At 39.1% G+C, this 128,337-nt stretch overlaps 1 protein-coding gene and 1 long non-coding RNA gene across 4 annotated transcripts; both read left to right on the top strand.

Annotated features, from left to right (window-relative positions):
* The first annotated feature begins 7,033 nt into the window (after positions 1 to 7,033).
* On the top strand, positions 7,034 to 90,608 carry LOC127644011 (kelch-like protein 5). Of its 3 annotated transcripts, XM_052127002.1 has the most exons (12): positions 7,034 to 7,145; positions 13,005 to 13,119; positions 42,816 to 42,998; positions 52,481 to 52,617; positions 52,940 to 53,136; positions 60,794 to 61,006; positions 74,050 to 74,236; positions 76,358 to 76,582; positions 76,842 to 77,004; positions 77,139 to 77,351; positions 83,715 to 83,886; positions 84,421 to 90,608. In XM_052127002.1, the coding sequence occupies exons 3-12, from the start codon at positions 42,856 to 42,858 to the stop codon at positions 84,475 to 84,477; spliced, it is 1,707 nt and encodes a 568-aa protein (XP_051982962.1). In that variant the 5' UTR covers positions 7,034 to 7,145; positions 13,005 to 13,119; positions 42,816 to 42,855; the 3' UTR covers positions 84,478 to 90,608. The 3 variants fall into 3 exon arrangements, with proteins under 3 accessions (XP_051982962.1, XP_051982963.1, XP_051982961.1); XM_052127003.1 differs by lacking the exon at positions 13,005 to 13,119 and having other exon boundaries at positions 7,074 to 7,145; XM_052127001.1 differs by lacking the exons at positions 7,034 to 7,145; positions 13,005 to 13,119 and adding an exon at positions 31,372 to 32,017.
* A 2,258-nt stretch (positions 90,609 to 92,866) lies between these two features.
* Positions 92,867 to 93,971, top strand: LOC127644250 (uncharacterized). Its single transcript, XR_007970630.1, has 3 exons — positions 92,867 to 93,074; positions 93,718 to 93,789; positions 93,958 to 93,971. It is a non-coding gene; the product is annotated as an uncharacterized LOC127644250 (long non-coding RNA).
* Positions 93,972 to 128,337: the final 34,366 nt, after the last annotated feature.

Raw genomic sequence — 128,337 nt, forward strand, 5'->3', positions numbered from 1 at the left:
TAGGAGGCTCGGGGAGAAGAGCCCTAGGAGGCTCGGGAGGCGGAGCCGTGGAAGGCTCAGGAGGCTCTGGAGGTAGAGCCGTAGGAGGCTCGAGGGGCGGAGCCCTGGAAGACTTGAGAGACTTGAGGGGTGGAGCCCGGGGAGGCTCGAGAGACTCGAGGGGCGGAGCCCTAGAAGGCTCGAGAGACTTGAGAGGCGGAGCCCTGGAAGGCTCGAGAGGCTTGAGGGGCGGAGCCTTGGGAGGCTCGAGAGGAGCCCTGGGAGGCTCGAGAGACTTGAGAGGCGGAGCTCTGGGAGGTTTGGGAGGAGGAGCCCTGGAAGATTCGAGAGACTGGAGAGGCGGAGCCCTGGGAGGCTCGGGAAGCTCGAGAGTCGGAGCTCTGGGAGGTTCGGGAGGAGGAGCCCTGGAAGGCTCGAGAGACTTGGGAGACGGAGACCTGGGAGGCTCGAGAGACTTGAGAGACGGAGCCCTGGGAGGCTCGAGAGACTCGAGAGACTGAGCTCTGGAAAGCTCGGGAGGCGGAGCTCTGGAAAGCCCGGAGGGCGGAGCTCTGGAAAGCCCGGAGGGCGGAGCTCTGGAAAGCTCGGAAGGCGGAGCTCTGGAAAGCTCGGAAGGCGGAGCTCTGGAAAGCTCGGAAGGCGGAGCTCTGGAAAGCTCTGGAGGCGGAGCTCTGGAAAGCTCTGGAGGCGGAGCTCTGGAAAGCTCTGGAGGCGGAGCTCTGGAAAGCTCGGGAATCTCGGAAGGCGGAGCTCTGGAAAGCTCAGAAGGCGGAGCTCTGGAAAGCTCGGAAGGCGGAGCTCTGGAAAGCTCGGAAGGCGGAGCTCTGGAAAGCTCAGAAGGCGGAGCTCTGGAAAGCTCAGAAGGCGGAGCTCTGGAAAGCTCGGGTACTGGCACTGGCTCTTGGACAGACACGGCTACTGGCACTGGCTCTTGGACGGTCACGGTTACTGGCGCTGGCTCTTGGACGGTCACGGCTACTGGTGCTGGCTCTTGGACGGTCATGGCTACTGGTGCTGGCTCAGGGACGGTCGAGGCTACAGGCGCTGGCTCGCTGACGTCGGAGGCTACAGGCGCTGGCTCGCTGACGTCGGAGGCTACAGGCGCTGGCTCGCTGACGTCGGAGGCTACAGGTGCTGGCTCGCTGACGTCGGAGGCTACTGGCGCTGGCTCGCTGACGTCGGGGGCTAACGGTTCGCTGGCCGGGGCAGGCGTGGGCTCTGGCTCGCTGGCCGGGGCAGGCGTGGGCTCTGGCTCGCTGGCCGGGGCAGGCGTGGGCTCTGGCTCGCAGACTGGGGCAGGCGAGGGCTCTGGCTTGCTGGCCGGGGCAGGCGTGGGCTCTGACTCGCTGGCCGTGGCAGGCGTGGGCTCTGGCTCGAAAACCGGGATCTTGAGGGGTGGTCTAGAAGGTTCTGGAGTCTCTGGGAGCAGAGCCATAGGAGGCTCTGGAGACGGAGCCATAGGAGGCTCGGGGAGTAGAGCCGTAGGAGGCGGAGCCGAGAAAGGCCTAGGAGGCGGAGCCGAGGGAGGCTCTGGAGTCTCTTGGGGCAGAGCTGTAGGAGGCTCGGAAGGCGGAGCTCTAGAAGGTTCTGGAGTCTCTGGGAGCAGAGCCATAGGAGGCTCTGGAGGCGGAGCCATAGGAGGCTCGGGGAGAAGAGCCCTAGGAGGCTCGGGAGGCGGAGCCGTGGAAGGCTCAGGAGGCTCTGGAGGTAGAGCCGTAGGAGGCTCGAGGGGCTGAGCCCTGGAAGACTTGAGAGACTTGAGGGGTGGAGCCCGGGAGGCTCGAGAGACTTGAGGGGCGGAGCCCTAGAAGGCTCGAGAGACTTGAGAGGCGGAGCCCTGGAAGGCTCGGAGAGGCTTGAGGGGCGGAGCCTTGGGAGGCTCGAGAGGAGCCCTGGGAGGCTCGAGAGACTTGAGAGGCGGAGCTCTGGGAGGTTTGGGAGGAGGAGCCCTGGAAGATTCGAGAGACTGGAGAGGCGGAGCCCTGGGAGGCTCGGGAAGCTCGAGAGTCGGAGCTCTGGGAGGTTCGGGAGGAGGAGCCCTGGAAGGCTCGAGAGACTTGGGAGACGGAGACCTGGGAGGCTCGAGAGACTTGAGAGATGGAGCCCTGGGAGGCTCGAGAGACTCGAGAGACTGAGCTCTGGAAAGCTCGGGAGGCGGAGCTCTGGAAAGCCCGGAGGGCGGAGCTCTGGAAAGCCCGGAGGGCGGAGCTCTGGAAAGCTCGGAAGGCGGAGCTCTGGAAAGCTCGGAAGGCGGAGCTCTGGAAAGCTCGGAAGGCGGAGCTCTAGGAAGCCTGGGAGGCGGAGCTCTGGAAAGCTCTGGAGGCGGAGCTCTGGAAAGCTTGGGAATCTCGGAAGGCGGAGCTCTGGAAAGCTCGGAAGGCGGAGCTCTGGAAAGCTCGGAAGGCGGAGCTCTGGAAAGCTCAGAAGGCGGAGCTCTGGAAAGCTCAGAAGGCGGAGCTCTGGAAAGCTCGGGTACTGGCACTGGCTCTTGGACAGACACGGCTACTGGCACTGGCTCTTGGACGGTCACGGTTACTGGCGCTGGCTCTTGGACGGTCATGGCTACTGGTGCTGGCTCTTGGACGGTCATGGCTACTGGTGCTGGCTCAGGGACGGTCGAGGCTACAGGCGCTGGCTCGCTGACGTCGGAGGCTACAGGTGCTGGCTCGCTGACGTCGGAGGCTACAGGCGCTGGCTCGCTGACGTCGGAGGCTACAGGCGCTGGCTCGCTGACGTCGGAGGCTACTGGCGCTGGCTCGCTGACGTCGGGGGCTAACGGTTCGCTGGCCGGGGCAGGCGTGGGCTCTGGCTCGCTGGCCGGGGCAGGCGTGGGCTCTGGCTCGCTGGCCGGGGCAGGCGTGGGCTCTGGCTCGCAGACTGGGGCAGGCGAGGGCTCTGGCTTGCTGGCCGGGGCAGGCGTGGGCTCTGACTCGCTGGCCGTGGCAGGCGTGGGCTCTGGCTCGAAAACCGGGATCTTGAGGGGTGGTTCGTCGGGCGCGAGTTTCTTTAGGACGAGACTCACGTACTCCCTCCACGTGTGGTCTCCGGGTTCTGGCGCTTCCCACCACTGGGCTGATGGTAACCCGATCCAGTAGATGGTCTTCAGGGAAGCGTCGTCGAACCCAGAGTAGATGGCGACCGTGGAGAAGAGACGCGAGTACTCGCAAACGGTCAGATCAGCCTGGGCCAGTTCGGTGAAAACCGCTGCTGGATCCATTATTGGGTCGGTCTTTCTGTCACGATGCAGGAGGAGGCAGACAATGGGTTGGATCCAAATGCAGTGTACTTTATTGTAGATCAAAGTGAGACAAAACAAACAGGAACAAAGGAAATGACCACGATGGGTAAAACGACACTAAAACCTGGAAACACGGAAAACATGAAAGGTAGAACAGGCAGGATAAACATCAGGGGGAGCACGGAGACAGGCATCCACAAACATCAAAGACCGACAGGGAATGGTGAAACAAACCGGGTTAAATACACAAACACAATGACGACTAAACGAGACACAGGTGAGACCAATGAAGAGTGCAGGCAGTGAGAGAGGCCAGGAATTGTGGAATTGTAGTTTTATACACAGACAGTGAAACACGGGGCGGACAACAAGGAAAACGTGACATGGAATTTGACGTGCTGAGTGAAACAGAAAACACGGACCGGACCACAAGGAATGTGACATGGAATGTGACAGGTGAAACGGAGAACATAGGCCAGACAACACAGGAACGTGACACTTACTTTCAGAATACTTTTACTTAAATAAATTTCCAATGAAAAAAAAAGTTTACTCCTTGCATTTTTATTTAAACTTGAAAAGTACCAATTACATCTCTGCAAATCATTTTCTTTCATTTTATTGGACTGAAGCTGCCTTTTCACTGCATCCAATTAACGACATTTCAAATTGAGTTTTACATGGCAGCTGTAAGGAGCATCCGACCATCTCCAGATATTGATTTCGCTTTTTTTTTAATTTTTTTTTTATGTTTACTGGATTTTGGATGATGTTAATTGAAAAAAGAAAACTAATTATGGCATAATTTTTGAAGAAATCCTCACTATGAAACTTTTTCACAAGTGCCTAAAACTTTTCTACACTTCTATATATATAAAACAAAAAGTTTTGAAATTAAATGTGTTCATGTCATTTATTTCTACACTTAGCTTCATATTTAAATCATATCTATGAATTTGTACTTCCTATTTGCTGAATTATTATTGTTGCTGTTAGGCAACTATTAATTATAATTATAACTATAAAACCATCAACGATAATGATAATAATATTAAAAAGAACAATAACTGAATCTAAGTAAATACAATAATCTATACAAATGTTATTGAATTTATCCATCTGCTCAATAGCAAGGTTTGGTAACAAACCTCAGAAACCAACAACATTACTATCTTTCTTCAAAGCTTTTCACAAGGGGCTGGGTGCTCTGACATCACAATTTGTGAGTGCCTTTCAAAGAGCATCATATCTGGAGGAAACAAGGCACCACTCATCACCTGGCCAATACCATACCTACAGTGAAGCATGGTGGTGGCAGCATCATGCTGTGGGGAAGTTTTTCAGTGGCAGGAACTGGGAGACTAGTCAGGATCGAGGGAAAGATGAATGCAGCAATGTACAGAGACATCCTTGATGAAAACCTGCTTTAGAGCGCTCTGGACCTCAGACTGGGGTGCATGTTCATCTTCCAACAGGACAACGACCCTAAGCACAAGTTAGTGTCAAGATAACAAAGGAGTGGCTACGGGACAACTCTGTGAATGTCCTTGAGTGGTCCAGCCAGAGCCCAGACTTGAACCCGATTGAACATCTCTGGAGAGATCTGAAAATGGCTGTGCGCCGACGCTCCCCATCCAACCTGATGGAGCTTGAGAGGTCCTGCAAAGAAGAATGGGAGAAACTGCCCTTAAATACCTGTGTGCCAAGCTTGATTAAGACTTGAGGCTGTAATTGGTGCCAAAGGTGCTTAAACAAAGTATTGAACAAAGGCTGTGAATACTTATGTACATGTGATTTTTTTTAATTATTTTTTTTTTCATTTTGTATTTGTATTAAATTTGCAAAGATTTCAAACAAACTTCTTTCACGTTGTCATTATGGGGTATTGTTTGTAGAATTTTTAGGAAAATAATGAATTTAATCAATTTTGGAATAAGGCTGTAACATAACAAAATGTTGAAAAAGTGAAGCGCTGTGAATACTTTCTGGATGCAATGTATATTACAGTTTGTATGTAATATAATTGGTATCAAACTCCATTTGAATTGAACAAAATGTGCATTTTCATAGAAATTACAAAATATTGTTTAATGGTTTTCTTGTCACACGACAACAGAATAGTTACCCGCATGTTGGTTACACCACCTAACTTTGATTTGGTGGACAAAGGTTTTTCAAATATTATAAATATTTTTGCTATTTTTCTGTTGTTGGAAATATTAATCAAATATTATTCCAAACTACTAATGCATACATTTCAAGAATGTCATTTTTAAATTAGACCTTTTAAATGTCTCTGGATGGTTACATCACAAAATTGTTCTCTTAAAGCCTTAGAAAAAAAATATGCAGAAATTTTGAACATTTTGATAATATTTTGAATAATTTAATAGATTAAATAATATACTTAAAGACTTAAATAAATTAAAATAAAAAAAGAAACAATAAAAGAGACCATCACAGCACAAACCCATTTTTAGTTTAACTACATTTAGCATAGTAGAAAGGTGCACAGTGATTATAACAGCAAAAATAGCACTGTAAGGGTTGGGAGGGTTACTTTTGAAATGTATTCCACTACAGATTACAGAATACACACTGTAAAATGTCATTTGTAACATATTTTGTTAGATTACTCAATGTCTCTAATGTATTCTAAAAATACTTTGGATTACTTCTTCAGCACTGGTAGATTTTTCACTTGTTTTGACTATAAAAACTGCCTGTACAGTAAGACAAAATACACATTAAAAATACATTCTCTGAAAAACCTAAATATCTTATGCAGTGTTGTTTCTAAAACAAGATAAATGATCTTGTTTTAAGGATTTTTAGATATATTTATAGAAATTATCATCAAAAATATGATTTTTGCCCTAATATCAAAGGTCTTAGTAAAAAAAATATGATCGTGCCTGGTAACATGTGCATGTAAAATGGTTAGAAATAGCATTTTAGCTTATAGCATAAAGCTGACAATTGACAAAATTTTTATTTCTATTTCTTCTGCTCCAAACTTACTTCAGACTTACTTCTCCGTCTGCTCGTATGAATGTAACACATCATAAGAAAGTGTTTCACCGCTGTTCAAATGCACTTTGGATCGCATAAATAATATGTATAAATTTTTTCCATCTGAAAGGACTACATTTGTAATTAAACAAATTACAATAAATGCAAAGTAATCTATTCAGTAATCAAAATACTTTATGAATGCAACTGTATTCTAAATACCAATGATTTAATTGTAACTGTAGTGGAATACAGTTACTTATATCTTGTATTTTAAATACGTATTCCCGTTAAATGTATTTCGTTACTCTCCAACCCTAAGTATACAGTATGGTGGGTGGGTGGGTTGGCTCATGACTGAACTCAGTTTGGGCAAAAAGGATAACTGCATGTGGGATAACTGTGACAAGTATTGTTTAATGCAAAAAATGTATACCCACTAGGTGGAGGTGTCTTTCACCCCCAAAAGTGTAATAAAGAATATAACATTTATTATTAACGTTATACAGTCTAAAACCAAAGACCCGAAGAGTTTTACTGCAAAAAATAAATAAGTATACAGTTTTATGGGGTCATGACACGTGCAACATTGGATGCTTTAAAATGGACATCATAAATGAATACGAATTAAACATCCTCTTCAAATAAAGTTGTAAAATTGAGATGTGGTGAGGTGGTACGTGCATAATTCCGAATGCGATTTAAAATTATTATTATTTTCATGTTGCATCAATAACTTTTCTAAAACCGAAGCCACACATTCATACTCCACGCCTTTTCCACCCAAAAGTTAATCACGGAATTATAGTCCGAGTTTAAAGAGCTCGTTTCTGTTCAACTGATAAATTAGCTATTTACACCTGCAATAAGCGATAACAGCAGATTAAACAGACAGGTAAGAGAGTTCATTTCACGCACTGTGATGCAAGTTATTTTTGGTTGATGTTGCTGTAACATGAGAAATTCATGCAGCTACATGTTCGCAGACGGTAAAAGGGAAATGAATCAGCCAATAAACGCTATAAAATTACGGTCTCACTGAGCAGGAAAGCACGCGGTTCAGACTGGCCTTCGAGCGCCGAAGGTTGTGATATAAATGAGATATTTTATAAACTAAACGTTGTTTAACCACTTGCGCGGTTATTCATTACTTTCTGTTCTGCTGTTATGGCGCAATTTAGAGAGTGTAGACTAAAGGTTTATCTGTTAAATGTCCAAAAAGGATGAAACGAAATCGTTTTGCTATGTTAAAAACGTGGGTCATTAGAAAATATATTAATTAGAAGTTGTTCATAAACTCTCGAGTCTCGCGCGGGTGTCGGAGTAAAGCTAATTTAAAACTCAACCGTGAAACTTGGATACGTGCATAGACGTCAGTGATAAAGTAAAATGCCAAGAGATTAAATGCTTTTGAGCTATTTTTAGAGTTTCATAGAAATGTTTCTTATAAAGGAAAAAAAGATTCATCTGTTGTCGGCCTACTTCAATCTAAATCCTCTGATTCATCAAGACATGGCAAGACAATCTCGTGTTATGCTTTTTCTTAATCTGTGGATTTATTGGAGACATTTTCTTGATGTTATATATGATTATAAATAGATGTTAAAGGGGCAAAACGTCACAGGGGGTTCTGGCAATAAGAAGTCATGGGTATATTTATTGTCATTGACATTAAAATGTGTGGGCACCATGGCTGGGTTTGGGGTGGGGGCATTTTCCTTGTGCACCTCAGAAACTTCCTACGCCTCCACTATGGTCGAATGGCAAAACGAGAAATCCTATTGCCCACACTAAAGGCTAAAAAAGTCTCAGAAAAATCTCATCCTATTACCAGGCCTGGTGGGCAAGGGCATACAGTAGATGTTGCATTTCACTGAGACCAATAAATGGATTGGAGTTGGAGATGGGAGAGAGAAAAGTGATGCATACAATCCATGACAGATACACACACTTAAGCCCATGTTTCCAGAGCCTTGTTCTTGTATTTTTAATTAGTGTCTGACTATGACCCAGCACTAAATATAGAACAGAGAAGCAAATGAAAGTAGAACTATGCAGCATGTCCTTGCATTTATTTTTTTTATTTTTTTACCACCTCTCATTTAATCAGTGAGGTTTCTCGTCTTATCTCGTACAATCCAAACTGTAAAATGCCATACAAACAAAACAAATACACACACATAACAGGGATGTAATCACCACAGATATGGTCCATCCCATTTTTTTTAATTAGTGGTTGACTGACATGAGGTTTTTGTTAAGAAATGTAATAATCTTGAATATGTGGTGACAACCTTGACACACACACACAACAATGTTCGATACTTAATTAAGACTCCATGTCAGTGGTCTAGAAAAGGCTGTTTAATTATTACGTTGGGTCCCCACTCATGGGTGCCACCATGTTGAGATCACATGACCAGCTGAATATTACTGTACCAAAGACAGTTTAGTTGAAACAGATCACTTGTATTTAAATGAATGAGAGAAATTGGTAAGTCCAATATGGCAGGTGTAGAAAAGGACATCCCACCTTTCAGGTAAAAGAGCCTTTCAGTCAGTGTGAGAGTGCACATACACATTAGTTGGACTAGCCTGAAAACTATAGGCCTAGTTTTTAACATGATCTGAGCTAAAGCAGCACAATTTATTAAAATATGCTATTTGATTGGAATCTTGATCAGCCGTTTTGGAGATATTGATCTTTCATGTACTAGTACTAGTATAAATGCTCTGATACCAAAAACCAATACCATCTGAAGTTTGAATGTCATTGCTTAAACATTCAGCGCACAAATAAAATCACATTATGATCTAGTGTGATTATTAAACCGCAAAGGCTGCGGTTTGTATATGCTTCTCAGTTAAATATAAATAGATCTTGTTTTAAGAATGTTTGAATAAAATGTGAAGCCAGCTGCTCATACCAAGGAGCTCTAAGGGTGCTTTCACACTAGCACTTTTGGTGTGCACCTAGGGTCGAATGACGTCAAAGTTTGGTTCATTTGGATAATGTGAATGCTGTTTTCCGAATTTGGGTGCGCATCCGCGAACCTCACCCGAGTCCACTTGAAAAGGTGGTCTGAGGTACGGTTCATGTGAACTTCAGTATGGTTTGCTGCTGATATGAACACAATCTTACCAAATCACTTAAGTGAACCGCTTGTGATGACATTAATTTGTGTCTTTGCAGGCTCCCGATCGCAATTATTATGGCATAATGCATTTCTCCTACCTGCTTGTGTCCAAATACACTGCCTTCAGAGAGCAGTTCACATTCTTCACATCTCTTTCAACGCACACGTGAGCTCGTGGCAGACAAACTCTAATATTCATCAAATCATTGCACATTAAGTGCATCTGCGGGAGACAAACACGTGCTGTGCATGGCAATTTTTCGTGGTAAATCCAAAGAGTCAAACTTTAATACTTCACTTAACACAGTGACGTCTTCTCAAGTTTTTACTTAGATACAGTGGTAAACAGATGCTGCTTGTTCTCACGTTGATGACGTGATTGGACCATGGTTTGGACCCAAAAATATGATGTGAACAGGGACCAGCGGGGGAGGGGGGAGGAAACAAACTTGGGTCAAGCAATCGAACAAGCAATCGAACCAAGTGTGAAAGCACCCTAAAACACCATGATGAGCATCGTGCAGTCTGTTTGTAGCAGATGACAGCGACAGAGCACTTATTCACTCTGAAGCATGCAGCACATACAGACTACATATTATTTTAATGATAGCATACTTTTGTGTTTTAATAATCACACTGGGTCACATAGCAACCTGCTTTTCTGGATAGAAGCTATTGTCAAAAACACACTGAAACAGAAAGGGCTCCACTCCAAGATAAAAGCTTCCACCAAAATAAAATGGAAAGAAGTTCGACAGAAATATATCACGACTATATACTGTATTGTTAGGCCATGTTATATTCACTGTTATACTACAACAACAACTACTACTACTGCTACTACTACTACTAATTAAAAACAAATCTATAATAATTATCTAATAACATATTTAATAGCTTACCTCTGTGATGCTCTGATTAACATTATAACTCAAAAATAACTCCAATGTTGTGTTTGGGATTGTGCTGTGAGATCCGGCATAAAAGCTCTTCATATGATATCAGAACCAAAAAATTCCTCTCCAGTCCAAAAAGACAAAAAAAAATAGTTCTTCAGCTATGAACATCTGAAATTTCCTGAACTCAGACAGTTGAAGGTCACAGTTACACGTCAACAGTGCCTATTCAGTGTTGACAAACTTGACCCACCCAGTCATAATGAGGTTATAGAAGTAGGAAAGATACTATTATTCTTGAACACCCAATTTTTTTTAATATCATTAAAAAAATTACCTTAAATTGTCCATTCTCTGAACTCCTCAGAATGTGTTGATTTCTCTCTCTTTCTCTCTTTGAAAAGAGACATTAATAAGTCATAGTAGATGAATTATGGATTGAAGTGAATTCAGCCTTGGAAGTTCTGTCCAAAAATGGACAGCTGGATTATTACATAATGGCATCATGTCTTTGTATGGAAAACTTCTGAAACATTTAAAGTCTATATTATTTTGGATCATGGAATAAAATTGTATATGGTTGTGATCTTATGACTGAAATGACTATCTCAATATATTATATGAAATAGTAATTGTTTGGGCCAGGCTCATGATTGGGTAGGTCAGGCCCACCCTGGCCCTCCTGTGGAGCTGGGCATGGCGAAATGTGGCAGGGCCTGCTCATAACTCAAACTACCAGTCCCAGCTCACCCAGCTTACTGCTGATCCATTCCCCCAGTATGACTTTTGCTAACACTGGACAGATGTGCAGCTATTATGGTTCATGTTTTCCTCCATGACACCTCGTGACTAATCTGTCCCAACAGGCTCCGCTCTGTGGTGTGTTACATACAAAATGGTACCTAACAGCCTATTTCAGTGCTTGTTGTTCAAACATAGCATTTATGGCAATATTTTGCATAACTAAGGCATTATACACTCAAGTTCACCTGCTCCTAGATAATCAATCTTAGTATTTGAAAGATTGTATGCATTTTTACCACAGGCAGACACCATTTGTCTGAGTGGATTTATTCAGTAGGTCACTGCAGTAGTGGATGTATTCCGTCCTCTGGATTCATATTAATTCTCTCTCTCTCTCTCTCTCTCTCTCTCTCTCTCTCTCTATAATCAATTCAGTGAGCTTAAAGGTGACCTTTGTGAAGGAATGTTGGTGTGTTGCCCCTTCTACATTTGTTCAGTCATCAAAAACTAAAGCCGGGTCAATATGGCAGAGAATAGTTCAATATACCCTCATTTTACAGCACAGACTGTATATTACAAAGGACTACCAGAGATTGTGTCTCTTCCTTCATCAAATATGTTTTGGATTTCATCCATATAATGTTCATGTCTGGATACAGAGCCATTATTTTTGCTGGAACTAACAAATAATCTCAGAGATGTTGCCTGGCAGTTAATGCATGCTCTTACACATTTGTGACATTTCCTGATACTGTTACCCCCAGTTTCTTGTAGTCTATTATTTTTTGTCTTCTTTCCACTATTTATATCAATAAAAAGGTGGCAAAAAATCTTCAGACTAGTGGGTAGTTGATGTGCTCAAACATATTGTATGGTGACCCGAATTTGAGTCCTGCTCTGGTCATTTCCTGATCCTGACGGACAACAATCTCTAGAGTTCACTCCGAATGGTGCCAAAAGAGGGAGGTCAACGGAGAATGGCCAGACTGGTTCGAGGGGACAGAAAAGGCTATGGTAACTCAAATAACCACTCTGTAGTATTGTGGTGAGCAGAGTAGCATCTCAGAATGCACAACAAGTTGAACCTTGAGGTGCTTTGGCTACAACAGCAGAAGACCACGTCGGGCACTTTATTAGAACCATAGTGTTTCTAATAAAGTGTTAATTTTCCAAGACCACATACAATATACTATATAATATTTTTAGAGTTTTGCTCATATATATCTTATCTTTCACATAAGTGCTTACAGAGTAGAGTAATTGTAGTATTATGGATAATTTTATTGTGGTTTGGATGTTAATTTGCTAATTGGCATGTCTCAGCGGATTGTGGACTGAAACGCAGATAAGGGACAGATGATACAAGGTGGCAGGGGGCTGTCTTCACACACCAGCCCCTGTCAGCGCAGATGGAGACTGAATGGCAGACTCGAAGAGGAAAGGGATTTTCTTGGCATTGAAATCCTTCTTTTCTTGCCAGAGCTCTCTCTGTGCTAGTTGTAAAGGTCCAGGGGCGGAAAATTGGCTTCTCAGGCACACAGATGGTCTAAGGCTCAGTCTGTCCACACACAAACAGAAAGTTAGTGGTACACCGTTGAAGTTCTGCCCCTCCTTTCTCTCTCCCACTCGCCTTTTTTGCAGATCATTCTGCCAATAAATGTTTGTCAGCTAATCTTTTCATTGGAAAGGAATGACAGAAGTGTGTGTCAAAATGTACCTCTTACTCATTTAGGCCAACCACACAACACAGAATTTTGACCTCCGAGTAAATGTATGTTTGAACAGGTGCAGAAACTGTCACTATTTTAGCTGAATGTGAACATATGGAGAATGAACAGTGCATGAATATGCAAAGGGTGAGCTTGTTAAGGCCTTTTCTGAGACTTTAGATGACACTGTGACAGTATGTTGCAAGTTTTTTTTCTTGTACTAGGACTACTTTTAAATATTTTTTCTTTCTTCCTCTTTTCCCTGTAGAGAGACGTGTAAGGTCCCAATTAAGCTGTCTTCATCCAACCATTCCTCCATCAATCCATCCTGAGCATTGACAACATATACATGCTGTCTTCCTGTATTGGAGACACACTAGCAGGTACATTAAAAGACATGCATACAGCAGAAGAGAATAGCTCTAAAACCTAGTGAGCAACTCTGCACCTCACAGAAATTGCGCTCTGCAAGGGATCAGAAACAGTATAGGATGACGGGTCACTGGTGTAATGAATGGGATAAGTTGTAATGCTAAACACACTGTTTGTAGGAATGGAAGTCCCATCTTACAGGCATAAGACCCAATCACCTAATTGATAGCGACATCGCCTGCTATTGCTAATGCTTTGATTTTCTCAAAAAACATCAAAATTCTCAGTGCACACAAGTATTGTGTAAAGTAATATTTTTTATTACACTGAACTATTTGTATCTTTTTTTAAAGCATTGAATGAAATTTACGTTTATTTATAATCAACATATTTCTCAGATTTTGCCTTAAAAGGATGGAAGGCAGAATAACATTCTATGTGTTGGGTGCACACATATGATGCCTTTAACTGCTGCCTCATTAGGCAGCTCACTAGGTTTTTAAACAAATATCTGGAATTCAGTATTCTGCAGTTTGAAAGACCGATGGAAAAAGAGAGAGCGAGCAACAGAGAGGTGAACTAATGGAAAATAATAGAGAAAGTAGTTTGGAGACATTGAGGAATGGAAATTAAAAGGGCAGAGAAATTTGACTGCTAAGTCAGCACTTACCTTTCTCTCTCTCTCTCACTCTCTCACTCTCTCAATCTTACACACACACACACAAGTTTGTCAATTGTGCGGTAGTGACGCTGATGCATCAGTGTGTATGCAGGTCAGACCCCAGGTGTACCGGTTCTCTTTCTCTCTCTCTTTTTATACGGTTTTGTGCATGTGTGTTTCCTTCATGGCCAGTAGAATAGGGGAAACCTGAATAATATGTTTATTTTCAGTAATTCAGGATTTATCGCCACTTTGAATGAAAGTAAACTGTGCAAAGATTTCCTGACCTTAAACGTTTATTTTTGGTGTATGAATGTGTATGTGTGCATGTCCAATTCTGCTCCTTTTTGTACAATATATCAATACCATAAAACATAATCAATTAAATCTTTGTTTCTTATCAAATACAAATCTGTCTCCTAGGAAACATATATGCCTAGCAAACTCACAAATACACTCACACACACACACTTTTACACCTTTTTAAACCTTACAAAAAACTGTGATGTATCGGATGATAAAATGTTACTTTAAATGTTACTTTAACTTTTAAAAAACATGATATTACCACGATGCCATGCCTGAATGATCATATTCCTTGTACCATAATATTTAGGGTAGTCCAAGTTAGAATAACTCTGATTCCAGGAATACCATACGATTACCATGGTAGATCGTCCTATCGTCAGCCTGTGAGGTCGCCAATACGCCAATACACAATATTATCATGCGGGGGTGGGGGCAATCATTTGCTTATTTGCTCATTTATCGTTGTCCATCATTTTGCGAAAAAAGATAAAGAAATGTCCCGTCACCTATTTGGCAATATTTCGGTTTTAAACCAGACGCAAATGGTGAGCCTGTGGATATCACACAGGCTATTTGCAAACTTTGCATGAGAGTTGTGCCGGTGAAGGAGTCCCAACCCTATCTGTACATTTGCGTGCCCACCACCATGCTGATGCTGCTAAGCTAGCACCAAGAAAAGCTGTGGTCAGCAAAGATCGAAGTCAGCCATCTATCATCTGAGCTTTTGCAAAAAGCACTAAGTACAAATGAAACAGTGAAATGTGGGCCCAGTGCACAGCAGCTGTCTCCAATTATATCGCAAAGGAGATGGTCTCCTATCATACAGTTGAGTTTTAGAGATCTATGTAAAGGGATCAATGGAAAGGAGGTGGCGAGAACCGGCTTTTCAATATAAATAATAGTTTTAATGATAAACTTAAAAGACAACATAAACACACACGATGGACATGTCAGTGAACGATCTCTCTCTCCCGCACGATCCCCTGCAGTCGACCTTTATACCTCAGAGGCTTGATTAGCCTAATACGGGACTGGGTGTGTAGGATCACGACCTGGCCACGCCCTCTGCCCTGCCACATTCCTCCCTCGTTCTCTCAGGCTGGGGAGCCCCCGGCCTGACATACACCCCCTCCCCCCCCTTTCCCTAGGGGAGGGCGCGTCTTCTGCGCTGTCTGCTGGCAGGTCATCCCCATCTACCTGGACGAGGGAGGGGACAAGGGGAGGGAAACAGAAATAATTAAAATGGGGGGGTACTTCCTGTAACAGTGTAGTACCCCCCCAAAAACTGTACAATTTAAAAGAGGGAAAAGGCCAATGCAGAGCGACAGTGAGAAAAAAAACTCTTGCCAGTTCTCCGACACGCCGCAGCTTGTTCCTCGGCCACTCCTCCACCCTCTATCGGACGACAGCTGCACCTCTCCGGGCGGATCAGAGGCAGTCCTCCAGCCCCTGGCGGATGAAACGCCCCGCCACGTTCTCTGGGAACAGAAGGGGTCTCCCTCGCCCCTGGCAGCGGTTCTCCAGCTCCAGGTGGTCGCCAGTGAGCCCCTCCATGCTCGCGGTCGGCGGTCTTAAACCCCGGTGCGTTTCAGCAGCCAGTAGGCTACTCCTGCGCCCCTGGCAGCGGCCCTGACCGCTCCATGCGGTCGGTTAGGAGCCCCTTCTCCCCTCGCGGTCGGCGGCCATCGTCCTCTTTCAGGCGGCTGGGCTCCTCGTCCCCTTGCAGATGGCCGCGGCTGCTCCGTTGGGGTGGACAGTAGTGGCGAGAACTCTTACTACGGTGTATCCCTCCTACTTCCCGGGTTTCCGGCACCAGTGTAAAGGGATCAATAGAAAGGAGGAGGCGAGAACCGGCTTTTCAATATAAATAATAGTTTTAATGATAAACTTAAAAGACAACAAAAACACACACATGACGGACATGTCCATTAACGATCTCTCTCTCCTGTACGATCCCCTGCAGTCGACCTTTATACCTCAGAGGGACCGGGTGTGTAGGATCATGACTCTGCCCCACCCTCCGCCCTGCCACAATCTACTTCAAACCTTTGACAAACAGTACAAGCTGCCGGGGCGCAAGTACTTCACCAACACTAAATCTGTACAATAACACTTTATCTGTACAATAAAACGAGGGAACTGAAGATTTGAATACGGCTGACTTTGTCGCTTTGACCACAGATGTTGTCAAACATAAACATGACCCCCTACATGTCTGTGATATTTCGGAGGATTGGAAACTGGAGGCAAAATGTCTCAACGACATTCATCTCGGAGAAACACACTGCAGAGGTATGGATTATATAATGTTTAATCGTATAATAATAACAGCAACTTGTTTTTGCAGTGTTATTATTAGTAGTATCATTAAAATGTTATGTTAATGTATGCTATGCAAAGAAAACAAAATGCAGACGAATGACGATGCCGTTTTCGCCATGGCTCAAGCAAAAACTGTATAAGAATGATGTGTCTCTTTTATAACAAGCACTCTTGACATAATTTGTGAATATAGGTCTATCACCTTGCAATTTAATTATGATGTGGGATGTAGTTTTGTAGTCTGTTTTTAAAACATTTTTATTGTTTCATTTTTATAATCCTCAGACGCACGCGTGTGTCGGTGTTGCAAGTGTCGGATATATGCGGTGATGTCAATGTGAAAATAGGGCAGGGCAAATTAATTGTAATATTAATTTGATGATAATAATGATAGCCTAATAATAATAATAATAATAATAGGCATCAGCTATTGGCGATATCTCTGACTATCTTCGATCCCTGATATCATCGTCTATCGGCACAACCCTAGTACATGTCCAAAAATACATGATATTACCATGATGCCATGTCTGAATTACCATATTCCTTGTAACATGGTATTAATTCCAATGTAGAATACTATGGATACCAAGAATTTAATAGTATTACTGTGGCACATGTCCAAAAGACATGATATTTCCTTGATTCCATGTGTAAATTACCATATTCCCTGAACTATCTATTCAATTCAACTTTATTGTCCCTCAAGGGGAAATTAGTTTAACAGCAAAGGTGTAAACAACCTTTTTTCCATAATTTTGTATTTGTATTTTATTTGTTTAGTTTTTTATTTGTACGTTTCCCTATACACATTGTTCCAAAGCAGCTTATACCGAAAATCAGCTGTAATGTCTGTAACGTCTCAAAAACATGAATAATCTACACTCCTGGAAACATTAACAAACAACTTGATAAATTCAATGATGTTTCTGTAACTTGGTATTATTTTATAAAATTTTTTACTTTGGTATTAAATTTAATTATTTAAAATTTCAACTCAGTCCTGCGGTCCACATAGTTGGACATCAATATTTAGGAAATTTATTTTTCAAGTTTATTAGGTGCTACAAGTTACAAATCAAAAAGGTAAATACACATAGCAGCCACGCTCCGGTGCACTAACCCTAAGGAGATTAACCCTAAGGAGGTTAAATAAGGTAACTTAGATGCTGCATCCGAAGCTGATGCTAAGGGAGCTATATTCAATCATGCCATAGAGCTGATGTGCAATGTCTACTAGCCATTACAGGGTAGTCAAAAGCTTTGCTAGAGCCACTCCTTCATATTGAAAAATAGGAAGGGATATGGGAATAATAAACCAATGTCTCGATGTCAAGACAGCACAGTCCCCTAAGAGAATATGCATAAGCTTTCTGCCTCTAGTGGCTCAAATGGGCAACCAGTAAGCTTGTTTTACACCAGCGCTATGTCCCAGACTGGGATGGTAGCTGGCGAAAAAAGACTCATAACCATCTCATACAACACAGAATTCTGCTGGCCAGAGGGTGTTGCTTATAGTCAAGCCCTTAGAGGTCATGAGGGGATGCTATGGCAGCGACATATACTTTGAGCTTGAATAGAGAAAGTCTTGCATCCTAAAAGATGGTATCGCCTGCACAGGGCAATGCTTTAGGTCCTCATCCTTAGATGCCACTTGAAGCCATACAATCACTTTGTTGAAGGGGCCCTGGACTGCAGTATGGTCCAACCGCGACAAACCTGTTTTGTCAGACAAGGCCAGGCATACAGTCTCCACAGCTCTGGCTAAGGATTCCATATCATGCCTCAAGTTTGCGAGAGCAGACCTGAACTCAAAGGAAGGAAAATCTGCCTGTTCACGCCTTTCCGAAAAAACTTGGTTCATCTCAGTTGCTAGCATGGCTTAATAGTGATGTGTCACTATGAGGTGAAGGTGACTGTGTTGCCAAGCATGATGAGGGACCCTCAGGCTTGGTCAGCACTTGAAAGGTGTCGTCTGTAGCAAACCTAACTGGGCGACAGCGGCTGCAGCAGCCATCAAGCCAGTGCTCGCTGGCACTGACACAACAGAAGGGTTCTCTCTGGGCTTGAACCTTGTCAATTGTAGGAGAATGGACAGAATGCATTCGTCAGACCGGTGCCAACATGGTCACTCCTAAGAAGGAAACTTATTGACTGGGCACTGACACGCTGACTGTCCAGTTGTCCTTGAGGCCCCTATGTTAATTACTTTATAATGATATGACAATGTGTACTGTAGTGTACTGTATACATACCTTTTCATTGTTGATGTTTTAAATCCGCATCTGAAGTGTTCCTCTCCATGCAGAGTGTAGTCTCAAAAATGTGTCAAAACAAACACCACAAGGCATCAGTGAAGTGAAGTTTTATTTCGCCTCTAGATGCCGCTCTCATAGTGTATAATGACAGCGGACCCTTCCCAGCTGCTGGACAAACTGTGGATTTTTGCCAATAAACGGTAGTTCCAGAAATCTGTTATCGGTTCAGATTAATCACCAAAACTGATATATCAGTCAACCTTTAGTTTCCGGAGGTGGTCTGCCAGCCAGATGTGTCCAGTCTCTTAACCTTGAGCCTGCAGTGGAATATTTCAGGAGGGACTTCTTACTTTTTATCTATAAATCCATGCCTCCATCATTTCCGTTCATCTCCTCTGACATCTAAACCCTGATGGCTTGCCCCCGTTTTACCTCTATCTGCATCCAATTCCTGCACTGCTTCCTGTTCAGCCTAAGACAGAGAAAGAGAAATTAGTGGATAGACATATGAGAATCAGTAAAAGTAAGGATGAGCAGAGGATGAAAATGTCATTGGTATGTGCAAAATGAGCCTGGTGATATTTTGGCTAATTAGTTTAGAGGGATTGAATTTTGTGTGTGTTTGTGTGTGTTTGGGTCTGGATTTGTATAATAATTTCAGCTAGTGACAGAAGAGAAAACAGGAATGCACCAGAGCAGGAAGAATGCTTTTTGGAAACAGACACACTCTGAACAGTAAGATGTTTGTGGGGCTTTTTGAAATGCAGAATGTGTGCACAACAGCACACATAATCGTCATGCTGCATGTATGAAGTTGTGACAATAAAAATCCATTATTTAGGGGAAATGCGTGATGTAAGATGTGTGTGTGTGTGTGTGTGTGGTTTAATTCTCTTCTTGCAAATGCATTTCCTCCCATGGCTGATGCAGGCATGAATCAAATCAATGAGACATCTAACCTCTCAGCCCAATTCCGCTTTGGGTTTCAAGGATGAGATTGCATGGTATGTCAGATTGTAAGTAGGTGTTATTTGTGTATGTGTGTCCTAGTAAATTTGTTTAAATGATGGATATCAGCAACTTGAAATGGAGAAATCTGTTTCATAGCATTACCTGGTGAGGGAACTCAAATTACAGCTCCAGCTTTCACTCAGTAAAATGAATGTATGTGTGTGATAAAAGACCAGAAATAGAGTTTTATTTTAAAGAATGTTCATGTTGTTATTGTCATTTTAGGAGCATGACAGCCTATGCTTGCTGTATGGTTTTGTTGTATGGAAAACTTTGAAAGAGTTTGGAACAACATGAGGGTCAGTAACCGCTGGCGGAATTTTCATTTTTGGGTGACCTATTACTTAAGCAATTTTTATGGATTTATAGTGTTGTTTATATATCAACATAATTAGACTGGAACTTTAGAGGTGCTCAATGTGACTTTGAGACATTAAATGTTGTTAAACCTAGGGGACATTAATACAACACAAGACAGAAAAAGGAAAGACAAGGAAAAGGAGTGTAATCTTTCTTTTGTTTTCTTGTAGTTTCTTTTAGAGTAGATTTACCTTCTTATTTTTTTGCCTTGCAGCTGTAGAATAAGGTTTGTCCCTTACCTGTGTATGTGTGTTTAGAGATCGGCCCATCTTACTTAACGCCTTATCACTTTTGCCAATCATTTTTTAAATTGAGGGCTTAACAATAAGGATGGGTTTTGTGCCAGATGGCTGAACTGTCGCTTGCCATATTGGGCCATTGCTGTGTTGACAATGTCATTTTATTCTATTTAATTTTACGATTTTTTTTATAAAGAAACATTTGATCAAAACAAAAATTTATTTCTGAAACATCAAAAAAAATTGTGCTTTCTCAGTCAAATCCCACAATCACTTTAAGGAGCCATGTTGAATGTGCCTCTGGGTTAGGTTTTGAGTGACAGCTGTTTTACATAGCTCTGTGCAAGTGTGGAAGAAAAAAGTAGGGAGGGGACACGTATACATTTCATCAGCCTCTCGTCACAAGTATTACATGTTTAAATGCTTAGTTAAATGCCACAAATACACTCATATTAGACTCCATTTGAAAGCTTAAAGGAATAGTTCACCCACAAATGACAATTTTGTCATAATCTACTCAACCTCATGTCGTTCCAAACCTGTATGATTTTCTTTCCTTTGCAGAACATAGAAGGAGATGTTTTAATGAATATCATGTTCCGTCTGTTCAATATAATGGCAGTGATTGTGTCTCATTCTTATATAGTTAAGGTGACAATTCTTAGCTGGTGCCCTGAGGATGGAGGGAGGGGCCATTTGACACATCAGAATCAGAATTGACTTTATTGCCAAATAAGATTTCACATGCAAGGAATTTGCCTTGGTGTTTGATGCGTATAATAACAATAATCAATAAACATAGTATGATAAATAATAAACTATATTTAAGACACAATATATAAAGAAAAAGTAAACACAGATGTGGAAACTATGTTAATGTAACATGTAGTGTCTATGGAGGTGGGATAAGGCACAGTGTCATGTGGGTCCTAGGCCTTGTTTATGAGGCCAGCAGCAGATGCGAAGAAACCGTTTCTGTGGCATGAGGTTTTGGTCCTTATGGACCGTAGCCTCCTGCCGGAGGGGAGTGTCTCAAAGAGATTGTGTCCTGGGTGAGAGGGATCGGCCACAATCTTTTCTGCATGCCTCAGGGTCCTGGAGGCATACAGGTCCTGGAGAGATGGCAGATTGCAGCCAATCACCTTCTCAGCTGAACGAATGACACGCTCCAGTATGCTTTTGTCCTTGGCAATGGCAGCAGCGTACCAGATGGTGATGGAGGAGGTGAGGATGGACTGGCCCATTTGATGAATTGTGATGTGTAGAAGTGCACCATCATTGTCTTTGGCAGGCTGAACTTCTTCAGCTGCCGCAGAAAGTACATCATCTGCTGTGCTTTTTTAATTCGAGAGCTGATGTTCAGCTCCCACTTGAGGTCCTGGGAGATGATGATTCCCAGGAAGCGGAAGGACTCCACAGTGTCAACTGGAGAGTTACACAGGATGATGGGGGTTGGTGGGCCTAGGTTCTTCCTGAAATCTACGACCATCTCCACTGTCTTCACTGCATTGAGCTCCAAGTTGTTCTGGCACACACACAAACACACCTTAAGTGATGTGAGATCGAAAATCATACTTTGGTGTCTTGTGTGAGGCCCAGTTAATTTGTTTTGGTGTCCATTGTGGTTATCTCTGCATGTAAATTTAAATGTGTTTCATTAAACATCTACGCTAGAAATAGGCCTTATGTAATGTGTTAGTGCTGTTTTCCATTTTACAAATATATTTATTTTCCTCTCCGTCACTACCTCACCATTTCAACCTTTCTTTGCATTCTTTCTCAAAGGCCAGAAACATACTTTACACAAATATGTAAACGCAGACCTGAGAGCTTGAAAATACATTGCTAACGTGTGGTCCAATTAAACATACTAATGCGCATTTTTGTATACTGTTTAGAGTTACCTTCAAAAGTAAATTGCATAAAACCAGATGAGTTATAATTCTAGTAAGGTTCTTTAACTCTTCAAGCTTGGATTGAAAACAATTATTATCTTAAGCTGAAAAAAGAAATATTATAAAAATATTAACAACCACAGTCTTGACCAACACAAAATAGGTATTGTTTTAAAGCTTAGAAGCTGTACTTGGCAATGCATTTAGGTATTATAACAAAAACTAAACAAGTGCTTTGAAATTTGCAGAGAAATCAGAAGTGTTCGGTTTTGATAATTTATTAATAATATTCACTGTACATATATTGTAATCTGTAAAAACCTCACACTAAACTTAAAATATTATCCCATTACTTAGAGGAGGAGATTCCCATTAAAATTAGCCCACATAAAACGTAATCGGATGCATAGATCATTAGATAATCCACACGAAGCACAATATGCAAAAAGCACATAATGTGCTATCTGACTAAAAACGTATTAGCTTTCCTGGATCAGATTACTTCATCGGAAATTATGAAGTATATTGTCTAGCATCATGGAATGCTAAACCAATAGTATTAGGATTTGGATTGCTGCAATCAGAGGTGGAGGTCATCCAAATATGGGGAGAGAGGATATATGCTCTAACTTCTGATGGCTTTGTCATATTAACACAAACTTTTACTCAGCTACAGGTGACATGATTGGGTACAAAACAAAGGCAGTCTTTTGAACCTAACTTATTTGCACCCATGACCAATGTCATGTCAGTAAAATAAGAAAAAGTCTCCTAATTTATCATACTCTATATCTTTAAAAAAATTGGAAGTAAAAACTGGTTTTCTTTAATTTTGGGCATGCCACTGAAACAGAACATGTTTATCGGGGTCATGAACTGGTCTTTTTTTATAGATTTATTTTCTTCCCTGAGGTCCACTGATAATGTTAGTAAATTCTTTTTGAATTAAGTAAAAAATTTGTAATATATGATCATTTGGCACCCTGCCTCTTTCCCTCTAAAACTTCAAAATAAATGCCCACTGTTCTGATTGGCTAACATCGTTCAGCCCTTCGAACAGAGCCATTTTGGAATCTCAATAGGAAGCAACAGAACAAGCACAAAAACATTCTAAAACTAAATATCAGGGTTTACACATTACTCACTTGTAGGTCTACATTATAGGTCTGCACGGGGCTTAAAATGAAACCCGAACCTGACCTGTACCCGAGACCGTGTATCCCAATCCTACCTGGCCCAACCAGATTATAAGCCTGAACCCAACATTGCTCACTAGCTTTATAATTACTTCTCCAAGTAGTACTGATGTAATGGGCTGTATTTTATGTAAGCATATAGGCAACATTAGTAGCAGTATTGAAACAGTAAACATGCACAGTTTTAACAAGGCATGGCAGCCCTCAATACATGAGAGGAAAAAAAAGCTTTGAATTACTGTTTATATGCTGAAATTTGCTTGGTGCAGAACAATCTGGAATAATATGAAACAATGCAACAGTCCCCCCTGTGCAGCCTGAACTTGTTCTGAACCTTGAATCTTTGTGACACCTGCACTAAAAAAAATCTAGACACAGTGCAAATAATGAAACAGCGTAGTGGTTTTTAACTTGATGCAGTGTTTAAAAAGTGTCTGTCCTGCACGAGATGCTGAACAAACAGCATCCAGCATGTGTTTACAAAGGAAAACAATGGGAAAACAGAACAGACGTACGCAAAAACACGTTTGGTGTGAACGGCTCCTAACTCGTCGATTCGTGCATGTCTGTGAGACAGAGTGTGTGCGCGAAACAAGTTTGGTATTATTTCATTAATTACAAACCCGACCCAAACCCGAAATCCTATTAGAAAAAGTGACCCAAACCTGGCCTGAAACCAGTCGGGTTCTCGGGTCCCATCGGGCCCGGGTCGGGTTGCAGAACTCTAATGCACATCCAAAATTGCATCCAAATATATTAAACTGTTCATCTCAAGCACAACAGTTAACACTCTCACCCTGTCGACACTGGACAGGAGGGTCGCGTCACATCAAAACAGTGGAAGCATCAGTTCTGGCACATTTTTGCACGACTCGTTGCATCAACAGTAAAAAGTTGTCCCATTCCATTTTGTGCTGCAGGCGATGGTGCTACTACTGCAACAACACAAATAAATGGCAATGTGCCCGGTGCAGACAGCCTCAAGCTGTTGCATCAATGAATGCACCGGGTGTAAACAGAGAGTCGGCACGTTAGTCATGGTGACATATGAAATATTCATGAATGAAATGTTTGCTCAAGATTTTTGCGAGTGTCCAAGTGTTTTTAACTGCCCCATCCTTCAATAACGGTTCCTTTTCAAAGATTGAATCATACCAACAACTAAAAATATTGCTGATGGGTGAAACAGCAGGTTAGCAGCTCAATGACAGAGAGCTTCTCCTCTTCAGAGTTGTAACTTGACACTGCATCTTTTGACAAGTTGTCAAAGACATCTGTTTGTGCATGCTTATGTAGAAAAACATTTAAATCCAGACAGGCACATGAAGGTGTCCTGTATAAGTCCACTTTGGATGAATCTCCCATGACAGGCCCATTTGATGAATTGTGATGTCACAAGTTCCACAAATTCCAAACAAGCCATTTTTCCAGCTTGGTTTAAATAAGAGCTCTTTTTCTATTAAGGAAGAAGTTTTAAGTTCTGAAATTTACAGTATGTTTTTATAGTACAATTGCCTCTTATATGTCAAAAGATCAAGGAAAATTGTATTCCTCATGTCATGAGCCATTTAAAAACACCTTCGCTTAAAGGGTTAAATATATTGACTTGCTTGAAATTATTTGTGTTTAGCAGTATTCTCTTCAAACTGTTGTTTCGTCATTACAGTAGTTGACTTGAAATTGAAACTCACTGTAGAAGTAGGCAGCTCACACTAATGGCGGCAATAGTGACCCTTGCAGCAAAGTTGAAAATGTGGCGTTGAATTGCCGTCTGAAACTTCAGAATGTAGCAACGCACAAAATCAAGCTTGGGTAGAGTATAAGTTTTGGACTATTGCTATCCAGGACATGTTGGATCCAGGAATATCACTCAAATAGAGTGTTTTTGTGTATGTTTACTGCCAACATCTCACCTGTGGATGTTGCATACTTGCATGTTTTTCCTCACTACGGTAATCCATCTTTTTACACTGCCTATTTTAAGAAATGCTGAGTCATGCAACAGTTTAATTAGTCTGTGCAGCACCTCCTCCATAGGCCTGTTTGTGTGATATATTTGCTGGGCAGTTTTGATTTACATGCAAGCAAGATGAATGATGAAATTAACATTGGAGAGGGGAAAAGAGGAGAGAAGGATTGGATTAACCTTGAAAAAGTGAGTATGGTCCATAAAGAATAAATTGCTTAATCATCCTTCTCATCATTCCATGACGCTACGTGCAGTTGCACTACCCATAAATCTTTGTGTCTGTATGGGTCTGTGTGTGCGTATATATGACAGAACATATATAGAGGTTAGAACTCCTGTCAGACTTGCTTTCTCCTGATCTGAATCAGTGTGAAATAAAGCTTTGACCATCACAGGGTCACCACGGGCTACTGCAGCACTTTATCCGAAGCTAATTTGACCACTGACCTGAGAACTGTTTCTCTCACTGCTGTCAAGGAACTGAGCACTCTGGGACCACTCCTTGTATTAGATTCTATCCACTTACACAATTGGCATATATTCCTTTTAAAGGAATAGTTCACCCAAACATGACAATTATGTCTCATGTCCTTGTGAAAAAACATGAAAATCTTTCCCTCTCGTGTAGCTCTCAAATTTAAATTGCTCTCAAACATGACACGTCACGATCAGTTACATGTAGGGCTGGGCGATTTGGCTACAAAAATTATGTCTAGATATTTTTTTAGGTTATTGATGCTATTCGATATATATCACGATAAATATGTACTTGCTCAGATATGGCATTTAAAGGGATAGTTCACCCAAAAATTACAATTATCTCATTATTTACTCACCCTCATGCCATCCCAGATGTGTATGACTTTCTTTCTTCTGCAGGACACAAACAAAGATTTTTAGAAGAATATCTCATCTCTGTTGATCCTTTCAATGCAAGTGAATGGTGGCCAGAAATCTGAAGGTCCAAAAAGCAGATAAAAGCAGCATAAAAGTAATCCATAAGACTCCATATCGTCAAAATCGATATGATAGATGTGGGTAAGAAACAGATCAATTTTTTATTTATTTTATACTATAAATCTCCACTTTATCTTTCACTTTCAGATGTGACTTTCAAAAGTGAAAGTAGAGATTTATATTTAAAAAAGGACTTACATTTTTTTAGTTTCTCACCCACAACTATCCAGAGGTGGACAGTAACGAAATACATTTACTTGAGTACTGTACTTAAGTACACTTTTTGAGTATCAGTATTATTTTTCTGGAAACTTGTGACTTTAACTTCACTACAATTGAAAGAAAAATATCGTTTCTACATTTCTACATTTATCTACATTTCTATCAAGGTCCTCGAGTAGAAAGTCGTTACTATGTAGCAGCTTTGAAAATCAGTGGATGATTTCTCTAAAATGTGATTTATTTTTTTGTTGCAGGTGACAGACAGCCTATCAATAATCACTTTTTAGGGTCACTTGTCGTGATGTTCAATGATTTCCCAGCATTTTTTGAACACTGATCAGTTGGCAAAATTCCTCTGCGCCATACTTAGAAAATATGTTCCAGTTTTCTGAAAATGTTAAAGATTTGTTTTGTTTTAAATATTTACTTTGTTTGCCTAAAACGAACCATATCATAGCCTTCAAAAACCCGCTGTCCAACCTGCGGAAGCATGTTGAGGTATGTAAACTTTTAATTTCTTGTGAAAGCTTGAAATTATCTGTGCTTTAGAGCTAAAGTTTCAGTATGAAATGTGGTTGGTCAGTCAAATGATTTTTTATGGATCTGCATGCCAAGTTGCCATAGCCTTGTGGATACATCGCTAACGCATAGGTAAGGTTCGACAATTACGTTAGTTAGCATGCAAAATTGTGAATATGTAAATGAGCTTAAAGAGTTAAATAAGTTAATAGCTTGTAATTTTTTAGTTTTATTTTTTGTTGTTGTTGTTTTTACCTTTCATAATTACTATAGTTATGTGTAGAGCTGCACGATTAAATCATAAAAAGATTGTGATCTCGATTCAAAAACACACACACTATCTCTTTCCTAAATTATAACGATTCGCTTGTCTATTAAATAAACCTTTGACAAAAATCATACCAGATCATTCAAATCTGCGTTGGTGTTGCCGCTGAGCCAGAGAGAGTAGTTATCATGTATAGGTATGAAACCGCTTCATAAACAGTCTTTTCTAGCCTTGAGCTCACAGCCAAAGTGTGTGTTCATGTCTGTATTTACAGAAAATTCCCTGTCCGCTTGATTCAAATGTGGATGAATGTATCCAGATTTGTGTGCACACATAGATGTGTGCACACTGCCAGAACTGTGTGAGAACAATACCATGCTGCTTTTGTGAGGGTGGGTAGGAGTGTTAAATAAAAACATTAAGATGATTATGGCTGCCTTTTTTGTCAACATTCTAAAAGCTCTTTATTCCACAGAAACTACAAGCTAGTCAGTGTATTCAGTAGGTTGCTTCAGAGGCATAAGATATTGTATTTCATACAACAATGCAAAAATAATAAAACAATGCCTTGACATAAAAAGGAAATTTACTTTTGATACTTAAGTACGTTTAAAACCAAGTACTTCTGTACTTTTACTTAAGTAAAAATCTGTCTTTACAACTTTAAAGTGTAATGGAGTAATATTTGACCAGTAGTATCTGTACTTTCACTCAAGTAATGGAGTTGAGTACTTTGTCTACCTCTGCACATCATATCGCTTCAACCACTGGAGTCTTATGGATTACAATTATGCTGCCTTTTTGTGCTTTTTGGTCACCATTCACTTGCATTGAAAGGACCACCATAGTTGAGATATTCTTCTTCATTTGTGTTCAGCAGAAGAAAGTCATACACATCTGGGATAGCATGAGGGTGAGTAAATGATGACAGATTTGTAATTTTTTGTAAAATATTTTTGTAATTTTGTGAAAATTTAAGTTGAAGTAAAATTGTATTATAATACAAAATAATACTGAATTACTATCAGGGACTAAATACAGTTCAAGGAACGAAAATGAAAACAGTTTTTTTTTTTTTACAGAATGTAACTAGAAAACTAGAAACAAATTGATTTTAAATTGTTCTGGAGTGAAAACTTAATTTTTAAATGCTGGTAACCAGTTATAACCAGTTTATATCATTCTGACAATATCTTCATGAAACCGAAGGCCAAAGGGTTTATCACACTATATATTTGGAACTACACCATTCCATGTTGCCTGAAAAAATGAAGCATGTGCTTTAATCCTGAAGGAAACAGCTGCATCACTTATTTCTTTGCCTAATTGCCCATTGGGGATGTCGCATTCTGTGAATGAAGACCTTTTTAACAACAATGTATAAATACCACTTACAGTATACATGCACGGCTAAACCAGATACAAGGAAAACATTATTTGAGGTAAAAAGTATTTTTTTTTGTTGTTTCCAAGTCTTCACTGAATTAATGTCAGATGTCATGCATTAATACAGATTTGATGCTGCAGGGTATTTACTGAGAAGCAGCTCTGTAATAAAAAATGATACTTAACTGTTAATTAAATGTATGCTTGTTATGATTTCTATGCTGAAAAATCTACCACACCGGAAATAATTTAATTGCTTTTTTTTCTTTTTAGCTTATTTTGTTGAGGCAAGTGGCTTATTTTGGGCATGTTTTTCAAGATCAGGTTGCTTGTTTCTCTTGCGTGGTCTGGCAACACTGCACTTTCTATTTTATATACCCCTTGGTGCATAGCAGTCATTTTTTAAAATGTTATTAACCGTTCTTTTATTTTGTTCTAACCAGTAACTATTTGGAAAGGATGCTGTGGAACTTTTGAACCGGAACAAAAAAATAATGTTTCTGCTCAGAACGAACAAAAACGAAAACATTTTGTTTTAATCTCTGATTACTATTATTCTGACATTGTTTTTTATGATAATACATTGTTTTGTCATATTTACTTTACCTTCACCTGAAGCATTTTTTTTCTTACTGAATCGTGAAGGAAAAAAAAATCTGTTAAATTTAAAAGGTTCCTTAAGCTTAGTTGCATTTCATGTTTACATCGTATATAAGAGTTTTGGATCATCTATGTAATTATGTAGCATATAAAAAAGCATGTGAATGTCTGTGTACGCCAGCCATCATCTAAGACCATATTTGACCCCGGGAAAAACCCTGATATGGACTACTTTTATAGTGCTTTGTGATCCTTTTGTAGCTGAAGGCTCCAGGTCACTATAGAGAATGTTTCCAATGTATATAAAATAGCAGCATGAATATTCTTCAGAGCATCTCCTTTTGTGTTCCACAGAAGCAAGACATATGGGTTAGAATGACATGAGGGTGATACAATAATGACAGAGGTTTCATTTTGGGGGAACAGTTGCTTTACACTGGAGGTCGTTCAGAGAAAGTGCTTATTTCGGGCAAAAGCTATATTTGTGAAGCATTATGTGTAAGATGCACTAAAATCTGCCTCCATTGCAGTATGTGGTTTTGAATTTGGTTGGCCCAATGAGAATGATTCAGCTCGGAACCAGTGATTTTCTGGGACAGAATTATAAAATGAAAGAATCGTGGTCCTTGCTCCACCAGTTTACTGATGTTTTTCTTGTTAGTGGCACTCTGGGCACGTGGGCCTGGCGGCGTTTATTTTATGTGCCCTGAAAGCCAACATCTGTGAATAATGTTACAAAAGCAGTCAGAAATGTCATGTTTCTGTTGTGGTTTTCGTGGCCTGAATTGAGCCCAAATTCCATGCAGATCCTGCTGTGATATAACATCTCTATTTCTTTCTGCCTCTCATACTTTCCCTTTCTCTCTCACTCTTTTTTACACACACACACACACACACACACACACACACACACACACACACACACACACACACACACAGACCAGATTGTCATGGATGGTTGGCGTCACATCCATTCTTGGACGGAGCATAAATTAAAGACAGGTTTATGGCCAGGGGAATACTTAAGCTATAGAACCAAAACTCCTCCCTTGCTTCCTCTTTTTACTTTCTCTCTTTCTCTTTTCAGTGTTGTGTGGGACCGTGTATAGAGGAGTAGTACAGTTGTTTATGGACTCTAAACTTTTTGTCCAAGACCCTTTCTCTTTGTTGCAGAGTCCCTTTTAAGATAAACTAAATAAGTCTTTATATAATATCACGCTTGACAGTGCAGTTTCTCTTTCTCATTGTTTTTCTCTTTCAGTCTCCTTCCATGGAAATGTACTGTACTGTGGTATTGAATAATGTGTGTGTAAGGAACAGGACTGGGTTGGTAAGGGATATTGAGCTTTATTGTGTGATATGGATTGTGCAGAGTGGTTGTCTGCTTTGTATTTCCATTGGCTAAGTGGAAGTTCAAGGAATCAAAGCTTTAAAAATGGGAAAGCAGATTAATTGTCATGAGATTTTTAAAATTCTGATTTGTGGAAAATAATGGTTATCTACATTTGAGGGTGGGGTTATGATTGTTAATGTCAAGCAATACTTGTCAACTGTATTGGTTTACCTCAAAAAAAAAAAAAAAAAAGTGTGGGTGGGTAGGTGGGTGGATTTATGTATGTTTAGCTGTTAATTTCCTCTGGAACTATTTTTATAAATAGATACATTACAGATTTTCTCTCCCCTTTAAGTCTCTATTATTACAGATGACATGGCATTGCTGTTTTTACACAGCATTGAGTCATTGATGAGGTATAACAGGAATAATCCATGGTCCGCACCATTATCATAATAGATTCAACAAAACATTTTTGGTACACACATCTTTTTCCAATTACCATGTTTTGTGTTGAGATACAACGTTGACATGTGACATTACAAAGCGTTTATTAAATTGCCACTTGGATGAAAGGTGTAAGCCTACATATTTCTCCAATTTTTTCTTTAATATCTCTTCTATCTTCTATTCATGCACGAATAGTGCCATTAGAGGTTTTACAGCACAGCTAGGTGTATGACTGAGAGAGCGAGAGAGAGAGAGAGAGAGAAAGAGAGAGGTCTATTCCTTGCTTTCACTCTACTCGGTGTCTCCGTGATCTTCGCCGTGTTCCGTTACCAAGACAATCACGGATTACGAGGCTCGTTGTTCCGTCCCCGCGTCTCCCGTTAAAGGAGTCTCGGGAATGTCGAACCCCAGGAAAGACTTTGACGTTAAACAGATATTGCGCATCCGATGGCGATGGTTCGGCCACCCCACATCTCCTCCTCCTCCCGGTAACCAACCTTCGGGAGATCTTTTCAGCAGCAGTCGGGGCACCGGGGGCTCCTCATCCTCCGGCGGGGATCAGCCCTCTCTCGGCGGCTGCAGTAGCTCCAATGCTGCCGCTGGTGCCAGCTCAAATAATGGCAACTCTTCCTCAAACATCAACAAAACCCGAAAGTTTGGGGATTCGGGTCCGAGCAGCGGGCACTCAGCGGTGGTGGTGGTGAGCGCCTCCGCGTGTCCTCGGTCAATGAGCCAGCAGGAGTGCCGGAGCCCTCCGCCGGTGCCTTGGGTCTTCCCTGCCCACTCGCGCTCCAGCGAGAGCCTGGATCCGCTCCAGCAACAGCAACAGCAGCAGCAGCAGCAGCAGCAGCAGGAGCAGCAGCAAGAGCAGTCCACGCGTGTATCAGACGCTCCTGGCCCTGGAGACGATGAGAACAACAACCACAACGTGGAGTCTGACTCGAGCTCCTGCAGGTATGTGAAAGCATTCTGGTCTGGTAACAGTCGAGCACAGCAGGGCGCTTGTACTGAACTGATAGACTACCACTTCACACCAGATGCATATCGTCAGCGGTTCTCTGATGAAAACTATTACAGGAAGCTATATTGATTCAAAACGTAGCCTGTAATATTGAATGTGATATTTTCAAATAATTAATTGCTATGACAATAACAGATTCTAACTGTCATACACATTTAACACTTAAGGGGCCGTTCACACAGAACGCGTTTTTGTGAGTTTTTCAATGTAAACGCTAGACTAGACGGACGTCTTTGACCGTTGCGCCGCGTCTCGCTGATGTCCCGTCTGGCGCAGGAGCGGCGCGTTTTTAGACGCCGTAAAAAAGTTTGACCGCATTGAGACTATTCTTTTTTTTTTTTTTTTTTTTTTTGAGGAGAACACATACCTTAATATTTTTTCCTTAACCCTTGCATCGAAATGCAATTTTTTGTTACATGGTTATTTAGTATAATTTTTTTTTAATAATAGTTTATATCATCTGTGCCTTGAATCGATTGTGCTGTTAAAGTTAATGTTGGAGATGGAAATGGATAATGGATTCACTGCACTTTTTGAAAGCATAATATAAAGGTTTTTGTACATTACTAATAACTTAAATTTTTCCATAGAAAAGTAGTTTTTCCTCTCAAATTATAATTTCTTTTAAAAAATACTGTATGTGTAACCCATGTAAATGTATACTTAAAGTGAAATTTAATTGAAAGTCAGTAATGCTAATCTGATTACAAGAATTTAAAATGTAAAGCATTACACTACTTTTTGAACTTAAAAAGTGATTAGATTTTTAGTAACTAATTATTTTGTAATGATTGTCTGATTACACCCAAAACTGGTTATACATTTTATTATGTCTCTTCCTTGTCTGCTCTGTATTACTGTTAGGAAACTTAAGGTGTGGCGTTACTTATGTGTAACAGAAATATTTAAATTCATGTTCTTTTGTTGCATCATAATGGCACATAAAGCCATTATCCGTCTCGCCTTTAATGTAGCAGTGCTTTGACGTGCAGTAGTGTGATTATGATGTAATGTCCGCTAGACACGTTAGTCTTCCGGTGATGTACAGTTGAAGTCAGAAGTTTACATACACTTAGGTTGAAATCATTAAAACTCCTTTTTTTTAACCAGTCCACAGATTTAATATTACCAAACTAGATTTTTGGCAAGTCATTTAGGACATCTACTTTGTGCATGAATCAAGTAATTTTTCCAACAATTGTTTACAGACAGATTGTTTCAATTTTAATTGACTATATCGCAGTTCCAGTGGGTCAGAAATGTACATTCACTAAGTTACCTGTGCCTGTAAGCAGCTTGGACAATTCCAGAAAATGATGTCAAGCCTTTTGACAATAAGCAAATTATCTTCTGATAGAAGGTGTACTGAATTGGAGGTGTACCTGTGGATATATTTTAAGGCCTACCTTCAAACTCAGTGCCTCTTTGCTTAACATCATGGGAAAATCAAAAGAAATAAGCCAAGACCTCATAAAACAAATTGTGGACCTCCACAAGTCTGGTTCATCTTTGGGAGCAATTTACATGTGAAAAGTGCAACTCAATCCCAGAACTACAGCAAAGGACCAGGTGAAGATGCTGGAGGGAACAGGTAGACAAGTATCTATATCCACAGTAAAATTAGTTCTATATCGACATAACCCGAAAGGCTGCTCAGCAAGGAATAATCCGCTGCTCCAAAACCACAATATAAGGCCAGACTACAGTTTCCAAGTGCACATGGGGACAAGATCTTACTTTTGGGAGAAATGTCCTCTGGTCTAGTGAAACAAAAATGTTTCTGTTTGGCCATAATGACCATCGTTATGTTTGGAGGAAAAAGGGTGAGGCTTGCAAGCCAAATAACACCATCCCAACCGTGTAGCATGGGGTGGCAACATGTTGTGGTGGTGCTTTGCTGCAGGAGGGACTGGTGCACTTCACAAAATAGATGGCATCATGAGGAAGGACATTTATGTGGATATATTGAAGCAACATTTCAAGACATCAGCCAGGATTTTAATATTCGGTCACAAATGGGTCTTCCAAATGGACAATGACCCCAAGCATACTTCCAAAGTTGTGTCAAAATGGCTTCAGGACAAAGAAGTCAAGGTATTGGAGTGGCCATCACAAAGCCCTGACCTCAATCCAATAGAAAATCTGTGGGCAGAACTGAAAAAGCGTGTTTGTAGGAATTGGCCAAAATTCCAGAAACGTATTGTGAGATGCAGATGGAAGGCTACCCAAAATATTTGACCATGTTAAACAATTTAAAGGCAATACTACCAAATACCAACAAAGTATATGTAAACTTCTGACCCACTTCGAATGTGATGAAAGAAATAAAAGCTGAAATAAGTAATTCTCTCTACTATTATTCTGAAATGTCATATTCTAAAGTAGTGATCCTAACTTACCTAAAACAGGGAAAGTTTTCTACAATTAAATGTCAGGAATTGTGAAAAACTGAGTTTAAATGTATTTGGCTAGCATGATGAAGAGATGGGAAGAGCTGTGAATTTTATATAAGAGAGTTATAAATATGAAAGAAAGAGAAAAGGATGAGAAAACAATCCTTGGTTCTGTGTGAGGTATTGAAATAATTTATGGGATTGCAGAAATGTTACTGCACATCAAGTCACCTTTGCTTAGGCTGTGCAATCGTAGCCTGTTAATTCGCCACGGGACAGAAAAGACAGTTTGTGTGCAAGTGTGTCTCTTAGATTTGACACCCATTATCGGGTTTTATGATTCATTCCTTTTCCTTCTTGATAAGGTGCATATTACAATATAGTCATAATTGCTGTCAGATTGGGTATGGATATTCCATTTACAATACATATATGTGTCTCCACAAAATAGACGTTAATCCAATCTACTGCACTATTCCCGCACTACATAGTCAACATTTTATTTTCGTCTGTGGGTTCCCAGACTGCCATGTACTGATGTAGTTCCATTTGGGAGGAGTAAAGTTTAAAAATGTGTCTTGAACAACCAGATGCATTTGCATTTGGCCATTGCAACTTGTATGTATCTGATAGCGATCAAGTGTATATACCCCTTGATTCAGTAAAAATAACTTGAATTTATTGCACTTTGTATGTGTGATTTGATTGTAATGTCGATGTCATATGTGTGGGTATGTTTTAGAGACACTAGGTGTGTGTTTGTGTGCTCATAAAAAAGAGACAAGGATGTGGGTCTTTCAGTGTGGTGTAGCTCTGAAAGGCACTTAGTCACTCGTCACCTTGGAGACTGCAGATTGAACCTAATGCTTCTGCTCACCCAGTGCAGAACAGTTCATACCAGGAAGAGATAACCACACAAAAGCACTCACAAGAATCAGATTCTGAAAACCATGAGAATCTTTACCTGTAATAAAAAAAGATGTTCTTTCTTTATACTCAGTTTCTGTCTTTCTCTACCTTGATATTTAGCACAAATAAAACATCTACACACACTCACATGCTCTGCATCGCTTAAATGGTCATTAGCGAGAATTGGTGTTGCCATACTGTCATAACATTCAAAACGCACATATACAACCCTGTGAATTTGACTGGGACCTCTTTGTTATTTCAAACACAAGTTTTAGTAGTAAAACCACAAATAGGTAGAGATCATTTGAGGATTCATGTATGACTCCATAAGCCTCCAGGCCCCCGGGCTGTTTATGACTTAGAAGAAAGAGAGAGGGAGTGATGGCGAGAGAGAGAGGGAGATGAAGAAAACAGTCTAGCTGACTTAAAACTGCAATTATGATCTTTAGATAATGGGGAAACGCATTTGATAGCTGTTCAGCATATAAAGTAGGACTCTCTCTCTCTCTGACACTTCTCTGTGCCTCTAGCTCAGGCGTCTACTTATATGCTTACACACACACTAAAGAGTGTGGAGGAATCCTCTATTTTGTGGTTATTCTGCATTTTTATGTCTGAAATGAGAAGAGATTGGGTTTTATTTTGGTCTTTAATTTATAGTGCACATACAGTATGTTTTAGATTTTTTTTGTATGCACATTCAAAACAAACAAAAATATTTTGGTTAAATCATGGACCAATTTTTATTTAATTTTTTTATTTTTGGGTGTGTGTTTTCACTGCATGGTGCACTTGGCTGTGTTTTCAACTTTCAGACTGAAAATACATTTCAGAACACTAAAACAAATTGGATAAAAGAAAAAAATCATGACAATTATTCATCAGAAGTTTTTTATTCTTATGGGGCCTTGACCTCTTAGGAGGCCTTAACTCTTGGGGTCCGGGCTCAACTTGAACACAGGAAACAATGCTATGCATCAAACTTTCTTGTCTAGAAAGCTAAAAAAAACAACAAATAAAACAAGCTACTGGGCTTTTTTGGACAATAGGACCTAAAAACCAATTATCTGAGGGCAAAATTAGACAACATCAGGATTTAAGAAGACTTACAAAGGCTATTTTTATTTCCAGAATGCACTTTCAGACAGGTTAGAACTGGTTCCTTATATATGTGTTATGATTGGATTAGCTTGTTGGGATTTTAATTTATATTCTTTGTCTTTAATTTTCCTCATGACACTCTCATGACATTTTCTCCTCATCTTCCCCTTTTCCTCTTCTTTCACCACTTTTCTTTCTTCTTTTCTTTTTTCTGCTGCATTCTAATGTTTCCTTTGCACGATGCCGCTCTTCCTCTGTATACATTTGTCAATATATGTGTGCAGTTATGTAAATCCATAAGACTCAGAGTCTTGTAAGATGCTGTTTGATATAAGTGTGTGCGTTTCCATAATTAATGTTCACCAGACTTTCCTAAAATGCTAAATCCTTCTCTTTCCCTCTCAATTTGATATATTCACTCCTTCTGATATGGCTTAAACCTGATCTAGGCCTCAGAACCAGAATGGGTCTTAATCCCAGCTCAAATCTATTCTGAAATGACAGCAGATTTCAGAGGAGCACAATAAAGCATGGAAGCCACCTCTCTTCCCTTTAACCTCAACTCAAGCGATGAGACATGAATATGCATAATTTAACTTTTCATATTCAAGGCCTGAATGTTTTTGACAGGAGGGAGCGGAGTACTTATAAAATGATGGAGAGAAAGACAAAGAATAAAATTGCATTTTTTGACCACATTCATATGTGGTTTTTGTGATCCAATCACAAAACATTTTAGACCCCGTTTAGACCTGTATTTAGGGGTGACCACATGTGAATGGATCACCCAAAACATATCTCAATACCAGGTGTAAACGGGGTCTGAGAGAACTGCGATTATTTAGCACTTCAAATCCTAATTGCATCCAAACGAGAAATGCCAATCATGAAACTGTATCATGAATGTTTAGTCTCTTTTTCCAGCGCAGTATTGCAATCTATTGCAAATAATGCAGAGATTGGTTGTATTTGTATAAATGGTATTCCTGGAGGGACTGAAATACAGTTCTGTTCACACACAGTTCAGTTAAAAATGAGAATGACAACAACATTTTTAAACCGAACAGACTCTTTAAAGTTTTCAGGACCCACAGTTGTATTTTGAGAGTGAGTTTGGTTGGTCTGAGCTGTTCTTTCAGCACTATTTTTCAATGTTCTACAAGTCAACATTTTTTTCATATATTTACTTTTTATTTGGAGTTGGGGCATTTAATGCATTCATTTCTGTGGTTAATAGTTGACTGTTTAGCGTGGATACGCAATTAATGCAGTATCCGTTTTTTTCACTTCCTAAAACTTCACTAATGTTTTTCCAAACATCCTGTGGCTAAAATTTGCATATATAAATTTCCAGGAGGTACGTGCTTGATACGACTGCACATCCCAGCACAGAAACTGATTGTGTGGAGCAGTGCAAGCTTAAAATGTAGCCTGTTACGCTAGACGCATGTCCCGGCAGCTAGAGAAAATAGTTTTGAGATTTTAACCTTCAGCAAATTAAACTTTAGTATTCAATTAGTTTTATATCTGTATGTACTGTATATTGTTTTATAATGCATTGACAATGTACACCAATAAACCTGCCAACTGAGCTTGAAATAAATAGAATTTGCCCACTGAAGTCCACTGAAAAATGGCAGAAGATTTTGCCCAACTTTTAATTACATTGTGTCCACTGATTTTATGGCATATATACATATACTTGTATCAAAGATTTATATCTGTAAAACTGTCTAACTCTATTCACAAAAATAAAAATAAATATATAAATATATATATATATATATATATATTCTTTTTACATATTTAACATAATTAAAATAAATTACGACAATTTCTTGCAAGTTCTTTAAGACAAAGTATAAAGCAAATATATTTATGATTATATTTTAATGTTTGTTTTAATGTTCCATGATTAATTGTGCATTATCCCAGAAAACTGTGTAATTAATTAGTTTAAAACTAAATTGTGATTCACAGCTGTACTTTTTATATTTACTTAATCATATACACTGTGGTTATAGCCGTTATTCACGGCTATGGCGAGAAGAGAAAAATGGATTGAACTGGCAGTTATTTGAGAGTCATACTGTACCAGTTAATAAAGATATCAATCCCAAACATTGACTGAGTGAACAGGATGACAGAAAATAAGGAGGATATTCTGAGAAAAGGAAACCGAAGGAGTAAGAAAAAGAGTGCAAATATGAAGGGACGAGTCCCCACTGGGGATGTTCAGGAGCTGGCAGGTGTTTATCTGACTTTTGGAGATAACTTGCTGCCTCTCTTCTATGTGTCTGTGTGTGTAGGTGTGTGTGTGTGATATTTACTTAGGCAGGTCATGTTTGGAGGATTGTGAATTTGCTTGAGTGTATGTATGTGCGTGTTTTATGTGGACTCTACTCTCTGTTTTCATATGAGACTAAATAAATTTGGCACTGAAAAAAGCCAGAGGATGGAAACCTGCTACCTTTAACTTAACACTAAAGCACTAAACAGAGGAATCTCCATAGTTTTTCTCAGTATCTGTACTACTACTTCCTCCTGTCTTCCTCTAGCACTGTAAAAATTCTTGCAATATTGAAATAGTTCACCCAAAAATGTAAGTTCTGTCATTATTTATACACCCTATGTCGTTCCATACCTGCTGGGGTGTAGCAACACCTGAAATTCCTTGGAAAATTAAGCATTATAAGACTTTTAGGTTGGTATGCGAATAAATTGTAGTTGCCTGCATAAAGCAATGGCTGTAAGACTTTTTTTATAAGATTTTTCAAGACACTTTTCACATTTAAGGGATTGATCACCCATAGATAGTTTTCTCCATCATTTACTCACCCTAATGCATTCTAGATGTGTATAACTTTGTTTCTTCTGCTGAACACAAACGGAGATGTTTAGAATAATATCTCGGCTCTGTAGGTCCATACAATGCAAGTGAATGGATTCCAGAACTTTGAAGGTCCAAAAAGCATATAAAGGCAGCATAAAGTAAAAAAAGGGCTTAAATATTGATCTGTTTCTCACCCACAACGATCATATCGCTTCTGAAGATATAGATTTAACCACTTATGGATTACTTTTGTGCTGCCTTAATATGCCTTTTGGACCTTCAGAACTTTGGGACCCTTTCACTTGCATTACGGGGACCCACACAGCTGAGATATTCTTTTAAAAATCTTTGTTTGTGTTCAGCAGAATAATGAAAGTCTGTGATGGCATGAGGGTGAGTAAATTATATAGAATTTTCATTTTGGGGTGAACTATCCCTTTGAAGCAATTTTTCTCTCTCTGTCTTGCTAACTCAGATTTCAGTCTTCAGCTTATATGCTATCTATCTCACACTTTTCTGCAGGGTAGTAGAAAGACTTGTTCTCTACAGTACACTCATTTGACTACAAGTATTTAATTGCTTTTAAGTGTTTTTGAGCTGAGAGTTCAAATTAACTCACATTTACTCTCAACATCTCACCATCTGTCTTCTCTTCAAATGGTCTGGTTGAAAGTTCTGTGTGAAAGCTCCTGTAAATGTAACATCTGCCATTAAAGGTGAACTGTGCAATATCTGTGCCACTAGTAGCACCAAAGTGAATTGCAAAAATAATTATTTTTCCAAAGGTTTTCCAAACACTCCATCCACCTGCTGTTGTTCAGAAAAATAGATAGTCCCGCCCAAAACCCAAACCATTTGTTGAGCCAATGTTGCTGTGTTGGGCTGTTGAGGATACTTAAACAAATAGAGCAATATTTTGTTAGTGACACAGTGTTGACTTTTTTGGGGGTGAAATCAACCTACGAATGGTTTTCTAATAGTTGTCTCTTTAACATAAAAAAGTCACATTTCACTATTAATATGGGGCGGCTGTGGCTCAGGTGGTAGAGTGGTTTGGCCACTAATCGCAGGGTTGGCGGTTCGATTCCTGGCCCACATGTCTCCACATACCAAAGTGTCCTTGGGCAAGACACTGAACCCCAAGTTGCAATGGCTGGCTAGCACCTTGCATGGGAGCTCTGCCGTCATTGGACCCCAAGTTGCAATGGCTGGCTAGCGCCTTGCATGGCAGCTCTGCCATCATTGGTGTGTGAGTGTGTGTGAATGGGTGAATGAGACACAGTTTAAAGGTTAAAAAAGCACTATGTAAGTGCAGACCATTTTCAGACCATTTATTAACTAGCCATTCCTTTAGCAATGTGTTAACTTTAATACAGCTTGAATCGTTTCAGTTAAATTTTACTGTTTCATTCATCTTCATAACAACACCGTTTAAGTTAAATATTGCCTTCTCCAAAGGCTCACTTGCTGGCTATTGTGATTAACTACAGCAAGCATTATTTATTTTCATGGATCCTGGATGATTTAGAAGCTTGGCGACTGTGATTGTAGACAGAATTTCAACTACTGTATGTGTTCACAATAGAACCATTAAGAGAGGCAGAAAAAAGAGAAAGAAAAGATAAGTGTGAACATGGGAAATGGGGATTGGAAAGGCAGAAAAAAGAGAGTGAGAGAGAGAGACAGACAGGAATGACAGGAAGCGAGTGTTAAAGGGAGGGAGAGAAAGAGAGAGAGAGAGTGGAGAGGACAGCCATTTGGGAGCAGCCTAAATTGCTTTGTGTATTTCATGGCCAGCTTCATCATCAAAGCTAATTACTAACAGCTCTCTAAAGCCCTCTATATTTATCCATTAATTGATCGTGCATGTGTGTGTGTGTGTGTGTGTGTGTGTGTGTGTGTGTGTGTGTGTGTGGCCCTAATTTAGCTAGGAAAGCTTATGTCTTGGTTTGAAATTATTTCGATTTTTTGAGACTTTCTGTTCTTCACTATTGAACACAAGAATAGATTTCTAGAAGTGAAAATCCATTTCAATTCCTCCATAGACAAATTGATCTTTAACAATGATGTATAAACCTTTCAAGACATGCCTACCATGAGCTCTGAGATTGTTAATCTATGATACACTATTTGTTTCTATAGTGGTGATTTAAAGTAAAAAAAAAAAATTATGTTAAATAGCCAAATTCCCAGTGAACTATGACACTCATGATCCTGAAGAGAGATCCACCAATCAGAAAAGTTTCTGCTACCATGAAAATGGAATTTGCAGCAAATGAACTCTCCTATGAAGTATTGTGAGTGATATAATCGAAATGGTCTCTATAATACACTATCAAACTATAAATTTGTTAAAGGGATTGTTCACCCAAAAATGGAAAATGATCTCATCATTTACTCACCCTTATGCCATCCCAGATATGTATGACTTTTTTTTTTCTTCAGCAGAACACAAATTAAGATTTTTAGAAGAGTATTTCAGCTCTGTTGGTCCATACAATGCAAGTGAATGGGTGCTAACATTTTGAAGCTCCAAAAATCACATAGGTCAGCATAAAAGTAATCCATAAAACTCCAGTGGTTAAATCAATGTCTTTAGAAGCTATTTGATTGGTGTTGGTGAGAAACCGATCAACAGAGAATGGCAAGGCTGGTTCGAACTAACAAAGTCTTCGGTAACTCAGATAACCTCTCAAATGTGGTGAGAAGAATATCATCTCAGAATGCTATTCTGAGATGCGAGTTGGCGCTGTTTGGTGGCATAAGGGGGACCTACACAATATTAGGCAGGTGGTTTTAATGTTGTGGCTGATCAGTATATGTGTAAACATGATATTAGTGTGATAAAATCCCTTAAAAACCTATTCTGTGTAAAGTTATAGCCAATTTTACTACTTCGTTACAATGATGATGTATTGTCATCAATCCCTAAAAAGACTGTAAAAATGACAATTTAAACAACTTTACAGCTCAAATAATACAGTACACAAGTTTTAACAGAAGAATTCATGCAAGTGCTTTTATAAAATGAAAAGCTTCACATTTGTTTGTTTAAACCCTCCAAAAATTGTCCCCATTCACTTCCATTGTAAGTGCCTTACTGTAACTTAGATTTTTGCTTTTATTAAAGAAAAGGAGGAATGAGTTGAAATACATTTTTGCGGTAAATTTTTATGCCACAAATGCTGTCAATTTAGCTTAACTTGTATTGAACCCAGAACATTCCTTTAAATAATTAATATCAGGATTGTTAAAGTGAAGATTGCAATTAATTTTTACCCATCCCTACTTAAAAATCATGTTTTGAAAACCATACGGAGAAAATTAATGGAAAAATACTTCCATCGCAGGACAAATGCCACTGAAAAAGTGTCTAGTCACTGTTGCTTTCTATTGTAATTGAATTTACCATACTCAGATTCTTTTCATTTCAGGTCAGATTGACCCAGGTCAGTTAAAATGTGCAATTTGTTATTTATTTTTTGTTTTCAGGACATCCAACAGCAGTGCGACTTTGTCCTCATGTGCGTCGATGGAGCCGTGTGTGTCAGATGAACACTTCCAGGCACACAGTCACGCTGAACACACCTTCAGACGCATGGAGGCCTACCTGAGGACCAGGAAACTCTGTGACGTTGTGCTTCTTGCCGGGGACCGCAGAATACCTGCACACAGGTAACAAAGCAGTACACTCACATTTTAGAAGAGTCACACAAACAGGCATAACTCACAAGGGGTGAGATCTATTTAACAGGCAATTTAAGAGTTTGCTTTTGTTAATTTGACCCAAGCTCTATTGGCTGTGTATCTTTTCACTTGTAAATATGTCTTTGCTCACTGTATGTGTGTTTATGCTACATAGAAAATGAGATCGAAAATTGAAATGGGCCCTTTATATTTGGACACGTTTTTTGCATTTAAAGCTACACTATGTAACTTTTGGCCATCTAGTGGTTGCAAAAATATTAGGGGAATAACATTGTTTTGGTAATGATGTAAGTCGAGCTTCAGCTCTACTCCTCTGCGTGGATGAATTTGGTTCGAGGCACCGGTGTACACTGGATACAGGACATCTTATCACAGCAAATGGACAAACAAATAACGAAAGAAAGGAAAAGACGGATATTTGAAAACATGTCGTCTGAGCAGATAAGTGCCATATCTTATGCTGTTGTATTGACTTATTAGAAATATTGATGTTTTGAAATAAATGACATTACAAAAGTTAGGCATACGTTAGTTAACATTAAACATAACGATTGCTAGTCTGATAAGGTAAAACGTTGTAAAATGTTTATAACTGCAGGATATTCTGGCCAAATAGACCATGATAGTAACTAATTTATAGATTGTCATTGTTATCAACCAGTGGTCAACATCATTTCAAGACTCACATGTCCTTGACAAGCCTAGGACAAAAGGATTTATTTATATAATTATCGCCACTATAAAGAAAAATACACACGTGTGCTAGCAAGTGAAATTTTCTGCACCGATTCCAGTATAAGTATTGTATTTCACTACACACACACACACACACACACACAGATGTGTGTGTGTGTGTGTGTGTGATTACACAATTATACATAAACCATATCATTAAAATATCTTATCTGTTGAGTAAGAAAAAAACCATCTGTGGGTAGCATTTAAATCCTTTCTGTTGTCGCCATCTCTGAAAAGCCAAGCCGATTCGTGTTTCTTTCTGTCGTTTTCTCTTTTTGCTTGTAGAATCTGCTCTGTTCGGAGTTTCTTTGTTTTACAACCGGTAATTCCCCGGAGGTTTGCCCTTTTGAATGATCCATGGTCAATTTTTCTCCCACACCATACACGTGCTACCGTAGCCGGATCTTATTTTCTCTGCGTCAACATGCACGGGCAAATGACGTATGTATGCAATGTACTGCGAAATCCATCCCAACAGCTCTGAAATGTTCATTATCGTTATAGGTTTATCAAAGTGTTGCACTCTCTCATTAATAACATTGTTATTTTTTAACAACAAAAAAAAAGTTACATGGTGTAGCTTTAATGCTTGCGGTTCATTGCTCCTGATACATTGAGAGAATCGTTGGAAGGATGTGTAAGAAATGATTATTTTCTATTGCAAATAGTCTGAATATGATGATAGTTATTCTTTTAGTTATTCTGTTCACTGAGCTACATGTTTAATTATTGATTACTTTTATAATTAAATAATGGTCAATAAGATGAAATTACATGACAATATTTACAGTCTGAGAAACTCTGCTTCTTAAATGTGATAAAAACAATTCCAACAAATTCTGAAAAGATAATTAGTCTCATTCACTTATAATTGCATACCAGTGTTCTTATGTGCAGAGAAAAGTTTGTGACACAAATTTTCCACCGGATTCACAACAAAACCACCGATACAGCCTTTTATCACTTTCTGCTGACATATCCTTATGCTCTTGTTAAAGTGCTTATGCCATTTCTAAAATAATATTATTCATGTAGAATACATTTAAAACATGAATTACATTAGTATGTACATCTGTTTGCTTTTCTGTGAAAGCTGAAGTGTGTGCACCCCTAATGAGTCAATGAACGAGGAGGAAATATAGACATTTTTTATTTGTTGAGCAGAAATGTTTTGTTTTTCAAAATTCTTCAATGTAATTAGTAATGTAATTGTGATGAAGTTATCAGTGAAGTCAGTCACCTAATTACAATATTAAAGAAGTACTGAGTAATTTCTAGTGAATAACTTTGAGTAACTTACTTAACATTGGCCTATCAGCTAACAATCAGCTGCAAATTTATGCAGATCCAATTCCAGATCGAGCTATAATACCATCATTTTTGTCACTCTAAATTAAGGAAGATTAAATTAATGACAATATACAAATACACTTAGGTTGTAGTCATTAAAACTCTTTTTTTTTTTTCACCACTCTACAGATTTAATATTAGTAAACTATTGTTTTGGCATGTCGTTTGGGACATCTACTTTGTGCATGATGCAAGTATTTTTTCCAACAATTGTTTTCAGACAGATTGTTACCCTTTGAATTGACTATATCACAACTGCAGTGGATCAGAAGTTTACAAAAATCACAAGTGATCTGTGCCTTTAAGCAGCTTGTAAAATTCCAGAAAATGATGTCCAGCCTTTAGACAATTAGCTTCTGACAGGAGGTGTACTGAATTGGAGGTGTACCTGTGGATGTATTCTGCCTTCAAACTCAGTGCCTCTTTGCTTGATATCATGAGAAAATTTTAAGAAATCAGCCAAAACCTCAGAAAAATATTGTGGACCTCCACACTTTTCAAATGCCTGATGTTACCATGTTTATCTGTACAAACAATAGTACTTAAATATAAACACCATGGGTCCATGCAGCCATTTTACCACTCAGGAAGGAGACGCATTCTATCTCCTAGAGATGAACGTAGTTTGGTGCGAAAAGTGCAAATCAATTCCAGAACAACAGCAAAGGACCTTGTGAAGATGCTGGAGGAAACAGGTAGACATTTATCTAAATCCATAGTAAAACGAGTCCTATATTGACATAACCTGAAGGCTGCTCTGCAAGAAAGAAGCAACTGATCCAAAAACCCCTTTAAAAAGCCAGACTACAGTTTGCAAGTGCACATGGGGACAAAGATTTTACTTTTTGGAGAAATGTCCTCTGGTCTAATGAAACAAAAATGTAACTTTTTGGCCATAATGACCATCATTATGTTGGGAGGAAAAAGGGTGAGGCTTGCATGTCAAAGAACACCATCCCAACTGTGAAGCATGGGGGTGGCAGCATCATGTTGTGGGGGTGCTTAGCTTCAGGAGGGACCGGCGTACTTCACAAAATAGATGGCATCATGTGGAAGGAAAATGATGTGGAAATATTGAAGCAACATCTCAAAACATCAGCCAGGAAGTTTAAGCTCGTCACAAATGGGTCTTCCAAATGGACAATGACCCCAAGCACACCTCCAAAGTTGTGGCAAAATAGCTTCAGGACAACAAAGTCAAGGTATTGGAGTGGCCTTCACAAAGCCCTGACCTCAATCTGATAGAACATTTGTGTGCAGAACTGAAAAAAATATGTGCTAGCAAGGAGGCCTTCAAACTTGACTCAGTTACAACAGTTCTGTCTGGAATAGGCCAAAATTCCAGCAACTTATTATGAGAAGCTTGTGGAAGGCTACCCAAACGTTTGACCCAAGTTAAACAATTTAAAGGCAATACTACCAAATACTAACATAGTGTATGTACACTTATGACCCACTGGGAATGGGATAGAATAAATCAAAGCTGAAATATATCATTCTCTCTACTATTATTCTGACATTTATTTTTGTATTTTTTTAATTTTCTCCCCAATTTGGAATGCCCAAATCCCAATGCACTCTTAAGTCCTCGCGGTGGCGTAGTGACTCGCAACAATCTGGGTGGCGGAGGATGAATCTCAGTTGCCTCCACATCTGAGACCATCAATCCATGCATCTTATCATGTGGCATGTTGAGCACGTTACTACGGAGATGTAGCATGTGTGGAGGCCCACGCTATATATTGTTTCATCAGATTGCATCAATCTGTCTGTTAACAATTGTTGGAAAAATTACTTGTGTCATGCAGAAAATAGATAAACTAAACGACTTGCCAAAACTACAGTATGCTAATATTGAATCTGTGGAGTGGTTACAAAATGTGTTTTAATAACAACCTAAATGTATGTAAACTTCTGACTTCAAATGTGACCTATATGAGGTTATAATGTTTATTATTTTTTAGTTTTATTATAAAACAATAGCTATATTGTTCAAAAATAATACTAATACCTTTTTGGACACTTTCTGGTAGCCAAATTTGGTTTAACATGTCTATCCAATTAATGTAATGAATTGCACCTGTTTGAACTTGAGGGGAACTGATATATTTAAGACATACACAAAAAATCACCTTAAGACCAGTTGGTTAAATGTAAATGCAAAACTGGCTAGAAAATGTTAGTTCTAAGAAAAGGTCCAGCAACATTTATTTGCTGATCCTACATTTTTTGACATTTGTGTATTCAATGCAATCATATTCTGAGATTATAAGTGTGACTTAAAGGGGTCATGAAATACTCTTTTTATTTTGATAGTTTTGTCATCTTCCCTGAGGCCAACTAATAATGTTAGTAAAGTTTTTTTTTGCATTTAAACAATCATAATCTAGTGAAATGTAATCATTTTCCACCCAGTCTCTGGCCCTCTGACTGAAATGCTCGGTTTTGCCATAAGTCTTCCTTAAAACTTAAATGTAAACGCCCACTGTTATGATTGGCTAACAGCGTGCAGCCCTTCAGAATGAGCCATTTTTTAAAACTCAATCTGAAGAGAATGAACAAGCTCCACAACATTTCAGGGGTTACACATAACTCACATTCAACACATTGCATCTGAATATATTAAACTCTTCATCACGTCAAAAGCAATAGAACCCATTATAATTAATGATGCTGTCTACCATGGAAGCGTGCTTTGTAGCGGGGTGCGGCACAAAGATGTCCCATTCCATTTTGCACTGCATGCGCTGTTGCTACTACTACCAACAACACAAATAAATAGTTTTGAAAGTTCATGTTAACTCGCCCGGTGTAGACAGCCCCAAAGGTGTTGTGTCAATGGATGCACCCGTTGTGAAGATACATCCACATGACGTACATACATAGTTCAAAGCTTAGTGTAAACTACACGCACACACATCCAGTTTCCAGTATCATACTGAACTGAAATGCACATTGCCGGAAACGCATCTAAATGGTCAAAGACATGTTTACATACACCAACAATTAAAAATAGCACTGATGGGCAAAAGAACGTTTACATGATGTGTTTGTGCTCAAAACAACAAGAGGTGGTATCTGAATGACCTCTTCAGAGTTGTAACTTGACACCCCGTCTTTTAAAAGTGTCCCGAGATGTGTATCAAGTTTTCAAAGAGGTTTGTCTGTGCATGTTTAAATACATATATTATTGAAAATAGTCCAGATGGGTCCTCTTTGGTGTTCAGGAATAGTTTGTCCACAGGCCTTGTTTGTCCTTCTCTCAGTTTACAAACTCAAGCACCAGTGGGCCAAGGGTGCACTGATGAAAAAGTAGGCGTTGATGTTTTTGAGATGTAGAGGCGGTCATGAATTAATGTACCCCTAGTGATGTAGGGATGTCATGAAAGAGAACGAGAACGATAGAGAACGAGGCATTTCTGCAGCTTGATTTCAATAAATGATTTCAATAAATGCTTTTATTGGATTGGGCTCATTAAGTTTTGAGTACTGAAATTTACAGTGTGTTTATTATATGTTAAAATATTAGGAAAATGTTATTCCTTGTGACATGACCCCTTTAAGTGTTCTAAATGACCTACTTTCACAGCTTAGTTTCCATTTAATGATCTGGGTGGACTGTGGAGGAATTATTTTGTTGTGAACAATAGAGTATGTCTACATAGCACATTCAACACTTGTATTTTAAAGGAAAATCCTGTTTTGATATGTCCCTTTTAAAATCCAGCTCAAAGAGTTGGTGTCTTTTGTCTTTCTCTATATCATTTCAGTATATCAAGAATTCAGGCCTCCACACACAACTAATGCACACACACACAGAAGGATGTTGAAGTTTTTTTTTATTTTAAGTTTCTTATGTAAGTTAATATGACAGCACCTTGGCATTCCATTCTTCAATTCCACACACACACACACACACACAGACACATACACACACACACATTGTTGACGACTTGTTGGGCTTTTGTGTGAAGGTTCGGCTTAGGGGTAGGGGATTGAACATATCATTAGCTCAGTATGAAAACAAAACAAGTCAATGGAAAGTCCCCACCAATATGTTAGAAAAACAAACGTGTGTTTGAGTGTGTAAAATGTTAATCCAATCTGCTCTGTAAAAACAAAACAAACAAAAAAAAAACAGAAAAAGGGACAGAGGGTAAATGCTACATGTTACTCCTACTGCTAAACAAGTCTCACAGTCCCTAATGTGATTTTACATCTCACACTCACCTTTTTTTTTTCTCTTTTGAACTCCAATGTCCAATGTGTGCTTCCTCTCTCTCTATTTTCGGCTCTTGTTACTTGCCCTTTGTTAATCATATACAGGGATGTGCTTGAACTACAGCCTAGGATCTTTATGCCCCATTATGATTAAGACCTTACAATGCCCCACTCTTATTAAATATGCATGTAATACAAACTGTGGCCTGCTGTATTATCTAATTGATATATATTTATTTTTATTGTTCTTTGATGCGTCTTAACCTCCTGAGACCCTAGCATGACTGCTGTTTGGATTTTCCATGTCCCTTTTTGATTTGTAACTAGTATCACCTAATAAACATGCTAAAAAATGTCCTAAAAATGTATGGCAACATATGTGGACAGCAGGAGTAAGTTGTGAATTTTTTTTTTTTTTTTTTTAAACCAAACCAGAAGGTCAGATTTTTTATTTTTTATTTAAACAAATTGTTTATTATGTTTCCAGGAGTATTGGTAATTCATGTTTTTGGGACGTTACAGACATTATATCAGAAAAGAGCATAATTCATTGTGATTCAAAGTAATGGCCAGCATCCTCAAATCACTGCCAACCATGTTAAAATAAAATTATACATTATAAATTCTGAATCTCTGTACAGATTACCATTGTTCCATGTCTGTCAAACATGTTGAGTGGTTCAAACATTATCTGCAGCCTGAAACTGAACTTTTGGTTGGATATTAGGAGTGAGTGCACTTAGCTGCAAAGAGAGCTGTAGGATCCTGTCTTGCTTCCTATTTAGTGAATGACTTAACCTCCAGTGTGCTGTCTATTTGCACTGGTTTCAGAGTACCTTATTTTCATTCTAACTCCATATAAAGCCTCACTTTTTTTTTGCCATGAAAGCAACACTTTTCAGCCTTTAGTAGTAACCATTGATTTCTCAATGTGAAAATGCACAGTAAATATAGGATTCTAAAGAAAAGCATTTGCTAAAGTACACAGTAGTGTACGTTGTGTTTAGCATCGTGGTGTTTCGTGATAAATTGCTCAATTTAAAAAAATGGCAATTTCAATGTAATAACTTAATTAGGTTTCGTACCAGATGTAGTTTTGGTGGTGTGAGAGACAGAGACTCGGGTTCAATTCCTAGATGCTTGCATTAAACTTTTAAAAACAAAAACTAAGCAGCAGGTACTTGATTAGATTCATATTATGTTTATACTGACTGGAGCAACTTTTACCTATGCTGTACTTTGATATTAATATATAACATCAATCCCCTAACATGTTTGACTTCTTGCAGGCGAGGAGAGTCATCTGCTAACAGATAGCAGCAGTATGGGATTGCTAGTGGCAGGGAGGGAAGTATAACATAGGGAGCTGCTCAGAATTAATTAAATTAATTAATTAAATAAAAATTTCTCATTTAAATTGATAATATTCATACATGGGCTGAAATGAAGAGTGATATATTTATCGTTTTTTTTTTTTTTTGTTATATACTTTGTTAAATTACACTGTAATTTGGTTGAAAATTGTGGAGCCTGTCAATCAGAATTGAGGTAAACTATTATCACAGTCACTTAAAAAGAGAAAAGCATCATTTGATGGAGATACACACCTAGTGCTAGTGAACAGAACTGCTTAGAATGTCTCAAAACACACACTTTGATACTGTGAACTCGTTATATAAAATCGTCTTTATTAAGACCTAAATCAATACATTAAATAATTAATGTTAAGTTATTAGCTTTAATTTACCTTGGAGCAAATGTAGGTTTCCTTGCTGATGTTATACTTGTTCATTTGGGAATGAGGGCTGACACAGTTTAATCCATATCATGATCTGCTCCAGATATATACAAAAAATTATAATAATTTAAGATAGAAAAAAAACGTGTGTATCCTCTCTAGATTCCTTGTGTCACTATAACAAGTGACCTAGAAACTGCTTTTTCTTTTCTTTTTTTCTTTTGGATCATTTTAATTTCATTCCACCTGAAACTACTCAAGCACACATTACTCCCGTAGATTCGTGTTGGAAAAAAGTAAACATTTGTCAGGGTAATGGTGCATGACAACATTTGCTAGGATAGGATTAGTCAGATTCGCTTTTAGGGCGGGCATAGTGAAGGGTCAATTGTACTTGCATGGTACATCTTCAAAAAACATCATATTATCATGGTAACATGTCTGTAAGGAGGTATGGTGGGGAAGGAGGAGTAAAACAAACACAGACACACATGCAACACGGCTGTGTGCATCTCTCTCAAACTGGCGCCTCCGTCTAATCTTTATCCCCCCTCCTGGCTGATTGAACCCATTCAGGGCCGGCTGTGTGTCCTCATGCTAAATCTTTCAGAGAGTTGTCATGACTGATCTCTGTTTAACACATGTTGCCATATTTTAATCCATTTTGCAGAATTTCACTGATCCACCCCCATTTAAATTTGTGCAAAACAATTGGAAAAATTTTGCAGATTGTTTGTGAGCCCACACAATACAAATATCATTGTAGCATTTGTGTAGAATTCAGGTAAATATTTTTTCTGCCAGAACAATCAAAACAAAGAATCACTTTGAGGGATAATTCCAGTGTTGCCATTTATTCTGTGATTATCCTTTTTATTCAGTTAAAATATGAGTGTTGGGTTTATGAGGTTTAGTAACTGTCGTTTGCTAATCTGGTATATTTGAATTAAATCTCATGACTTATCAAACTTTAACCTTAGCAAACACAACCAGAACACTTTACCACAAATGACATAGCAACATAATAAATGCTAACAGACACAAACCTCACATAGTTTGACTTTCTTTCAAGTTGGCAAGACTGAGAAACACACACACACACACACACACACACACACACACACACACAAGCACACAAATGGAATTCATTGATACAGCAATACGCATTTTGTCTATTAGTCTAATAGATTTAAAGCCTCAAGCTTTGACAGAGTGTGTACATGTAAATATCTTTGGAGCTGGATTTGAATTGGAAATCCTCATTTTTACCATGCTTCAGTTAACAGATCCACAAATCCTGTCTCTTACTCTAATCTCTCTCTCTTTCTCTCTGTGTATTTCCACCATGCTTTACCTGTAGCACACCATAGCATCTGAGTCTCTCTTTGTCTCTCTCTCATAGGCTGGTTCTCTCATCAGTGTCTGATTACTTTGCGGCCATGTTCACCAGTGATGTCCGAGAGGCAAAACAAGAGGAGGTGAAAATGGAGGGTGTTGACCCAGATGCATTATGGATCTTAGTACAGTATGCTTACACAGGTATGTGATTTTCTGGGAAAAGTTGTGGTTAAGAACTTGATAGAGTGACATACACATAAACTTTCATGTAGTAAACATTTCACAAAAAAACACTATCTATTTTTCAACCACTGAAAGTGGCAGAGTATTTGGGAAACCTGTTTGAAAATAGTCATTATTTATGCAATTCCAATTGGTGCCACTAGTGGTGCATAAATTACACCGTTCACCTGTAAGAGTTAACTTAAACACACACACACACACACACACACACACACACACACACACACACACACTCTCTCTCTCTCTCTCTCTCTCTCTCTCTCTCTCTCATGTTCTGCAGGCCGTTTGGAGTTAAGAGAGGACACTATAGAGAGTTTGTTGTCAGCATCCTGTCTTCTGCAGCTGTCTGCAGTGGTGCAGGCCTGCTGCAGTTACCTGATGAAACAGCTTCATCCATCCAACTGTTTGGGTATTCGATCCTTTGCAGATGCTCAGGGTTGTCTGGACCTTCATAAGGTGGCACATAACTACACTATGGTGAGCACACACACACACACACACACACACACACACACACACACACACACACACACACACACACACACTTAAGAGAAGTTATATGCTCCCTTAAAGGAATAGTTCACCCATAAATAAAAATATATAACTGTCATTATTTACTAAAACTAATGTGGCTCCAAACCCAAATGATTTTCTTCTGTGGATTAAATGAATGTCCTAGTTGGCTGAATTCATTGCAATGGCAGTACATAGTACTAGGGATGGGCATTTTCAAGTAATTTTGTAGTCGAGTACACTAACCCACAAAAAAAGAGTAATTGATTACTCGTAAATGAAAATGGAAGTTAAAAATGACAAGTATTACACTTACGTGAAATGCATATTTTGTTGTATTAACAAATGTTACCAAGAATGGTTTCAATATAACTAACTTCAACTACTTCAACAAACTATACTTTTCTTTTGAGGGAAATGTTTTTAATTAACAATATGCATTAATAAAAAAAATTATTAAAACAATTTAAAAGTAAAAAAGCACTTAACTAAAGCTTTGAAACAAAGAAACCAATGTTTTCATCATTAGGGTAGTGAACATTTATAAACTCTGAGTCTACATAAAGGCCATCACATTTTTATGATTTTAACATGTTATTTTTCAGAAAAAGTTGGGAAAATATTTTTATTTTTTTATAAAATACGCTCTACCCTTGTTAAGAATTAACGCACATTCGTACATGCTGGTCTGATAAGCTTCCGTGTTTCTTATGCCGCTTCACAGTTTCTTTCCACCAAAAAGCAGATCCTTTTACTGGAGGCACAGAAGGCAAATGGGCAAAGAAAAATCGAATTGCAATATTCAGGTAGTGTATGTAATAGTCAACTCAATGGTGCAGAGCAGGCACTCAATTATTTGATTATTCGTGCACATACCAAATAGTGACTCACTTTAACGCTTAATAAAGCACCTAAAAGTGTCTTAAAAGTGATCCATAAAACTTGTGCACCATACACCAAGTCTTTTAAAGGAATACAATCACTTTGTATGATAAACAGATATTAATTCAAGTCAACTGTATGTATGGCATCTACATCGATAACATCATACCTCAATGGTTCTTGCGTGTCTAGTGACCAAACATCATGAATCATGATGTCATGTTGCATTTACATTTTACATTTATGCATTTGGCAGTCGCTTTTATCCAAAGCGACTTACAGAGCCCTTATTACAGGGACAATCCCCCCAGAGCAACCTGGAGTTAAGTGCCTCGCTCAAGGACACAATGGTGGTGGCTGTGGGGATCGAACCAGCACCCTTCTGATTAACAGTTTACCAGTTATGTGGTTTAGACCACTACACAACAAACCTAATGTTGTAAGAACAAATTATGTTGTGACATGACGGCATGATCACAAGATGCGCAAGCACTCATTAGGTTTGTTTCGGACATCATGACGGTGATTTAAAGAATTTTCTTTTTTGGGTGAGCTATTCCTTATTTAGCACAAGTGATGTTCGAGAATGAGTTTTACTCCCCACCGTGAAAGTTTCGAGAACACTAAACCCCTTTGTTTTTATCTTCAATGAACCCCCCCTCTCTTTTAGCCTCATTTTTCTTTTTATCTTTTTTCTTTCATTCCTTCTTTGTTTGTCTTCCTCCCCACCAAACTTATCCTGAAGGATTTATCTTTTGCAGTGCACAGATCCAAAACGTTACTGTAACACACACACACACACACACACACACACACACACACACACACACACACACGCACACACACACACACACACACACACACACACACTCACACACACACGTGAATTAGAGATCTCTGATGTGTTGTGCATGCAGCCTCATATGATATGCTTAGAGTGCACTGACCAGTCACTTAACAGTATTTCAGCACATAAACCACTGTCTTGTTCAGTAATCACCCTCAATACAGTTTAACCAGATGCTAACCTTGTGCCATAAGTATTTAAATTATCGTCATTCTTTTTTAGCACAAACACACATCCTCTCAGTATAAATTAGGGTTATTTTAGATAGAAAAGTTAGTGAAACTTGCTTGCTACAACTAACAACACACTACCAGCCACAAAAATCATTTCATCTACCGCTGAAATTTTATTGAGATGTTTGATCATGGCAGCAATAATTCCTCAAATGATGGAGAAGAGTATTATAATAACCAGGCATATATCTAGATGCACAATGTAATTGAGCACACTACACCATTTGTACCATTTGCATTTTAAAGAGCCGATTAAGTGTGCCTGGACTGCAGTGGTGGAGTGAGGTTGGACAGTCCTAGCATAGGAAGCCAAATCGTGGTAGTCTGCTACATCATCCACAATCAAGCACTCCGATCCGACCCTGCAAATGGGCATGTTTGCACCTTGACCTGATTTGCATAAATCCTTTTGTAAATTGGGTGCAGCATTCTATTCCTTGTCTATGTGGCTGTCTGCCTCAGTGTTTGGGCATTTCTGTTCATCTATAGGCATCTGTGTCCATCTAGCCATCTGTTTTTATATCTGTAGATGTGTGTTTGTGAGTGAGTGATTGATTGAGCCGATTTGCACAGCCGTGAAGGCAGTGATGGCGAAAAAGTTCTCTGAATGAGGCGAGTGTGTTTAATTGGACATGCTGCCGTTCCTCTTCACAAATTTTCCGCTCAGCGTTTGATGTTCTACTGCTCCTGAGGGAGACTCATTCAAGAAAATATAACCACTAATAGCCCGCCCACAGTTCACTACAGGGGGAGTTGTCATGGAGACTGCATTGAAAACTTGCTTGATTTTCCATCAGTGTTTCTGTTTCCTATCTGTCTTTCCTGACCTTGTTTTTAATTTAATTTGCCCCTCTACCTCTGCAATGTGATGATGTCCACTTTGTACCAACAGTCTCTCTCTTTCTGTGACGTGTGATTATGCTGTGTAGTCTGTTAGTAATTGTATATACTGGTTTTATGGTATCGTACAGTTAATATGTAGAAGATGCAAATAGTTCTGGTTCTAAAATCTAAATGGATGAGCTGTATGGTAAATGTATTGTAATGGATTTCTGTATTATACAACAGTTAGTTATGGATGGTCTTCTAATCTAATTGGACAAGTGGTGTTAATATTGGCAAAATGGGACACATTTGGAAAGTTTACTTCTCTTGGCACTTTTAATTTTGATTCAATGTACACCCTCTGAGCTCTTTATTAGGAACACTATGGTCCTAATAAATTGTCCGATGTGGTCTTCTGCTGTTGTAGCCCATTTGCCTCAAGATTCAACATGTTGTGCATTCTGAGATGCTATTCTGCTCACTACAGTTGTACAGAGTGGTTATATGAGTTACCATAGCCTTTCTGTCAGCTCGAACCCGTCTGGCCATTCTCCATTGACCTCTCTCATCATCAAGGCATTTCCATCCACAGAACTGCTTCTCACTGGATGTTTTTGTTTTTGACACCATTGAGTAAACTCTAGAGACTGTTGTGCGTGAGAATCCCAATAATCAGCAGTTACAGAAATACTCTGGCACCAACAATCATGCCACGGTCGTAATTTCACTGAGATCACATTTTTTCCCCATTCTAATGGTTGATATGAAAATTAACTGAAGTTCCTGACCCGTATCTGCGTGATTTTATGCATTTGTCTGCAGCCACACGATGGGCTGATTAGATAATCGCATGAATAAGTAGATGTAAAGGGGCCGGTTGCATAAACATAGCCATTAACTTAAGACTGCATCTAACAATTAGTTTGACTAGCTAAAGACGCCATAGAAAGCCTGTTGCATAAAACAAGCTCACAGTTGTCTTTAGTAAGACAGTCTAATTTGCATTGCATTGTGGGAAAAATAAGACACTGAACAGCTTAACAAAAATGGCCGACAGTGGACACTCAATAAAAAAAATTATTCGCTGAGAATATTTGCTTATTAGAGGACTACAGTGCTTCAAAATGTATTTTAATGAACACATTTAGTGATTTAACCCAAATAATTAAAAACACAACATTTTGGTACCATTTTTGAAGTCAAAGTCTTCAACCAAGTCTCAACTCTGCAACCGGACCAGGTGTTCCTAATAAACTGTTCACTGAGTGTATATAAAACCATATAACTCGACATTATACCTTGATGGATGGTCTCTTACCTTAGTCAAAACCAAAAATGAAAAAGTACTGAATACTGGGAAGAAAAATCTTTGAAGACCCTCTTTAAAACAAATCCCAGATGTCAAAGTGGGACACTTCACTAAACTGCCATTTAATCATTATTATTGATATGTAAGGTCCTAACTCCCTTTTTAAATGTATTGATGAGCTGTACCACTTTACAAGAATCACACTGTCCCATTTTGCAAATATACCTCAGGTAAAGTGGGACAGAAAAAAAACAACAAAAAAAAAAACAGATTCTATAGAAAATAGAAATAATTTGGAATAACTTTTTACTTTTTCTGATACAGTTCAATGATGATATGTAACATTTACAAACAACCTTAACTTTTTTATAACCTTAACACAATTTACCTCAAATTCCTTTGTCATTTTCTTTACCATTGCTTTTCCCACTGGTAATCGTAAAATGAGCTCTGCCACTCATCCCAGTGTTACATAATCAACCTAAAATCTCAAAAAGTTAATTGTTTACTTCTCAAAGATTAGTTTAGTAATGATTTTTATCCATTTATGGAAATATATATGGCTAAAATGTGTATCAAGCTTAACTGCCCAACTTTACCCTTTGTCCCACTTTAGCCATATTCACCCTATAAATATAAATAGTATAAAAAGTCTGTGCCAGTTGCTTGGTGACATGCTGTGGTTGGTCCTGCTTTGGCTTCATTTGATAATATTTCCTATAGTGTGCAGTATTTGGATTTAGTTATCATACAGAGCAGGGCTGCCATACATTTTCTTACAGTAGCTAAACAAGCCCAGCTAAACATTGCATGCCACTAATCCACCATTTACATTTATGTTTACAATTATTTTCTTGGTTGATGCTGCCTATCAATTCAACTTAAAAGAAAGTGCACGTTCGCTGTGTATTTTATTCTTCAAGAGACACATATGAACTGTATTTTGTTCTGTAAATACCTTGCAATGCTGAAAGGCCATTAATCAAACCTTAACTTTAACACACTCACTCATTCTCTTTCTCTCTAAATATACCTTACCACAATCAAAGTCTTATATCATGATGTATTCAGGAGAACAAAAGCCTTGAGGTAGCCAGAATTATTGTGTCCAGACCTCCTTGTGAGAGAACAGATGGAGGACCTTGTATAGACATTCTGTAGAGAAGTAAACCAGGTGATCTACAATGCAGGTGATTTTTTTGGTTGCGCAAAAGCTCAATGAATACAGCAGTGGGCAGAACATTTATTTTTTTTTTAAGGAATAGTTGACCCAAAAATAAAAATTTGCTGATAATTTACTCACCCTCAAGGCATCCAAGATGTAGCCAAGAGATTCTTTCTTCATTAAAACAGAATTTAAGACTTTTAGGATTTCATTTCAGGCCTCCTCCTCAAAACAATTGGATGTACTCCATTTTTTGACGGTCCAAAATGCGGGTGCATCAAAATAATCCACATGACAAATAAAGGAGTACATTCACTTGCATTGTTTAGAGGAGGCCTGAAATAAAATCCTAAAAGTCTTAAATTCTGTTTTGATGAAGAAAGAAACTCTTGGTTACATCTTGGATGCCTTGAGGGTGAGTAAATGATCAGCTAATTTTCATTTTTGGGTGAACTATTCCTTTAAGTTGTGGAAGATTAAAATATGCATGTCCTTGCATTTGAAAACATGAACAAAACTATGCAACATAAAAGGAAATGTGACCAAAGATACATTAAATACAGGTTATGTTTTTACTATGGTGTGTCGCAACTTGATGTCCAATGTAAAATCTGTCCTGAAGCAAAACCAGTTAAAGGACAGGAATATGGACAGGAGTGGTGGTGTAGTGGGCTAAAGCACATAACTGTTAATTCGAAGGTCGCTGGTTCGATCCCCACAGCCACAACCATTGTGTTCTTGAGCAAGGCACTTAACTCCAGGATGCTCCGGGGCGGGATCTTCCCTGTAATAAGTGCACTGTAAGTCGCGTTGGATAAATGCATAAATGTAAATGTAAATTAATAATCATAGGACATTACTTTAAAGCTCACATGGCCAGGGATAGACTGGTAATCTGGCATACCGGACATTTTCCCGGTGGGCCTACGCACTTGGGGCGGACTGGGAGAACCTATTGGGCCGGTGGATCGGCCGCAAAACGGGCCGAATGGGCCGTGATAAGCACATTGTGTTATGCAGAACAGACCACAAAGGACACCACCACCCCATCCCCGGCTCTACAACTTTTGGGCCGGTTGCAATGTAAAATTCCGGGTCGATTTCTCTTCCCTGCACACAGCTGATGTTATTTTTCTTTTAGTAGTTAATCTAACATGCTTTGCTAACATGTAAATTAACATGCTTTAGTTATAAAACATGTTAGAGTTACATGCTATTTTTTTATCATGTTTATAATTCAGTTTATTATTATAATTCTGTTAGCTTTCTTATTATATTTATTTTCAAAAGGGAGACTTTTTTTTTTTTACACATACTTCAATTAAAGAAATGGTTTCAAGTTTCAATAATAATAAAACGTTTGCTCTACCAAAAAAAAGGAACGTTTCTGTTTTCACTCCTTTTAATTTAATTGTAACTGCTAATAATAATTGTGTAATACCGTATACCGTGAAACAGTGATATTTTCGGAGACTGTTATCATACCGTGAAAATCTCATACCGTTGCAACCCTAGTACATACAATAGATTATTTAAATTATCTGTTAGGAATGACAAATCTCGTGATGTGGAAGACAAGGAAGAATAATGGTCTGCAATTAGATACTACAGATCCTGAAATTATTTTTAAGTGATTACAAATAAATGATGTGAATATGGTGTGTTAAAGAGGCTTTATATGTGAATTTAATGTTGATCAGCTGGTTTTGAAAGGTTTGTTTAATGTATTTTATTGTTTATTGTTATTTTATTGTATTGAAAAACTTTTTTCAATTTAAGTAATGATTTAAGTATTGAAGATTTACAGTGTGTTTGTGAAATGTAGCAAAGCTATTATTAAAGGTTTATTCCAGTTTGAATACAAATTAAGCTCAATCGACAGCATTTGTGGCATAATGTTGATGTCATAGTGAGGCACTTAAATGGAAGCTTAATGGGGCCAATTTTTGAGAGTTTAAAGGCAGAAATGTGAAGCTTATAATTTTATGAAGCAATTAAATTAATTCTTGTGTTAAAACTTGTGTATTTGTTTTGTTGTCATAACAGTTATGTTGTAAAATTGGATATAACTTCACGGAAATGATTAGTACGTTACTTTGTCACACTAAAATCATGTAAACACATATTGGTTAGGATTTGCATTTAAAACAGTGACAATTGAAATGTTCACTTCCATTGTAAGTATCTCACTATAACCCAGATTTATTTTATTATTATTATTTTTAGAATTGGAGTAATGAGCAAGTTTAAATTAATTTGTGTGGTAATCAGCATTATGCCAAAAATATTGTCGATTGACCTTAATTTGTATTAAACCCGGAATATTCCTTTAAACATCAAACACCTCTCTCTCTCTCTAGGAGCACTTTATGGAGGTCATGAGGCATCAGGAGTTTTTGCTCTTGCCTGCATGTGAGGTGGAGAAGCTGTTAGCATCTGATGACATGAATGTGCCAGAAGAGGAAACTGTGGTAACGGCCCTCCTCAGCTGGGTCCAGCATGACGCGCCCACCCGTCAATCACAGTTGCCTGCTCTCCTATCTCACATCCGCCTACCCCTGCTTAAACCACAGGTCAGTCAACCATCCATCCAACCATCCATCCATTAGTCAGCCAGCCAATCAGTCTTCTGTTGTGCTGTAACTTGATTAATCTACCCATAAATCAACATCTGAAATGCATTCATCTGCCATAATCCTGGTATCAGCTAATCAGTTAATTCAGTGATCAGTCAATAAAACAGTCAGTCACAGTGATTCATGGTCTAGTGCTTCATGGTTGAAGTTCTGCAGCAAAATGCTGAACAGCCTTTCAGCTTCTGCAGCGATTTTAAAAAAATCCCCAGGAAGCTATTTTTATGTTGTGTATAGTATTATACATGCAGAAGAATTGAAACGATATGACTTGAATCTAGAGTTTTCAACCTTTGCAATCCTGGTATTCTTCACCGTCATAAATCAAACGGACCAGGTGTCCTAATTGGTCAGAAAGGCCCCTTCGCAGCCTGACCTCCTGATCTTCCACACAGAGTTAAAACAGACTTATCTTCGAAAGGCTTCCAAAAGACCATCAGATTTGCAAGACTTGAATACCAAGACATTTTATCTAAATCCAGGAACATTTTACACAAAGTCACAATACTTTACCGATTTAGCCCTCTAGAATGTACAGAATGCATTTAAATCCTCGATTTATACAAGACCTAGTCTTGCTAGGTAATTCTGAAATTGCTTTGAACTGTGGTAACTTGTATAGCTGACAAATTAATGATTATAACCTGATATACCTCTTTAAAATGTGTGAAATGTTTCATCCATGTTGTACAACCAATTCATTAACCAGTATTATTTTGTAACCAGGGATTTTCGTGTTTTGTTACCTACACGTATAACATCCATGAAAAAAATGTCATGTTTAGTATGCAAGTGTTCACTGGTGTTTACAGAGAAAGCTGATGACAACGAATATCATGTCTCTTGTACCAGTCTCAAGATATAAAAGGTCATGATTAAATATGCACTATTTTTGAGCGGGAGATTTTTAAGACTCTGGAACAAAAAACCATATATCAACTGTTGGAAAAGACAGCCCAATCAACCATGTGACTCACAAACAACAAGTGATACAGTCACTTCCGATTGGCTCAGGACACCTTTGGGGATGCGGCCAATTTCAGTTCAAATATTTCCAAACTGGAAGAACACACTCTTCCTCTCTTGTCTCTCCTTCTTCGGCTCTCCTCTCTTCTGCCTGCACGTGCTTCATCTGGTTGCTCCGCTCATGAATTCATACAGACAATAACACTTCGATCATACAGAGGTTAAAAAATCGACGGACGAACTTTCGACCAAGAACCAAGCAACACAAAGAACACAAGGAAACACCACAAAGACACGCAAGTACATCTCCTAGACTTATTCTCAAAGTGCTGGTGTATTAATTAAATAATTTGGGTAATCCGATAGCAAATCGATGTAAACTCAAAGAAGGATAAATGGTTTTTAAGGCATTGTCAACAGACTCCATAAAGTTCATTTTCACTGTACTGATCATTTATTTCACATTCTGCCACTCTTTTCACCAACCTGTCTTATGTATATATGTGTTAGATTAGATTTATGTTTAGAATAGTAATAAAGTTTGTCTGTGTTCAAAGACGATGTGACTGGGGTATATTTTGTTAAATAATCTCATCCCTGTTTCTAAAAGATTTAGCTTCAAAGCTGTACCTAAATACATGTGATATTATTTTCAATAAGCCTTGAGAATAATATCACTCCAATAAGTGAATGAATCATAATTCACTTATTAAAGCTAATTCCTTACAGTAGAAATTGTGAGCTGATACAACTAGACGTTGTATTACGATTTCAATGGTGGAGGATCTATTAAGACACATAATCTAGCTATTTGTCATTTATCATCTAATTTAAAATGGTCGTCGAACACGACTAATTCCGTTACACATTTCATGACCTAATAAGGTACAACAAGGACAGTTTCATTTAGTCCATAGCTCACATATTTCAAGACCCTATATTCCCTTCTAAATTTAGCATACCAAATATCCTTACATATAATGGTATGAGAATGAGGTCAATTTAAAGTTCCCTCCTAAATGTCACATACCAAATATCCTACATATGCTAGTATAGCTTTTGAGTAATTGAATGGGGAAAGTCAGACATCTCCAAAACTACTGCCAAATTACCACCAATAAAAACTGGCAATAGTGCTACAGTGTAATAAATAGTAAAAAAGGCTATAAAACTGTATTTTCTAGGGTGGTCCATGGGCTTATGACAGGATGGGACATTTATATAGTTGTCATGTTCACAGTTGTGATTTGTCTTGGACAGTATTGATAATCTAATGAGAATATAAATTGGAATTACAAAAAATATCATAAGTAAAACATCTGAATGCATTACGATAATGAGAGTTTGAGGAGAAATGTGCTTGATTGTCATGAAAATAATGTCATGATGCAAAGATTTTAATAGTCCAAAATAGACAGGTGTAATATACAGCATGTAATATATGTCAAACACATTCTTGGAGCGAGAGGGAGGAGCGATATAGTTAAACATAGCTAAATAAAAAATAAATAAATATATATATATATATATATATATATAATTTTTGTAATTTTTTGTTTTGTATTTTTATCAATTCATCGTTCAGTCTTTTATCTGTTGTTGTTGGGGACATAAATAAAAACATATCATTTGACTAAATTGCAGGGTAATCGATGGCAAGAGCGAACAGAAGAGAACAGTGGGAAAAGAATGTGCATGTAGTTTCTACAGAACATGACTGCCATCTAGATTATGTGTATTTCATTAAATGTAAATGAGCATGTAAACCTCTTTTTTGGAATTGGTTGAGCAAGAATATGGAGACTGGTTGAAGAATGGATTTATTATTGAGAATGAAAATGAATAACTGGTGATGAGTTGTTAAATTGGCTGTGTTATATGGGCTTACACAGGTAGCTGCACTCACAAGAACATTCCATATGAATGAACGAATGATAACTTGCGCATGCACTTTTATTGTATTCTGCCTCACCATATTAGGATATGTGTGTGCGTGCTGTAGGTGCAGTCCTTGTGCTCGTTCATGTATGCATGTTTTAAAGATGAATTGCAATTTATAAAGTGCGATGCATTTAGAAATTTTTTTTTTCATGCGTACGGACATTTTATAAATCATTTGTAGGAACATTTAGGAAATTGTTTACATTTCAAAATCTTTCACATTTAAGATCATTTTACGAACGTCTTTATAAATGAGGTCCCTGGTTCGTGTGTGTGTGAAGGTCAGTGTTGTTCTGCTAGGCTATAAGGATTTGTACTTTATGATTGGACGTGTTTGGAGCCTGGAGAGTGTGATAAGGTTGTTGTTATGTCTCCCTCCTTCCCTTATCACTTCCTGTCTCACTTTTTCTCACACACACAAACATATGCACACACACACACACACACACACACACACACACACACACACACACACACACACACGTAGTGTTTCCATGTTTTATGGGGACTTTCCATAGACATAATGGTTTTTATACTGTACAAACTTTATATTCTATCCCCTAAACCTAACCCTACCCCTAAACCTAACCCTCACAGAAAAATTTCTGCATTTTTACATTTTCAAAAAACGTAATTTAGTATGATTTATAAGCTGTTTTCCTCATGGAGACCGACAAAATGTCCCCACAAGGTCAAAAATTTCGGGTTTTACTATCCTTATGGGGACATTTGGTCCCCACAAAGTGATAAATACATGCTCACACACACACACACACACACACACACACACACACACACACACATGTTGGTCTACCTATCATTATGAGGACTTTCCATAGACATAATGACTTTTATACTGTACAAACTATAGATTCTATACCCTAAACCTAACACAACCCCTAAACCTAACCCTCACAGAAAACCTTCTGCATTTTTACATTTTCAATAAAACATTGTTTAGTATGATTTTTAAGCGATTTGAATTATGGGGACACTAGAAATGTCCCCATAAATCACATTTATAGCATAATACCCTTGTAATTACTAATTTGTAACTTACAAAATTGTCCTCGTAAAACACACACACACACACACACACACACACACACACACACACACACACACTCCACTTAGTTTTTGTTGGCTTCTACAACTTAAAAATGCATAAAAACCTCTCCTCTGACCTCGTTCATCTGTTCTAAACATGCATATGTCTCTGCATATAAAGCTGGCATAGGAGGCAGTATTTTAACATAGAAAATATTACAGACTTCACCTTTAAATACTGCAGTGCAATGCTCTCAGTCTGACACAATGCATGATATTCACAAGGATGTGCAGTTTAATTGAGCCTCTTTCCCTCAGAGCTTTCTTTTTTCTTAATTTTAATGCATGATGAATTCCACTGAACTCCGTCCTCTCTGTCTTTCTCTCTCTATCATTATATCTCTCTTTTCCCCTTTTTTCTATGGTGAAGAAAGAGAAATATTTATATAATTCCAGACTAACGTTTTCTCACTCGTGACTGGCTAGCTGAGTTTGTTCCGTTCCATCTAAATGTAAATCACAGGTTGTTCCATGCTCTCCAGTGGGGAAAAAAAAGACTCCTTCTAAGCCACGGTCATTGTCTCAACTCCGCCACATTCATTTCTCCCCAACACATTTCCTCTGTATTCACATTCAGTGGAGATGATTGATCTTGGCCAGTGACAGATGCACTTCTTCACTGTATGTGACATTGACACTTTTATTAGAGAGGTGGAAATTATTAGCTTTTGTTTTTAGCACAAAGAAGAGAAAAAGAAAGGGAGGAGTGTAGATAAGGAGGTATGGGTTGATGGATGAACACTGAGGGAGGTGAAAGGAGAGACGGAGGAGGTGGAGGTGCTGTTTTAAGAGGGGATTATTGGAGCTCTAACTAAACACTTTTCCCAGCACGGTGATGGATGTGATTATGGATTTAGTGAGATGGTACAGTATGCTGGTGCACACGCACAGATTCATACTTCCAGCAACACTGTATAAAATAAATACTTATTGGAAATGTTTTGTTTTAATAAATGTACAGAATATGTTGTATGGGGATCTGCATGCATGTATGTGCTTGTTTTTTCAGATTTACTGAGATTCTGCAGAGTTTTCCTGCCTGATTACATTCACTTGAGACAGACCTAAATGTGTTTATATTAATGTCTCACCAAGAAGTGCTTTTTGATCGTTTGTTTGATCGTTCATTTTACTATTAACTTGGTAGCAAATTACTGGTACTGTTGACAGATGTTGATGTGTGCTATCGTACAGGGCATCTCTATGGGGCTATAGAACTGCATCAAAATTCATTACACTGTTATTGCCATGACTATCCACACTCCCTCTAATTAAAAAGCTCTCCATTTACCAGCCAGCCGAAAGAGGAGATAAACAGGGCAGATGAGAGTGTGAGTGTGATTTATTTATTTATTTATTTATTTATTTTTTAATTTAGCCTTTATTTACCCAGGAAGATCCCATTGAGATCTCTTCATCCAGAGAGTCCTGGTGAAGATGGCTGCACCAACAATTTAACATAAAAAAAGAACATTTACAAATTTTAAACAACAAATAGTACATACAAGTAGTAAAAAAGCCATACCATTCAAAGATTATGAAAAACAGCAACATTATTACTTCAGTGCAGATTTTAAAAGACTTTTAAAAACATTTAAAGAGATTAATGATTCTAGAGTAACGATAACTTGCATATCATTCCATTCCCATGGAGCGAAGACTCGTTAACACAGCCACATGAGCTGTCATTTGGAAAGGATTACGAGAGAAAGAGAGACAAAAAAGGAAGAAGAATAAAGAATGTCCCTGTGATGTTTATGTATAAGGTAGTAATGATTTGTTTTTTATAGAACTTGTAGCAGGAAATTGAGATGTGTGTGCATGTAGATGTTTTAGATGTTTTTTAAAACATGATTGCTCTGGAGTTGTAACCCACATAAGAGTCTTTGCATTCTATTTAGACACCTAGAGTGACACAAACAATGTCTCTCAATGGGGTTCCCTGCTTGAAAATGGGAATGGAGGTAGCACCTTTTGTCAAATGTTTCACCTCAAACTCGTTTCTTCTCTTCATTTTGTCCTGAGACCATTCTATACTGTCAGGTTATCAAAGTGAAGTGTTTCTTTAAGTGCAATAGGTGAATGCTTTGGTTTGGGACCCACTATATTGTGGATCTCTTTGTGAATATAAATCTTAAAGATTTCCTGTCAGAAAAAATTTACTTATGTTATAAGAAATGTATTCTCTGGCTATTGTGTGCCAGAACTAGGTTATATTTCAATTTGGTTTTGAGGCAAATTGTAGAGTTATCGAGGAATTTACAGCTCATTGCTTACTTACAGTACCTTCAAAACTATTTGCCCTTTTTGTAATTTGCCTTGATCTTCTGGGAAGTACCTTGGATTTAGAGGTCGACCAATAGTGGATTTTACCAGTACCGATAACTAAGTTGGTGGGAAAGGCCGATAACTGATTAAAAAGCCTTTCCTTACTATGATGGGTACAGACGTAGAGGCTACAAGAGTCGAAAATGAGTAAAATACCATATACAGTTTGTTTAACCAAAATTCAGGTTTTAGCAAGAAAAAAAATGAAGATTGGGTTCATAATGTGGGAATTTTTACTAGAAACACCCAAAACACACAAGGGACTCTTATTTTGAAATTAGATTTTTATAGCCTATATATATATATATATATATATATATATATATATATATCACCACACAAAAGGGCTTGTATAATATATACAGTTGAAGTCTGAAGTTTACATACACCTTATCCAAATATATTTTTCACAATTCCTGACATTTAATCATAGAAAACATTCCATGTCTTAGGTCAGACAGGATCTCCTCTTTATTTTAAGAATGGAATATCAGAATAATAGTACAGAGAATTATTTATTTCAGCTTTTATTTCTTTCATAACTTTCCCAGTGGGTCAGAAGTTTACATACACATTGTTAGTATTTGGTAGCATTGCCTTTAAATTGTTTAACTTGGGTCAAATGTAATTTGCTGGAATTTTGCCCCATTCTTCTAGACAGAACTGGTGTAACTGAGTCAGGTTTGCAGGCCTCCTTGCTCTCACACACGTTTTCAGTTCTGCCCACAAAATTTATATCAGATTGAGGTCAGGGCTTTGTGATGGTCACTCCAATACCTTGACTTTGTTGTCCTGAAGCCACTTTGCCACAACTTTGGTGGGATGGTTGGGGTCATTGTCCATTTGGAAGACCCATTTATGACCAAGCTTTAACTTCCTGTCTTGATATGTTGCATCAATATACACACATACATTTCCTTCCTCGTAATGCCATCTGTTTTGTGAAGTGCATCAGTCCCTCCTGCAGCAAAGCACCCCCACAACAATATGCTTCCACCCCAATGCTTCCCAGTTGGGATGGTGTTCTTTAGCTTGCAACATCTCCCTTTTTCCTTCAAACATAACATTGGTCAAATGGTTCAAATTTTGTTTCATACATTCTCCAAAAAGTAAGATCTTTGTTCCCATGTGCACTTGCAAACTGTAGTCTGGATTTCTGTGGTGGTTTTGGAGTAGTGGCAACTTCCATGCTGAGCAGCCAGGTTATGTCAATATAGGAGTTGTTTTACTGTGGTTATAGATATTTGTCTACCTGTTTCCTCCAGCATCTTCACCTGGATGCTTTGCTGTTGTTCTGGGATTTATTTGCTCTTTTCACACAAAACTATGTTAATCTCTAAGAGTCAGAATACGTCTCCTTCCTGAGCGGTATGATGGCTACATGGTCCTATTTGCGTACTATTGTTTGTACAGATGAATGTGGTACCTTGAGGCGTTTGTAAATTGCTCCCAAGGATGAACCACACTCGTGGAGGTCCACACATTTTTTTTCTAATATTCTTGGCTTATTTCTTTTGATTTTCTCATGATGTCAAGCAAAGAGAAACTGAGTTTGAAGGTAGGCCATAAAATGCATCCACAGATACACCTCCAATTCAGTACACCTCCTATTAGAAGCTTAATTAGGCTTGACATAATTTTCTGGAATTTTCCAAGCTGCTTAAAGTCACAGTTAACTTAGTGTATGTAAATGTATGACACACCGGAATTGTGATATTGTCAATTAAAAGTGAAACAATCTGTCTGTTAAAAACTGTTAGAAAAATTACTCGTGTCATACACAAAGTAGATGTCCTAAATGACTTGCCAAAACTATAGTTTGCTAATATGAAATCTGTGGAGTGGTTAAAAAAATAGTTTTAATGACTTCAACCTAAGTGTATGTAAACCTCTGACTTCAACTGTCTGATATACACAGATCAGCCATAACATTAAAACCACCTGCCTAATATTGTGTAGGTCACCCTTGTGTCGCCAAAACAGCACCATCCTGCATCTCAGAATACTATTCTTCTCACCACAATTGTACAGTGCAGTTATCTGAGTTACCTTAGACTTTGTCAGTTCGACCCAGTCTGGCCAGATATAAAGTAAGAGACACAATGTAAGTGTTGATGGGGCATGCTTCACATATTTCTTTGCATGCCCTCACTTCAATTTAGAACTCTTCATTATCTAAAAAACTAACAAAATATACATTGAAGTGAGGACAAAAATATGGATGAATATTGTTCATGATAAAAGATTTAGATACACATGATTGTTCCCTTTACAAAAAGCTTCACTATGATGCTGCGCTGCTAAGCGCTATGGGGGAACAATCCTAGTTGTGACCGAGCTGAATAATGTGTGTAACACGTCAATGAACATTGACCGGAATTTATAGCCTCAGCTGATGTAATCATTAGATGCACCTGCGGCCAGGCTATAAATGGATACGCCACCAGGTGTCGTCAGAAACTCTTTTTTTCAGAGCGATTCTGTTTCTGTGTGTTTTACAAACCCTGTCAAAACTTTCTTTCCTCTGTTAGGAGTTAGAATTGGTTAGGCAGTGTGCAGTGAATGTTTTTCTCTTTTCTCTTCTGTTTAGAAAATATTATATATATAATATATATATATTTAAAAAAAAAAGAAAAGAAAAAAAGAGAGAGTGACTGAGAGCCGCAAACGGTGCGTCTTCCCCTGTTCTCACTCTATAGCTGAAGAGGACTGTCACGATTGACGGTGAAGGCAGACACGGGACGAGGATCTAATTGCAGCAAAGTTTATTTAAATAAAAAGGCAACACGAAAAAACACGAACAAAGGAAACATCCACGATGGGAAAAGGTAAAACAAAACACGGAAGGCAAACAAAGGGTTAACAAAACACGGAAGGCTTACAGAAGGTGTAACCGGGGAATAAACCAGACAGAGAGCATGGATAATAGGCGTCCACATACATCAAAGATCGACAGGGGAATGGAGAAACAAACGGGGTTAAATACAGCGACACAGGAGGATAACAAATGATATTCAGGTGCAGACAATAATGCTGTGGCTGTGGTGATGAGGGCCGGGAACCATGGGAAATGTAGTTTGTACACAGACAGTGAAACAAGGGGCGGACAACAAGGAAAACGTGACATGGAACGTGAAAAGTGGCATGTGAAACAGAAAACCCGGGCAGACAACACAGGAACGTGACAAGGACACGCATCAGATTTTGCTCTGTTTGTTTGGGGGAAGAGCGCGCTGCTCTCGCGTTGCAGCAGGGTGGGTGCGAGCACTGCGATTTGCTTTAACAGGCAAAGTGCTTCGCGCTCGCCTCGCTTGCTTCCGGGAGTCAGCACTCACTGAGGGACATAGGGCTTTCTCCTGAGGTTATCGAGACCTTTTTAAATGCCGGGCTTTTTCCACTTGGAACAAGTTTGGGTGAGATCTTAGGGCAGAAGAGGACCTCTTCGCCTCTATGAATAGTGCAATGTCTCCTCTACTTCTCCCTGAAATCACCCAGCCCCCTTGGGTCTGGACGTTAAGACACATACATGACCCAGAATGCGTCTGTATGCGTTTCTTTCCCCGGTTTCTCTGCTCCCGGGAGTCTTGGTAATGTTCACCAGCAAGGGTCTTGCCTCCTATTTATGGCGCTGCGCTGGCCGAACAGTATATGTTTCTCGGAGTTAATTCCTCTCCTCGACGGCTCGCCTTGGGCGATTCCGAACAGGGAGGACCTTCTCATCCTTGGCCCGAATTGTGAAACCTTTCATGTCTGGCCCCTAAGGGTACCAAATGAGGTTCACAGGGTTTTCTCTTGAGGTTATCAAGACCATTTCAAGTGCTAGGGCTCCCTCCACTTGGAACTGATCTGGGTAGATTTTACAGGGCAGAAGAGGACCTCTTCGCCTCTGTTGATAGCGCAATGTCTCCTCTACTTCTCCCCGAGTCGCCCAGTCCCCCCACCCCCCCCCACACTCCTCGCGAGGGGCTGATCGTAGTGACGCATACATAGCACAAATGCGCCTGCATGCGTTTCCTTCTACTAAGGTTTATATTACAGAACCAACTAACTGCCAGTTTGCTTCAGTTCTGGATTTTCTGTAGAAAGAACTGTCAGCGGGCACTTGCCTTGCCACTGCCAGGTTCTATGTGGCCACTGCGGTTTGCCACAGCTTGGTGGTCGGGGTGCCCTCAAAGAGGCATCCTCATTATTGCCCGGGCCTACGAGGCGCGCGGTCAAGCTTCGCCAGTAGGTTTTAGGGCGCACTCTACCAGAGGGCTCTCCTCCTCTAAAACCTTGGCTAGAGGTCTCCCTCTGCAGCAAGTTTGTGATGCGGCAGGTTGTCCTCTCCGCACACATTCATTGGACTTTTTTAGTTTGGATATTCTGCACTCCGGGCTCTTATGCCCTTGAGTCGACATCTCAGCTCATGCCGGAACAAGTTTGTGATGCGGCAGGCTGGTCCTCTCCGCTCACATTCATCAGTTTTTATGACAAGTTTATGACATGTTGCGATAGGGTTCTCTTCGCACACATTCATCGAACTTTATGGGTTAGATGCTTTGCTACTCCGGACTCTTATGTCCTTGAGTCGACATCTCAGCCCATAGAGGAACACATTGGAATACATTGTTTTTCCAACTATCGGCATTCACTGTACCATGGTACCGCCACAGTACGTTCTGTAATAAATTTAGCAAAAATATGATTTATTCAAGAACTTTCATTCCTCCAGAAGGAAAGGCTTACGTTTCTCATTTACAAAAGTATTCCACCCCCAATTTACATAGTCCATTATTCTTTTCTGGTGTGTTTCTTTGAGCTTTGCAGATTTTGATCAATGTAAATTTGCCCTAACTGTACCTAATTAGATGGAGTGTATCTGGATTTCTGTCATACCACAGATTTTAAATTGGATTCAAGCCTGGGCTCTGGCTGAGCCATTCCCAAAAATTAACCTTCATGTTTCATATAATAACTTCATAGATTTTGCTGTTTGCTTTGTTCCATTATAATGCTGGAAAATACATCTTCAGCCTAAGCACAGATCTCTCATGACTGAAACGAGTTCTCCTCAGTGATTTGACTGTATTAGTCTCTTTCCATACTGCCCTTAGTGTAAAGAAGCTGTCCACTTCCTCTTGCTGAAGAGCAGCCCCACAGTGAGGTTGCCACCATGACGCTTGATGGCTGGTAATAAGTTTACCTTTATGGTTTATGCCAGATAGAGACCACATTTTCTTCAGACGGTTTCATGTTTTGTCACATGGCTTCTAGCAGAATCTAGCACTTCATGTAGGTTTTCATTTTGACTCTCTCTTGCAGAAGCCAAACATGTAATGAGATTGTTAATGTCTGGACTGTATCTTCCATTGTAGCCAAATAACTGTCCAACCCTGTCAGTGTTGTGGCTGTCTTCTGGTCATGTCTTTTAGAATTACCATTCTTGTCTGGTTGCTCAGTTTGGTTTAACAGCCTAATCTTAGTAGTGTCTGGGTTGTTTCCCTTTTTTGTTATAATGGATGCTCCAAGTAAGTTTAAAAGGTTTGCTATAATTTCTCCTTCTTTTTACTCCTAACAAAAGAGTAACCACCAATGACAATGGGGTAAACTTGTAAATGGAGACCTGAGCAAATATTACTTTTGCCTTCTCATTTGCTTCAACACAAACCAAAAAACCTATTACATTTCCACAACTTTCCAAAAGAGGAAAGAAATAGAGAGTGGTGGATGATGGCAGTAAAACAAGAAAAAGATACCAAATTAACTGTCACATCCTCAGCCGCTGTATTTGAATCCTATAGCAGCAGTGGTGACTATTTTTAAATAATAGCAGGGTAATGTAACAAAAAGTATTATGTAAAATTACACTAAGTATTTAAAATGTTTTATAATATCTAAAGAAATATGTAAACACAAATTAGATCAAAAATATTCCCCCAAATGTTGTCCCAACTAGCCTAACAGAGTTGTCTGAATGAATAGTAGTTTCATGTTAAACACTATTGCCAACAATTTTGGTATTGGAGATCCCTGCATGAATTGCAACATGAATAAATTATGAGGTTAGTGTTATATGCTTATTTATTTATTTTTTGTTTGTTTGTTGACTTTATGCTGTTATTGTTGTTTTTTTGTTGCCACTGTATGTCAATTGTTGTGTGGTTATGTTAAGCCCCGAACACCGGTCTATTGTGTGTCTGTCAAACAGTTGTATATACAACCTTGCTTTGCAAGACATACCTCTCTTCTGTGTCAAACATTATTTTCATGTAAAAATAATTAAATTGGTGACAAAATGAAAGGTCTCTTATTGTGAATTAAAAGTTGGCTGAACAAGAAATTAGTGGATCTCTCAATAAGAATTTTTGCAATAAGTGAACAAACAAATTCACATTGACTAAACAAAGCAATGGTACTGAGGACAATTCTTAAGATAGTTGTTGAGAGAACTCATTGTAAATCATGAATTTGTGGAACAAACAGTCAAATATGCTATAATTTGATGTGGCAACAAAGCTGACTGAGAAAGAATTAACGGGGGTGAATACTTTTCCCAAGGCAGTGTAGATTTTATGTCTAGTTTTTGGCAGATATTGATATTGCATATAGTATGAGTGCTTATGGGTTCATGTTAATTAAATATTTTTTTGTTCATGCAGTTTTTGGCAGATATGGAGGCAAATCCATTGTTACGGGACAGTGTGGAGTGTCAGCGGTTGGTGATGGAGGCCATGAAGTATCATTTGTTGCCAGAGAGACGGCCGCTCCTCCAAAGCCCAAGGACACGGCCGCGCAAGGCCACTGTAGGAGCACTTTTTGCTGTGGGTGGCATGGATGCTACAAAAGGTATTTCTAATGTCTCTTTTGATGTAGTGCTATAGTTCTGTCTGCCTATGCATAATGTAATCAGACAGCAAAATCTTCAACAAAAAATTGCTTAATTTTCCTCTTTTTTTTTTTTTTTGTCTCCCAGTCCCAAGATTCTATCTCATTCACCCTATATTACTGTTAATCGCTGTCTCTTTTCATTTGTGCATTGGATGCTGGGAGATAAATTATTTAGTTCTTAAGTCTGATTGATGGTGCTTTAAATATTTAAAGATAGATTTTAGATATTTTTCGGGCTGTGTTTACAAGGTTTTGTGAAGAGCTAGTACACATTCCATTTTGAAATTCTTACTCATTGCATGTAATTAAATTTTTTAGAAGGCAAAACTAGTTGTCTTGTTGTGGTTGTCTAGAGGAAACAAGAAAAGGAAAATGGGGATGGGGACTTCCTCAATTTAGCCTTTAGTGCTTACTTTTGTTATACCCTCTCTTATTATTGAACTCTTATGCTCTGCAGGGTTTTTGGGCTGCCGCCTGAAATTTTTCACACTCAAATTTAAAAGCTCCCTGGACTAATTTCATAAAAATGGTCTCATTTTACAGATAAGCCCCTACATTTTAAGAAGTGATTGAAATAATGAATAAATAAACATTGTATATGTTTACAGTTTTATGATTTTCTTTTTGGAAAAAGTTTAAAAGCATGCCATTTTAGTTCTGTGTCCTCAGTTTTCAAGCAGAAGGTCTTCTTTTTTTTCCACTGGATGGCAGGAAGTACTATAACAAATTATGTTTCCTTTATCACCTTCCTTCACATTATATTGATCTGAAATATAGGTGGTGCTGTAACACATTTAAGAGCTCACCCATAGACAACAAGCCTTTTTTTTTAAGTTCTGAGAGCTTCTAGGTGTCATTGGAAAGCAGAGAATCCCAGCTTTACAATGATGTGTAACATTTTACCTTCTGTAGATGAGAACCTATTTTGATGATGATTTGTTTCTCATACTTTTTCTACCACACTTCATATTTTTTTGACACAACATTGGATTATTTACCCAAGCAAGCTAACAAATAAGTACGAAAGTAATTTCTTCATCTCATTTTAAATCTAAAAAACCAAGGTAAGATTTGATATAAACTTTGAGGCTATTTGGGGCTCACAGATCAGTGGTCAGCAAAAAAAAAAAAGAGACATTTGCATTTTATACCTTAACGAAATAAAATGTCACTTTGTGATATTTAAAAATAAATATAAAATAAAAAACTGGTATTATGGCAAAAAAACAAGACATTTAAAATGTCTACAACTTAACCTCTTGATGGGGCTAATTTGCGACACAAATGTTTGCAGGCCTTATTTTGTTATTTTGTGATGGGGTTCAGATTCTAAGCTTTCAAATAATGCCACATATGCCTAACTTATTTATACAGGGACTTCAGGGTTGTAAGTGTTGAAACGGCTTGCCAAATAGCGCCTCCCCACAGGCCGGCCGGCGGGTCTGCAGAACAGCCTGAAGATTTGCTATCTCTCACTCAAATAAAAAAATAAAAATACAGAGTCACCTTTATTTGCTATGTTCTTATTCAGTAACTTTTCTAGAAAAAATATCTAAGTGTCCTTACAAGATAAATTCGCATAACAAGCTAATTTGATATTAACACTTTGTATTAGATATGTAGATATTGTATTTTGTATAAACGTGCATTTTGTCTTGTTCTATTTTCAGATTTTTTCCACTTATTTTTAACATTAACCTCACAAAATGTATTATATTATTTCATTCTAACTCAAATGGTCTTCTGTTTTTACAGTGTTTTTTGTAATTGTAATTTGAGGTTTGTTCACACTAAGAAAAAATAGAAAAATAGAACACATTTTTGAACATGTGTTCAAAATTTTTAACACATTCCCATTCTGTTAACAATTGTTTTTTTTTTTATATCTATTCTTTTTGCATCACTTTTTTCTTCATTTGTTTAAACAAATGTATTACTTGACAAATTTCATCTCCAGTGTTCATTGAAATGCATTGTTTCAAATAAATTCTCGTGTGCGGCTCATTTTTGTGGCAATTATTTACTGTCTGTGGTAAAAGGCCTTTAGCCAGTCACTACTGTAATTGATTTCATTTAAAGGGGCCACCAGTATTGAGCAGTACTGTTTACGGAGAGACACCTGGCGGCAGGTGGCTGTCATGAGTGGGAGGAGGCTGCAGTTTGGTGTAGCGGTCCTGGACAACCGTTTGTATGTGGTGGGGGGACGAGATGGCCTGAAGACCCTCAACACGGTGGAGTGTTACAATCCCCGCAGCAAGAGCTGGAGCGTCATGCCCCCCATGTCCACACACAGACACGGCCTTGGTGAGGAATAGCATCCTCTGACCTTTGACCTTTAGGAATTTTTTTCATTCACCTTTCATTCATATGCTGTAGCTCATTGATTGCTTGCTCAAGTTCAAACTATCGCAAATTATGTTTACTTATAGTTGTCTTTCCACATACATTTTTTTAAATGACAAAGCATTTTAACAAAACAAATACACACTTTACCTTTAAAAATAATTTGTAACAGCGGTATTGTACAGGTCATTATGAAAGCTGACCATTTATATTTGTGTAGGTGTTGCTGTGTTAGAAGGCCCCATGTATGCAGTGGGAGGTCATGACGGATGGAGTTATCTCAGTACGGTAGAGCGCTGGGACCCTCAAGCTCGCCAGTGGAGCTTTGTTGCATCCATGGCAACACCTCGAAGCACTGTGGGAGTTGCAGTCTTAAACAGCAAGTAAGTTTTGACTGTTAAATCCTGGCTGTGTGAATTATATCTGAAAAGACCACTTTATTTTGCCCTTAAAATGCCTTCTGTCTGTGTAATCAATAATATTGTTGATTCTCTTTGAATGTGTCTTTCTCTTTAAGGCTGTATGCAGTAGGTGGCAGGGATGGAAGTTCATGTCTGAAATCAGTAGAGTGTTTCGACCCTCATACCAACAAATGGAGCAGTTGTGCACCCATGTCTAAACGCAGAGGTGGTGTTGGTGTAGCAACGTGGAATGGTTTTCTGTACGCTATTGGTGGCCATGATGCCCCAGCCTCAAGCTTGGCATCACGACTGTCAGACTGTGTAGAAAGGTAAGAGGATGATGACTGTTTTAGCATAAAAAAACCTTGACTAACATTTATAAGTGGACCTCAGGGAAAAATAAAATGTAAAAAAACAAAACAAGTGGGGAGCTGAGCTAGCATCAGACCAGTATTTTTGGTCTCTTTTATTTTGGAAATGTAAAAGTTTCTTATTACTCTGAATGGCAAACAACGTGTATGAAAATTTGAAAATCGAATTTGCTATATGGTGTGTTTGCATCTGAAGTAACTGCAAGTTATTAATAATTTCAGCCAGTTAATAATGTACCACTCATACCAAGGAATCCCTCTCTTGTGAAGAGAGAGCATTTAAAAATAAATAAATAAATAAATAAATAAGAGTCAGTTGGTGCGATGTGGAGGAGGTTATGGCCGGGCCATGAGGACGTGCACTTGGCGCCTAATTGTCCTAATCAGGGGAATAAAGACCAGCCGGAGGCACCAGTTTGAGAGAGAATGAGACACACTGTGTCTGTGTGTTTTAGTTTGTTTAAGTTGATTTATGCCATTAAAGTTACGTTGACTGTTCTGCCAGTTCCCGCCACCTCCTCGCCCATCGTGTGAACACTGTTACAGTTAGTTTTAGCACAAAGTATAAGGGCATTCCTAGAGAAATTTTTTAGCCTGTTGATACACAATCTCCCCGCAGGCGGTAGTGACGTCACTCTGCTTACATTTAATATATAATTGACCATCTATATCTGTAATTTATGTTAACAAATGATACATCTTTTCAAAGGTCTAAGGGTTCAACATTGATATCCGATCTCTGTTTCACAATAGCAATGCTCCAGAAACAGCAATTTAGTTATTTGTGCCAGTAGTACAAATTAAAACATGCAATATCATAACAGGACTTCATGAAAAAAGCGATCGCGAGATGAATCCAGTTCGCCACATTTGGGTCAATTGTCCAAGACAAGCATTCATTGAAAAACATCCAATAGCACTTTTTGTCCATAAAAGTGATAAATCTGAGAAATATTGATATATTCTCTATGGTTTACATGAGATCTCGCCTGAAAGAATTACACTTCGTCACACTTCATTACACTTCAACAAACTATGCAATCTGAGCAGCATTCATGTTGTAAAACTGTATATTTTCTTATATATTAGAGTCTCATAAACAAACCCATTCAACTTAAGTATGGTTGTAATTTGTAAACAAATAATAAATTATTATTATTATTATTGACTTTTATATTTTTTAAGTACAAAAGTAATGTATTTCAATCGTGCACCTTTAACAATATTTTGATGGTCGGAACACACCAGGAAGTCCTGTAATTGTCTGTATGTAGGCTAGTTCACAGTAGTTTAATTTGCTTCTTATTCAAATTCTGGCAAAATACTCCTTCTGTGCCATTATAAATGTATATTATAATTGAACCAAACCATTGAGCATCTACATCTGAGATGTTGTTCGTGAGTAGCACTCAAATATGAAAAAAGCTGCGAGCTCTGTGGGCTGAAAATAGCTGCAACCGCCTCACCAGCCTGCATATGTTAAGTGTGTCAACAGAGCAGCGGCATTCTTCTTCTTCTTTGATCCCAAGCTGGTGACGTGCTGGGGTTGCCTCTGGAGTCCGTATGCTGCTGTGGATTCCACTGGACTTTGAGCCTCATTCATAATGTCTTTCTATATTTGTCAATCCATGCCGATGGCCTTGTCATCATGGGTGTTGATTCACTGTTGTTTCAAGTCGCCTCTTCAATTGTCAGTTATTTATCACATCCTGTACGGATGGTCTCGTTTTGAAGTCGGCCCCGAAGGGAAACCCCCATGATCTCCCGCAGGCATCACATTTGTAAGGCCTCAAGCTTGTTTAGGTCTGACTTGAGCAGGGTCCATGTGTCGGAGCCATATAGAAGAATTAGCAGGATCAGTGTCCAGAAAAGACGCATTTTAGTCTTGATGGAGATATGGTTCTTTTTTCATAGGCACCACTTGAGCAACGCAAATTCTGCTGTTGCCAGGCTGATTATACTATGGACTTCGACGGCAGGTGCCAATTTTCACTCTTGGACTAGGGATCCCAAGTGTTTGAATTCTTTCACTTGTTCGATTTGGAACGTTGGCCTGCAATCCATCCATTGTAAATCCGGGTGACACCGAAGAGGATGTTTGTGGCCTCGCCGTCCATGTCTGCAAATATGGCACTTTCATCTGCGAACATCAAATCGGTCACGAAGTTGTTGTTGTTGTCATACTGGGCTCCTTGTCTATCTTTGAATGCTTTTCTCATGATGGCATCGATCACTGTATTGAACTGCTGAGAAGAGGTGACATCACCTTGGCGGACTCCGGTTTGGACAATCATTTCTTTCGATAGTTCGCTGCAGATCTGCACACTGCTGGACGAGCCATCGTATGATGTTTTAATGAGTTGGATGATCTTCTGTGGCAAGTGTTCAGCCTCCAACATCCTCCACAGGGATGGCCAATGGACACAGTCAAATGCTGATCTGAAGTCATTGCATGCACATCCATAAGTGACTGCCGAGGACGGCCGAGTCTTCGCCAGATAGATTTCACATAAGTTGATGTTTTCAAGAATGCTGGATCTGTTACCCACGATGAGATTGTTGGATGAGGCGAAGGACAGTAGGTGCAGTCCATTATGATTTCTCCATGGCCGAATTTACCCATTGTTTGATCCCATCCAAACCTGTCCGCGCCAATGTGGCCATTGAAGTTGCCAGCCAGGATGATCGTTTCGGTCTGTGGCCAGTCTTATTGAGCCCAGTATATTGTAGCTAGTTGTAGAAATCATCTTTTCCTGCATCCGAGTTGGACTTGGTTGGGGCATAGATGGCAAGAATATGGGTCTTGATTGTGCTGTTAATTGTGAGGCTGGAAGGTGAGCACACTCCTGGCTACCCTCTTGGTCACTATTAATCTGATGCCTGCTTGAGTAGAACAACATCACCTTTTTGTTGATCATCAGCGGTTGAATATTCACCGTCCCCAATCCAGTGAGTCGTAATTCAGAAAATCCAGCTATCAAGATTTTGCATGTCAATAGTTATTTGACAATGACCTCCTTTTGGCCAACGTGGTGTCCAGTTCACACATTCCAAGCTGCAATGCAGAATTCTGATTTGGCCGTAATAAATTTGCTGCTCTTTCAGCAAGTAATCCACTTCACATCAGCATCCTGTGTCCCCAATGCCAGAGCATCGACCTCCCCAGATGCAGTAGCATATGTGGTTGAATGTGGTTGAATATTCATGTGGTTCCCATTTCTGGTCACTTTAGCAGAGTGACCACCCTCCTTCTTTTGCAGTCGGGCTTGGGACCATCCTTGGCGGAGTTAGCGGCATTTACTAAAATGCACTGTGCATGCATACTGTATATTTACTTATTTAACGCAGCCTTTTGCGATTCACAAAGCATGTCTTTTAGAGGCTTTGAATAAAATGCATATGGAATACTTTGATGGTGCGTTTATGGTTCTTGACAGTAACAAACATGACTATCACACAGTATCGTTTTTACACAGTATTTAGTCCGGCCTCATCGGACCGATACCCGATCCGTCTAAAAACGTCAGTATTGGAGCCGATATCGGATCTGTGCATCCCTAGTTAAAACAGTACCAAAACTTCAAATACACACAGCAGTTCACAACTGCTCTAAACAATGCATAAAAGTGTATACTGTTTTGTAATCTCACAATTAAAAAAAAAAACAAAAAAAACATTTAAAGCACAAATAAATGCAGAACTATTTGCATTTGTACTCTGCTTAAAATATTTTACACGAATGTGCTTTTATACATAAATGAAACTATATAATGACATTGATTCAGAAATATTAGTAGGCTGTTGCTCTATTAGCATTATGGGGTAGACATCCAAACCATTCATATTAGAACAATGAAAATACACCTTTTAAACCTTTTAAATGGCTGGGAAAACATCTCTCAAAGTATTGGGCCATGCCATCTCATGAATAATATGGACACCTACGCTGCTTTGGGTATTTACATAGCTTGTACAAATGAAACATATCTACAGTACTGTGCAAAATTACCAAAACAGTTGTGTAAAAATGTTGTATAGTGAGGATGTTTTAAAAAACAATGCCAAGGTTGTAGTCAGGTAAATTCCAGTCATCTTAGAGAACTTGAAAAACTGTCTCTTAATGTAACCCCAGACTGACTCAGAGTGATCAGAGTGATGTTGATCAGAGCTGAATTACGGACCAGGCCAATGGGGCCAGTTCTCAGGGGCACTTGACTACCAGGGGCCTGGCATATTCAAGCTTATATTTAATATAAGCTTGAATATGTTGGACCACAGCTTATGCAAGGCCCCCTCAAAAGGCCCCTGTGACTTGCATTTTTGAGCCACTCTTTAACCATATAACACCGCTATCATATTTGATGCATGACTTGCTAGAGCCTCTACATTTGCTGCAGCACCCCCAGCACCCCTACTTCCTGCGACTATGTAAAAGAGACAAAAATGGATTGTGTGGATCTCGGCTTTAAAAGAGAATTCAATCTAAAAGATAATTGGCCTGGTGGGGCCCTAAATGAAAATTGACCCCGGGTCCCTTGCTAGTCATAATCCGCACCTGATCAGAGTATGTGTGGCTAATTGAAGCTGTTACTTTCCAAACTGAAAAATCTTTTCCAATCAGATCAGAAATATATAACATATAGGCCTCAGCTTGAATGGACTTTATCCAGATGGCAAGAGAAACTCTACCAGATTATCCAGTCATTAATGTTTATCAAAGTTTAAATGAGACCAGATGGAAACAATGCACTTTAGCCTAGTTTTTTTGTGATTTTAGAGATCAGAAGGAACCAAATCAGTATCAGTTTAGTTCAGATATTTGATACATATTAGTAAATGATCATGTTACCTTAGTTGGACTTTTGAAAATTGCCGTTGTGTTATGTGCTTGACTGTATTGATTTGGGCAACATGTACTTCATGTTGCATGAAGCTCGTGTAGGAGGTGCCAATTATCCCTTCATCACACCAGCTGAGCACCACATGACATCAGATCTTGTTTTCTTTTTTACTAAAGACAATATACAAATCATACATCAAAAAGAGAAAATCTTTTGATCTTGTGTTTTCATGAAAAATTCAGAGAAACCATTTAAACAAAATCAAAGATATAACCAGAACCCAAATTTCGATAACATGGCAATGTGAAGAAAGCAATGTGCCATTTTTGTCTCAGTAATATTCCAAATAAATTTCGAGATAAAAGCTTTTCTATGATTTTATGAGCTGTTCTGTGTGCAAATGCATTTAGGTAGAATACACTGCTACTTTTGAATGGAAAGCCATGCTACATTTCATAAACTTTAACAGCAGTGATTGATATCAAAGAATGACTCATAATGGTTGTTCAAACAAATTTACACGACAAGTAACTAGTAGTTGAGTTTGGTTCTTTCCGTACAGCACATATCAGCCAAACTCACTCTCAGTTGTCAGCTATAAGTCCTGAAATTACAAGGTCACTTTTGTTGTATACTGGGCTTGTAATTTTACAAAACTAACCGGCTTGTGTATGAACATTACTATATTTAGCACTCCAAGCAGGACTTACAACCATATTCTGCTGCTGTTTGAACAAGTTGTCTCTCATGCTGTCTGTCTCTGCCCCTGTTGTATCTTTGTTTAAAAGAGCTGTCTGTCTGTCTGTCTGTTTGTTTAACATCTCTTGCACCATGCTTGCCACTGAACATCTCTTACTCGAGTTTTGCCTTGTCAGTCAGCGTTTACTCCGCGAGTGTTTGACTGCACAGAATTGAGACAATATTGCATGTTTTCTACCTGTAGATCTTACACAAACACATGTTCTTCTCCACCTTCTCCTCTTTTAATTGTTTGGGCTTAATTAATTGTGATATTTTGGAAAATAAAAACTTAAAAGGAATAGTTTCCCCAGAAATTTGAATTTTGTCATATTTTAATTGTTTCAACACTATATGACTTTCTTTCTTCTGCAAGGCACAAAATTAGAAATTTAAATGAATAGTCCAATTTTGAATTAAATGTCATTTATAGCTTAAAAAGGTATTAAGTAAGCTGTTTGTAGCTTTATATCCCCGATAAATTAACTCCATGGCACTTTGGTGCGATCAAAACCATTGAGCATCCTGAGCAGCCAATACAGCAACATTGGCTCAACCAATGGAAGACAGGAGTAGTGGTGAAGTAACATACAAACAAGCATTATTTAAAAAAAAATTGTTGATACTATTTCTCCAGAAATTACAAATTCACCTTTAAATATTCAGATTCATTCACAAACATACATTGTTTGTAGGCATTAAACTTACTTTGTTGATCTGTTGACTCTAACTTCTCTTTCAGGTACGACCCAAAGACGGACATGTGGACAGCAGTAGCTCCCATGAGCCTTAGCAGGGATGCGGTAGGGGTGTGTCTTTTAGGGGACCGTCTCTATGCCGTGGGTGGTTATGATGGCCAGGTGTACCTGAACACTGTGGAGGCCTACGACCCCCAAACCAACGAGTGGACACAGGTAAACACACATAATATCTGCTTGTTTATGTTATTCATCCATATCTTCCTCCATTCGAGTCATACTCCGTTACGGTTGTGATTCTGCCTTGTTCCTTCCAGCGCTGTTTGTTTATGGTGCTATTTGTTCATTATGGAAATGCAGGGCCTCCATCATTTTGACAGGAGCACAGCTACTCTCTGCATCGTAGCGATTGATATTACCTTTCACTATGGCAACCGGCTGATTTCTCCAGGGCTTCATTTCACATTATGTTTTTAGGCAATGTTTCTTCTCCCACATGAAGAGAGCTCATATTGTTTCACTCATAGAAAAAAAAAAGCTACAGGGTGTGTGCATTAATGTATGTTTTTATATATATTAAGTGTGTGTGTGTGAGAGGGAGGGAGAGAAGGAAACAAAGCAGTGTGTGTGTGTTGACAGAGAGAAATTGACTCATCATTGAGAAAATCAATTCAATAAATACATTGCCAAGAAGATGGTGTGTGAAGCAGAACGTGTTCTCTCTAATTGCATTTTGCATTTCTGCTCTAGGTGGCGCCATTGTGTTTAGGTCGAGCCGGAGCCTGCGTGGTTGTCGTGAAGCTTTGAAATGCCTCTTGCTGTCAATCATCTCCATGGTGACCATCCTGGAATTAACCTACAGTGCTTTTGATGTAGTGTTTATGGACAGATCAGAACATCTGCTGACCAGAGCAGAGATTATCACACACACTATGGCACACAGCAGAGTACTCAACTGTGGTCTCCTAGTATGTATGTATCTCATATATGTCTATTTTATGGCTATGCACATTAAGAACTAGACTTCCTCCTATTCTGTGGCTGAGAGGGTTGAACAATTTTAATGGCCATTCATTCATCTGTAATCCCTCCTTTTAACCCCATCTTTTCTCATCTTTGGCTACGTTCACACAGTGTTTAAGATTGGAATGTTTGGTATTAATAGGTGTGACTTTCAAATCGTCCGGTACAAACATCAAGTTATAGGAGGGTCTAGAATATGTATGTGTGAATGAGTAAAGGAAGTCAATCCCTTTTCCTGTTTTCCTAAAAGCAGTGAATAATGCATGTACTGTAACCATAATGATAGTGACCTAAGAAAATATTAAAGATGGCAACTTCCATAACACCATAACAATTTACATAACATTATGTATTAAACAAGTCCAATCGAGATTCAAATTCATCTGTTAAATCTTAAAAGAATTAGTTCACCCAAAAAATTTAATTCTGTCATTATTTACAGTACTCACCCTAATGGGCTCCATGGAACACATTTTTTGCTTGATTTGAAAGTGAGCAACAACTTAAATTTTGTTCTCATATTGCTTCAGAAGACTTGGAATATAGTGCATGAGTCATTTTAATTACTTTTTTGTTTTTACACTTTACCGTTGTCAGTCTTGCTCATAACCAAACTGTGTTTGAACAGAACCATACTCTAAAACAGGACTGGTCACTGTATTCTGTTACTGTTTGAATGTAGCCTTTTGATCTCATTCTCTCTGCCGACGAGAGAATAATGAGTGTTAGTATGAATATGAGTGTGTGTTGTGCTCTCAGGGGACGTATAGAAATGATTAAAAAAAACTCTTAGTCAATTAAAAAATATAACTGGAATATGTGCAGCCAAATGTTCTCTCTAGAAATTATCTGTCATCTAAGAATAGCCTGAGTGCAGTTTAGTGTCTCAGGGGGAAGAATGAGAGAGAGAGAGAGAGAGCGAGAGCGCAGGAAAAAGTGTATGCATTTCCTCCCTCCTATTTTAAAAGCAAGCATTCTTAAATGGATAGTTCACACAAAAATGAAAAATCCCTAATCATTTACTCACCCTTATGCCATCCCAGATGCGTATGACTTTCGTTCTTCTGCTGAATACAAACTGAATATTTCTGCTCTGTAGGTTCTCACAATGCAACTAAATTGGTATCAAAGCTCCAAAATTGACATAAAGGCAGCATAAAAGTAATCCATAAGAGTTCAGTGGTTTTATCTATATCTTTAGAAGCAATATGATAAGTGTGGGTGAGAAATGTTTAATCAATGTTTAAGTTCGTTTTTACCATGAATCAGTAGGTGGCGATATGCACGAAGAACGCAAAGCAGCAAAAACAAAAGATTTACATTTATTAATTTGGCAGACGCTTTTATCCAAAGCGACTTAAAAAAGATGAAGAGCGTGAAAGTGGAGACTGATAGTAAAAAGGGCTTCAATATTGACTGTTTCTTACCCACACCAATCAAAATGCTTCTGAAGACATGGATTTAACCACTGGAGTCTCATAGATTACTTTATGCTGCATTTATGTGCATTAAGGTTTATATTATGAATTACAGTGGTGCGCTAACCCACATATTTCTTCTCCAAAGATCCATAAGGTATACTCATAGTTATTATAGGGATGTTAGTTGCTGGGTTTGGAATCTCAGCACAAGCAAACCATTCCAGAGTTCTTTTAAAATCAGACTGAAACTACCACATTGAGGTGGTCTAAGACCGATTGTTTTGGTATGGATCCAAGTGCGATTGCTGTGTTCATATATGCCTAAACAAACCAAACTAAGGGAGGAAAGGCACAAGATTTCAAAATCAAATGTTACAAACAAACTATGTGTGAAAATGCCCTTAGCGCCCAAGTAAGAATTTAATATACACTGATGAGCCAACACATTTTGACCCCTCACATGGCCAGACAACTGAATCAAAACATTTCTGAACTGCAATGTTTGTGGGGTGCTTCCGGTCAGCAGTGGTGAGAACCTACTGACAGTGGTCAGAGGAGGGACAAACCAAAACCACTGAAAGGGTGTTGGGCTCCCAAGGCTCATCGATGCGCGAGGGCAACGAAGGCTGTCCCATCTGGTCAGAACCGACAGAAGGTCTACTGTACAAGTCACAGAAAATGTTAATAATGGTTACGGTAGGAACGTGTCACAAAAACAGTGGATTGCACCCTGCTGCGTATAGTGCTGTGTAGCCACAAACCGGTCAGAGTCCCCATGATGACCCCTGTCCACTGTCGAAAGTGCCTAAATCGGCCACGCGGGTGTCGAAACCGGACCTTAGAGCAGTCGAAGAAGTGGTCCGATGAGTCCGGTTTTCTTTTACCTCACATGTGCAACCGTGTACGTGTGTGCTGTTTACCTGGGGAAGTGATCACACCATGATGTACTGTGGATCGATGACAAGCCAGTGGAGGGAGCATGATGCTCTGGGCAATGTTCTGCTGGGAAACCCTGTGTCTGGCCATTCATGTGGAGGACAATTTGACACATGCCACCTACCTAAACATCTTTACAGACCAGGTACACCCCTTCATGGCAATGGTATTCCCTGATGGCATTGGCCTCTTTCAGCAGGATAATGCTCACTTTGTTTCGGGAATGGTTTATGGTGTTGCCCTGGCCTCCAAATTCCCCAGATCTCAATCTGATTGAGCATCCGTGGGATGTGCTGGACCAAAATGTCTGATCCATGGTGGCGCCACCTCACACCTTACAGGACTTTATGGATCTGCTGCTAATGTCTTGATGCCAGATATCACGGGACCATTTCGGGGGTCTTGTAGAGTCCATGCCTCAGTTGGTCGGCGCTGTTTTGTTGGTACATGGAGGACCAACAGCATACAAGGCACATAACAGTCATAATGTTTTGACTCATCAGTTTAGATCAGAGTACCTTTGTTGTCAGAGTTTGTTTTGGGAAACTCTTATGTGAATAGCACTCAGGTCCACATTAAAAGTTCTACTGTGAAAGCACCCTTAGACACGGTTTGCAGTGAGTGACATAATTTTCACCTTTGCATGCTCCCTATCACAATTATAGTGTGATTTGTAGAGAGAGATGAACAGGGGGAGATAACAGAGTCTAAGATAACAAATCTGAACTAAACTCTAATTAAGAAGCATCTTGATTAGTCTTTCTACCAAAATCACATAAAATCTTTAGAGAGGTTGCAAAACTGATCAGTAATGGACAGACAAATTGAAAGATGAGCTTCTAGAGATAACTAGAGTAGAAATTCACTTTGCCATTATCAGTGCATTATAAGTGTGCATGTCTTCGGTTTATTTTATTTTATTTGCACAAAGACAGTCAGAGTACATCAGCAATACTCCATGTGAAAATTATAATTACACCTACAAGGGAGCAACACAATCTTTCATTATTCACAATGCTCTTTTTTTCTCCAACTCGTTTCAAGCTCAGAAAAGAACATCATAGGTCTAATGCATATTCAGAACCTCTGAATCATTGTTTCTATTTTTTTAACTTTATACTCAGCAGTGGAGGAAGTTAACAGTGCAGCACTGAGATGCTGTTTTTGTAGTGGTTCCTCTGTTGAGTTGAGGTTTTGCCAGATTTAGAAAAAGTTTATTGTAAAGTTATTCTTTAAAATAACTGAGTATATTCTGGGTCACTGTCCATATAATGTAAATAGATTCTGCCCAAGAGCAGGAAAATGGAACTATTACTAGGCGTAGAACAGATAAATCCCCAAATACATCTCTATTTCAGTGACCCTCAAATATATGGAAAAATACATAATGCATAAACAGCTTGTTCCAACAGGATGAGACAAGACAATTAGGTATGTAACTCAAATATAGTTGAATGATTCTCTTGTAACCCTACTTCCACTTCTATTTTGAACATTGACAGTGAACAAATCATTTTTATTTACTGTGAGATACAGAATCAGAGAAGAGAATCTAGATGCAGACAATTGAATTTAACAAACCCCTTTGATTGCTTCACTGCATGCAGTAATTATGCACGACTAATGCAATGTCTCTTTTCACATGTTTCATTTTCCATTTCTTTCTCCCTTTGTTCTTTTTATTCAGGTGTGTATCGAAGTGCTTGTAGAGAGAGAACATCATGTTGTGTGTGTGTGTTAGTGCCATAATTTTAAACCCCATACTAGGTTAGAAAGTACAGCTTCAAAAGTCACAGAAAATAGATTTGGGATTTTGATCCATATATCCAGTTCTCTTTTAACTCCCAAAATGTATTTGTGTTTTAAATGGAAGAAAGAGAAATTGAGCATATGGAGAAAAACAGAATGAAATGACAGAACAATAGAGATCAGGAAAAACTAAAGGTGTAGAGAAGAGCGGGAGAGAGAGCACCACTTAACATTTTCAGTAGGATATTTACACTAGATTCTTTTCATTAAGTAGATATAAATGGAACTATAACAACATTGTAACACCATACTGTTGCCTTACTATCATATTTTATTAATATTTTGTAATGTCTATCCATTGTGTTGGGTCATGCCAGTGTAGCTATGGAATTTTAAGTATTATGAGATTAGCATATGAAAGATTTGGGTAGGAAATATCACTTCTTTGGTTTCATGGGGGACCAAATTGTAAAATCAAGTTTATATCCAATAATATCCAGGTTACACCTGTAAAAAATTGTATGTCAATGTAACATATTTTGGAACACATTTCAATGTGTGCTCTGTTTCAAACTTTCACCGTATTCATACATGATTAGATATTCATAGGTGTATTTTATTTGTACTGGTCACCATACATTGTGCCAATCGTAAATATAGAAGAAGCAAAGCATATAACATTAGAGGAGACAACAGCTTTAAAAAAGACAACAATCACATATGGATGTGTAAATTGTACAATAGAGCACATACTTATTCATTACAGTGTTAAATTGAATCATGTGGAAAGTGTAAACCAGTTTGAACCAGTCAGGCCATTCTCTGTTGACCTCTCTCATCAACAAAGCATTTCTGTCTACAGAACTGCCACTCACTGGATGCTTTTTGTTTTTGTCACCATTCTGAGTAAATTCTAGAGACTGTTGTGCATGAAAATCCCAGGAGATCAGCAGTTACAGAAATACTCAAACCAGCCTGTCTGGCACCAACAATCATGCCACACTCCAAATCACTGAGATCAAATTTTTTTTACCCATTCTGATGGTTGATGTGAACATTAACTGTAGCTCCTGTCCTGTATATGCATGATTTTATGCACTGCACTGCTGTCACATGATTGGCTGATTAGATAATCGCATGGATGATTGTTGGTGCCAGACAGGCTGGTTTGATTATTTCTGTATCTCCTGGCATTTTCACACAAAACAGTCTCTAGAATTTACTCAGAATGATGCCAAAAACAACAAACATCCAGTGAGCAGCATTTCTGTGGAGGGAAATGCCTTGTTGATGAGAGGTCAACAGTGAATGGCCAGACTGGTTGAAACTGACAAAGTCTAAGGTAACTGAAAACCGCTCTCTACAATTGTGTTGAGATGCTATTCTAAGATGCGGGTTGGCGCTGTTTTGGTGGCATGAGGGGGGCCTACACAATATTACGCAGGTGGTTTTGATGTTGTGGCCGATCTGTGTTTATGATTAGATATACAGTATGTGATTAGAATATTTATATATTCATGAAGCTGTATTACATCTGAATGTTACGAATGTGACATCTTGTGTAATGAATGCACTACTGTTTTATATATCATCTTTTGTATCTTAAATACTGGCAGATGTGTCTGTTAAAAGAGTGGCTGACCACTGGGGGAAATTACACTTAAGTGTATTGTCATATACATGTACATTCAGCAGAGGTTGCTACCTATACTGTATGATGATGAGAAGCAGAAGTGTTTTTTATTACTATTATAAAATGAATTGCTGTCCCCAAAAATGTTTTTCTTGTACATTCCACAGTCTATTGTTTGACTTATGAGTATTTTTGGTCATTAAAGTCTACAAATCTAAATTACTTTTTACGTTGAGCATTTATTGTGTGTATGTGTGTCAGGTTTTCCAACATTGTAAGTACTAATAGAAGTTAATGGTAGTTCACACTGTAATAAAAATCATTTGTGTGAATGAGCATGCATGTGCATGTGAGAGTAATTGAGCATGAGTGAGTCTGTGCGTGTGCCTGATTGTGAATCAGCAAACGCTGCGTGAGCTGGTGACAGGTCTGCTGGGACAATGGCCAAACAACCCATAAGTTATCACTGTGTTTGAGGTACTGAGGAAATAAATTAGGTCTGACTGGGAAAACTGGGCTGCCTCACCATTGTGCCTGACTTTGCAGCTTCAGAGGTCATGTGATCCAGACTAACCTAACTTTAACTTATCTTTAGTTACTATATGTTACTCCAGAAAGGAGTTAAAGGTGAGGTGAGGAAGATAAGATTTTTCATAAATGTATTATTTATTACACTCCGTATGGTTTTACGGATACAAAATCAGTTGGAAGCTGCCGGGATGAATGGAAGAATTATTCATGGAATGACTCCTAGTGGCCTAGTGCCTAATGGCATATTTCTTTGTTGGGCAGCTATGCACAGTAATGTTTTTGCTAGTTTGCATATAAAACAGATTGTGACTCATGTTGGCTATTATAAGGACATTGGATGAAACAGTATAACATTGTGCTGATGTAACAGGGCCGTGTCTTATTTGAAATGCACTTTAAACATACATGATTTGGTTGAAATGCAAGTTTATAATTTTTCATGTTCTTTGATACAACAAATTAAATTAAAATGTTTGGAACAAATTATACAGAACTTATTTTCACCAAGTACTTTTATGTATTACTTATAAGACTTAATAAATAAAATTATGCATTATTTAAAAATATCTTATAACATTTATGATATATTAATAAGCAGATTATCAGCCTCATAACTTTACAAGCCCAACACACACTAGGGCAATTTATTATGGTCGATTCAAGCCTGCCCTTTTCTGTTGCATCTTGTCTTCTTCAGTTCTTCAGCATTGGTATTTATTTGGGGGTTTATACTGCCCACGTGTGGTTTGTGAATGTAAGAACATTTTGATTTCCAAAATGTTGAAGATCAAGAAAATTCTATTTGCAGCTTTAGCAGAATCATCTATTGACGTTCTGCCAAGGCAAAGTAAAGAAAGGTGTAGTTCATCACAATAACTGGACAGGTTCCAATACGTTTGACAACGTATATTAATTTGAACACTATTGTTTCATTTAATCAAATTAAAACTTACAAACCTTTTACTTAAAATTATTTTTTTTGTTTGTTTGTTTGATAGCTGTGATATCTTTCTTTGCTATAAATATCACTTATTTAAATACAGTGGAAAAAAATGTATGTGAACCCTTTGGAATTAACTGGTTTTCTATGGGGTGCCGTTTGTAAAGTGGCTCACGCTGAAAATAACAGCAACATTTTGTCACATTTAGCTTCAAACAATGTTTAAAAATCTGGTATGAATTTTTGACGGTCACTTTTTAGCACATTTACAACAATATTTGTTAACATAGAGATATTTTAAATAGTTAAATCTAAATATTAAATGCTACACTTAAATGTTAAATGTTAAATATAAATGTTAAATATAAATATAAATGCTAAATATAAATATAAATGTTAAATATAAATATAAAATGTTATATATAAATGTTAAATATAAATCTAAATGTTAAATATAAATATAAATATAAATGTTATATCTAAATATTAAATATAAATCTAAATGTTAAATCTAAATGTTAAATCTAAATGTTAAATATAAATGTTAAATATAAATATAAATATAAATGTTAAATTTAAATGTTAAATATAAATATAAATATAAATGTTGAATCTAAATGTTAAATCTAAATGTTAAATCTAAATGTTACATCTAAATGTTTCGTGTGAAACTAAATATTTAGCTAATATGCAAATTTAAATGCCGGTAACCGGAAGTGCCAAAATAAAAGCTCGAGGAGGTCAGTGGGTAGTGTCAAATAACGAATAAAAAACATCTCATCAGGGAAATGGACTCTTGGACATGGATTATCATGATAAAAACTAACTAAAAGAATAAGCACGTTTGGATAAACTGTAACTGTAAACAGTAGACTACTTTGAGGTTTTAGTGTCACTTTTATGAAAGATGAGGGACTTATGACCTGTGGCCATTATAGCCAGCCACGAGGGGCTCACTTCGACTGATCTGTCATGTTTGCTTGCATAAAGGCCAGCAAGAGCCAATCCCTACCCGCCCCTGACCAGGAAAGGTACTGTCGGTCATGGCCGCTCTGTGAAGATGTCAAACGAATCGGCGTTAGCCGAGAACATCGGCAGAGCCGTCCTGGCGGCTATACAAAATTTTTCAACAGCGACAGCAACAGCCTCTGGGACACCACAGAACACCTCAGTAAGTATGTTTTCCAAATCACGTAGCGTTGGATTCTTGTTAAGGCTAACTTTACGAAACTAGCTAAGTAGAGATTTGCTACTAGCACCAATGCACTTTATGTGTAACACATTTGATTCTATAAGCCGTAAAATTCACACCGGTTAAGTGACGCAGTGGGATGAACTCATGAGTAAATAAATGTGAGTTCAAGATTATGTGAAGATGGTCTGAGCAGCAAAGCACACATTATATAATTTAGCGTAACAGCTAACGGAGGCTCACAAATGACACTGTAAATTGTCGGTCAAATGGAAATCTGCCTCTGTCCTCAGTCAGACATCTCACCTTGGTTTACCTGCTGGCATTTGCTCACAAGATAAAACCCGTTCTCTGCTTGGCTAGGAGAGAGAAAGAGTAATGCTGATGGAGGACAGAGGCAGTCACAATGATAAATACATTTAATCTAATGTTAATAAAGTACCAGAGTCAGAGTGCATACTGTTAAAAAACATAAAATGTATCTCTCTTTGTTTGCCAATCTCAACCCTGGTTTTTGACTGCTGGGCATATAAACATTAAAAACACATGGAATGTCTAATAATAATAATAATAATGTTGAATAATAAATAATGTTGCCCATATTTTGCTTTTGTCTCTTCAGGCTCCCACCACCTACAGTAACACACTGGGGCCAGCCACACCCACCACCTCCACTGGGACATCATATCGCTCGGTATACTTTCATACTCTTGTAACCTAGCTGGCTGTTTGTTGGTTTTTAATGTGTGTGGTGTAATGTTTCAGCATTAGTTCCAATCATGGTGGCATGTTTTACACAACACCAACATGTGACAAGATAACAATGTCTTTGGTATTTTGTTCATATTTTAAAACTCCTCAGGGCTCCAGCACCAGCTTAACATACCTTTACCAGCAACAGACTTTGCTTCAGTGACCTGTCTTTCAGTAAGTATTCATTAATATTCATGTTCATATTTGTTTGATGGATTTCTCATTTACATTTCAGTAACCTCTCATCTTTTGAGTGTCAATTTTATTTAAACATTTTATTTTACATAAACATTAAAAAAAAAAAATGTACAGTACAATCTATAATTCTATTCAGTCAGAGAGATAATGAGTAGATGTGAATGCTCATCTGTTATAATGTCTGTAATTCTCTCTTTAATAACCGTTGTTTGTTATAGAAACTTGCCAAATGTCATATTCTTTGCTGTGTTCTAGAATGACTACCAAGGAAGACATCAGATTTCCAAAGAGGAGCTCGAACATGTTCTTTCTCTGAAAACCACCTTTACAGAAGCTGCATCTATTCTTTCAATTTCAAGGCCAACTTTCTACAAGTTACTTCAAGACTATAATATGCCAACGTCAAAATTTAAGAGCATCAGTGATCAACAGTTGGATATTGAATTGTCACAAATAAAAACTGAACACCCAAATGTTGGAGAAGTGATGCTTATGGGACATCTCCGCTCCAAAAACATTGTGGTTCAAAGACAACGAGTAAGAGATTCACTCCGAAGGATGGACCCAATTGGTGTCCTAGCCAGGAGAAGAACAGCAATAGCTAGGCGAGTATACTCTGTCCCACATCCAAATTTCATATGGCATGTAGACGGAAATCATAAGTTGATTAGGTGGAAATTGGTTGTTCATGGTGCCATAGATGGCTACAGTAGGATGTTAATGTTTCTTCACTGCTCCAACAATAATCGTGCTGAAACTGTAAGAGATCTCTTTACTGCAGCTGTTCGACAGTTTGGCAGACCACTGCACATCAGGACTGATCACGGAGGAGAGAACGTTCAGATTTGGGAGGACATGCATGTGAGCAGGGGGATGGCTCTGTCTTAACAGGAAGTTCTGTACACAACCAGAGGATCGAGCGTTTTAATCGAGACTTGAACAAAAACTGCAGCCATATTTATGCACCCATTTTTATGAACTGGAATCCCTGGGTATCCTAGACATAGACAATGCAACAGACCTATTTTGTCTCCATTATGTCTTTCTACCCAGAATCAACCGCACTTTGGAGGAATTCAAAGCTGGATTTAACAATCACTCTATGTCATCTGAAGGAAATAGAACACCAGTTCAGCTTTTTACTCTGGACAGTGATTTGCCTCATCTTCACAACCCAGAACTCTCAACAGCAGGGGTAGTTTTTTGTTCCTCAGCAAACTCTCAAAGTGTACTTTCCCCATTGAATGACAGGGATTTGCAAGAACTGAATGATGCCATTAACCCTCTTCAAAATGACAACAACAATGGCAAAACATTGTTTCAGAGAACACAACAGTTTATTTTTGATAAACTTGTAAATGTGTGATCTCAGCATATAACATGTACAATTGTGTAACATTAGTCTTATTTCACTTTCAAAAGTACACTGTGAAACAAATTTCAGGGCTCTACAGATGTATTGATACATAACTGTCTTCCACTACATTGCAATACATTGTTCCTGATTTTTAAAGTACCTAAATGTGCAAAGTAAAACAACTCAGTGAAGTAAAACAATACTTGTCAGTGTTTTGTAATATCTTATATATTACATAACTATTGTCTCTTTATTATGTATTTCTTAGAAGATGGCTGTTCACAAGGTAAGAACAAAACGTGTTTTCAGTGATTTTTGTGATTATGCATTTTGCAGCTACTAAAAGGTTTGGTAAAGTGCTTGAGGAGTAGGAATAGAAGGAATTTTTTCAACACATGAACAAATACAATCTTCAGTTTATCACAAAATATTCAACATAAATAAATCTGAATATACATGGCTTTCAATGGTGAGGAGGGGAATTCATAATTGTAATCTAAAAAGTACTTAATTTCTACAGAAGAACCTTACTTGAGTAAATGTCATTGTTAATTCCTTCACTACTGTTTCAGTATAAAAAAACTCTGGTAGTTAAATTCATCAACTATAATTGTTAAAAAACACACAACAAGGTTGAAGTAACTACATTAGTGATTTATTACTCTGACTGATTCCATATCCTTCCAATCATACAGTATAAAGAAGGGTCAGATACAGTCTCACAGAGGTAAACACTTTTTGTAATTAACATCCACAAACAGGAATATCGTTTATAACAATCAGAAACCACATGGAAACCAGAGCTGATAGCTCCATCAATCCTTTTATACTTAAACGTACAGCCAAACATTAAGTCCTTAAACTATAATGAACTGAAAGGGACTACGGTTGCACACTCTTGTTCAAGTACAGCTTTAAAATTACTGAGGTGTTCTGTGGTGTCCCAGAGGCTGTTGCTGTCGCTGTTGAAAAATTTTGTATAGCCGCCAGGACGGCTCTGCCGATGTTCTCGGCTAACGCCGATTCGTTTGACATCTTCACAGAGCGGCCATGACCGACAGTACCTTTCCTGGTCAGGGGCGGGTAGGGATTGGCTCTTGCTGGCCTTTATGCAAGCAAACATGACAGATCAGTCGAAGTGAGCCCCTCGTGGCTGGCTATAATGGCCACAGGTCATAAGTCCCTCATCTTTCATAAAAGTGACACTAAAACCTCAAAGTAGTCTACTGTTTACAGTTACAGTTTATCCAAACGTGCTTATTCTTTTAGTTAGTTTTTATCATGATAATCCATGTCCAAGAGTCCATTTCCCTGATGAGATGTTTTTTATTCGTTATTTGACACTACCCACTGACCTCCTCGAGCTTTTATTTTGGCACTTCCGGTTACCGGCATTTAAATTTGCATATTAGCTAAATATTTAGTTTCACACGAAACATTTAGATGTAACATTTAGATTTAACATTTAGATTTAACATTTAGATTTAACATTTATATTTATATTTATATTTAACATTTAAATTTAACATTTATATTTATATTTAACATTTAGATTTAACATTTAGATTTAACATTTAGATTTATATTTAATATTTAGATATAACATTTATATTTATATTTATATTTAACATTTAGATTTATATTTAACATTTATATATAACATTTATATTTATATTTAACATTTATATTTATATTTAGCATTTATATTTATATTTAACATTTATATTTAACATTTAACATTTAAGTGTAGCATTTAATATTTAGATTTAACTATTTAAAATATCTCTATGTTAACAAATATTGTTGTAAATGTGCTAAAAAGTGACCGTCAAAAATTCATACCAGATTTTTAAACATTGTTTGAAGCTAAATGTGACAAAATGTTGCTGTTATTTTCAGCGTGAGCCACTTTACAAACGGCACCCCATAGTTTTCTGCATTAATTGGTCTTAAAATGTGATCTCATTGTCACAAGTATAGACAAAACAAAATGTGCATAAGCTAACAAAACACAAACAATTATAATCTTTTATGTCTTTATTGGACACATCCCATTAAACATTCACAGTGCTGTGGAAAAAGTATGTGAACCCTTGGATTTAATAACTGGTCGATCCTCCTTTGGCAGCAATAGCCTCAACCAAGCATTTCTGTGGATTATACCTTCACAAAGCTGAGAAGGAATTTTGAACCATTCTTCCTTACAGAACTGCTTCAGCTCATATTCTTAGGATGTCTGGTGTGAACAGCTCTCTTGAGGTCATTCCACAGCATCTTTTTTGGGTTGAGGTCTGGCCTCTGACTGGGCCACTTCAAAAGGTGGAATTTCTTTTTTTGAAGCCATTCTGTAGTGGATTTACTTCAATGTTTATTGTCATTGTCCTGCTGCATCACACAACTTCTACCTATCTTCAGCTAAGCCACACTGACATTTTCCTGTTGGATATCTAGATAAACTTGGGAATGCAAGCAGTCCAGGCCCCAAAGTAGCCTCAAATTATGATGCTCCCTCCACTGTACTTCATCGTTGGGATGTTTTCATGTTGGAATGCAGTGCCCTTTTTACACCATATGTAGTGCTTCGTGTTTTCCCAAACAATTCAACCATAGTTTCATCAGTCCACAAAAATGTTCCCAGTAGCGTTGTAGATGGTCATTGGCAAACTTTAGGCATGCACAATGTTTTTGTTGGAAAGCAGTGGCTTCTTATAGCATCCTGCCATGGACACCATGCTTGTTTATTGTTTCCGTATAATAGACTCATGAACAGAGATGTTAACAAGTTCCAATTATTCCTTCAAGTCTTTAGCTGTCACTCTAGGGTTCTTTTTTTTTTTTTTTTACCTCATTGTGTGTTCAGTTGTCTGCCCTTTGAGTAAACATGGCTGGACGGCCACTTCTAGGGAGAGTAGCCACAGTACTAAATCGTCTCCATTTATAGACAATCTGTTTATATGTGGACAGATGAATATCTAAGCTCTTTGAGATAACTTTGTAACCCTTTCCAGCTTTATGCAAAGCAACAATTCTTCATTGTCGGTCTTCTGAGGTCTCCTTTTTTGCAAGGTATGGTCCATTGTATTTTGTAATATAATAATTGGAAACATAGATTTAGAAACATACATTTATTAGTGATAAAATTATCCAAATTCTTTTGGGGGCTCTTGTATTTCACACATATTCAAATACTTTATTGTCTTATGTACACAGTACAATGTACCAGATACAATTCAATTCTTAATATGCACAATCACAGTGGATATAATTTATATTAATTAATGTAAATGATAAGACAAAGTTATTTTAAAGATGGCAACCAGAACAAATACCTGCAAGTGCATTTATGCTCATTGTTGAGGACAGCTATGCACTCCTGCAATGCAGTCTCTGATCCATCACATACATAATCAATCCTTTCTTTTTGTTGTGCTATCTTTATCAAATAGTGAAGACAACTGCACCCAAACCCAGCTGTCAGCAGACCACAGCGATTGATGTAATCTTATGTTATTCAGTCACATTCAGTTCTCCATACAGCCAGCACAGCAGAAACTCTGCTACACTGCAAAATACATTTTGTGTTGTGAGGAAAACCTAAAAAGTGCTTCTTGCTGTAACTTTTAAATTAACTGTTTTTTTAAAAGTCAAAACCAATGTATATTATAAGTGTAAGTGTATAAAGGTGTATTGCACACCAATAAAAGGCTGTTCAGTTGTGCTCAATACAGTACTATTATGCTGTGTCCAAACCAATTTTTACAGCTGAATATTTGTACTTTATGCTCAACAGCAAATCTCTCTTGTCATATTGTGACTATATCAAAACATCATTTTAACTCTATATATCACTATATAATTTGAAGAGAAAATCAAATTAAGACTACCCATGTTAAAAGTTAAATGAATAATTAAAAACCTGCATGTAAATTAGTGATTTAATAAATTAGTAATGAGTAATATAAAACAACATAAACATAAATAATCAAATAACTTTCTTTTAACACATCTTTATTAAAGTTTCACAATGGCTTTGGCTATGTCTTTGGATCAAAATATATTTTAAACATACTTTAACCCTAGTTTAATGAAAAATTACTTTTAATAAAAATGTATAAATGGTCAATTATGTGACAATTTTTTAAGTAGCATGTATATGTAGCACCTCTAAAATATTTGAAACCACTTTCCCATGTTTTTTAGGTAAGAATTTTTTCGATTGTCCACCATTTTAAAAGTGAAAGTGGAGATGTATTGTAAAAATAATTTACATATTGATCTGTTTCTTACCCACACCTATCAGCTTCTGAAGATATGGATTAAACCACTAGAATTGTATGGACACCCACCTTTAGGGTATATGATATCTGGCAAGAAGGGATAGTAGTGGTTTGCCTCAACATCAGGGGCCAATTCAGCCAGGTTAGTTACAACCAGATGCATCTTGGGTAGGGCTTAATTTAGTCCCAGCCTCCGTTGGCATGCCCATGGACCATCCACACTCCGTGCTCTACATCTGATAAACATAGCACATAAAACTGGAAAACGCTTATACCACGCAGTGCAAATATGATTCAGAAATTACAGCGGAAATCCACGAACACCCAATACCTTTATGAGATTTTATAATCTCAGGGTCGAGTCGGTTTCATCCCATGTTCTCTCAGGTCCGAGACGGTAGAACTCGGTAACGCGGTAATAACTGACAGGGTGTACCGCTTGCATCTAGCGCTGTTTCACTCCACTGAGGTGATCTCGTGTGCTCTTATCCCAGGAGATCCGACTAACTCGGTGTTGTAGAAATTTTGATACTCATTGATCAGTAATAGTCATTGCAAGGGAATGCCCCTGTGTCTGAGGAAAGCAGAGGGGGAGGATCTGCTTCTGTGGGAGACCTTGGGCAAGAGGTATAAAAAACAAGTCAGCCCTCCCCTTCAGCGTCTCGCTCATGGCACAGAGTAACTCCTGTGTAATGACTGGGTCCTTCTTGGAAGAATAAATTCTTTTAAATGACTGTTTGATTTGGAGTGTCTCTTATGCAGTGATAATGGTTTGTTAATAATTTTTTGCCACAACACTCGGCTCCCTGGATGACTCCTCCCTAGCGCATGGCGTGATTAAATATGAACCCCTAGTGTCGCTTCTTCAACACAACGTCGCAGTGAGCGTCATACGGGGAACGTCTAGGTTACTATTGTAACCTCCATTCCCTGATGGAGGGAATGAGACGTTGTGTCCTCCCGGCAACGTCGCTGAACTGAGCCACTGTCATGGCCAAACCTCATTCTCGGACCCTCAGGGCAAAATCCAGAATGGACAGATGCATTTCCCTCCCTTTATACTCATATGTCCGGGGGCAGGACATGCAAATTCTGTCTGCCAATTTCTCATTGGCCTTTTCTCAAGTTCAGAGATGCTCGAGGCTCTCAAGAGTGTTGCTTCATCGACACAACATCTCGTTACAATAGTAATCTAGACGTTTTCCACCAGTACATTGCCAAAAGCATCACACTCCCTCTACCTGCTGAAGGGTCAGTGTAGTTTTTATGCCACACCACCCAAGTCTCAGCTTGTCGATGTAGAGAGGGTGCAGTACCCTACCATTTCGCAATCCGCTGATATACACAGGTCACCTGGTCACCTCGAGATGTATTTCACCCACAATTTACAGCATTTTAAGGCAGCGAGGAAAGGAGCGGAGACAGGCGGATCAGACTCTGTCAGATACAGCGTTACAAGCTGGATCATATCAAGTAATCTGTATGCAAAGAACTAAATATCTGACGTTGTCAAGTTTATTGCAAGACGTGAATTAGTGTCCGGAGCATGGAGGGCATTCTTCATAAATGCCACTAAAGACCTTAGCCTCTCAACCAGCGAGGAGATGGACTTGCTAGTAAAATGGCTGGGGTGTGACTCAGCTGAGCGTGCAAAACGGATCAGAGCTGTGCACATTAACTATCCACTTCAAGGGCTCAATCTCATTTGGGAGAGACTTTATGAGACATGGTTCACAATCTCGTAAACCAAACAGACAGTTAAAACAAACCTTTTTTTTCCAGACCGGTCATACACAAAACTCAAGTCTTCTCTGAAAATTCATCTGTTGCCAGCGAACTTAAAAATAAGGTAAACCCAGCAAAACAGTGCTTTCTACACAATAAGCCTCACCCTCTGCCTATGTAGAGGATTCAAGACAAAACCGATGGAATAGAGAAAATCATTGCTCAAACAACAAGGCATATGCTTCAAATGTTGCAGCTCCATAGCACACATGGCAAAAATCTGTGATCAGGTTGTTAAGTGTTCAGAATGTGGCAGTGTTACCCACATGGCTACACTCCATCCAGGCCCAGCACCATGGACCAGAGAACCAAAATCTCCTACATCAGAAGAGCACAAAGTGAGGATGTACCTATAGAGTCTGAGGTTTCCTCAGCTTGTGCAGAGGTATGTGGAGACAGTCAAGTCCCACGATCATGTTCCAAGGTATGTCTCGTGAAAGTATTTCCTGAAGGTCACTCGTATGCGATATAAGACAATCAAAGCAACAGATCGCTCGCAAGATCATAATTCTTCGATCTGTTTGGCATTACAGAGTGTAACATAGCCTATATTCTCTAGACATGCACAGGCACAGTCGAAACAGAAGGCAGACAAGCACTCTGTGGTAAATCCAGTGATCCACACAGTACAGTGCCCCGCATTGAGGAAATGTTCGCTTCCCTGGTGGGAGGTGAAGAATCTACAAAACTTTACTTCGCTCAAGCCTATTTACAAACGGAGATTGACGATTCATCAAATTGATATCTGATGATCAACACACACACAAAGGACTATACCAATACAACCATCTTGTGTTTGGTATTGCTTCAGCCCGGCAATTTGGCAGAGGGCTATGGACCAAGTGCTTCAGGACATTCCTGGAACCCAGTGTTACTTAGATGACATACTTGTCACCAGTAAAGATGATAAAGAGCATCTTTGCAATCTTAAGCAAGTGCTAACACAGCTGAGTGAGTACAGACTCCGAGCTAATAAACACAATTTGAGTTCTTCAAGAAAGAAATTTCATACTGTGGACATGTTATAGACAGTAAGGCTTACACAAGACAAAAGAGAAGATGGAAGCGGTGCTGAGCACACATCCTCCTAAGAATGTATCACAATTACGTTCTTACCTTGGGTTAGTGAACTATTATCACAAGTTCTTGCCAAACTTATCCACAGTAACCCATCCCCTGAATGCTTTGTTGCAAACAGGGACAGCTTGGGAATGGACTGAAAAGTGTGAAAAAGCATTTTGTGAGACTAAAAGACTAATCAATTCAAAAGAATTGCTGGCTCATTTGAACCCTTCCTTGCCCATTAAATTGGCATGTGATGCCTCACCTTATGGGATTGGAGCAGTGTTGTCACACAAGTTCCCAGATGGCACAGCGAGACCAGTAGCCTTCGCTTCCAGATCGCTGATGGCTGCTGAGCGCAATTATACACAGATTGATTGAGAGGTGATTAGTCTTGTGTGGGGGGTTAAAAAGTTTAACCATTACACTGTTGACTGATCATCAACCTCTCGTGGCAATATTCAATCCACGGAAAAGTGTTCCAGTAATGAGATTGTAGAGGTGGTCATTATTCTTGGGAGCACATCTGTACAACATTAAATACAAAGGCACAAAACAGCATGCCAACGCAGACTGTTTGTCATGTTTACCATTGGAGAATTCAGAAAAGCTATCAACATTTGATCCAGCTGAGGTGTTTCATGCTACAATTGTTGAACCACTACCAGTAACCAATGCACTCATTGTGAAGGAAACAATGATCCTGTACTGGCAAAAGTCTGTGACATTACGATTAATGGATGGCCAGCACATGGAGATTCCATGTATCCAGAAATCTCAGCAAGGAGAGTGCAGGCTCAAGAGTGGTGATTCTTCCAAAACTGTGCACCCAAGTGTTGGATGCATTACATGAAGGAAATTTGGGCACGGTAAAAATGAAAAGCCTAGCCCCAAGTTATATGTGGTGGCCAGGAATTGATAAACAGATTGAGGACATCACAAAAAGTTTTACTGGATGCCAGAAGATACAGAACGCACCACAACAAGCACCCCTGATCCATTGGAATGGCCCTCATCTCCATAGCGAAGTGTACACATGAACTTTGCAGGATCATTCATGGATTACATGTTTTTGATTGCAGTTGATGCACATTCAAAATGGCCTGAAGTAATAAAAATTAAATCAATAACAACATGAGGACCATATTCTCCAGAAATGGCATACCACAACAAATCTGTTCCAACAATGGAAGGCAGTTTGTGTCTGAAATTTCAAAACTTCATGAAGACAAATGGAATTAAACATTACACATCTGCTCCATACCATCCAGCCACAAATGGCTTAGCGGAAAGATTTGTACAGACATTCAAAAAGGCAATGAAAGTGATGGTGAAAGAAGATTTGCCTTTGCAACACAAGATCGACGACTTTCTTTTTACACATCGAAATGCAGTCCATGCTACTACAAACCAGACTCTGGCGATGTTATTTCTCAAGAGGAATCTGAGATCTTGCTTGGATCTTCTCCAACCAGATGTATACCACAATGTGGAGAACAAGCAGTTAAAATATATAAATTAGAAGACATCTAGGAGTTTCCATGTTGGACAGCCTGTTCTCACTCATGATTATCGAAGTGACAATTGGCAATCAGGGAACATAGTCACAAGACATGGACCGCTGATGTTCTCTGTGGATGTTGGAGACAATGTTTGGAGACGTTACGCAGACCAGATGCTGAATTCTCAGGTGAGGGGAGACCCGAAGTCAGAGAACCCACCTGAAAAAGAAGCTAATGTGAGTGAACAATCAACTCCAGAACCAACCATTCTTGAATCTGAGAGTAATGCAAGTGAGGATTGACCAAATGTGGTTAAGGAGACTCAGTTGTTCATGTAAGTTCTGAAGTTTTAGAAAGAAGCTATCCAGAGAGTCTGCGGAAAGGTCCTTAAAGTCTTGACTTGTGAAATAAAGTTACAATGACTGAGTTGTTGTACAAAGTTGTTATCATGTATAACAGTGAAGAATATGTAATGTTATTATGCAAATGTTGAAATTGTTTATTTTTTTTGCAGACATAGATATTTAGTTACTTGTAATTGATTAAAGCGAGAGAAAGTGTACTATATGTACATTTAAGGCACTACTTTATTACACTACACGTAATGAGTCATGTAGCGCATTGATATCCAATGCGATGTGTGCATTCTAATGAGAGTACCGAGTGTTCAACTAAAACTTGTGAAAAGCAACCAGTCCGTCATTGCTGGTTTATTATTATGTAGTTGTGTTAGTTAAGGCCACCGACACAACAGGAATCAAGAATTCAGAGAGCTATGTAATAACATGTTGTGTTTTTTAGTCACTCAACCAACATATTTTGATAATTTAAAATGAGTAAGTTAATAATAATTGTTACCTATTTATTTATTTATTTATTTATTTATTTTCATGCAAAAATAGTGTGACAACAGAAAAGTTATACAATAATAATAACTTATACACTTATGCTTGAAAATGGAGTGGGAAGAAGTAAAACTTATTAAACCCCACCCCAGTCTATCAAAGAATTTATACAAACAAAAAATAGCTGCTTCCTTCATCAATAATCTCAAAGAGAAAATAATAATAATTTAAAAATAATAATAATAATAATAATAATAATAGTAATAATAATACCTCATTTAGAAACAGTGGTTGCACAAGTCAAAACCACACATTCATACCATACATATTAATAATATACAGATATTTCCACAGGTAACAATGATAATCCAATACCAACAATGGTAGACGAAATACCACAAGGGTACATAACAATGATTATCAAATACCAACAATGGTAGATGGAATACCACAAGAGTACATAATGACGAACAACTACCAACAATGGTAGACGGAATACCACAAGGGTAAATAAATAATAACTAATCCAACAATCCACACAACATGAATACAATCAAACCACAATGTCATTGTAATGGAACCTCATCAATAATAATAATTATAATTATTATTATACTGCATTTGCTATTCCCTTGTTTACTCATTTTATTTGTTGTTTGTTTATTTTAAAATATAAAACCTGTTTAAATGATTTCAGTGTGTCTATCAGTACTTTTTGTTCATTTTCAGCACATTTTAACAATACCGTGATAATACTGATAACCGTGATAGTTTTGGTCATGATAATAGTGATATGAAATTTTCATACCATTACATCTCTAGTGTGGACTGAGGGTGACCACAATTTCCCATCTGCCAGAATTTGCTATTGACTTCAGAGGTCGTAGTTCATCTGTCTTCCCATCAATGATACACACTATGGTATTTGCTAGATCAAACATTGGCCCTCACTGTAACCCTAGCTTGGGAGGCTATGTGGGTACCCAGTGCTTGCCCAGGGCACTGCCCCTAAGTCTACAGAAAGGGGAGGTGTGACTCACTGTTGCTCCACAGTTTGCCTTATGAAAGGGTCCTGTGCTGTACCCATCTGGTTCCTCAGATGAATACTACATATTCCTTGGACAAGTCATACTACAAATGAGACAAAGGGTGCTATTTAGGAAGATCTGGAAACATCAGCTTGAGTTCTTGGGCCATTGTGTGAGGAAAGAAAGTCTAGAACATTGGTTCTCAACCTGTGGCCCACCATGCAATGAAGTGCGGCCCACAATATGCCATCCACATTTAAATAATAACTTTCAGTTTTACAATTCCTATTTATTTTTAAACGAATTCAACAATTATTATGTATTAAACAAATATAAGTTTGAACTATAATGTTTTTTCGTCATATAAAATAATTTGGGTGATCATCTATTATTTTTAGACATGCGCAGACCTATTATGTGAGCACGTAACTTACGCAATTACGCAGTTAACGAGCAGATCCATCAGCAGCAATTAGTTCTGTAAAATTAGGGATCACAATGGACAAATTTGTTATTAGGGGAGAGAATCGAAATGAGGAAAATGCCAATGAAGGAACACATGTAAACAAGAAGGGTCGAAGCATCAGCAGCGACAGTAGGAGAGTGCTGGAATAATGGAAGACCCAGTTTGCTGTCACTGATCGAGATGGGCAGCCTTTCTGTTTGCTCTGTAGTAAAGGACTGGGCATATGCAAAACCCTACAATGTCAAAAGACATTTTGATACCACCCATGCAACATTTGACAAGAAATACCCACCTGGATCTCAGGACAGAGCTAAAAAATGTGTTTGCTGAACTGAATAAAATACAAGCTAGTTTAAAAGTGTCCCAGGCCATGACATTAGCAACGTTCAAAATTTCATGGCACCTTGCCAAACACAGCAAACCATTCAGAGATGGGAACTAGTTAAAAACTGTTTTCTGGAATCACAATATCTATTTGATGATCTGAGCAACAAGAGTGAGATAATCCGCAGGATAAAAAGTTTACTGCTCAGTAATGACAGAGTTGCACGTCAACTTTCAGAAATGTCTGAGAATTTGAAAGAACAACTAAAAACTAAGCTAGCTACAGCTTCAGCACTCAGTTTGGCAGAAAATGAATCAACAGACATCGGAGATATTGCTCAGCTTAGCATTTGGGTGAGATGTGTGAAATCAGGAACGTTTGATGAAATCGCTTCATGAACGAACAAGGGGTGAGGACATTCATAGAGCACTTAGTGAAGCATGCAAAGACATGAACATACCGGCATCCTCCATCGTCTCCATCACTACTGATGGTGCACCCTCAATGATGGGAAAACACAAGGTTCTTGTTGCTGAAATGTGAAAAATGTCTCCTAAATTGTTGCCATTTATCTGTATTGTGCACCAGCAAGCACTGTGCAGCAAGTTAGCTGATGGATACCTCATGAAGGTTATGGACACTGTGGTCAAGGTGGTCAACTTCATTCGAGCAGACCCTCTACTGCACCTCCGGTTTGTTGCATTGTTGGACAAATTGGACGGTGCTTTCGGAGACCTCGTTCTGCACAGCGAAGTGAGATGGCTAAGTCGGGGAAAAGTCATAAATCGCTTTCTGGCTTTACTACCAGAGATAGTTTACTTTCTTGATGACTTTGGCGAGGGAGAGAGATTTCCAGTCTTGAGAGACAAGGAGTGGAGAACCAATCTTGCCTTTCTTGCAGACATCACAGTTCACTGAAACAAGCTGAACCTGCAACCTCATGGTGATGGAAAACATGTTGATGACCTGTTGAGCTGTACTGAGAGTTTCAAAATGAAGTTAGGACTGTACACTGCACAACTCAAAGATGGTGATCTAACTCATTTCCCACACCTGAATGACGCGAGTGAGTGTGTGTTAGACACACAACAAAGAGAAAGATTGGTTGCAACTGTCAATCAAATGCAAGAAAAATTCATCTCTCATTTTTCAGATTTTGAGAAACTTCTTTCTTTTCCTGGTGAAAAAATCAAGGACTTTGCTGCAACTTTTGGTTTGCTCCATCACTCACTTGAAGATTAATATATGGATGTTAAGGCAAAAGGAAACACCCATACAGCGCAGCAAGCATCCTCAGTTACAGAAATGTGGCAAAACATCCCTGGACAGAACCTCAGAATATTAAGTTCAAAAGTGCTTTCCTAGTGCCTATAAAAGATGAAGAACAAGAGTGTGTAGACTACACTAGAGGCTGCCTGTAATGTAACACGCTGGGATTGTTTGCTTGTCCTCCTTGATGTAATATTAAAATATCTGAAACTTACAAGTGACTCTTCATGCTTACCAGGACTATACATAACAATGAGTAGCATTATACTCTGTTTAAATGTAATTTTCTAGTTATCATGATATTCATAATATTAACTGCTAATACCATAATATTAAATCCGGTTGGTTTGCATTGATGACATCATATGTAAATAATATGCGGCCCTTGAGACTTGCACTTGGACCGTAGTGCAGCCCAGTAGACAAAAGGTTGAGAACCACTGGTCTAGAGTATTTATTTTTAACTGGAAAGACTGAGGGAAAGTGAGACAGTGCGACAGAGAACAACATTTCTTCAGAATATTGCAAACTGGACAGGTTTGGAAAAGATCAAGCCTCTGCAACTGGCAAAGGAAAGGAAGGAGTGACATTACATGGTTGTCAACGTCACTGGATATGGCACTTGAAGAAGAAGTAGTAATTAAATGTTTTCACATTATTAGGGGTTGTGAAATACAGTTGTATATGAGTTTAAAATATTTAACAGTGGTGTGATGAGGAGGAGGATGTGGCCGGGTTTTGAGGATGCACACCCTCACAACTCCGATCGAACTGATGTCTGCTATAGCACCCCTTAAAGCAATGTTGAAAATGCAACACATACTTGCATTATTGTATGTAATCTGACACATTTTGGAATGCATCAACACACGAAACCAAGCTTGCGTAGCTAGAAGCATCTGTGTTTATGTACTTGCATATATTATGTGTTAAAACTGCTGTAATTTCAAACACTACAAGACTTTCCCATTTGTATCTTCCAAAAAAGTGTCAAATGTTTCTGCTCACATAGTTTATTATACACTGACAATCAAATTAACATATTTCATTAGAAACCATTGGGTATTGTGTTAGATCTAGCACCAAAGTCTCATTATTTGTAACTAGTATGACCAACCTGGTCTCATATGGAGCTTTTCCACTGCACGGTACAACTCGACTCGACTCTTTGGGGGATTTCCACTGTGGATAGTACCTCATACCTGTTAATTTTTTAGCACCACCTCAGTCGAGGTTCCAGCCGAACCGATACTAAATGTGATGTCAAAACGATCTCTGATTGGTCAGAGAGAATCGTCACTACCAGAGTCACTGGATTTTTGACACGGACCCGCTAGTTTTAAAGTTAGCTACAGCCATAGCAGTATTATTTGTTCAGGTGACTTTGAATTGTAAAAAGAAATGGCTGTGTGCAAAACCACGCCGTGGTCAATAAATGAGGTGCAGGTGTTTCTCTTGTTAGCGACGAACGAAATGAAAAATTATTTCAGGAATTGTCTCAGCTGTTGACTGCACAGCTGAGACAAGGCTACCGGTGGTAGACCTACCAACAGTGTAGGGAAAAGTAAAAAATAAATAAAACTTGACTACAAAAAAGTGACTACAGAACCATCAAGGAAAAGTGGAAAGGTTTAGCCAAATGGACGCTATCTAGACCAGTTAGCAATGGGAGGGAGAGTACCCTGGAGTCCACGATGGAGGATGGTAGGTTAACTCTATACTCTGCTTGAAAGCTTCACTTTATTTAGTTGACCAGCTACTGGAAAGCTTGCTTCTAAAACAACCAGGACAATTAAACTGTTACACTTGTGTAAAATCACCATGCAACAACTGCTTTATGCAGCAAAATGAGCTAGTAGCTAACAGCTAGCAGTCGTGTTATTGTTTTGTGTAGCATTTAAGATGTAACAGCAGTAGAGGCGACTATGAGGATCAGCTTATAATCCCACCCATGTTGAGCCGGCACTAAACAGCAGTGGAAAAGCAAACTCAGAAAAGTAAAGCGAGTAGAGTCAAGTTGAACCGTAATGTGCAGTGGAATAGTTTTATTGATCAAAAAACAAATGTCACGTCCTGGGTGTCCGACACTCCTAATGAAAACGAATCGGTTACCTAACGTAACCTCGGTTCTCTCTAGACGAGGGAACGAGTATTGCGTAAGCTAGCTTACGCTACGGGAAAGATTCATCTTTTCTGAGATATTGAAGCCAAAAAATTATCCTTAATTTTGTATCATTTGTCAACGCAGTGCAGCAACTGCAGACCTTGAGCGGGCTAGCTAGCGAGCTCATTGGTTGCTCTGCGGCAACTGCTGCAGCCTATAGACGAACTTGGGCGAACTCGCGTCCAATGAGAGGCGTCTGCGCGCTTACTGCATCAAAGCCCGCCAAAATGGGTGTGGCTAGAGTGCATATAAGCGTAGTTCGTAGGCTGGAACCCTGGTTTTCATTGAATGAAGCGAAAGTCGCTCGTGGCGCGAGCACGGCCGGCTACGCAATACTCGTTCCCTCGTCTAGAGAGAACCGAGGTTACGTTAGGTAACCGATTCGTTCTCTTACGAGAGGTTCTCTCGTATAGCGTAAGCTAGCTTACGCTACGGGAACCCATTGTCAACGCCGTGCGCGCCAAGCATCCACTGCATGAGCCCCGGGGGTGGGGGGACCCGGGGAGCCCTTGTGAGTGGGGAAATAATATTTGGCCGGCAAGAGTGCGGGCCAGTGTGTGTGTAATACATAAGCACATTGTGGGAAGGGAACGACAGAGCGGCGGTGCCGGTCTCTGTGGAATGAGTCCCATCAGCGCAGCTCACCAGGGGAGCTGTAGCGTATTAAACCGCTAGTAGTTTTGCCTGCAGGGCGGGCACTTCCAGATTGTAAAATCTGACAAAGGTGGAGGGGGAAGCCCAGCCTGCTGCCACACATATGTCGTGAATGGAAATCCCGCTGGACCATGCTCACGATGAGGCCATGCCTCTAGTGGAGTGAGCCCTAATGCCCAACGGGCATGGCAGGTCTTTTGACGCGTATGTGGCAGCAATAGCGTCCACTATCCATCTAGACAGTGTCTGTTTCGAGGCGGCGAGACCTTTGGTGCGCCCTCCGAACGAAACGAAAAGCTGCTCAGAGCGTCTGAAAGAGGCGGAGCGGGCAGTATACAATCTCAGTGCTCTGACTGGGCAAAGGAGATTGGCGTCGCGTTCGCTATCGGATGCTGGCAGCGCCGATAGGGAAATGACCTGTGCTCTGAAAGGAGTACCGATCACCTTGGGAACATAGCCGTGTCTAGGCTTTAAAATGACCTTGGAGTCACTTGGTCCAAACTCAAGACACGCAGCGCTGACAGACAGCGCGTGAAGGTCTCCCACACGTTTGACTGATGACAGGGCAGTCAGAAAAACGGTTTTGAGTGAAAGGTATTTCAAATCCACGGATTGAAGCGGTTCGAAAGGGGGGCTTTCATAGTTTCGAGAACTATAGAAAGATCCCAGATAGGAACCGATGGGGGCGCGGGGGTTCATCCTTCTAGCTCCCCTGAGGAAGCGGATGACCAGCTCGTTTTTCCCAGTGACTGGCCGTGCAGGGGTTCAGCGAACGCCGCGACGGCCGCCACATACACTTTGAGCGTGGATGGGGATCTGCCCTTATCCAGCAGCTCTTTGTAAAAACACGAGCAGCGACGACACCCCACATGTCCGTGGGTCCAGGTCTCTGTCGGTGCACCATTTTGAAAACACAGACCATTTTGACGCATAGAGTCTTCTCGTGGAAGGGGCTCTAGCGTGTATGATGGTGTTTATTACCCCTTCTGGCAGAGCGACGGGTAGTCGTTGATCACCCACGCGTGCAGCGCCTAGCGCTCTGGGTGGGGATGCCAGATCGTGCCGCGAGCTTGAGAGAGGAGATCTGCTCTCACTGGGATGGGCCACGGCGCTGTCAGTGACAGCTGCGTAAGCTCCGGGAACCATGTCTGATTCTCCCAACGCGGGGCTATGAGGAGCACCGAGTGACGCGTTTCCCTGATCCTCTGCATTACCTGTGGCAATAGCGAGACGGGAGGGAAGGCGTAAAGCGGGCGGTTGGGCCAGTCCTGGGCCAGCGCGTCCTCGCTTTTCGAGAAAAGTATTGGGCAGTGAGAGTTCTCTTCTGATGCAAAGAGGTCTATCTCTGCTCTGCCGAATATGCGCCATAACTTCTGGACTGTTTGAGCGTGCAGGGACCATTCCCCTGGGGGAATATTGTCTCTGGACAGTCTGTCTGGGCCGTCGTTCAGGTGGCCTGGCACGTGCGTCGCCCTCAGCGAGCCAACTCAGTATGCGTTTCGTCAGATGGAAGAGGTTCCTGGATCTGACACCGCCCTGACGGTTTAGGTAGGATACCACAGATCTGTTGTCCGAACGGACCAGGATGTGGTGACCCTGAATGACCGGGAGAAAGCGCACAACCGCGTACTCGACCGCTATCATTTCCAGACAATTTATGTGAAGGAGCTTTTCCTGAACTGACCATAGGCCAAAAAAACCAGAGAGCCCTCGCAGACCGCGCCCCAACCCGTGTTGGACGCGTCTGTCGAGATGACTTTTCGGCGAGATACAGCTCCCATCGTCACTCCCCGCTGATACCATTCGGCCACTGTCCAGGGCTGCAGAGCTGAAATACAGGTCTGAGTCACCTTGATCGGCTGGCGGCCTGTGGCCCAAGCCCGGCGAGACACGCGGGTGTTTAGCCAATGCTGAAGCGGGCGCATGCGCAGTATACCCAGCTGAAGTACTGCTGCGGCTGAGGCCATGTAACCTAGCACTCTCTGAAATTTTTTCAGAGGCGTGAGGCTGTTCATCTGAAAGGACGCGGCTAGTCACTGAACACGGCGCGCGCGCTGTGTAGATAAGCGAGCCGTCATTGCCACGGAGTCTAGTTCTATTCCAAGGAAGGAAATTGCCTGACTATGCTGTAGTGAGCTCTTGGTCCAATTGACTGCAAGACCCAAACTGTTCAGATGGCTGAGGAGAACTGTTCTGTGAGACAGAAGCTCCGTATGTGACTGTGCCATAATCAGCCAGTCGTCCAAATAGTTCAGAATTCGCAAGCCCTGACTCTGCAGGGGTGCGAGCGCCGCATCCATGCACTTTGTGAAAGTACGGGGTGCTAAAGACAGGCCGAACGGAAGGACGGTGTATTGATAAACCTGGCCGTCGAAGGCGAATCTCAAGAATGGCCTGTGACGGGGATTTATCTGAATCTGAAAATAGGCATCTTTCAGATCAAGAGAGATAAACCAGTCCCCCTGGCGCGTATGCGCGAGGAGTTTCCTGATTGTAAGCATTTTGAACGGTCTTTTTGCAAGCACCTTGTTCAAAACCCTGAGATCTAATATTGGTCTGAGGCCGGCGTCTTTCTTGGGAACAAGAAAATAACGGCTGTAAAACCCTGACTCGCTCAGCGAAGGCGGCACTTTCTCTATGGCCCTTTTGCACAGAATGTTTGCTATTTCTGAATGAAACATGCAGGCTGCTTCCGTGTTCACAATAGTTTTGAGCCGCGCTCTGAAGCGGGGAGGGCGGCGATCGAACTGTAGCAAATAGCCCTGTTTTATTGTGCTTAACACCCATTTGGATATCCTGGGATAGCTTCCCACGCTTTGAAGCGTAACGCTAGAGGGTGAATGGCCAAATCGCCCTGATTGCCGCACACAGCGCGCTGAACAGAATGTGTGAGCGCGCTTACTGTGCTTATGCATGACTGCTCTCAGACAGCAGGGACAGGCTGTTCTGTGAGTGACTTCCCGATTGAGGTGAATGGGGAAAGAGTCACATCTGTTAAGTGATGCGCGAGCATAGTCACGGGCACGGGACTTACATACAGAGAAGTGTTTGCTGGTCGTGTGACAGAGCGGGCAGAGAATGGGCGCGCGCACGTATTCGTGAGCGCGTTTATTGACTCTAACACTCGAGCGGGCTGTGTCCGCTTTATGTGAGTGGGCTCTGATCGGGACACGGGAAGTGTAATGCTTGTGTGTAGAAGTGAATACTGTATTGTGGGCACATTTTCTACACAAGGCTGGTCGTGTGACAGAGCGGCCAGAGAAGGGGCGCGCGCACGGATTCGTGGGCGTGTTTATTGACTCTAACACTCGAGCGGGCTGTGTCCGCTTTATGTGAGTGGGCTCTGATAGGAACACGGGAAGTGTAATGCTTGTGTGTAGGGGTGAACACTGGATTGTGGGCACATTTTCTACACATAAGGCATGTTTGCTCTTTACAAGATTTCTTTGGGTCGCCGTGAAAACGGCGTTTGAGTGCAGGCAAGCGGGCAGTATCACCGGCTTGTTGGCTGCTGAATCCACCACTGCAGTAGCCTGAGAGAAGGGGACTGACAGAGGGTGAAGCTTTGACGGCTGTCCGGCTGCGGCGGACTGGGCCGTCGTTTTCTCAACAAAGCTAGGAGGACTTCGGTTGCTCAGGTTTCAACGCAATCTTAGGCCGAGGCCCGCGGGGGGGCGGCGGTCTGCGGCGGCTGTCTGAGCGCGACCTAGGGCGGCCGCCCTGTCGACGCTGAAAAGTCTGGCTTTGCTGAGCTGGGTGCTGTGAAGAGGCTCGTGCAGGAGGCTGGTCACATGGGCGGCCTGCAGAGGAGCTAGCGCGACGAGGCAGGAAGAGATTCATGGCTTGGGTGGCTTTCTGGACTTCCGTGAAACGGTCAACAACTCACCGCGGAACCGAAGAGACCAGACGGAGAGAGCGGCGCATTGTCCGTCGCGCTCCTTAGATCTGAAACAGCCTCTGGGTGTCCGCCTTTCTCATCCCATTCTCGAAGGAGGTCCGCTTGGAGGATCTGTAAGACGGCTATGGAATGCAGAGCAGATGCGGCTTCGTCGGCGGCGGCATAGGCGCGGCCAACACAGGCGGAAGTAGTTCTGCAGGCCTAGACGGGAGCACCGGTTTAGACCGCCATCTCGCGGAGGGCGGGCAAAGGTGTGCTGCTACCGAATCCTCTGGATTCCTGGGCCGAGGAGGAGGCTTGGGAGCCTGACCACTCCTCGCTGTCCGAAGCCATGATGGAACAGCAACCCTTATCCTCCGCCTCGTCATCCCAGATGGCAGCTCGGCGGCAACTGTGCGTCCCAGGGGGGGCGGGGAGTGTGAAAGCGAGACTCGAGGGAGAGGCTCCGGCGAGGCAGTCGCTTCTAACACCGGTTCCGGCAGCCTTTGGGAGCGGCGCTTCTTATTGCGCGGCGAAACGAAAGGCGGCACGGCGGCTTCGGTTTTGCATGCTTCAAGTCGAGCCCGCAGGGTCGACATCGGAAGCTCCTCGCAGAGGTCGCATCCACCGTCAGCGAGGGCGAGCTCTGCATGTTCCCGTCCCAGGCAGAGAGCGCAGATGAGGTGGTGGTCTCCGGTGCTGAGAGGAGCGCGGCATGAGCCGCAGGAAGTGCGAGGCATCTTTAAAAAGACGCTCGATACTCTTTTTGTGAAGTTCGCTGAGGAAATTAGCTTGCTCTAAAAAAGGATACGTCGCCAGATGGCGTAGCTCGCAGGATGGCTGAAGGTGGCGAAGACGGCCGGCTTCTTCGAGCGCTGTCCAAGCTTGCTAGATGCCCCTCGAACGGCGACGCGGCTTCCAGTTCAGAGATACGAAGAGCTTCGCTGAAGAGATGAAAATCAGGGTTCCAGCCTACGAACTACGCTTTTATGCACTCTAGCCATGCCCATTTTGGCGGGCTTTGATGCAGTAAGCGCGCGGATGCCTCTCATTGGACGCGAGTTCGCCCAAGTTCGTCTATAGGCTGCAGCAGTTGCCGCAGAGCAACCAATGAGCTCGCTAGCTAGCCCGCTCAAGGTCTGCAGTTGCTGCACTGCGTTGACAAATGATACAAAATTAAGGATAATTTTTTGGCTTCAATATCTCAGAAAAGATGAATCTTTCCCGTAGCGTAAGCTAGCTTACGCAATACGAGAGAACCTCTCGTAAGAGAACTGGACTATACAGTCACAACTAATTATTCTAGGTAATGATCAATCTCTTAATTAAATGACTGTGCAGTATAAAAGTAATTTTAACCGTGAAATGTATTTTTTGATATAATTGGTTCAGAATTGCACAAGGGATTTATCCTGGGCCTGAGTAAAAAAAACAAAAACAAACAAAAAAAACATTTAAATGTATTACTTCGCTTTTGCTTAACAGATGGGTTCAGAATGCATATATTTGTACAGTTTTTGGAAGAAATGTGTGGATCACAGAAGATGCCAAAAGGTTTAGTAGGGAGAGATTTAGTCTATGCTCAGACTGTCTGTCCGAATGCAATTTTATGTGCAAACAAATCCGTTTTTTATGACTGACTCTCCGCACTGTGTATCGCAACTTATCAGATCCGATTTGTGTGTCCGGCTTAATCTTAATTTTCTGGCATGTTTGCATTGGTTGTTATGGCAATGTCAGTACACCAAAAAAACAACATGGAGGGGAATGGATCATAGATTTTAGCTTATAACATTGCAATGTGTAGCTGTGGCGATGGACTACTGCTTTATGGGGCAAAGACAGAGGAGTCTGGCATGAGCCACATTATTTCGTGCTATCATCTCCGCCGGTATCACAGTTCAAAGCGGTGAGTGGTCCAGACGGACCAGCTGTGATACGTGTACTCGCGTGGTTAGCACCTTTGTTGAAACGGTGTGGATGTCGAACATCAGAATGCACGCGAGATGATTCCATTAACCTGTTCATAAGCATTTTTACACATGCGGTGGTGATGTCAATCTGCTTACGTTTAATATAGAATTTACCGTCTATAAATGTAATGAATGTTAACAAATGATACATCTTTTCAAAGTTCTAAGGGTTCAACATTGATATCCGATCTCTGGTTCAAGACAGCAATGCTCCAGAAACAGCAATTTAGTTATTTGTGCCTGGAGTACAAATGAAAGCATGCAATATCAAAACATGACTTCATACATTTGTTATGAAAACGCGATCTCCAGATGAATCAAGTTCGCCATACTTGGGTCAATTGTCCATGACAAGCGTTCACTGAAAAACATCTAATAGCACTTTTTGTCCATAAAAGTGTTAAATCTGAATCAGACCATTTATCAACTGAGGTATACTGATTTTCTCCTTTAATAAAATCCACATGGCATTTGTTCAATATTTCAAGCACAGGATTTGGGAGAGACTTCCCTCAGCACACCCCCTTTATCTACTTGCTCTGCAAATCAATATCAATCATTCTGGCTTAATTCAAGCAACATGTTTCAACCCGCTGATATATGACTATGGGCTTCATATCTATAGGAATGAAGATCACCCTTACAAAATAACTGCAATACAAGTGTGGTAATTTGGACACAGTACTACTGAAGTACCAGAGACTATTTAGCAGAGACAGAGCATTTCTACTTAAATAAATAGGAGAAATTGGAAAACCTAATAGCCAATGGATGTTGAAAAGGAAGTTCTGCCTCATGGGTAAAAGAGCCAATCAGCTTTTAGATAGAGAGATCACCTGTCAATCAATGTATGCCATTAGCTGAACCTGCCTGAAAAACAGCATTTGTTTAGTGTGATCTTAGCAAAAGAAGCACGATTAATGATACCACTGTTGTCAAATTATACTGCTGATTTGATATATTGTCTTGATCGTAATATTGACCAACCATCTTGGAGATTTCAGTCTTTCCCCATTGAAGTTGATAGGAGCTGCACTTTCAAAGATGATCACTGAATTTTCTTGAAAAATGGACTTTTAAAACTGGAGTAATACTGCATCAAAATTACCACACTTGTACTGCAGTATAGAAAATTTTAATAAAACGTTTGTGATGAGGATGAGGGCATGGCCTGGTCAAGGGATGTACGCCCGGTGCTGAGTTGCCCAAAAAGATAAAGGAGGAACCGGGGAAGAGAGAGAGAGAGAGAGAGAGAGAGAGAGAGCTGTGTGTGTCGATGTCTGTTGTTATGTTTCAGTTCAGCGTTTGTGTTGAGTAAAGTCTTGTTAATTGATAATCCGGTTCCCACTTCCTCCTTTCCCAAACCTTGTTACAACATTGTCCAAATTAACACACTTGTACTGCAGTATAGGAAACTGCAGTAATATTGCATCCAAATTACCACACTTGTACTGCAGTTATTTTTTGCAAAGGTGAAATCTCCCAAGCTTGCTTAATGGTGCAAACATGACTTATAACAGAGTGGGAAATTTTGTTTATTGCAAAAGTCATCGTAGGTTTTCTTTCCTACATCATTCAGGAATTTTATAACAGAGGTCAGTATGTAAACACGAACAGGAACAGAATCAAAGAACAAAAAAACTTAAAGACTAAAGAAGTGTACGTCATGCATTGCAATGGGATTGGACAACACAGAAGCAACCTAAAGCATACATACCACACCAACATTTTCGTGACAGACATTCTAAATCTCACTCAATTGCTTTGTGCAACTCAATGCATGTTTAATGTTCCAGGTCTTCCTTTGTTTTATGCTCTTGCACATTATAACACAAAGGGCATATACAAAGCATTAGAACAAATCTTATGTCCGGACAACACCCAAAATGTCTTTCAGCACCACTAGTGTTAGAAAAAACATTGAAAAAACACGCCACACAAATTAGTTTTGCCAAGCATTTATGGTCTGGTATACCCAAGAGTACTTCTCACAAAAATGTCAGTGCTGGTCTTTCCTACACATTGGAAGGGGTGGATGCTTTGGCAAGTACTGTCTCAATGATAGTACCACAGGATCAACTGAAACCACTATTCGCTTGAAGGCTGGTCTTCAGGTTTGTATACTTAATTACCTTAAACTCCATCATGATTCAGTGATGTAGAGCAAGCTGGAATATGATGATGCTGACAGAAAGGTCACTGTGGGAATAGAAGGTTTTAACGGCAGTTTGCATATGTTTCTATACTTGTGCTGAAGAAAATACAGAGTCTTATGAAACTTACCACTTATCATACTTCAATAGACAGGAGCTTTCAGATAGATCTTCAGATAATAATCTTGTGAATGATGTACCATAGCACAAGTAATCTAAGGTCCATTTGTGTTGAAGAGTTATGAGCAGAAAGCCCACACTGTTACTTGGGAGCAGGAAGACTGAAGGCCAGCGATAGCATCAATGAGTGCAGACCATCAGTGACCTGATAAATAAACAGTCAAACCACAAGACAAAATTACAGCCAATACTACAGGGCAAAGGTAGGGTCTTTAAAAAGTCAGATACTAATCAAGATCGGCTAAAAGATTGTAAACAATAAAATAAAAACTTTGCAGTGCTCATTAAGTAAGTAAATCTTTAAATGGGTTGCAGTGTATTTGGACCTTACTTTGCCATGCAAAAGGGCTTAATGTGCTGGCTATTTAAATATGTCACACAAATGTCATAAATCATACAATATAGCTATATAAATAAAATAATTTTCCACAATTATAAAATAATCCACATGTCTTATGTCCTTAGTTTTGGTTAATGTTCATTTATGACAATAAAATTGGTGACCTCTTTGTCTAGGTCTTTCTTTGATGTATTTATCAAATTTTCCCACCCTTACCCCCCACTTCTGGGTGGGGAGACGTGTGAGAGTGATCTATAATATTGTTTTTTGCTTTATTGTTGAAAAAACAAACAAACAAAAAACTGCAAAACAGTGGGTCTGTGACCTTGAAGGGGTCCGTGGTGGTACTTGACAATTATTGTTTGACCTTAAACTACTTTTTGTAATAATATGTGTTAAAAAAAAAAAAAAAACATTATTTAGACACTCTCACAAGGGAGAAAAAAACACAAACAGGATAAATCAAGGACGCACATGGCAAGACAAGCACAAAGCCATGTGCAAACATACAAGACCAAACAAACACAAGTGCACATGGCGATGAAGAATCAAACACAGCCATGTGCACTCACAACACATAACACATGTACAAACATAACCAATGAGCGCAGGAGACTGTCAAGATTCTGCCACAACAAGAATAAACTAAGACTGAAGTAGCTGGATCACGGCAGACTACCAAGTTAGCCAAATATTAACCAAAACTTCCGTAGTTATTTACTCACCCTCCTATTGTTCCAAACCTATATGCTGTTGTTTTTCTGTGAATTTTATGAATAATATAAACTCTTTTTCACCTTACTATGACAGTTTATAGTTACCATGTCTGTCAAACTTCAATAAAGACAAATAAAAACACCATAAAAGCATAATAAAAGTAGGCCATATCACTCAAGTCTTCAGAGTCAACAGTCAACAGACCCTCAAGTCAACAGACCCCCTAAAACTGTTAACTGAATCCACTGAAAACGTCCTTTTCCCTGCAGCCCTCAAATCAAAATTTGGTCACAAGACACATGAGTACCAATGACACATGCTTTTTCCCAGCCATGTCTTGGTTTCTCTATAGATTTAATCCTTATCTTTCCCAAATATTTTAAGGAGCTTTTCCTTGCCAAAGTCATCTTTGGCTTGCTTACTGGGGATTTGCAGGACACTATTATATTAGTGTTCTTAAAAAGCTGTACAAAAAATATGTTTTGAATTGAAGTGAGAAGATCTCAGATAAAAAAGTGAATGTTATATTCATCAGACAAAATTACATCTTACCTTACCTTAAATTACACAACTCTCATGTTGTTTCTGCTTATTTTAATGTTCAAAACAGATCATGTGGGAGACAGCAAGACAGCAATGTGAACTCAAAGTCTTCACCCACTTGTCACAGGCAGAGAACACCATGACCCCTCCTAACACCATGACCCCTCCTGAGTCTCTCTCTCTCTCTGTGTGTGTGTGTTCAGATACACGTGAGAGCAAATAAGGACCACATTAATAATGATATACCTTATGTTCAAAAGAATGAGACAATAATCTAATCTAATTTTGGCATCAGTCTAGATAAAATGTGAGTTTCAAATTACATATGAAAACATCTGGTGCCTTTATCATGACTCTGAAGCTGTTGTCGTTGACCTTTCCTTAACCTCCAAATTACACTAAGTGGGATAGTCACAACTAAATATAAAGACAAAAGAAAACATTTCCTCAATACAGCAATGCTTACAGTACGACAGCTAATCATTTTGAGATTACAGACTAATATTTGCACAACTGCATTTTCACATCTGAGGTGTCTCTATACAGTCATTTCCAACAGGGTTTTTAGTGACATATAGTGATCTATAATAATGTTTTTTGCTTTATTGTTGAAAAAAACAAACAAACAAAAAAAACTGCAAAACAGAAATGCTTTCTTTAGGTAAGGGGCTGTGACCATGAAGGGGTCCGTGGTGGTACTTGACAATTATTGTTTGATCTTAAACTACTTTTTGTAATAATGTGTGTTAAAAAAAACAACTACTATTTAGGTTTATTTCAACCAAAGATACAGTTAAGAAGTTCAAATTTAGTTGAAAGTTTCATTGTCACCCACATTAAATTGTATTGCAATAAAAATTTTATTGTAAATAAAAATAAAATGTAATGTACAAATATATGTACAAAGGCTTTTCAATGTAAGCGTCATAACAAAGTGTAAATACATGAATTTGGTACTATCCGCAAGTCATTATAGGCCAGGCTTAAAATGCAACACTTTGTTTTATACAATATGTAACAGGGGGTCCTTGCATCACTTCCCTATCCAACAAGAGGTCCTTTGTCTGAAAAAGGACCCCTGCTTTATTCGACTGGTGCACTATCATTTGGAATACAGCAGAGGGCAACAATGCAGTATATTTGAGGAGTTTAGAGACTAGATGTCACTAAAAACCCTGTTGGAAATGACTGTAGAGAGACACCTCAGATGTGAAAATGCAGTTGTGCCAATATCAGTCTGTAATCTCAAAATGATTAGCTGTCGTACTGTAAGCTTTGCTGTATTGAGGAAATGTTTTCTTTGTTGTCTTTATATTTAGTTGTGACTATCCCACTTAGTGTAATTTGGAGGTTAAGGAAAGGTCAACGACAACAGCTTCAGACGCATGATAAAGGCACCAGATGTTTTCATATGTAATTTGAATTAGATTCGATTATTGTCTCATTCTTTTGAACATAAGGTATATCATTATTTATTAAGGTGGTCCTTATTTGCTCTCAAGTGAACACACACACACACACACACACACACACACACACACAGAGAGAGAGAGAAAGCGAGAGAGAGAGCACAGAGAGAGAGAGAGAGAGAGAGAGAGAGAGAGAGAGAGAGAGAGAGAGAGAGAGACTCAGGAGGGGTCATGGTGTTAGGAGGGGTCATGGTGTTCTCTGCCTGTGACAAGACTTTGAGTTCACATTGCTGTCTTGTTGTCTCCCACATGATCTGTTTTGAACATTAAAATAAGCAGAAACAACATGAGAGTTGTGTAATTTAAGGTAAGGTAAGATGTAATTTTGTCTGATGAATATAACTTTCACTTTTTTATCTGAGATCTTTTCACTTCAATTCAAAACATATTTTTTGTACAGCTTTTTAAGAACACTAATATAATAGTGTCCTGCAAATCCCCAGTAAGCAAGCCAAAGATGACTTTGGCAAGGAAAAGCTCCTTAAAATATTTGGGAAAGATAAGGATGAAATCTATAGAGAAACCAAGACATGGCTGGGAAAAAGCATGTGTCATTGGTACTCATGTGTCTGACAAAATTTACATCAAACCAGATGAGACGTCTAATGGCATATTTGATTTGAGGGCTGCAGGGAAAAGGAAGTTTTCAGTGGATTCAGTTAACAGTTTTAGGGGGTCTGTTAATCACACAAAACTATTGTATGACTTCAGAAGACTTGAGTGATATGGTCTACTTTTATTATGCTTTTATGGTGTTTTTATTTGTCTTTTTTGAAGTTTGACAGACATGGTAACTATAAACTGTCATAGTAAGGGGAAAAAGAGTTTATATTATTCATAAAATTCACAGAAAAACAACAGCATATAGGTTTGGAACAATAGGAGGGTGAGTAAGCTACAGAATTTTTGGTTAATATTTGGCTAACTTGGTAGTCTGCCGTGATCCAGCTACTTCAGTCTTAGTTTATTCTTGTTGTGGCAGAATCTTGACATTCTCCTGCGCTCATTGGTTATGTTTGTACATGTGTTGTGTGTTGTGAGTGCACATGGCTGTGTTTGATTCTTCATCGCCATGTGCACTTGTGTTTGTTTGGTCTTGTATGTTTGCACATGGCTTTGTGCTTGTCTTGCCCTGTTGATTTATCCTGTTTATGTTTTTTCTCCCCTGTGAGAGTGTTTGTTTTTGACCCCCCCCCCCAGGGTCTACAACCTTTTGTGAATCTTAGAATTTTCTGTATTATTACAGTAAAAATTTCACCCAAAATGTAAATAAAAAGACTTGAATAATTTTTTTCATCCACACCTATCATATAACTTCAGAAGACATGGATTTAATCACTGGAGTCATATGGATTACTTTTATGCTGCCTTTATGTGATATTTTTTATATCTTTTTTTTAGCTTTAAAATTTTGTTCATCATTCCCCTGCATTGTATGGACCAACAGAGCAAGAGAGTTATTCAGGCAGTGGTGGCTCAGTGGTTGAGGCTCAGGGTTACTGACCAGAAGATTGGGGGTTCAAGCCCCAGCACCACCAAGATGCCACTGTTGGGCCCTTGAGCAAGGCACTTAACTTCAGGTTGCTCCGGGGGGATTGTCCCTGTAATAAGTGCATTGTAAGTTGCTTTGGATAAAAGTGTCTGCCAAATGCATAAATGTAAATGTTCTGAGATTTCAGGGAATACTTCTTTTAAGAGCTTAGTTGGTATTGGATCTAACATAATGTTGTGGCTTTTTGTTAGCTCCTCATGACCTATGACAGTGAAGGATTGAAGTTGCTCATGAGGAACATTATGAGACACTATTTCCTGTGTTACTCTGATAGACGATTTCATAATTATAATTTTATTTCTAAATATTTAAATTTTATCAGTAAAGAATTTCATGGTCATTACTATTGTGCTGTGACAGAATATCTGGTTTAGTTGAGGCTTTATTCCTAACCAATTGAGCCAGAGTACTGAATAAACACCTAGGATTGTTGTGGTTATTTTCTATGAGTTTGCTAAAATATGCTGACCTGGCAGCTTTTAGTGCCTGTCTGTAGCTACAGACATGATCCTTCCATGCACTGCGAAATACCTCTAATTTTGTATTCTTCCACTTGTGCTCCATTTTACAAGCTGCTCTCTTGAGAGCATGAGTGTGATCATTGTACCGTGGTGTGGGACTTTTTTGTTTAATTTGCTTTAATTGAAGGGGGGTGGGGGGACACTCTCAAGAGTGCTAGAGAAGACTGTATTTACATTTTCTGTTATTACATCAAGTTCCTCTAGACTTTGTGGCTTACTGAGTATATGAGATTGATCTGGAAGATTATTAGTGAAGCTATCTTTAGTGGTCGAAAGAATAGTTCTACATGAATGATAGTGTGGTGTAAATTGAGTAACATTAGTTGATCGCAGCATACAAGAGAAAAGGTAATGATTGAGATTTCATCGCTCTGCAGCAGAATTTCTATAGTATCAACATCAACTCCATATCACAGAATGAAATCTATATCAATATAGATTGAGAAAATCGATAAATACTAATCCCAATATGTCATTTTCATTATCTATGTGAATGTTGAAGTCACCAACAATTAAAGCTCCATCTACAGTAACTACTAGATCTGAAAATTTGCCAATTCACCAAGGAAAACGGAATATGGCCCGGGTGATCTCTGTACTGCAGCAAGGGCAAAAAACAACATAGATTTTTTATTTGTATCACATTAAGCTTTACTAGTTCAAAAGACTTAAACTTACAGTACTGTGCAAAAGTTTTAGGCACTTGTAAAAAAATATTGCATAACGAGGATGTCTCCAAAAATAATGCCATAAACAGTTTTCATTTATCAATTAATGTCATACAATGTCCAGTCCACATAAAAAATAACTAAATCAATATTTGCTGTTACAACCTTTGCTTTTAATAAAGCTCTGGTTCTCCTAGGTTCACCTGGACACAGTCTTTATTGGTTGTTGGCAGATAGGATGTTCCAAGCTTCTTGGAGAACTTGCCACAGTTCTTATATCTATTTGGCTGTCTCAATTGTTTCTTTCTCTTCATGTAGTCCCAGACTGATTCAATGAGGTTGAGATCTGGGCTCTGTGGGGGCAATCACTTCTGTTGTAGGACTACTTGTTCTTCTTCAATTCACTTCTATTTGCAAAGGCAATGTTGAAATCTAAAATGTACATTTCCTACTGATAAACTAAAAGCAAAATATATAAAATAACCATTTTAAGACACATGTTTTTTTGAAAAATATAATGAGCCTAAGATTACTGTATATCCTGTCCTCTGAGTAACACCAAACACTGTAAACTGTAGCAACACCTCCTCGACCCTTCAGACAAGGCTCATTTTTTTAACAATACATTGGGGAGTAGATTCATTTAAACTAATATATTAATCTGGTTTAAGACAGGTTTCAGACAAACAGAGCACTTCCAAACTATGATCTGTAATAATTTCATTTACAATTAGTGCTTTGGATGAAAGAGATCTAATGAGTAGTAGCCTTAACTTTATATGATGTTTATCTTATTTCCTTAATCACATATTTTCTAAATACTTTAGTGAGCATTTTGTGTTTGGTAGTTCGGGGAACAGACACAGTCTCTATATGTGTTGTAGTTTATATGACCTGTGTGATATCGCAAGGTAGCTAGCAGACATTCGGATTTACCTGTTTGTCTGCTTCCTGACCTGGGCCCCAGTTAGTCAAATACTATCATTATTAAGTCTATGAGCCAAATTACTATAGAGATGAGCGGATGGAGGGAAAAGCCCCCAGATGTGCACTGAAAAATGGTAGAGATTAAAGATTAAAAGCTGAAAACAGATAAATAAGTGATGCTATAAAATCTAGCAGGCTACAAACACAGACTCTAGCTAGGCCACGGAAATGTTCTGATTTAATAAGTGGTTAAAGTAACCTGTCTGTTCTGTGTCAAGACCAAAACAGCCAAAACTTTAACCCTCATTAGGCACTGATGGGCAGTTTAACATCAAAGTATGCCATACATCCCATTGGTCAAACAAAAGTTTCCTTTGAGTAAGTGTGTATGGGAGAAATATTTCAGGAATGTGTGTGTTGGTTTTAATGTGCATTATTTGTAAACATGCTTTAGTGAGGATAAAATGTGTATATATGTGTGTGTTTCTTCTTTTCAGTTACAATTGAGTGTCATTTCTATATGATTAGCTGGATTGCAAGAGTCACTTTTAAAATGTATTCCACTGCAGATTACAGAATGCATATAAAATGTATTCTGTTAGATTACTTATCGTCAGTAATGTAATCTAAATACTTTGGATTTTTCAGATTTTTTCTCTTGTTTTTGACAGTCTAAAAATATCAACCGGTTTCCCCGGAAGGAATCGACTCCAGCTTTGGAGTAGATTCCAAAGTTTCGAATCGTTTCTAGATTCCCTATGCCTCAGAATCGAGGAATCGATTCCAAAATTCCCAGCCTTACTGATCAGCAGGAGAGGGGTGGTCGGAGGTACTGGTTCAAGAGAGAGATGCACGCAGCTGCACATTTGTTATGTTGTTTATTTCTTTTTTTTCTCCCCTTTTCAGAATGCCCAATTCCCAAAGCACTCGTGGTGTCCAAATAATAATAATAAGAAAAAATGACTGCAGTAAATAACCATCCTTTTTTTCGCAGCAATCCCATTGCATTATCTTGTGCTTTTTCTTTAACAGAACTATATAGGCTATATGACTGTCAAGAAATCAAGCCACACAGGTTGTAGTTAGTGAAACCAAGTGTGAAAGCATTTACTGAGATTCACAGGATTTACGCAGTGAGATCAATGGTACAGGTGATATCACACAGAAGAGAAGCTTCACAAACTGAAGTGAGTGAATTGAGTGCAGGTGCGGTGAATTAGAAATCAGGTGATGAGGAGAGGAGCACTGAGGGAGGTGCAGAGCCAGAGGAAGGCATGACAATGACAAAGTTTTCACACATACCATTATATGTATTCAGTTACTCCCCAACCCTGATGACTAGCATCACCAAACGGAATTACAAAAATAGTATGTGTGTTCAAACAGATTTTCATGCACTCATTCCATTTTTCCAATGGTTTGTTAAACAGATATTCCTGCTCCAAACTTATGCCATTGGTTGTGACAATGTTGCTGTCAAATGAAGAATGTTTTGATAGTGCCACAGAGCCACTGTATTTACACTTTTTGCTGAAATCAACCTACAGATGTCTCATTAGTTGACTATCCACCTTAAACTGGAATAGGAGAAAACATTTTACTATCTGACAAATTACATACTATGAGGTACATTACAACACATAAATATACATTTTTGCACAAAACTGTTACAAAATGAGACAGTCAGTGTTGGGTAATTTACTTAAAAATAGAAATCCACTACAAGTTACCAATTATTTGTCTAAAGATTTTAACCAGATTACTTGATTGAAAGATTAATCACATTACTAATTACTTTACTATTAAGTTACTTTCTAAAATACTTTTCCGCTCAACAAATATGTCTATTTTTCTTTCTTGTTCATTGTTACACACAAGTCATACACTTAGCACCTCACATTTCTCCCTCACATTGATTCGTTACATGGCCATAATTCATGTATTCTACATAAATCATATATTATAAATAAGCATAAACCTATAATGCACTTAAATTTAATTACATTAACTGAAAGTCAGTAACTGTAATCTGATTACATGATAAAACATTTTAATGCATTACACTATTTGTTTTACTAAAAGTAATTACATTACATTTACTAACTACTTTGTAAGTTGATTACACCCAACACTGGAAACAGTAAGGCCCTTTCCTTAACTTTATCTCCAAACAAATCCCTTCTTAGGATTGTCTTCTACTCCAAATATTTTGAACAGTTTTATATGTCTCCATTTCTAAACATTTTAATGTGTAGTCTATCCATTGTAAATGTAAAAAAAAAATGTGTGCAGAGTTAGATAAACAGTTGGTAATTAACTACTTTTACAACCACATTAAGCACAGCACTTCATTAAAATTGCATCAGAATGGCTGGAGGCAGATAGGCTGCCTGAGCAGGGGATCTGAGTGCTGATGGGACATCAAAAGCTCAAGTTTTGGAACTAAAGGCGATGAGACAGCCTGCTCTCCTTGAGACCTATGAAGTATTTAGTTAGTCACATAATGTGCTACTATAGAATCCTATGCTCCCTACAAATGTCCCATGAAATCATGTTGTTATTATATACTATTTATATTTATTCAAGTAGAAAACACATTAGTCACAACTGAAGGGCATTGACAGGCACGACATTTGC

Source organism: Xyrauchen texanus, chromosome 5, assembly GCF_025860055.1.
Source record: "Xyrauchen texanus isolate HMW12.3.18 chromosome 5, RBS_HiC_50CHRs, whole genome shotgun sequence".
Classification (NCBI taxonomy): Eukaryota; Metazoa; Chordata; class Actinopteri; order Cypriniformes; family Catostomidae; genus Xyrauchen; species Xyrauchen texanus.

Bases quoted from the DNA above. Each gene is read 5' to 3' on its own strand.
- LOC127644011 (XM_052127001.1), top strand. From the start codon at position 31,461: ATGTCGAACCCCAGGAAAGACTTTGACGTTAAACAGATATTGCGCATC. The intron at 42,999-52,480 runs GTAACAAAGCAG...TCTCTCTCATAG, and splicing joins CGCAGAATACCTGCACACAG to GCTGGTTCTCTCATCAGTGT. The intron at 77,352-83,714 runs GTAAGAGGATGA...CTTCTCTTTCAG, and splicing joins CTGTCAGACTGTGTAGAAAG to GTACGACCCAAAGACGGACA.